The 138,016-nt window shown below is 40.2% G+C and overlaps 4 protein-coding genes across 9 annotated transcripts; 3 read left to right on the top strand and 1 right to left on the bottom strand.

Annotated features, from left to right (window-relative positions):
* Positions 1-65,439: 65,439 nt before the first annotated feature.
* Positions 65,440-70,778, bottom strand: RMI1 (RecQ mediated genome instability 1). 2 transcript variants are annotated; one of them, XM_082302034.1, is made up of 2 exons: positions 70,645-70,778; positions 65,440-68,239 (listed from the first exon to the last, which is right to left on the bottom strand). In XM_082302034.1, exon 2 carries the CDS (start codon positions 68,209-68,211, stop codon positions 66,328-66,330), a length of 1,884 nt encoding a protein of 627 aa, XP_082158160.1. In that variant the 5' UTR covers positions 68,212-68,239; positions 70,645-70,778; the 3' UTR covers positions 65,440-66,327. The 2 variants fall into 2 exon arrangements, with proteins under 2 accessions (XP_082158160.1, XP_082158161.1); XM_082302035.1 differs by lacking the exon at positions 70,645-70,778 and adding an exon at positions 70,381-70,490.
* Positions 70,779-70,802: 24 nt separating this feature from the next.
* On the top strand, positions 70,803-92,263 carry HNRNPK (heterogeneous nuclear ribonucleoprotein K). 5 transcript variants are annotated; one of them, XM_082301424.1, is made up of 16 exons: positions 70,803-70,931; positions 73,797-73,874; positions 73,979-74,058; positions 74,910-75,019; positions 76,427-76,483; positions 77,984-78,027; positions 78,913-78,985; positions 79,493-79,606; positions 80,502-80,630; positions 81,121-81,428; positions 81,760-81,814; positions 85,586-85,636; positions 89,461-89,482; positions 89,560-89,642; positions 90,103-90,272; positions 91,051-92,263. In XM_082301424.1, exons 3-16 carry the CDS (start codon positions 74,010-74,012, stop codon positions 91,082-91,084), a joined length of 1,299 nt encoding a protein of 432 aa, XP_082157550.1. In that variant the 5' UTR covers positions 70,803-70,931; positions 73,797-73,874; positions 73,979-74,009; the 3' UTR covers positions 91,085-92,263. The 5 variants fall into 5 exon arrangements, with proteins under 5 accessions (XP_082157550.1, XP_082157553.1, XP_082157552.1 ...); XM_082301427.1 differs by lacking the exon at positions 70,803-70,931 and adding an exon at positions 71,105-71,200 and having other exon boundaries at positions 74,922-75,019; positions 91,112-92,263; XM_082301426.1 differs by lacking the exon at positions 70,803-70,931 and adding an exon at positions 71,105-71,200 and having other exon boundaries at positions 74,922-75,019.
* Positions 92,264-93,068: 805 nt separating this feature from the next.
* Positions 93,069-100,575, top strand: QNG1 (Q-nucleotide N-glycosylase 1). Its single transcript, XM_082301972.1, has 4 exons — positions 93,069-93,415; positions 94,396-94,655; positions 98,443-98,638; positions 99,902-100,575. The coding sequence occupies exons 1-4, from the start codon at positions 93,079-93,081 to the stop codon at positions 100,132-100,134; spliced, it is 1,026 nt and encodes a 341-aa protein (XP_082158098.1). The 5' UTR covers positions 93,069-93,078; the 3' UTR covers positions 100,135-100,575.
* Positions 100,576-101,516: 941 nt separating this feature from the next.
* KIF27 (kinesin family member 27) lies at positions 101,517-129,756 on the top strand. Its single transcript, XM_082301951.1, has 18 exons — positions 101,517-101,606; positions 103,056-103,450; positions 105,436-105,636; positions 106,810-107,747; positions 114,280-114,423; positions 118,113-118,319; positions 118,849-119,024; positions 119,391-119,524; positions 120,065-120,220; positions 121,231-121,436; positions 122,334-122,531; positions 122,875-122,988; positions 124,058-124,234; positions 124,871-125,086; positions 126,096-126,302; positions 127,164-127,362; positions 127,810-127,974; positions 129,682-129,756. The coding sequence occupies exons 2-17, from the start codon at positions 103,153-103,155 to the stop codon at positions 127,953-127,955; spliced, it is 3,717 nt and encodes a 1,238-aa protein (XP_082158077.1). The 5' UTR covers positions 101,517-101,606; positions 103,056-103,152; the 3' UTR covers positions 127,956-127,974; positions 129,682-129,756.
* Positions 129,757-138,016: the final 8,260 nt, after the last annotated feature.

Here is a 138,016-nt window from a genome sequence, read left to right as displayed (position 1 = left end):
GGCTTAATCAAAAGACAATATACATGGAACATTGCATCCTAAATGCAACAAAAAGAGCAGTGAAAGCAGGAGGGAATTGCTACCAAATACCATCATGTGTTCCAGTGACTATTTTCCTTCTGTCTTGTGATGGTGCTAGGAGTCCAGAGTAGAGCTCTTTGTGTCTCTCTCAACACCAAAGTGGAATAGTGCATTTCATCAGCCTGGAGTTACCCTGGCAGCTTGTACCCTGGACTGCCAGTGCCCAGGAACACATTTCTGACAATACCAGCACAAACAAACCTGCATCACAGACCTCAGAAGAAACATTTGATTTAATCAAATGCTTGCTAGCACATATGGTGGGTTGACTTTGTGGTGGGATGGATGCCAGGTGCCACCAAAGTTGCTCTGTCCTTCCCCTCCTCTGCTGTACAGGTGAGAGAAGATCCAATGAAAGGCTTGAGATAAGGACAGGGAGAGACCACTCACCAAGTACCGTCATAGGCAAAACTGACTCAACTTGGGGAAAATTATTTTAATTTATTGCTGATCAATTCAGTGTATGATAAAGGGAAATGAAACCAAATCTTAAAAATACTCTCCCCCACCCCGCTCTGTGCCTTGGGATCATTTTTACCCTGATTTTCTCTACCTCCATCCCTACCACCCAGCAGTCCACAGTGATGAGGAATTGGGGTTGTGGTCAGTCCATCACATGTTGTCTCTACCCTGCCTTCCTCCTCAGGAAGAGGAGTTCTCACAGTCCTCTCCTCCACAAACTTCTCCAACGTGAGTTGAGTCCTTCCATAGGCTGCAGTTTTTCATTAACTGCTCCAGCATGTGTCCCTTCCATGGAGTTCAGTCCTTCAGGAACAGGCTGCTTCAGTGTTAGTCCCCAGTGGGGTCACAGGTCCCACCAGCAAACCTGCTCCAGTGTGGGCTCCTCTCTCCACAGGCCTACCAGGACCCTGCCCTAGCACTGGCGGCCATGGGTCTTGCCAGGAGCCTGTTCTGATGTGGGATTCCGAGAGGGTTTCAACCTCCTTTGAGCATCCACCTAGTCTTGTGTGGGTCTTCTCCACATGCTGCATGTGGATCTGTGCATCCCCATGGACCTCCGTGGGCTGCAGGAGTACAGCTTCCTCACCATAGGCTGCGCGATGGGCTGCAGGGGAATCTCAGCTCCGCACCTGGAGCAGTTCCTGCCCCTCCTTCTCCACTGACTTGGGTGTCTGCAAGACTTTCCCGTGCATATTCTCACTCTTCTCTTTTGGCTGCTTGCTTCTTTTGCAGCAGGGCTTTTCCCATTTCTTAAACAATTATCACAGAGGCACTACCACTGTCACTGATGGGCTCAGCTTTGGCCAGTGGCAAGTCTATCTTTGAGCCAACTGGCATTGGCTCCATTGGAAATGGACGAAGGTTCCAGTAACTTCTCAAAGAAGCCACTCCTGTAGCACACCTTCCCTCTTCCCCTCCACTACCAATATCTGGCCATGAAAACCCAGTACACACTCTATACACCTGTAGATTCAATGATGTAAATGAACATTTTGTCAGTTCATAAACAGCAGATGAAGTCTACGTGGAGGTAGCTCTGTTTCAAAGGTTTTGCAAAAAAGAGAGTTTAACTTTCTTTAAATTTATCAGCATCACAGTGCACAATAGGTTAGAATTAATGAAGATGACAAGTGAATGAAGCATTAGTGGCATGACTCAATTCCTCACCCTCACAAGCTACCCACTGGATGTCAGTACATATCTAAAGCTTTGTACTGTATCTTTTGGAGGGTGTTAGTCACTAAAAGTCACTGGTAATAATTCCAGGAAAACTTTTACGCAGTTCTGTGTGCAACAGTTCCAGGAAATCTCCTGTATAGCCTTTATTATGCTCAGAACATGTACAGTCAATGAAAATGATCCTTTAAATAAAAAAAAGTTCTTTCTCAAGCCAGTTTAGAAAAGTACTGAAATATGTAAATTAGGCATGCCTGGCAGGTAACAGAAATATTTCTATTTTACTTGGCTGAGATTACAGGCAGATGAAAAAAACAAGGACATTTTAGAAACAAACTTTTTCCAATTCTACGTACCACAACAGCCATTACAACCTATATATCTTTGTGAACAAGTAAGTAGTTGACTATGTGTTGTGATTTAACTGGTGGGTAGCTAAACACCAACCAGTCACTTGCTCACTCCCCGCTGCTACCTGGGACAGGGAGGAGAATTCAAAGCAAAAATAAAAAGTAAAATTTTTGGGTTGACAATCTGAGTCAGTTTGAGGCAATAATAATATTAATAATAATAATAGAATATACAGAAGAAGTGATAAGGCACAGTTGCCTGCATAAGGCAATTGCTTTCCATCCACCAACTACAGCCCACTCAGTCCCTAGGCTGCAGCCTGCAGCCATCCTTCCCCCCAGTTTATACGCATGACACCATACAGCATGGAATATCCTTTCAAACAGTTTGAGTCAGTGGTTCTGGCTCTGTGTGTGTCATGGTTTAGGAATGGTACTCCCCAATGTACTGCTCTCACTGAGACTCTCCAAACCACACCACAACTCCTTCACTTTGTCTCTCGCTCCCCCTTCCACCTGTGAGCGGCTGGAGAGGAGAACTGGAAGCATAAAAGGGGACAAACATGGGTTGGGATAAAAAGAACTTACTGGAAACAGCAATGAGATAAGAAAACAAACAGTAACAGCAGCTATATGAATAGCAAAAATATACAAAAGAAGAGAGAGAGTGATTCACATGCAAAAATTCCCTCACCACAGAGCTCAACCTGACTGCAGGCACACCACTCCAACTGCTCCCTCCGTCTCAGAACCAGCATCACCCAACTTTTCCTTCTGTGGAAATCAGTATTACCCTTCCACTCCTCGCTTACTCAATCAGAAGGAATCCCTTCACCTCAGCAGAGACTCCCTTCCTCTGTCCCCCAGCAGTGATACGAGGTGGTATAGAATAGTAAGTAGGTATAGAGTAACCTCCAGGTCCTGGCCACACCCTCTCCTGGCTACAGCAAAAATTAACCCTCTTACGCCTGGAACCAGGACTGTTTTCTCCCAAATTCTTGTGCTGCCCCGCAGCTTATTCACTGTTGGGGTGGTATGAGAAGCTAAAAAGTCCTTGACTTAAGTAGTAAGCACTACTTAACAATTAAAGCATCAGTGTGTAACCAACATAATTTTCATCCTAAATCCAAAACATAGCACTGTACCACCTACTAGAGAGATAACCTTATCCCAGCCAAAACAAGGACACAGTCAAAGAGGCATGTCATAGACAGCAAGTTATGGAACCAAATTACTGTTCTCCAAACCCGGTATCACCTCTTTCTCACAAAAGACATGGGTAGAGTAAGGTAAGATCCCAACAATAAAGAATATTAATCCCAATTCTTCTACAGACCAAGGATGTTTTTGCTATGCAGGGGTCAGTCTCCTTCTCACCATGTAGTGCTGTAAATTCATTGTTCCCGAAAGTTGTGAGTCTGTGGATCACTGACAGACTTCCAAATTTCAGCTAGAAATAGCCTACATTAAATGTGCTTTTTAGCAGTGCCATTTAGGTGTGAAGGTGTCTCTGAACATCAGTCCCACCAGTTGTTGTAAAAGACAAATCTGTATCAAGGGCATTGGTGCAGGGCAAGGGAAGCTCTCTGTCCTTGTGAGGCACATGGCATGGGGAGCGCAGCCCTGCTTGGCAGTCACCAGCACAGCTGGATGTGTTCTGGGAACAGCTGGTGTGAAGCCCTAAGTTTGGCATTTGTGGCCACAGTTCATCTGTGTGGGATCATCCCAATTCTGTAAGCAGACCCACAGAATAAACAATAATAAACAAATAAGCTTCAATCTTAACCTGTTTTCTGATATCAACATAAAAACAAGCATCAGGTCACAAAACTTTCATATTTGAGAGGCTGAATCAAATTCTCATTTACATCAGTCTAAACTTGGTGTGTCTTCACTAAAGCTGGAGTTACCATACATTTATGACAGTGTAAATCAGACAGGCGTTTTTTCCTTGGTTTTGATTTTGATTTCAAGCTGGTTTTAAAGTCTATCCCAGAAAATAATGAAAGTACTTAATTTAATACAATATTATGTACTGTGTGTGCACAACTGTACACGTTTCTGTTTTCCTTTGTGAAGCTATGAATCTGAAACATGAGAATACAAAACTGGAAAACTGAGTGGTGAAAAACAGTTCACTCTTTAGCTCCTGATGATTTTATAGAGGGGAGAAAAAATCAAAGCATTTTCTTGTTGCTATGGTATTCTGCAGCACAGGGATTCACTATAGCAACCAGTGTATTACCTCATAAGGCATTGATCAGAATGCATATGTTGCCATGGTTGCCACAGTGAATATTTTATTTTTGCTATATTGATTGATGCCTTTGATGTCAGGTGGCTAGAAATATGACGGAAATGGGAGCACCCTACATGACATTCTGCTTGTTCTCTGATGGCAAATATAGATGGCAGCTCAGGATCACATTTGTCTAGATGAAATGAGAAAATTTTGAATTCTTACATGCAAAATCTTGCTTGTTACCAGAATTAAACATACGTAAGAAACATCAAATCTGAGTTTTCTTGTTTACTTGTTTTCCACCTGCTAGGGAAGTGTTCCACCAATTGCATTACAACATTTGGAGTCCCCATGTTAGGGAGAATGGTTCCATATACATAGTATAATAAACCTGGATTTGTGTCCATTTGTGAGTTTTGTAGCCCATGTTCACTTCAGAAAGTTTCTTATCTCTGTTCCTGATTTGTAAAATGAAGCAGTAACCTGGGTGTGTTGTTAGAAGCTGTGTTACAGCAGAAGTTGTTAGCAGAAATGAGAGAGCCGGACTTTTGCAGACGTGGGACTATACACCCAGGAAATTCATCTGTCTGATTCTGTGCTGGAAGTAAGGAGAGACTACTCATTACGTGCCTAATTTCTGTCTCTTATACATGGATTGAAACAGATATGACTTCACCAGCCTGGTACTTTGCCTGAACTAACAGCTCTAGTTTCTGGTTCAGAAACAAGACTGTGGATAGGTTCGTACCAGTGTTACTTCCTCTCTCTGAAGAAAAAGTCCCACACTGGTGCAGCATCTTAGCACAAGCAACAACAGGGACCCAAGTTTGGTGTCCATACCAAACAACTACCATTACATCGCACAATCCCACCTATCTTCCATAGTTGTTTATAGCCCTAAAGAATGCAACTATCATTAACTGCTGACTGAAATTGTTTTACAAAACTCTTATTTTACTCTAGCTGGCTATTTGGCCATATTACAATAATTATTACATAGGGAAAGTCTCTGAATTATCTTGTCCCTTTATTTGGAATAATTTCTGTTACAGGTACTTCCCCAAGGAGCCACTTAAAAAGTTTTCTCTATTTTCAGTTCAGGAATACCACATAGAAGACATCCATCCTCCACAGTTTTTTGAATAATCATGCTCAGTCATTTCAAAAAAGGAAGTGATCCTTGCAGCTGTGTGCGATTTTGCAGACAACTCAGCTGAAGTCAGCTAAGGTACCCTCTGTACTATACATATTTTCCATTCATGAGTGATTATGGGACCTGGCTTCGCCTGAAACCAGATGTAGAAAAAAGAAGAGATCTCCACAGACCCATCACTTTGCCCCTTGTGCTACTTAACTGCCATAATAAAACCACAGCAGAGCCCAGACTGAGATTTCAGGTCAGGCTTCATTTCCCAGGTAACCGTTGAATTCCCAAGCATTTTGCTTCCCCCTTTTCATCCTTTTTTCCTCTGATCATTCCATGAATTTACAGAAGCACTGTTCCCATCTTGCTTTCTGTATCTGCTAGTTTTGATCACCTTTATTTTGATTTCACGCACCATCAAAAGGTGCTGGAATTTTTCCTTTGTTGATCACTAGATGGCAGGAGAGACTCAGTAAAAGCTCTTCCCCAGAAAATAGGTAGGGATACAGGTATCTAGCCTTTTTACTTATTATGTGACCCACTTGGGGTTTTTGTTGATCAAAATTTCATGTTAAATACTTTTTTTACCCTGTTTTCAGGTATTTTTTTCATATGAAAAATGTGATATGCTTTTGCTAAGGTGGCTTGCTTTTAAGGGGCTGGTCTGGGCACTTTATAGCTTCACTTCCCAGAGTGCTGCATAACCATTCGTGAAGATCATCTTTTCCTAAAATGATGTCTGCTGATTCCCCTACAATTCTTATCACCTTTGTAGGTTGTGGTAAGGGTGTTAGTGCCTGTCTGTAGTAACCTTAGAGAAAGAAGTAGAATGAATTACAGAATATATGAAATGTAGATGCTGAAAAAACTTGCAATAGATGGAGGTGTGAAGATGGTAGTTGAGTTTCCTGCTACAAAATCCTCATTCTATTTAGCTGCAGGTAAAATGGGGCTAAAGGTTTCTAAAAATTATTCATGGCCTAGAATAGCAGCAGCAATAATAGTACCAAAGTCTATTTTATTGTAATCCCCACCACCAGTCCAGGTCTCAGTTTGTCCTCTGCCTTCAGGATTACTGGACACAATAAGGCTTTTCACAAGCTAAAGATTGATGCCTAAATCTGTAGTGTTATGGATTTTAATGTATAGCTATATTGTTTCTAACTCTTTGTCACTTTAGCATAGTAGCTGCACTTTCCCAGATATTATGCCGGCTTCTTGGAATTCTGTTTGGTCTTGCTTTTTAGGCTAGCAAGGACACTTTGTTTTCCACTAGAGTTTAAAAGACATAACAAGAAAGCCCCTGGAATAACTCCAATGGGGCAGAACAAGGGAAAAAATTACCTAACCAACTGCTCTTCTAATTGGACAATATTTGATAGGTATATCTCTTGGGGTGACTTTATGATGTGTATCCCAGATCATTGCCCTATGCCCAGAAATTGATTTTTGTGCCTTTCTATGCCTTTAAACTGAGCCTGAGAGGGGGAAGGAAAAACTGAGCAAAACTTTCTCAAAGCAGTTTGCAGCTTGTTCAAGGTCACACAGAGATAGAGACTTTTTTTTCAGCTGCGGCAGGGGAGGGAGAGGGAAGGGAAGCACCCGGCTTGCTTTTCTTTCCAGCCAGCTTTTGGCAGGTTTTTCCTCAGCTCCTTTTCCTCTGGAGAGTTGAACTTTTGTTTTCCTGGGGCTTTGTTTTTTTCCTTTTCTCTCTGCTGGACTGTCTAAACATCAGAATACATCAGGAGGACTTTCCACCAAGGCCTTGGCCCTGGAGGTGGGCCCACCACCCCGTTCCGGCTCCAAGGAGGGGAGAGAGAGAGACTACAGAAGGACTCTGAAATTTTCCCAGGTTTCTCTCAGCAGGGTGAGGGGTTTTAATGTTTAGCGTTATTATCCTTTTCCTGTGTGTTTGTTAAATAAATAGTTTTTATCTCTTTCACTTTCTTTTTGAGGAAATTTTTTTTTTTTCCAAACCTGGTGGGGGAGGGGTGGTTTGTAACCTGCCTTCTCTCAGGGGATATATTTCTAAATTTCACCAAACTGGCACAGTACACTAATCAACTAAACTTATAAAAATTGTAGAAACACTCTATCATGTGTACATACTGCCATATTGTGCACCTTGAAAGCCTTTCATGTAAGGATTTGCTTTTAGATTATCATTTTAATGCTGTGTGGGAAAGATATGTTTTTTATTCCAGGAAACTATAGTTTTCTTTAGTTGCCTTTTAGAGATAAGGGGAAACAGGAGGAATCATCTCACTATGGGAGAGAGGGTTAAGAAAAACATACTAATAAAAACAAGCTTGAGTAGCAGTCCTAGAAAACAGTACCCTTGAAAAGGAGAGGGAAATTTATTGTGTAGAAAAAAATGACAAGACATCCTGAGGAGACTGTACTCATTTTCTCAAGTAAATGTTTTTTTTCTGGAGTATTGATTGTTGCAGTGTCTGGAAAACTCTTTATTTACAAGGAGGTGGGAAGACCAGTGAGCTTTCCTTGCCTTCCAGAGATACCAGAACCACTATTCAAGAGCTTAAATGCTTACTTCTAAATACAGCAAAGTAATCCACTTTGCAGAGCAGTAACCTACTCACACTGAGTTGCAAGAGCCTCAACAGAATTGTAAAGGCTCCTTAAAAGAGATTGGATAGGTATAGTATTCTCAAAACCTAAATAAGAAGGTCTCCCCATTATTTTCACTTCAATTGAGAAATGTTTCATCTAACAACATGAGACAGCAGCTACCTACTTTGAGCTGTTCTTCATCTGTCAGGTCCGTGACTGTGTTAATGGGAACTGCAGGAAAGGCATGCACAAGATGTGAGCACCCATCCTTCAGGAACCATCCAAAAACACTCAAAATACTTCAAGGGCTCAAAGTCCTTCAACAACAATGTACCATTGAGAGCATGGATAGATTTGGCTTGCTTGCGTTAGCTTTTCTTCACATTTCCTTGTGTTACTCTATAAAGCCTGCTGTGTATGTTTGTCAACAGAATGAACTGAAGCCCTTGTGAGCAGTGCAGGATGGGTGGTGGTTTTGCTCTTACTAGCAATACCCAGCTTTGAAAAGGCTCCCTCTTCTGGAAAATCATTCATAAGAGCATGTTCACTTGGACATGAAAGGGAACATATTCTCCAAAGATGCTTTCAGAAAGTGTATTTTTGTCCTGGAGACCTCAACCTGACTGTTTCCAAAGAGGGAGTTACCAAATAATGGTCAAAAGGAAAAAACTAAAATGTTGGTCTTATCCTCCATAGTATTTTCTCTATTTTTTTTTTTTTTTTTTACAAGGAAATGCTAGACTTTAAATAGAAGTAGCTTTACTTTCCATAAAGCCTTCTCCCTAAAGTTCTTTCAAAATATTCATGCTAAGGGGAAGAACTTTCTTTTCTATGTCTGAGTATATTGCAATAACTATAAAAATATAATTCTTTATCTGACCATTGCTATTCTGATCTATAAAGACTTTGTCCTTTGCAGATCTTTGAGGATTCAATAGAATGCTAAAAATGTACCAAATTTGTTCCTGCATTAGAAGTTACCTTCATCCCCTCCTTATTCTTTAAATAATCCCTAAAATAGCAATAAATGCTTTCAGCTGCATCTAGATTTATTTCTTGTCTGAGATAAAGTCTTTGGTCTGTGCAAACATCTCCCAACACCCTGCAATACAGACATCAGGCAAAAATGGCTTCTACACTAGGCTCACTTGCATATGCTTAGTTATGTGGCAAAAATTTTTTTTCAATATCTTTGACTTCAACTACAACTGCATGAGGGGCCGCAGTTAGTGAACTGCATTCTTTTCATGGTTTATGCTTTCTCAGATACACTTGGTATAGCGCTGCACAAATCCAGTCAGGTAGTTTACTCACTAGCCATCAAAGAGGGAGCTAGCCTAATACCTGAGAACTATTTGACTTAGGTGCACTTGTAGTCACAGAAGAAAACTGCACATTATCTGACAAGCATGAATCTACCAAAGAAAGTTTCAGTTGAACCAGACTTGATAGTGCTGTCCAAAGTAGAGGAGAATGGTAATTCTCCTTCTGGTTTATTTTGGTAGGGCACATGGAAGAAACCAGTTTTCAAAATACAAGAAATCTTCCACTTTCAGATTATCTTTGCAAATGTAGACATTTCAGAGGGAGAAGGTTGAATCCTAAGGTGGTGGTACAAGTGACTGAGGAACTATTATGGTGACACTGGGAATTCTTACTGCTGTCTTTGTAAAAGTGATCTCATTTAGAATTCTTGGAAGACCCTCTTATACTTACATGCCTGACTTGGTTTCAGCTGGGATGGAGTTAATTTCTTCCTTGCAGCTGTTACAGTGCTGTGTTTTGCATTCAGAATGAGAATGCTGTAGATAACACACTGTGTTTTGCTTTTCTGCTAAGTTGTGCTTATCCCGAGTCAAGGACTTTTTTTTTTTCTTGCGTCATGCTCTGCCAGTTAGGACATACACAAAAGAAACTGGGAGAAAGCACAGCTGGGACAGGTGGCCAGAACTCACCAAAGGGATATTCCACACCACAGAACACCATGGTCAGTATATAAACTGAGGGGAGTTACCTAGAAGGGTGGGTTTGTGGGAATAGGGTCTGGTATTCATAATTGTGTGGTGAGCAATTCTTCCCCGTTTTTATTATCATTATTATTTACTGTAATTGTTGCATTTTACTTTATTTTCAGTTATTAAGCTGTTCTTATCTCAACCTACCGCTTTATTTTGATTCTCCTTCCCATTCCACCGGGATAGCAGGGGGAGAGATTGTGGGTTGAGCAAGCAAGTGGTTCTGTGGTGCCTAATTTCCATCTGGGCTTAAACTACAACAATGCCACAAAAAAAAAAAGAGAAAAAATGAAAAAAAAAGCAAAATGCCTGCTGCCAGATGTCTTTTTCCTGGTTGTGACAACATAAGACTATGTTGATGGTACCTGTTCTGTCTGATGGCACTGTTTCTGGCAAAACATGTTCTAAAACACAATAGGTGTAATTCTGAGTGTATTACTTTATCAGGGACAATAAACAGGCACTAACCTCCTTTTTAGAATACATTATGGAAACAAATAGACCAAGCAACAGAGAGCTTTTGATCCAATTTTTATGGAGTAAACAGAAGAACATGTGTAGAGATCAAGGGAACTACAGACACCAGTGCATGCAATGGTAATCATAGTAGCACTACCATAAAGGTAGTACAAATTAAGCAGCTGCTAATGACACAATACAGAGTGCAACACAAATATGACCAGGTCTCATTTCCTAAGCAAGAGTATGAATGTGTTACACTTGTGTATTATTTGTGGAGTGTAGTCCACAACTGCTGGTAAAACCATACACTGCAATCAGATAATCTCCTGCCTTTGACAACATTTAATGGCCCATTGCTAGGTCTGTATTGGTTTGTTCCATTGCTGGTAATGCATAAGAGACAAAGGTCGCTTTTATTATCAGAGATGGGCCCGTGGGGCTTTGTTCACACCACAGAAAATACACTGCTTCTCAGTGGATTGATACTTCAGTTTTATATACATATGTCTTCTCAAGAGACTCAGGTACTGTTCTAGAATCAGTGAGATTATTCAGGGTGAGTATTTTATTTTAACCAGTCTTAGCCCTGGTCTCTTCACCGGAGGTCTAGATAGACCAGAACTGAACCTAAATGTCTCTCATGCTGCTGGCAGCACCAGTGGAGCCAAAAAAGTGTCAACAAAGACAAACTTTGCACAAGTGTTTGTAAAGGGAGATGATGGGAGGCAATTTCATTTGGAGTTTTTGTTTGCTTAGTTTATAAATAGTTAGCTTGATAATGACCAAAAGTGAAAGACTATACTGGTTTTGCACTGTCTTGTTCTGTTCTGCTCTACATTGGGTCTAGGACTGGCCCATGAGGTGTAGATTGCTCTGTGCTACATCTCCACTGTAAACCAATCAAGGTGATATGATTAGAGGTCTTCTGAAATCAATGTCAGAAGTTATGGACCTGCTCTTTCTAGAGCACTTCAGCACACAAGCACACAGGACAGTCTGTTATCATGAAGTGCTGTATTGGTTTTATGTGGCAAGGTTTTGGTAGTGGGGAGCTGCATGTTTAACCTTTGAGAAAAGACAAGTTCTGTCCCCATGTCAGACACAGCAGACTCCAAAATGGACCCACCACTGAAGTCCATACATTTTGTGTATGGAAATGCATCCACATACTGTCAATGGGCAGCTATGGGAAATATTCAGATTATGAAAGTGTTCTGAATGCTCCAGCAGACTGGACATGGAAAAGAAGACGGTAAACAAATTCCAAGTGCTGTCTATTAATAAAGAGTTACAAATAACAGAAACAATACTAATGGAAATATTACACTCTATGCTAGCCCTCTGTCTCATTAGAAATACAGAACAAGCCAGTTTAATAATTTTATTTAACAAAAAAGGGGATATATGAACCAGTCTGACCCTTTTAGTTAGTGTGATCCTAATCTATGCTATTTTTCTCATATAAACAGTAAGAGTCTTTAAGGATAAAGTTCATTATTTTTCATTTCAGCTACTTGAGCTTCAATGTGTTCTCGAATAGCTAAAAACCTGTCTGGGAAAGTAAAGAAGGAAAAGGACATCTGCAGAGGCAGGCTTTGTTTCTATTCCTGTACACATTTCCACAGAACTCATAGAATCACAGAATTGTTAGGATTGGAAGGGCCTTCTGGAGATCATCCAGTCCAATGCTTCTGCCTAGGCATCTCATCCATGTTGGCACTAGGGCTGCTCTGTGGTTCCACTTTCACGAAGTCTGGGTGCAACAACAATAGAAGTGACCAAGCTCAGAGCTGCCATGCTGCTGTGAACATGTTAGAAGAGCTGGCTTTGGAGACAGCTTTTCAAGCGTGTCTCACTTACAGGCAACTTACATGCTCATCATCAAACACTTTGCATCCTAGAACACATGGCCAGAATGGCCAGAGAGGTCAGAATCCAGAATCTTGTATGTCTGATGCTGAAATGGGATCTGAACACCTTCCAAACTAATTATGTACCAACTGTGTTTCCTGGGTAAGCTCGCCAGAAGACAACTCTCCATAGGGTTTAATCTTCTGTGTTGTGGCGGTCTCTGCCGTCAGCCAAGGTTTTTTTCAAATGTAACTTCTTGTCTTGGGGTGACTTTATGATGTGTATCCCGTATCACTGCCCTCTGCCCAGAAATTGATTTTTGTGCCTTTCTATGCCTTTAAACTGAGCCTGAGAGGGGGAAGGAAAAACTGAGCAAAACTTTCTCAAAGCAGTTTGCAGCTTTGCTTTCAAGGTCACACAGAGGTAGAGACTTTTTTCAGCTGCGGCAGGGGAGGGAGGAGGCACCCGGCTTGCGGCTGCCCGGTCAGCTTTTCGCCAGTTGTTCAGTTTCTTTTTCTCTGGAGAGAGACTGAGAGTTGAACTTTTTTCCCTTCCCTGAATTTCAGATTTTCTCCCTTTTCTGCTGGACTGCTTCAATATCAGAACACATCAGGACGACTTTCCACCGGGCACAGAGGGCCTGGCCCTGGGCCAAGCCGCAGCTCCGAGGAGACGAAAGGGAGGACTCTAACGCTTTTTCCCAGGTTTTTTCTCCACAGCGAGAGATTTTATTATTTAGCATTATTTTCCTTTTCCCATGTGTTTGGTAAATAAATAGTTTTATCTCCTTCACTTTCCTTCAAGGAAAATGTATTTTTCCTGAACCTGGTGGGGAGGGGTGGTGACCTTCCTTCTCTAAGAGTATATATTTCTAAGTTTGGCCAAACTGGAACACTTCTTCATCTGCATTTTTCTACTTAAAAATGGCTTTAAGGTCTGCCACCTTAAGGTCTTGCCAACACTTCCGTCTGCCACTGCACTGGAATCCTATGAATCTTCCACAAACATATGTCAGGAAAGAAAATAATCTTAGAGAACAGCAAACAACCAGCAATGATGGCATGGGGCATGCAGATGAGAATGAGAAACATTCCCTGGGTTTAGAGGTCCATGTACCAGGTTTGTACCTCTCATTCATCAGTAATAAAGTATCCTAAAGTATGCCTACTACTCTAGGCAGAGGGTACTTCCTAATCCTCTGGATTTCAGCTGTAGTCAAGGACAAAGCAGCAATTGACAGTATTTCTGGAGGGAATGTAAAGCTTTACACCATGGAATTTATTGTAATTATATGCTTTCAAGAGATGACTACAATAGAAAAAAAGTTTGAAATCTCCAGATTGAAGGATCTTAACAGCTAACACATCATATGTATGCTTTTAAGCTATTTCTAGTCATCATTTACTACAAAGATCTGAAAAACCCCCTCCACGCTGTTTACACTGTGAGATGGTAATTATCCATATGGCACTGGTGACATACTGACATATGCTGTAGCATATGTTGTGAAAACTTCAGAGCCGCAGTCTTCCTCTGAGGAGTAAGAAGATGGAGAGGCAGGGAAGAACGTGTATCTCCAGGCATGAGGGATGCCTTCTCCTACTTGAGTGTTTGTGGTTTTGGCAGATATTTCTGTAAGTCTGTGGCATCTTTTTAAGATTTTCAAACCTTTTTTCTGTCCTTTATGTCTACTCGGACCCTTTTGTGAAGGAGCTTGCCAAGGGTCAGTGGGCTCACTCCTCTCCCCAGCATCCATGGAATGGGGACTCCCCTGTTCCTCTCTCCATTCTCCTTCTGACAGTTTTCTGTCTCTTCTCTCCCCTGTGCTTCCCTGTGTCTCCTTGTTTCTCTTTTCAGAGGCCAGAGTGTGTTGCTGCCTCCCAGTTGACTGCTTTCCCTCTGGGGAGCAAGAAGTAGGGGAAAGGGGTGGCACAAGGAAGAAAGGGTGTAGACAGAGGAGCCGCAGGACACACAGCATGGGGTGGGATGGGAGTGAGGGCTTTGGCCACATGTGGAGCACCAAAATTCAAAGCTATCTTTGCAAAACAAGGGCCTAAACACTGTTCATGAGCTGAGGACTGTTGTACCCCAATAGGATTTTCAGTATTGTGTCCTCTGGGAGCAGGCAGAAATATCTAATATTTCTCAGCAGCCCAAAGGTAAAAGATGACAGCAATTAAGAAAGCCTGGAAAGTGGACCTGAAAAACAAAATTCAAAACAGTGGGAAATGGAAACTTGTACATTTTCCGCACAACTATTATTTTTTGAGACAGATTTTTCAGAACACACTTTCCTGTTCCATGTGATGGCTGAGACCATCACTCTCATTTTTGTTAGTGCTCTGTGTTTGGGCTTCCTAACATGCAGAAATTATTGTATGTTATACAGCTGACACTGCTGTATAACTGATATTGTGTGCTATACAGGTTCATTGCCGTTAATTAACCAATTTGTTTAAAGCTATATTTTTTCCTGACACAGAAGGTAGCAAAGGTTTAAATTTAACATTAGCTTTCAGACAACATTTTAACAATATTTGTGTCCAGAAAAATGTGTAATAACTCTCATCAATGTTGAAAATTTGACTCCTCCATCTCTTATTGTGAATCTCTCATAGAAGTATGTATTTAATTTGGTTGTCTGATGTTCTCCTGAACTCTTGTGTCACCTGGTTTCCAAAAAATAATTTAAAATTTTAAATAATTAAAAACAGGGGAATGACCGGGAATGATTTTCAGCATTGGAGTTAATTTTTGCTTTCTCAACTTCTTTACTTCCTGGATGGATGTGTGTTTGTTTGTTTGTTTGTTTGTTTTGTCTCCCACAACATCTCTTCATACAGTTAGAGTATACTTGCTGTGATGAGAAACACTCTAGAAAGAAAGGCTTGAAACTAGTTTGTATCCATGGGCCAACCACTTTGTGGGAACGACTGATCTCACTTTGAGCTTCCTGTTATTTAGTTGTAAGTTTTCCAAGCTCTGGTTTGCAAAGCATCAGGGAAATGACAAGCACAACTTTTGAGAGAAGATGATAGAATGGTAAGTGCACTCACTTTTAATCAAGTGAGTTTTCTGCAGTAATCATTCTTGAGCCCAAAGAGGCCTATTACTTAAAACACCAATTTCTGGAAAACTCTAAGCACCAGTGAGAAAACAAAATATTCCAACACTCCAACTTTTGTGTAGACTTTCACAGAGGCACGTTTGCTCTTTTGTCACCTCATCATCTCTGGCTGGTTGAAAACTCATCTCCAACCTCTTCATTCTGTGAGAATAATGGGAAATTCATCTATTTTAGAAACTTCTGCCACCTTCTAAAATTTCCTCCTTTTTTAAACTATTGCTTCCTTTCTCCTCTTCCCTGGTTTTAAGCTGACTTTGTTCCACTCATGTCCTACTGACTCAGCTGTGTGCTGTTTCTGTGGTTCCACACTTTTTAAAATGCTTTTCTGAGCCCATCAGCTGCATTGCATTCTATTTTCTAGTCCCTTCTCACAAACCTGTTAAACAGTTTAGCCTTTCTGACAATTTAGCACATTAGGGTCATCCAGCCACAGTCATTCCTTGGTTCTTTGCTTCCCTCACTCACTGCTGAATTTCATCCTTCTCCTGTTTTTCTAGTCTATCTTTGAATAGGGAGCAGCTGTAAATATATGTAATTAAATGTCCACGTAACTAATATCTGGCAATAAAAGGGGACAAGGCCATGCTGAGCATTTGGAAGTTTTCCTGTCTACTGCTCTGTGAGAGAGTCACAGCAATGTAGGGCTTATTTCAAATGCAAGCAGAGTCAGAGGAAGTCACAATAATTTCAGAGAACTTTTGAGTTTGACAGTACCTGAGGTGTGATGTGTTATTGTAAAATGATGAAGAAATAGATCTGTATACATAAAACACTGATTAAGCTACCTGTCATTTTATAACTGCAAGCACATGAATGGAAAAAACATAATGTACGTGGGTTCTTGAGATGTCACTGTCAGGGAAAACTGATGAGAAGGAGATTGCATGTAACAGATGTAGTGTAGGCTTAGACATTTGACACAGTCTTTCCAAGGTCACTCTGAAGTGAGATTTAAAATATGCATGGTAAATATGTGTTTACACAGGACTAAGCAACTAACATATTCTCTTATTTGGTTTACATCTGAATTAATGAATAAAACTGTCATGTTTTGCCTCTTTTTCCCTGAAGAAACTCAAAGAATTATGTCAATATCTGAACAATGAAGCTTTTAAAGCTTAAGTAAAGAGACGTCTATGTAAGGATTTTTAAATGGAATTTTTCAGAGGGTTAATTATATTTTATTGAAAGAGAAAAATCATTACTGGGAGCTGTAGTAATGTAAAATTATATTGAGGAGTTGAAAACTTGGCAATCATAAGTGACTCTCAAGTGGCTTGCCACACTGGAACCCTGAGGGGCCAAACACTTGTTACTACCCTCACTGGCAGTGCAGTTCACGGATTGGTGGGTTTTGTCATCCTTTAAAAAGAAATACTTTTCTGTCTTGGTTTCAGCTGGGATGGAGTTAATTTCTTCTCTGCAGCTGTTACAGTGCTGTGTTTTGCATTCAGAATGAGAATGCTGTAGATAACACACTGTGTTTTGCTTTCCTGCTAAGTTGTGCTTATCCCGAGTCAAGGACTTTTTTTTTTTCTTGCGTCATGCTCTGCCAGTTAGGACATACACAAAAGAAACTGGGAGAAAGCACAGCTGGGACAGGTGGCCAGAACTCACCAAAGGGATATTCCACACCACAGAACACCATGGTCAGTATATAAACTGAGGGGAGTTACCTAGAAGGGCAGTCGATCTGTTTGTGGGAACAGGATCTGGTGTCCTTCAGTGGGCAGTGAGCAATTGCATTGTGCTTCACTTGTTTTTCCCTTGTTAGTACCACTATTATTTTTTGCCATTATTACAGTATTTTATTTTCAATTTATTTAATTTCTTTTCAATTAGTAAACTGTTCTTATCTCAACCTACAAATCTTACCTTGATTCTCCTCTCCAATTTACAGGGGGAGAGTGTGGGGGAGAGAGTGGAGGTTGAGCAAGTGTCTGTGTGGTGCTTAATTCTCAGCTGGGCCTAAAACCACAACATCTTCCCTCTTCCCTCTAACATGAGAATGTGAGCTGTAGATATAATTTCCACAGGCAAAATCATTTGTGTTATTGTAATTTGCTTATGCTTTCATTTTTAGTTCTACTTGCCAAAGAAACTGAACAATCTGCTCTCATTTGGGCAGAGATTAGACAGAAAGGGGCAAGTGAAGAAACAAAGTGGATGGAGTGAAAGAAAGGTTGCAGAACTGAGTAGGAGCATTAAATTTATAGGACCAAGATGACAAAGTGGAAACAAAAATTGGAGAAGAAATGAGTAGCACATTAAATAATTCAAAACCCCAGGAAAATAAATGAAAGCTGCAACTACACATGACAATTTTTTCCCTATGCATTAAACCTCTTTCTATGGTATATTTCCCTGTGAGGAAAAAAATTACAAAAGGATAGCAGATGATCCAGATTAAAAAAATCTTGGGCCAGTTCTGTCCTACACAAAGTGGATGAAACCTTCAGTCTCTTGCTGGTAAGTAAGAAGGCCAGAAGGAGCTGCTTGTCTCAGAGTAACAGAGATAAACTCTTCTAAACTGTTAACTGGGAAATGCAGTTCAGTCTGGATGCCCTGCCTTTCAACTTGGAGAGAATATGATTAAGGTCCATTAAAGCATTTCTTTGGCATACTTCCAACAATCTATTAAAACTGCCACTATAACTAGTATTTTGCACACTAGAGAAAAAGACTCAATTTTACATCTTAGACAGATTATTTTGATAGTTCTGAAACCTCATCACAAACATTTTTCAAGCTCATGAATTTGTTGAAGTGATTGTTTCTTCACAAACAATTTTTGGTTTGTGAAATTAGAATTTTATGGGAGGAAAAGGGTGCTTTGAATAATTTCAGGCTCTGTATACTTAAGGAACAATATTTAGTTTGAAAAATCTCTTGCAACTTGCTAATATGGATGTAGAGGACTTTTATCACTGTTTAAAAGCTAAGGCTTTGCAAACAAATCCTTTATAGACTCCATGAGTAATGATTCTTGTTATTCACTCTGATTGATACAGGAAAGCCATAAATATGTTTACTATTAAACAAATAATTTCTGGCACAAAAAGTTTATCTACTTGTGGTTTTCAGTAATGGGGAAATACAGATTTAAGTCCTCTGGAAATGCCTTTGCAGACAGATGAAAGGATGCTGGATGTGTGCAGTCCCAACCAAGATCATGCCAAATGTCTTTGGTTGTCACCATGTTCAAGACCATGGTGAATGTTGCACAGGAAATGGAACTCAGAGTTTCTTTAAATATTTTATAGAATTTGTATGGAAAAACATCCAATCCAGCTGTTTTCCCAGGATTCAGTGAATTAACAGTCTCCTCAACTAATGCATTTTCTACATCAGCTCCTTGTATATGTAGGCATGTGGGGCACTTGGAGGCTGTTAAGGAGTCCATTAATTTTATTTTTATGTGCATCAGAGTAGTCATTTTTCAAGAATATATCATCACAGACCTGCCTGAAGGCTTTATCTTTTTATTTGCTTCAAGTTCGTTCCTTTTATCTTGAATTTAAATGGACTTTGTTTTATTATTGTTGCTTTATTTTCTAAGGGTACATTCCAGATATTTTTCATTGCCTGTTGTCTATTTTCCAGTGCTGCTCTCTCAAGTGCTAATGTACAGCATATTCTACATTGGGACTGGAGACAATTTTTGTCTGTAAAAGCTGTAAAATGGAAGATTTGTCCCTCTACCACAATGATGTGTCCTGAGGTTTTACATTTCGCAAATCACAATTTGAGATGGATCAGTAACTGTCGGCATTTCTGTAACAACCTGCATTTCAGGAACTTGAAACACTTAAAAAATCCCCATGACCAGAGCCCTGAGAATGCCTTGAAAATTTTAGTATTACTGTGGTGTCTTATTTTCTCCCACATGCGGGGCTACATGAGCATACTTTCAAACAGAAAGCCTCATGAGCAACTCATCATACTTTGGCTGCAGTACTAGGACTAGAACAGAAAACACAGATGTGGTTGTCCAGAGTCCATGCAAAACACCTAAGAAGAGACTGAAGAGGTTCATTTGTGGGATTTAGGGGGAGAAGGCATTTACCAGGGTCAGATGGAGAGCTGAGGTTTTTGGATCAAGGTTATTATACAACAGTAGCAGAGTAAGGAAAAACAGTTGCAGGGGAAAAAAATGTTTGTTATTTGTTTGAACAATATTGTTTCAGCAAAACTCCTTTAATTAGACCTTTCTCATTATGTCTGTAGTATACCAATGCAGTACGTATGTTTTTTTCTGATGCTCAGCTCCTTTCACTTATTTTTTTGGATGCAGCTTCAAGTTACTTGGCATTTCTAATCAGTTATTCAAGCTCCAAAAGCTTCATTGGAAGCTTTCAAATGAAAGATGATCCACTGGCAAAAAAATTATATGGCTGAAAACCTCTCCAAAAACAAAACCAAAAATTTAATGAAGAGGGATGAAAAAAATTTTTCTTTTTTTTTAGTTTAAATTCCTGATTCAGAAACAGCTGCTGAAAATATGAGTAACTGGGTCCAGAGACCCCAAAAACAAAAGCCCTTTTTTGAATTCTGAGAGACTTGGAAGATCCAGCTTAAATAATTTATTTCATGGTCATATTTCTTTACTTTGAATGATTTAACATATCTGGAATAGAAAGCAGTTGATGAGCAATGTCAGCCCTAGATGTGGCAAATGAAAGAAACGACCTTGCAGATGTTTGCTAAACTGAACTTAGTGATTAGGTTGAGGAAATTCCCACTTTTGCACTCAAATATATTTGCTTCGCCCTAATACAAACTATCGTTTAACATCTGTAGCTGAGGTTTCTAGAGCAATAATTTCTGTAGCCCCTAAGCTGAACTGATTTTTCCCTAGTGAATTTACTTGCTTGTGGTACTTGTGCTCCTGCAGCAACTTTGCTGCAGGATGTAACTTACACTGAACAAAGAGCAAATCTCCAACTATTTCCTGAGGGTTCAGTGTTTACATACTCACTGATTTTCTTCTCTTTCAAATACGACTCTAAGCTGCATCCAGTACTAAAACTGATGTTGTTCATTCCCTGTTACAAGAACTGTAAGACTGAAAGCCTATCCTTTTGTTTATTTGTCAGGGGGATCATTCTCTTTGAAATACAAGTATTTTGTAACAATCATGGTGCAGGTGAAGCAAACTTGCAGGTGAACTTGCAAACAGAGGAGAGACTGAGAAATAGAGAGATTACTAAACGAATAGCATCTTGCAAAAATAAAAGAAAAAGGAAAAAAGGAAAAAAAAGGGCAGGGGGGAGGAAACTACCACTTTAAAATACTCCACTTCCCAGGAAAATTCCAGCTTTTGATCACTCTTTGTCCAGTAAAATTCATTTACTAAGCTGAGCAAGACTCTCTTTGCATGTTGTGGCTGTGTATTCCAAATGGCTGACTGCCAGCAGTTTTGCTGAGAGTGGGAGCCATCTGATATTATAGCACAGAGAAAGAGAGCGAGTGCATCAGCAGGACAGGGGGGATCAGAGAACCAAGTGACATTCAGAGCACAGCCTGTGTTTTCTGTGCAGTTTGGGAGACAGCACAAGTTGAACAAAAGCATGATTTTGTTGGTAACCAGCTTTTATCCAATGGGCTATTTGTAAGCTCTAAAAATGTTAAAGATGTGCTTATTAGTTACAGCTTGTTAAATAAGGCCTTGAACAGCTCCAGTCTTAGTCAAATGGTCCTTCAACACAGGAATGAAGGACAGAATCACAGAATTAACTACGTTAGAAGAGATGTCTGAGATAATTGAGTTCAACCTATGACCTAACAGCACCTTGTCACCGAGACCATGGCACTGAGTGCCACATCCAATCTTTCTCAAACACCTCCAGGGATGGTGACTCCACCACTTCCCTGGGCAACCCATTCCAGTACCCAATCACCCTGTTTGTGAAGGACTTTTTCCTAATGTCCAACGTAAAGTTTCCCTGGTGCAGCTTAAGACTGTGTCCTCTTGTCCTGTCACTGGTTTCCTGGGAGAAGAGACCGACCCCCACCTGGCTGCACCCTCCTTTCAGGCCTCTGTAGAGAGAGATTACATATCTTTCTGATGAGGGTCTGTGACACGCTAGAATACCCTGTGCTGTGTGTTAGCTCCATGTTGCACTTTCCCCGGAGCCAGACTTCAACACAATGGGCTCACAACACTCCATGTTTTCTGACCTACATATACTTTCCAAGTCCACTTCTCTCTGCCTGAACAGCAGCAAAACTTCCCACCAGATAGTGTACCTGCATATACATTTACTATAAATTGAGCACTTACTACATGGTTGACATAAGTCTTCCTCTTCACCAGCTGAAACCTTGCCCATCTTCACTGTGACCCTCTAGATTGCTAGCTTGCTCTCTAGGCTAGATATGAAACCCTGCACCAGGTTTTGGGCTCAGCTTTGTAAGTCATTCATGCTGCTGTGAGGTTGCAGCTGGTGTTAGCCAACTGTGGGTAGGCCTCCGGTGCCTCCCATAATCACATCCAAAGAAGAAGTATATTCTTTTATGAGTCAGCATGGAGGAACCACAAAACATCTGAGTTTATTAAAGCATCAAAACATCTGATTTACAAATGCCAGTGGCCACCAGCGCCAGCAAGGGCTTGCTCCTGACACATGTGTAAGGGTTACCTGCCTGGTCAACTGGAATAGACAAAGCTCTGGCTTGACTCTGCAGTGAGGACACTCCACTTGACATTACAGTCTGTCAAGTGTTAGGACCCTCTACATAGCTCTATGCAACATTAGTGAGATCTCAATCTTTTCCATTACCAGAGAAGGTGTTTTCAGAAGTGGGAGGGGGGAGTACCTTGGCTTTTCTGCAGTCATTATTTTAAAATTATTGTAATCAAAATCATTAAAGTCTTTGAAAACAACAACTATCATACACTTCACATTGCAAGTATTTGTGAGAAAAATATGATAATTTCTATGTAATTAACAGAAAAAAAAGCAGGATTTGAACAAAATTACTCAATGTGAGTAAGTTTGGTTTAACATTTTTATTTCTCATAACTCATGCTGTTAGTAGTGAACTCTGCTCAGTAATTACAGAAACTTCAGCCTGTCGAACATTAATCACCATCACGTGAGTGAAGCCTGGTAGGCAGTGAAGTATCACGCAGCTGTTTTCTCACTTTCTCCCTTCCTCCAGTGGAATGGGGGAGGAGCAAAGGAAGTGTATTGGCAAAAAGTCTTTTGCCTCCAGCCAAAAATTGTTCAATAAGTGAAGAAGGAGTGGAAGAAGAAAGAAATACATTGAAACAAAACAAGTGGTGCAAAACCACTCACCACCTCTCACAGGCAGACTGTTGCCCAGCCAGTTCGGAAGCAAAACATTTCTAAACCCCCTCCTCTTTGTTTTATTGCTGCTGCGGCATGTTATGATGTGGAATATCTCCTTAGTAACTCAGCACATCTGCCTTGTTGTGTCCCCTCTCAACCCCCCTCCTGCCCACCCCCAGCTCCCACACTGGAGTGGCAGAGGGAGAAACAGAGATGCCCTTGATGCTGGGGAAACACTGTTCAGCAAGACAGCTGTGTTATCAGCATTGTATTGGCCACAAATCTAGAACACTACACTGTACAAGCTGCTATGAGAAAATGAACTCTATCCCAACCAGACTCAGTACTCTTGGTTTTGTTGATTATCTCCACTGCAAATTTCCTTGACTGATTTTCCATAGCTGAAAAGGCAGACACCATCCCATTTTCTCTGGCTAAGGGGATTGCTGTGCAAAACTGCTTTGGTCCTCCCCAGAAGTCCTGCAGCAGCCACAAGGCCAAGCCCAGTAAAATCCATGTCATATTCACTTAGAGCTACTAACAATTCTAAAGAGGGTGAGGGATTAGAGTGCAGTGAATAAACCCTCAGCTGGTCCCAATCAGTTAAAAAAAAATTAAACTGAAATGTGCTTTCTGCTGATAATAGTTCCTCCAGATTCAGAAAGCACCATGTCAGTTCCTGGAGGACATAGGCTCTGACATAAGGCAGACATTGCTGAACAGTTTCTAACAGGCAGTGAGCACATCTACTTTCTGTTTAATGTAGCATCTTTTCTGAGATAACCTCAAGCTGCCAATGTCTGCGCACTTTATCAGTGTCATGTCCATGGCTGTTTTCCAAGAAAGACAAAACCCAGAACAGAACACAGTTACTGCCTGGAGGTCCTACACAGTCATGGGTGGAAATGTGTTTAAACGTGAGAGCTCCTTCCCATGAGGACCAATGGGTAAACATCATTGCAAGCAGGGCCCCTGTGACATGGACCCTTGAGGTGTTGTGTAAGGGCATTCAAGGACAGAAAATTTTGTGCCAAAGTATTAGCCTGTATCCTCACTGTACTGTTTGTCTAATTTTGTTTTCTTTTATACATTTGTTATAAATTTGCCTTAATTTTAGAGGGACATGACCATTTAGGGAGTTTTTGGAATGAAAGCTGAAATTACATGTAATGGGGTGGCACTAATAAATAAAAGCTGACCAGCCACTGAAGCAAGGCAATGCAGGAGTATTCAGGCTCTAGAAATGTGTGCTGTGGTAACAAATAACAATACTAACAATATTTACAACTCAAGAACTTTTGGCCACATAAATCTTAAGTTTTATTTATGTGAATTAATAGGACATAAATCAGTAAGAGAGAGGCATAATTTCCTATTCAAATTGTTGAATTTGTGTACATATGTTGTGCTGATAGAGGCAACAAACTTATAAAAATATCGGCTGGTTTAAATATTGCTTTCAAATTCACTCAAATAATGTCCAGGCATCAATTATTTTATGTGACTGCCAGGTAGGTGCTTGTAGACACTTCTGAGTTTTGTTTCTCTTCTTAATCAATGAAAAAACATGTTAAAGGCAGAAAGAAGATGATAATTTCAATGTTTCCATTGACCTAAAAAGGTAGGACTGGCTGACAAGAGAAAAAAATGGGGGTCTGATTTCTTAAGTACCTGTAAATGAACACAAGACTGGGCCATCAAACAGCTCGTCAAGCGCCCATACTTTTATCCTTATGAGCACTATTGATTGTTAGTATGATACAAGGCAGCTTTTCTAGAACTAAGCAGTAGGGTATATTAGGGCTTTTATGTTTTGCAAAACAGATTGCTAACATCAACCATTCCAAATGTACAAGTCATTTCATGGTTTCAAAATTGTAGTGGGATTTGTGACTTCAAAATGACAGATGGATTTATCCACATAAGCTCTACCAATTTCAAATAGGGCAAGATGGTTAGGTGCTTTGGTTAACTCTAGGAAACTTTTTGGTTTTTCAGAATCAAACCCTAATACTAACTAGTATTTGATCTTGGCTGTGTTTTTCTTGCATATGTTTCAAACTGACAAGGAAAGACAGTAGTGTGTAACATACTGTTCACTTCTATTGCTTATCCCCAGCTGCCTTTTCCTATTTATGCTAAAACTAAAATACTAATAATAGCTTTTGAAGCTTTATTATATTCCTAAGAGCCAAAGTGAGGTCTATTTGAGTTTACTTAGCACGACCCTTTTTATTTGAGAACACATGTACATGCTGCATAATTGTAAAACTGCTACTGAAAGAAAGATCATCAGCCAGGGGTTGAAACCGTCTAAAAGCTCTGCTTTGTCCAAATTAGCAACGTGTTGTATTTTCATCTTCATTTGCATATATTAAAAGCTATGCATGCAAAACAAATTGCCCTTTGTGGAGAATGATCTATGTAAATGCAATATGTAGCTTTAATTTGGACTTGAACATTTAATCCATTCAAACATAAAAAGGTTTTCGTGCACTGAATATTCCTGAGGTGGTTTAAAATGCTTAAAATAAATATTGAGCAGATGACAGAAAAACATGTCCTCCGTATCACAAAAGCTGTTTTAGAACAATAATTTAAGTGCCTAATTAATATTGAATACTTGGGGATTCTAAACTATTAATTGTGCAATCTATGCAGGTGGCAGGCATTGATGGAAATAGAATGCAAATGGGCAAGGCAAAGGTACATCATAAATTTTGCTGTATTAACAAATACTTGCAATGAAATAAAAGAAATTGATACAAGAGAGTTTGTTTTGCATCTTCAGCTCCCAAGTTTCAAGGCAAAGGTTGTATAATTTATTCAAATAACCTTTTGTTTGAAAGGATTGTGTCAGTAGCACTCCGTCAAATGCTCGTTTGCCAAAAGACGAACATATTGAAGCTCAGCCCCAAACACTGCAGTGAGCTTGCCACATGGTAGCTGTTTGGGCTTGTGCCTTTCTTTTGACCACTAGATGCTTCAGCTTCCAAGCTGACCCATACCTCAGAACTTGTTAAACTCTACCAGAGGAAACTAACCTGTCTCTACATTTCGCTGTTACAAAAAAAAACCCCAAAAAAACTGGACTGGGTGAAATAAGGTAAACCTCTGTAGTGGTTTGGTCTAAAATACTCATTACTGTTTGTCTTCTGTGAGATAAGAATTAGGAGAAACGCAAAGCAGGCACCAAAGTTGAAAGAATATCAAGAAGTTTATTAACAGACCTAAAAAAAAGGAAAAAAAAATTATACCACCTTCAGAACTCTCCTCCTCCCCCCACCTTCCTCCCTTCTCCCACTGACAATGTAAAAAGACAACCCTTAAGATGTTCAGTCTGTTTACCACTTCCATAATAACCTTGTTCAGTCCATTTAGAAAGAGAAGTCTCTTCTTGCTCATGCTATGAAAACATTATCACAACGAGACAGCCGCCCACTTCCAAATATTGTTCAGTCCATTTAGGAAGAGGAGTCTCTGCTCGCATGTGAGTCCCTTCCCCCGACTTGCAGCTTTTCCCACATCTGCTTTCGAGGGTCCACTCTTGAAGTTTTTTGGGGTAAAATTTTAAGGTTGAGCCGTTCAGAAACAAGAACAAAGGCCCTTCTCCTTCCCTGGGAGCAAAGGGTCTTCATCATCTTCATCGTTAAGACTATCTCTGGGAGCATCTCTAGGAACTGAGGTTTCTCCTTTCCCATTTGGAGCAGAAGTCCTCATTGCTTCCATCTCTCCCTGTCCAAACTTCTCATGAAATTACAGCTGTGTCAGCATCTGCCTATCTCAGCGCAGGTGCTTTTGCCTATGAGTTGAACACTCCACCCCCCATATCTTCATGAAATTACAGCGGGATACTCTGATATATCATAGCTTCACAACAGAATTTCAGCTTTAAGCATCTCCTCTCTCTCTTCCCTCAGGTTTTCAGCTCTTCACAGCAGTAAAAGGGTTAATCTCACCTCGGCCTTGCAGCTTTGCAGCTGGAATGTTGAATCTTTCTTATCGCAGTGGAGAGGGGGGAGAGCCGAGCCGCTCTGGCTGCCCACGGCAAGGCAGTGGGGGGGGTTCCATGGCTGGAACAGGTCCATGGCTCCAGGATGGCCGTGGCCCAGCCCAGCCTGGCCCAAGCAGGGCCTGGCCGGGCCCGCTGGCCCCCACACGGGGCCCGCAGCCACCTGTGCCAGCGCCGGAAACGAGAGAGAGCTTGGAGGGGGAGTTTGCCTATTCTTAAGTGTGGATCACAGAGGTGGTCACAACTTTAAGTGGCTTAGAGAATTGTCCATATTCAAACTGGCCAGCTGGTAGGTTCTATCAGGTCCCAGAGGAAGCTGTAAGCATCCCTTAGCAAGGACATCCCTTCCTGGACTATGCTTGCTAACCTATGACAACCTCTCAAATAAAATTTATATCAATTTGTTTTCTAGATAAACAAGGCAGAGAAGAAAAAAACCCTCACATCTCTGTAATTACAAGCTCTCTATGATTTCCTGAAGTGCACTTTAATGTATCTCAGGAGCTTTAACATGCTGTTTTACAATTGGTCATCTTGCCTTGCTTTAGCCAGTATCTTCAGTAATAGATAAGTTTCCATCTAGAGTACAATCAAAAACCTCATGTTACTTTTCTGAGCACTATGCTTATTAAAAAATTGTGTTTTGCAACTTCAGCTTAGTGCAAAGCTAGTAGCTGAATAATGTTTATTAACCTCATTATGTGTCCATCCAACCAGATGCAAGTCTGAGGAAATCAAGACCAGAAACATGAGATCCAGGCTTAATGAAATTAAACCAAGCTACTGGTGGGAGGACTTTTGTAACCTGATGATGATGCTTTCCAGGTTGAAGGTGCTGGGTCTGCTCATAAAGGAAATTAATAGATTTGAACTGAGGGTTCTGTCATGACGACTGAAAAGTTTAAAATATAAGAGCTAGAGTGTGGGTAGAAGGTCTGTTAGTTGTTTGAGCCGTTGGCATTAGAGTATAATGATGTCAGTGTTTGAAGAAGAAGAAACAATGCTTTGGAAACTCCCTCTGACCTGAAGGAGTGGTGCCCAGGGATGTGGTGTATCAGCATCAGTTTTTCTGTATTTGTGTACATATTTGGTGTTTCAAGCGAGGCTGAGCATGGCATAAACTAGCAAAAGCCAAGAGAGTTCTCACACTTTCAAAGTACTGATTATTTATTAATATTGATTGGCCTGACAGTCAGTCTACTATTAAAAGTAGAAATGTGTTGAAGGCAATCCATGGTTTTTAAGTAAATACCTTAGTAGTTACCTATATACAGTATGTTCACCCAAGTGTGAATTAATTTTAAATTTTTATTGCACATTCTAATCACAGAAGGTGTATGTGATCTGAAGGTGCAATCATTCATAAACTCTTAATCTCTCTTTATTTATAAAGGAAGACAAAAATTACCTGCAGATGATCGTTGTACATTGGCAGCAGGATTGTATCATTTGCATGCACTGCTGCCAGGAGGCACAATGTTCCTTTTTCCATATTATGAAGTCTGGATTTGCTTCATATTTCTCATAGACATAGAAGTTAAATAAGTAAACGGCAATGACAAACTACCTAACAGGCTGTTTAGCTTTAACACATTCAAGTCCAATCCTGGAATTTATGTCATCTCTGAAAAAGGAAGAGAAGAAAAAGATTTTCTTTTAAAATATTTAAAATTTTTAGCAGAAGGCGGTTCCTCATGGCTCACTGAAATAATTTAAGGCTTACTGAATTACTCTTCTGGTAAAATTACAGCAGACCTTCATGATTTCTCAAATCATACTGAGTTTGGACAGGAGCTATAACAGATTTTGAAAGAGTCTTTTAGTGTTCCAGCAGCTAATTAGTTAATAAATAATTTTGGGATAGGGAGTCTGCATCTTGCTGAGGTTTTTTTCTGAATCACTTTTGGCTATCTTTTAGGTGGGATTCTTGTTGTATAGATCACAAGATTTAGGAAAATTCTGATAATTCTAGCAAAGAGCATTTTCAAAGAACTCAAACTATATAAGTTTACTAACTCTCAGTATTTTTAGCTACTCTCATGTTATGTCAACCATATACTTCCTCTGTACAATCTGTAGAAGGACTGTAACATGGGAAAAATGAGGGATATTTATTCTAGCAAAGCCGTTTTGAATGCAGCATACCTTATTTCACTGATGCAAAGACAAGTGGTAATAATATAATGGCAACCAAGTGCATCGAATCACAACTCAACAAATGTTGCCAGCTGGCTCTTGAAAGACTTTCTAGGGTATACATTTCTCCATGTTTTCTCCTTCTGTCTGTGACCTCAAAGCCAATTTTTACAAAGGATTTTATATAGTGTAGCTCAACATTTGACAGCTCAGATCCTTTCTTCTCCAAAGAGCCTGGTAAGGCTTTTGCTGGTAATCAAGAAGACCCTGTGGCTCTTTTAGTTAAGCATGGCAATAACTGATAGTGGCTTTAAAGATGCCTGGGACCTAGCCTTTTAAGATAATAGACATGAGGAGATGCCATGTGATTCTGTTATGAAAATGATCCAGAGTGACTTAAGAGCCAGCATAGAAGGCTTCACATGGAGAGAAAGCTGCATTAGCTGTCCTCAGTGACTGACCTCTAACCCTGCTGGGGCATTTCTTCAGGGGTGAGACAAAGAAGGGCAGACACCACACAGGTCTGTGGCAAGTGGGGTCAACATCAAGAGCCCTTGGTGAGAGGAGAGCAGGAGCAATGGTAGATACCAAAGAGCAAGAGCTCGTCTCTGAGTTGTAACCTGTCTTGGGAGAAGAGGAAACTGAGGGTAGGACTGAGGAAGAAGACCAGCACAATCACAACAACTAAGTGGAGAGTGGGAGACTTTTCAAGGGTGAGAGCCCACGCTTTGCCCCAGGGAGAGGAGCATGCTCACAGAAGGAGTGTATGAAGGGAGAAAAAAGGGATTCTCATTACATTTCCTTTAGCTATTACAATCCTTACAATTTTACTTATGCCATAAAGAAACAGATTCTTCACAGAATGTGACTACTAAGAATTAAGGGGTGTAAGAAAAATTCTGATGTGTCAGTTCTGCCACAGACCACATATTTCTTGCCAAAAATCTGACAGGAAATCTAGTATTATTCTAGCAAACTATCCTAACCACTCCTCTGTGGCATGAGTGACCTAGTAAATTTGCTGTGCCCAGCAGTGGGTGGCCTAATCCCAGCTTAAAGTGGCTCCTGCAAAGCTGCTGAAAAATGAGGCCATGCAGTACCTCACTAGACCAGCTCTGTGTAATTTACATTCTTCCTCTACTCCTTACTCTTCACAAGGACCCTTGATGCTCTTTGTCTATAGAGAGCAGCCAGTCTTCTCCATCTCTACCTTCACTCACAGGACATGCCTTTGATGACCCTACAAATCACCCTTTGTATAGGGATTGTTGGGCCTGTCAGAATTACAGTCCATGCCCTGAAAAAAAAATAAACAAACAAACTCAGAACCTTCAGAAACCCAAAGTTGCAGCACTATATTTCAGCAGATAATTTTGACATTTACTATTCCCAGCTATATTTTTATATAAAAGATTGATTTGGAAGATGACTAATACAACTTCTCTCCTTAAGTAAGGCCTTTAGTTGCAGGATTTGCAATTTAGTTACAAAACTCTGATGTTATTACCACTAGTGTGTCTGTCAGAATTAAAAGTTATTATTGTCTTTTACTTAGTATGTAAATTGTTCCTGGAATGTAATAAGAACTCTGTTTTTCTCTTACAAATTGAAGCACAAGATTCCCAGCCAGCTTGATTTTCATTTCTTCTAGCTATATTACCCCAAATATATTACAAACATATTACCTGTAAGAGAGATGAAAATTTGAAAGTCAACACAGTGGTCTTTCAGCATGAATCGTTATTAGAAATTAGTTAGAGTTTACCTGAATTAGAAAAGACACATATTTATTGCTGACAATGTTTAGCAACTACATGTTCAACAACAACAACACCCTTTTTTCTGCCTTGGGACATGACAGTGTGTTTCAGAGTGTCTAACAGTGCTGTGGTATAGCTTTGGAATAAAAAAATAAGATTTTTTCTGTCATATAAATAATCACTTACCCACCAGGGAAAGCTTGATAGCAGCAGGATAGACAGAATCCATAATGCAGCTAAATAATTTTGTCATTATTCCCAGAATTGTTTACTTGTAAGGAAGTTATACATGACCGTGAGTGACAGAAAAGGAGAGTTTCTCCCCAAGGACAAGATCTGCTGTAGCCAAGGTAAAACCCACAGGGCCCTGTCTGATGCTGCACAAACGTGGGGTGCCCAGCATCTGAGGGGATGTGAGATGTTTCTCACTACCTATAATCCCCTTCTTATTCTGTCTTATTAAAGCAGATGCCTTATTAAGCCACCTGTTGTTGGGCTTTTCTCACTGAGATTCAGAAATATCCCTTCTCTGGCTCTCTCTCACCTCACTCCACCTTCCACCCCTGAGCAGAGCAACTCCTAGCATAGCTAGCCAATAGCTCTAGAGAAGTTGTCTTGCTACTTCTAAAAGGTGTATTTGTCATTAGAACTTCAAATCAAACTGGCTCAGTTTTTCCCATCACACAGCCACCCACAGCTCAGCTCCAGACAGCCTGAACCAGATTCAGCACACACATGGAGGGGAACAGATCTGCATCCCATCACAAAGTGTTTAATCTATCCACTTCTTTTGCACATAAACATTTGTGAGTGTAACAAATCACCTTGTTATCAAAGTTCCCGGATGTGCTATGTCCTCACTGAGCTGGATGCTTGCAAAAGGGGCTAGAAATTGTCCAAATAGGAGTATCTGATTTTTTTGAGGCCAGTCATGTTTTGGGAGCAGTCTTTGGCTCAGTAAATCTGTATGCGTTCAAATGCATGTAGAAATAGATCTTCATGTTTAGTAGCATGTTTAAATGCTGAATATTGCTAATATTGAAAAGAGCACAATCTTAGAAAAGGGGACTCAAATTGAATTTTGTCTTCTACATTTTTATGGGCTCTCTTGCTTTCCTTGCTTTCATAAAAGTCTTTTTTGTATTTGGACAATGCCAGGGTAAGGTGGAAAGCAGTCATTTCTAGTTCAAGCACTTCAGATTGTTAAGTACTGACTTTTCTGAGCTCTGAAATCCTTGAGTGGCAGCATTAACAATGCATTTCTTTAGAAGCTTAGCATTTACATATGTAAAAAATGGTGAAATTCCAACCCCAAAACTGGTGAGAAAAGCTGTCCTTGCATAACATCTGATGAGGGGCTATTTTGAAGATAGAAGCCAGAAAGCAGAGTTTACAAGTATAGTTATTTTTGTTTGTTCTTCAGTGGGCACAATTTGGGCATTATAAGATGGAAGAAAGCAGTCAAAACAAAGCTAAATATGTGTGCGTTGGACTCTGTCTTCCAAGAAAGTTAGTTTTCTGGTAAGGTAAGTATCTTTTTATCGGGTCCTTGGGGTCACAACAAATGAGTACACTAAGAACACACCAGTCTTGCAGACACAACTTCCAAGATTGGTGCTCCAGCTGGGAAATCTGCTTTAGTTTGAAATTTGAAGGCACAGATCACTAGCTGTCTTAGAGTATATGATTTGCTAATTTTACAGGAATGAAAATCTGCCAATAAAATAGAATAGAATACTTATGTTGGAAGAGACCTACAGCTATCATCTAGTCCCACTGCCTGACCACTTCAGGGCTGACCAAGAGTTAAAACACATTGTTAAGGACATTGTCTAAATGCGTCCTAAACACTGAGAGTTTTGGGCCATCAACCACCTCTTTATAAGCCTGTTTCAATGTTTGACTACCTTCCTGGTAAATAAATGCTTTCTAATGTCCAGACTGAACCTAACCTGACACAGCTTCCCATGCATCTTGTCACCAGATCCCAAGCAGAAGAGGTTAGCATCTCCCTCTCCACATCCCCTCATTAGGAAGCTGTAACAACCAATGAGGCCACCTGTCAGCCTCCCTCTCTCCAAACCCAGAGGCCTCAGCAGCTCCTCACAGGACATGCCTTCCAGCCCTTTTTTTGGCTGGTGGGTGCCTCCATGTCTGATGCAGCCGGGATGGGGTTTGCCCTCCTGGCTGCCCGGGCACACACTGCTGACTCACACTGAGCTGCTGCCCACCAGCACCCCCAGATCCCTTGCTGCAGGGCTGCTCTCCACACACTCCTCTCCCAGCTTATCCTTGTGCCCAGCTTTCCTGCATCCCAGGGGCAGAATCTGTAATTGTTCTTGTTAACCTTCATGCCACTGATAATTACCCAGTGCTCCAATCTATTCCAGATCCCTCCCTGAAAGTCACACTAGGTTCTTCAGCCTTGTGGTGACATCCCTAATTTGGGTCCCAGCGAGGCAACAAATTGCCATCAATAGAGGATCTGGACTGCAAACAGGTGCTTCCGTTCCATACCACAAGGTACCACCAATACCACACCTTGCTGTTGTGTCTGCTTGCATTGGTCCTAATGCAGCTTATGTTGCAGGGGATATATATCTTTAATGATGACAGTATCACAGCATAGCTGGGGGGCTGTCAGGCAGCTCTGCAGACTGGGCAGTCCAACCCCCTGCTGAAAGAGGGGAGCTGGACTGCTAGAGCAGATTGCCCAACACTTCTGTCCAGTTGAGATTTGAATGAGGCCAGGGATGCAAATACTACAACCTTTCTCGAAACCTCTTCCAGTGCTGACCACCCTTACTGTAAAAAAAAAAAAAAAAAGAAAAAAAGGCAGCATTTTCTTTTGTTTAAAAGGAACTTTCTGTATTTAAATATATAACCATTGTCCTTTTATTGGGTACCACTGAGAAGACTACTCCTCTAGGTTCTTTACTCCTCCCTTGTCCATTGAGCTAGGCATTTTGGTTTAGAAGGCTATCAGGCTGATCACACATGATTCCCCTTCACAGGTCCATGTTAACTACTTCAAGTCACCGTCTTGTCTTTAATAGATATGGAAATTATTTCCAGGATTGTGTCCTCCATCAGGTTTCCAGGGACTGAGGTGAGGCTGAGAGTCCTCTACTGCCACGGGTCCTCCATCTTGCCCTTTCTGAAGACAGGAATGACAGTTTCTCCTTTCCAGTCCCCAGTAACCTCTCCCACTTGCCACACCCTTTCAAAGGGAATTAAGAGTGGTCTCATAACAACATCTGCCAGCTCTCATCACACTTATGGGTGCAACCCATCCGGCCTCATGGATCTGCATGTGTCTACTTTGCTCAAACACTCCCTAAAATGGTCCTCTGCACCAAGAGGAAGTCTTTCTTGCTTCAGATTTTCACACAGGTCTCAGGGCCTGGTGTTCCTGAATATGGGCCCTACCAGTAAAGACCAAAGCCAAGGAACAGGTGGGTTTTGGCTTTCCTAATTCCATTCGTGCACATTTGGGCAGTATCTCTTTCCTTGTTCTCTTGAATTCTTCCCTTATGCCCACGATTAGTTATGAGTTCTTTGTTCATATTTGTAGGTATCCTGCCATCTGTGCTTTAATTCCTGCATGTTCTTGAGGTAATCCTTGGACATCAGCCAATATAGCTGTTGTAGTTATACCTTGCACATTGTTAACCTTAATTATAGACATTAGGGAATTTTTATTTTAAATAAAGGAAAAAAGAGAAAACAGTCACGGCCTTTGAAAACCAGCAAAATTATTATCCATATCACTATTTAAAATAGCAGAGAAGAGGTCTTCATTTGAGGTTTTTTTTTTACATGAGGCAATCTTGATAGTTCTTAGCTTAAAATTTTTACACATTTTTTAAAATTTAAAGACTGGAAGATTTCACCTTTTAAGTTTGTGCAGTATTTGTAACCTTATAAAGTCACCATTTACTAGTAAAATACACTAATCAAGCAATAAATCAATAAATAAAAAGTTTCCTTCCTGAGTCCTGGTTTTCCCCAAGGCTCAGTCTTGGGGCCTTGATCTTTATCAGCAACATGGGTGAGAGGATTAAGTGTACCTTCAGGAAGTTTACAAGTGACACCAAGCTGGGTGGGAGTGCTGATCTCCTGGAGGGCAGGAAGGCTCTGCAGAGGGACCTGGACAGGCCGGATCAACGGGCTGTGGTCAGTTGTACAAGTTTCAACAAGGTGCAATGCCTGGCGCTGCCCTTGGGTCACAACAACCCCAGGAAGTGCTACAGGCTGGGGACACAGGGCCCCAGCACAAAAGGACAGCATGATCCAGCACTGTGCCCAGGTGGCCAAGAAGGTCAGTGGCATCCTGGCCTGTATCAGCAATAGTGTGGCCAGCAGGACCAGGGCAGTGATTGTCCCCCTGTACTCAGCACTGGTGAGGCCGCACCTCAAATGCTGTGTTCAGTTCTGGGCCTGTCACTGTAAGAAGGACATTGAGAAGCTGGAGTGAGTCCAGAGAAGGGCAACAAGGCTGGTGAAGGGTCTGGAGCATAAGTCTGAGGAGGAACAGCTGAAGGAGCTGTGGTTGTTCATCCTGGAGAAGGGAGGTTCAGGGGAGACCTTATCACTACAGCTCAATATTCTGTGATTTGGAAAGAAAGTAAATTAAATGTTTCAACTCTACAACTACCTGAAAGGAGGGTGTAGCCGGGTGGGGGTTGGTTTCTTCTCCCAGGTAACAAGTGATAGAACATGAGAAAATTACCTCAAGTTGCACCAGTGGAGGTTTCGATTGTATATTAGGAAAAATTTCTTCATGAAAAATGTCAAGCATTGGAATAGGCTGCCCAAGGAAGTGTTGAGTTACCATAACTTAAGTATTTAAAAGACATGTGGGCATTGAATTGAGGACATAGTTTAGCAGTGAATATGGTGGTGTTCCTGAGTTGACAGTTGGACTTAATGGTCTTAGAGATCTCTTCCAACTTTAACAATTCTATGACTCTGTGGTTTATGATGCAGTATCAAATAAAATAACAAGAAATGGAATGATAGATGAAGTTGAATTGAAATACTAGGACACTGTGATATTGAAAAAATTGTAAACAAGGGAAGATAACGTGAATTTTTTTATTTAAATCAGTATCTAATGATGAGCTATATTTTTAAGGTATCTTTAAGTATCAATTTACATTTTTATTTTTTGTGATGTAAGTACAACTCACATGTCAAATTGATATTATTATCTTTGGAAGTGTCATTTTGAAGAACATCTGAGGGACAATAAAATCTTTAAGAGAAGCCTACATTTTACATAAAGAAGGTAATTATTTAACAATTAAATAGCATTAGGATTTGCTAACCTCTCCTCTCCCATAAGCTCAGAAATACCACAGAAAAATCTGCTGTTGCATAAGGGTATTACTCATTCTGGCCACCTGCTTTAGAGATCCTTTGCCAAATCTCTTCATGGTCAGTTTTGAGCCCTGAAATGAACAAGAATTAAGAAGCATCACTTCTTCAAAGGATTTTTATTCAAAAGGCGGGGAAAAGAGTGTTTGCAACTTCATGTTTTGATTTTCGCTGTTTAGTAACACTTAGTACTCACAGCTCCCTTTCAGTTCACTCTTACAATACCTGCACATATTTAGAACTTCTTAAACCCAGGCCATCTTTACTTAGTATCTTACGGAAGAGAAAAAACCCCAACTATTTGAGCACTCTCCAGACACCCAGATTTGAAGTCATTGACCACACTGTTAAAAGTTTTTCATGCTATAATGGCAATACCTTGCCCAAATAATTTATCTGAAATATTTCATTTTTTTACCAGACAGGAGCATACTGTGTTTCATGACACAGGTAGGTATAGCACTAAAAATCTTCGGAAAATAAAAACGTTTATATTTACTCATTTGTGCCTCATCTCTGTGTATATGACAGCAAGATGGATCCATTTTCAGTGCTTGCACACAACCTTTAATAAACTCCTTCCAGCCAGGTTCCTGCTCCTATGATGCGGACAGAAGGATGATGGAGTTACACTCTACTTTCTGCTCAGGAAAAGAAACTTCACTACTACCAGTTGCTCTTCTTGTGAAAGTCAGAATTATTTTGTCCGGGACTGCAGTGACAGCAGTACTTTGCCCCTTGCAAAGAAAAAATGCTGCAAAGCAAGAAAGAAATCTAATCATGGAAAAGAACCAAAGAGTCAACACATAATGATCAATTCTTCAATTACTTAATCAGCTCTACAGTATACCATATGGGGATTTCCCTGCCCTTTCCAGTATGGTACATGAATAAATAGCCTCTTTAAACAAACACAACTAAGATGCATTCCAAGTGCACTCTGAGAACAAGTGGGTCTTGTTAATGAAAGAGAATGTAGTATAACATACGCTTGAGGAGGATCTCCTTCCTTCTTAACAGTGGTTGTCTGATTAACCTAGATGTTTGTATATTTTAAATACACCAAAAAAAGAAAAAGAAAATTGATTAAATGTAATGCTATAGTAAACAGGAGGCTGCAGCACATAGGCCTACAGTAAAGCAACAGATGGTAAAGGTTAAATCTATTTATTAACAGCCACTTGGCAAGGAGACAGGAAAAGAGAAAGAAAAGAGACAAACAGATGCCAGGTGTAGTATAATAACACTTGATATAATAGTTCCACTAAAATATGTTTAATTTTCTTGTCTCTCTTAGCCTTCCACCAGAAATTTTAAGAGTCTACAGTTTCTGATTAGGAATTTTTAAAAATATGCACAGTGCTTACTCTAGGATGTGCTGAATAGCTGGTTTTCTACTGCTGAAAAACAGGAACATTTTTATTACTTCAGTGGAAAGTCAGGGACAAGCAGCAGTGCAAAGTCATCAAACAGTGATGGGCAGCTAGTTTGCCATGGCAAAGCTGGGTAGCTTAACTGCTTTTCTGTCTGTTAACTACTTTCACACTAAACTCCCTCCCCGCTTTGTTTATTGCAATGCTGCCCTGTAGTTTTTTCAGAATTAGGATTCCATTTTTCACAGGCATCATTCTAGTTTTCTCTGTGAAGTTCCTGAAAGGATTTTTTAAAGAATGGTTTTAGTATTTAACTTTGGTTTTAACCTCAAAGTCCTAGTGAACAATACAGTGGTCTATGTGTTCTGAAGATAATTATCCTGTTATTGTTCCCTTTAAAGATCACTAAAATGGCAGTGCGGTTTTTTTAAGGCAGTAAGGCTGTTAACTCTGGTGTTAACAATATAGTCATCATCTCACTGTTTTTTTCCCTCCTCTTCTTTGAAAGGTTTGGAGTCCATGGGAAACAAGCTAGCTTGATCACAGTAAAATCAAACTAACCTCGTACCCTTTTGTAAGTGTAACTTTAATTCTAAGTGATACTGATTATAGCAACTGTATCCCTGCCATGGTCAGTGAGCTCCTATTTCATGTGGTATAGCACTCTGTTATTGTTTCCAGATAATGCGGCCTCTCTTTCACATGGCAGCCTTTTCAGGCAGCTCCTTGTTAGTGCATAGTAAGAGCTGAAAAAACCTGCATAAGTCTCAGATGACCTCTTTTGCATTGTAAAAAAGATGTGTGGATTGATAAATACATTAGGATGTGTCATTATCCATTATTCAGTTCTACAATTAGTGAACATCTGGCACGGGGAAGATGAGATGCTTATTTACTTACCATCTATATTAATGTTGATTTCTAGCAGGCAACTGAGAGCATACCACTTTCACCTGTTTAAAGGAGGCAAATGTGAAACCAAAATAATTTAACTAACATTAAGAGATACAGATTTAAATGTTATCTTTAAAGATTGTGTATTATATACCCATTCTTAAAGTAATATTTATATGAGGTTTCTTTATGGACTCGAAACAAGACCAACAAGGATTGTGAAGGGTCAGTTTATTTCAAGTTTGCAGAATAACAAGGTCAAGAGGTATAACACTGCAGGTGAGAATAGTCAGATAAAAATAATTTTGTTTTGTCTAGCTGGTATTATCCAGTAGAGCTGAATCACGCTGATTTTCAAATATAATTATAAAAAACCCCCAGCCTTTTCTATAAATTGCAGTTATGAAAATCTGATAATGTTTGTTTGACCTCTGTTGTCTGTGGATTTATTCTATGTCTTTGGCCTCCAAATTTAACACCTTTCCATTTTAATGTGCAGATTAGATATTTGAAAGAAACATATGGACATGCCAGGTTTGCAAATCAAAAGTAACTTATAAAGAAATGAAATGTTGAACAAAATTAAGAGGAATAGCTTTTTGTTAAGAACAGCCATTTGAACCTCCAGAAATTCACAGCTAAGACTGCAAATAAAACAAGTGGCATAGATGAAAATACTAATTAGTTAGGCTAGTCTTCACAGAATAAAGGAAGATTGTGCACAAAGTTGTGGATTATTTTTCTTTAATGTGTGCAGTGGTGTGTTTTTCTCAGCATCGAATGAATTTCTGGATGATATATTAAAAGCAACATAACCTTTACATACCAAGTAGCATATTTAACAAGAACACTGAACTTTTGACCCATATATGTCAAAGTAACCCAGTGAAGCTGCACAAAACCAAAATATATCCAGCAGAGAAAAAGAATGGGTTTCTACTACCTACACAAGCGAAGAGGAGATAGTGTTCTACCATGCTGCTAACCATCTATAGATGACTCTTGCACTTTACCAAATACTTATTTTACAAGTGATTTTTCAAAGCAGACTGTTCCCATTTACAGAATTCTTACCCTTGAAAGATCCCTACTTTTCTGTCTGCAATTAGCATTGCTAATGTTGTTTTGCTAGGTTCTTTCATTCTGATTTTCTTGCTGTCCTTGTATTTTTTTTCCTTTTCTTTTCTTTTTAGGTTTCAATGCTTTTCATCTTTTTTATCTGGGATTGAGAACTTCCTTATGATGTTTGCCAACCTTGTCTTGCTTTTTTTCCATTTGGGGTATGCCCTCTGGATGCATTCTGTTCTAAGAGAAAACTTACACTCTCATCCTTTTACATGTACTTCCATTCTTTACATCCACATGAATTCTCCTTCTAAGGAGACTGTTGCTCTGTTTACTGCTAGGCCTCCTGTGTAGTAAGCACTGCCTGCTTACACTGAAGCAAGTTCAGGATAATCCACTTAAGAAGATATTTAGAACTTAAATGTGCTCAATAAGACTGTATGTATCTGTACTCTCGCAGACAGGCTACACTTGTGAAATTGGTGTAGCTACATGGTAAGACAATGTCCAGACTATGATCTGACACTACATGTCGGTCCTATTGTAATCCCTCTCTATCATGTGATACAGAACAAGGATGATTTCAACTGGGGCCCTGAACAACAACAAGCTTTTAAAAAAATTAACCAGAAGATTGTTCATGCAGTAGCCCTTGGGCCAGTCAGGACAGGGCAAGATGTGAAGAACGTGCCCTACACTGCAGCTACAGAGAATGGTCCTCCCTGGAGCATCTGATGAAAATTACCCAGGGAGTCTCAAGGCTGACCCCTGAGGTTCTGGAGTTGTGGATACAAAAGAGTCCAAGGCCAGCTATGCCCCGGCTGAAAAAGAGATGGTGGAAAGTTATGAACGGTTTCAAGGTGCTTCAGAAGTGACTGACACAAAAGCATAGCTCCTCCTGGCAGCCTGACTTCCAGTGTTGGGCTGGATGCTCAAAGAGAAAGTCCCCTCCGCACATCATGACACTGATGCTGTGGGGAGTAAGTGGATCACTCTGATCACACAGCGAGCTCGAATAGGAAACCTCAGTCACTCAGAGATCTCGGAATTCATCTCTAACTGGCCCAAAGGTGAAAATTTTGGATTATCATCTGAAAGATGAGGAGGACAAGAAGGTTGCACATGCTAAGGAGGCCCCAACGTATAATCAGCTGCCTGGAATTGAAAAGCGATATACTTTCTTCACTGACAGCTCCTGCCATGTTGTAGGGATACATTGAGAATGGAAAGCAGCTCTATGGAGCCCCATGCAGAAAGTTGCAGAACCTTTTGAGTGACAAGGTGGATCAAGCCAGGTTGCAGAGCTGGAAGCTGTCCAGCTGGCTTTAGGTATTGCTGAATGAGAGAAGTGGCCCGTGCTCCACCTCTGTACTGACTCATGGATGGTGTCAAATGCTCTGTGGAGGTGGCTGGAATGATGGAAAAAGACCAACTGGCAGTGCAGAGATAAACCCATCTGAGCTGCTGAACTGAGGCAAGACGTCACTCCCTGGGTAGAGAAGTTGGCTGCAAAAGCAGATCATGAGGTGCACACGTGCCCAAGAGTCAGGCTACTGAAGGACATCGCAACAATGGATGGTGGATCGAGCTGCCAAGATTAAAATGTCTCAGGAGGATCTGGACTGGAAACACAAGGGTGAATTATTTCTGGCTTGGTGGGCCCATGACACCTCAGGTCATCAAGGAAGAGATGCAACACCCAGCTGGGCTCGTGATTGAGGGATGGGCTTACCCATGGACTCTGTGTCCCGGGTTATCCTTAACTGGGAAACATGCTGGGATCAAGCAGGCCAAGTAAAGCCTCTCTGGTATGGTAGATGATGGTCAAAATATAAATAAGGGGGACCTGGCCAATCAGTTACATCACACTCCTGCAGGCCTGCCAAGGCAAGTGCTACGTGCTCTTATAAACAACCACTGGATGGCTGGAGAAGTACCTGTGCCTCACCCCACTGCCTGGAACACCATCCTGGGCCTTGCAAAGGTACTCCTGTGGTGACCTGGAACTCCTGAGAGAACTGAGTCAGACAAGACGACACATTTCCAAAGCAACCTTCTGGACAGCCAGGCCAGGGAACACAGTATTGAGTAGCTTTACCTTATTCCACATCATGCACCAGCCTCTGGGAAGATCAAACGGTACAATGGACTGTTAAAAACCACGTTGAAAGCAATGGGTGGTGGGACCTTCAAACACTGGGATTTACATTTAGCTAAGGCCACCTGGTTTATTTAACACCTGAGGGTCTACCAATTGAGCTGTCTCTGCCCAATCAAAACCTCCATGAACCATAGAAGGGAATAAAGTCCCCACGAGGCACATGAGAAATCTGTTAAGAAACACAGTTTGGCTTAGTCCTGCCTCAAGAAAAGGCAAACTCATCTGTGGTATTTTCTTTGCTCAGTGACCTGGGTGCACTTGGTGGGTAATGCAGAGGAGAAGCACAATATGTACTTCAAGAGCATTTGATTTTTGGGTGAGAAGAGTCTGTAATGTTGAATTGTATAATATTGGTTCGTGGATGTTCTTCCAGTGTATGCCAGAACTACCATGGACAACGAGTGCGGACTGCTCCAGATACACCAGCTGTGAACTCCCGATGCACAGTGCAACCCCAAGAGCTCACCAGCCCTCCTGCCCTGGAAGGTATCTAGGGCAGATAGAACCCACAGTTATGTACTAAATGAACTCAACAGACATCTCGGAGAAACAGTCACTGACCGTGGAAATGATACCTGTGCTTGTGTATATTTATATAAATGTGTGTGCATATAGCTGGGAGGTGTAGGATCCAGGCATGATGTAAATAGTATAGAGTACAGGGTGGATAATGTCTTGGTTCCAGCCACAATGGAGTTAATTTTTGCCATAGCCATGAGGGAGTGGAGCCGGGAACCATGTCTAGAAGGTTGTTCTATACCACCTCACATCATTGCTGGGAGTGGGGCTAAGGGACCCTCTGGCTTCTGGGAAGAAAGGTGTGGTTTCCAGCTGAACAAATATGGCAGATGGAGGGAAGCAGACGTTTCATTGGCAGATGTTTCATTGTCTTGGGCTTTGTGAGCATTTTGCAAGTAAATCACCCTCTCTTTGTACATTTTTTCTATTAGTAGTGTTGCTGTTACTGCTCATTTTCTTGTCTCATTGCTCTTTCCAGTAAATTGTTCTTATCTCAACCCAGGATCTCTGCCTTTTTTGCATTCAGTTGGGATGTGGGCAGGGGAAGTGAGTGGCAGTGTGGTTTTAGCTTAATTACTAAATTGGAGAATACTTTCATGATGATAAGCATGGTGGCAGCTAAGATAAGTCTACATCCCTACGTAACAGGAGGTTTCAAAAGATGTAGTAATATCCTTCAAAATGCCTGTTACGCTGGAGCCAAGTTCTAACTTCTTATACCTACCTACTTGCCTTTCTTGAGCTAGCTTATAATAAACAGGTCCAAGATAATGCAGACCTGCAGCCTTCCACCTTAGTGCCAGTAATGGCATCGTCACCTTATTGTTTGCATTCTAAATTCTGTTTCTGTTCCAATCAACCCTTTATCTGCACTCAGAAGCACCAATTTTTTCCAAATATTTCTGAAACATCTCTTCCCACACTTACAAGCAATATAGTATCCTATCTGGAACTGCATGTACTCACATTGAAGGACAATAAACAGTAGTTCTCATCTGCTCTTTGAAACCCAAGTTCAGAGGCTGTGTGATACAATGAGCAAGCACCATGAGTTTTTTTGTAACACAGCCTGCATCCCTCCTTCCAGTGTTCTGAAGAACCAGACAGACATATTTGCTAGCCACAGCAAATCTTTGAGAATCCTGTTGAGCACCAGTAATAATACTTTTATCAGTATTAGATATTATGTCTCCAGAGACAAGAATTTATTTTCTGTTTTTCCAAGCCAGCTTTCACTGCTACGAAGGTAATTTTGGAAGCATATAGAAATTACTCCTGTTGTTCTGGGACACCTTCGCCTAAAAAGATTGACTGACTGTAAAGTAACATTCTAATTAGAAATTTGGTCCAGAATATTTCCAGCACAAATTTTGATCGGGCCCAAGAGATTTCCAGTCTATCTTTAAGCCTTAAAAATTCAGCCTGGAATTTATGAATCTGAACATATTTTTTCCTGTACTTGCATGCTGATGGTCAAGCAAACCATGTGAATTTTGGTTTACACACAGCCATCCACAAATCAAAATATGCTGAAATGTGAATTTTGGAAGCACATATCCATCTATGAGTCAGAATTGAACCTGTTCACTTGCTCACTGCTCAGTTCTCGGGTTCCAGGTGTGATAATAGGCTGTGGGCATTGAATTTTCACACACACAGAATGATTGCACTAATTTACTTCTTAAACAGCTAGAGAAGACTTCTAGCTATCTTAATGAACTTTCAAGTATCATTACTGCCTACCAATAGGAGCGTTATGACATCCAGAATATGATTTATTTGTGGTGCCACTGCTTTCAGCAAAATTAAAAATGGATATAGAAGTCAAATTTGAGTAACCTTAGACCATAGTTTCTTTTGGAATGCGTACAGGCACATCACAAGTAAGATCTAAAAGATTAGAAAATATTTAAAACAGTAAATCTGGTTGCAGCATTTTCAAAAACCACATTTTTGTGAAAATATCCTGATTGTTCAAGATGAAGTGTATAAAAGACACTGTTAGCTCTATGGAGTTTTTGTTGGAAAGGTTTTAAACATCCTAAGGCAGTTATTTCAGGTAGTTATAACAGTTATTTCAGTTGAGAAAAGAATGAAATTGAAGATCTGAATAATTTATTCAGAAAATGCTATTACAATGCAATTTTGCTTGTGAAAATTCCTTAAAAGTTTTGGTTTTACTCCAGTGCAGAAGAGCAACAAACTTGAGAAGTTTGACTGTTACAATGAAATCAAATTCTAGCTTTTTACTAGCTGTAATAATATCATTGTTTTCCAGAGGATTACAAAACTAAACTCAAAATATTTGTTCAGACAACAGTTCTTTTTAGAACCTCTTCTGCCAGGGTATCTCAAGAGCAATTAATTAAGCCTTGCAATACTCCAGCCACGAACATCACACCTGCATACTACAGAAAATACAGAGATTTACTAATTTCCTGTCAAACTAGTAGCCTACCATGGAAATCATCTCTCCTAATTGTTCTTTAACCTGAACACAGTGAATATCATATTCAAGGAGTTAATAACTAACATCAAGCCAATACAAAATTCTACTGTTCACAAAAGAAGTCTGTAAGTCTCAGAGGAATATAAGACAAAAAGAACCCTTATTTAGTAAGTGACTTCCTATCTGTAAGAAGGAAAGAGCAAAATAATTTAGTTTCTTTTTTAAAAAATAAGATAGTTCAGTATTGAATCATCACTTTGGATGATTGGTTGAAGGATCAGGAGTACAGGTAGTGTTTTTCTTGGTCGTTCCAGTAGCAAGAAAGAATAACAAAAGGAACAGGCAGACTGATCAGACTAATACATGACTCCAAGTCTTATGCAACTGGAAAAATTTTGAGCTTTTTGATGGTGGGATGGTGTATTTAACTGGTGTATTTGCTGGTCTGCCAGCATCTGATGGGATGCACCTTTCTCAGAGAGGGAAAAGGGTTCTGGCACTGGAGCTAGCAGCACTTACTGGTAGAAATTTTAACAAGATTTGAAGGGGGCAAGGGACAAAACCAGGCTTGCTGGTGGTAAGGACTGGGATGGCATGCCAAAACTTGAGGAACTGAGTGCTAGAGGCATCCTTCATACTGCTCCAGAGGCATTAACTACAATGAACCACATTTGAAATGTTTCTACACAAACATGTGCAGGATAAAGAGTGAGCAAAAGGAGATCAAAGCCTTGGTCCAGTCCCAGAGATACGATATCACTGGCATAAGCAAATCCTAGTGGGATGAGTCCTGTGAGTGTTGTACCATGTTGGATGGTTACAGGATCTTTAGGAGGGATAGGCAGGGCAGGTGATGTAGGTGGGTGACATTGTATGTAATGGAAGACTGGAATGTATGGAGCTCGCAGATGGCACTGGCACAGCTGAGAGCCTTTGAGAAAGGATTAGGGGACAAACAAATAATGGGGATGTCAGTGTGAGAATCTACTACAGACCTCCTAGCCAGGATGATAATGCCAATGAACTATTCTTCGTGGAACTAACAAACACCTGTAAATCAATTGTCCTTGTCCTGATGGGGGACTTCAGCTTGCCAGATGTTAAATGGGAAAACCACCCAGGTGGCACAAACAGGTCCAGAAGATTCCTAAAACACCTGAATGATTGTTGTGGATTGAGTGAGAGCTTTAGACAAACCCTGCCTTAGGATCAGATTTTTGGCAGCAACTCTAAATCCCTGCACCTAAATAACTCTGGTTTACAAGTTCTTAAGGATGGCCAATCAGGTGTATTAAAAAATGAGTTATTTACTGAACAGAAAGGAGATTAACAGGAAGAAGTCCTTAAGCAGAGTTACTTACTAGGCAGGATAAAGGAAAAAGAACTACTAGTAGATAACAGAAAACAGTGCATGACATAAAGGTACCTATATTATAGCTAGCAAAGAAATAGTATAGATTAGGAGTCAATGTAACTCACCACTGAATTGACAACAGTGTACACAAAGCCCTTTCTCTCCGCCCCCAGGAGAATAATCACAAAGTAGGCCTCCTGACTTCAGGGAGAAAACTCCACACATTTCAGGGAATGTGCAGAAGACTTCTGCTCGGTGAAAGTATGGTGTAGGTTTTATAGTTTTTGAAGTGTCTGTCCTTCAGAAATACCAGTTTATCTTTCAACATCTGCTTCCACAGCAAGATTTTTACTATCAACAGAAAGCATCAATCCCATGGCACTGAAATAACTCATTACAAGTTAAACTGTCCTGATTGAGTTACTTCACCAAGGCTCATCTGAGGCTTATGTGAGCACATGATGCCCTGAGTTATTGCACCCCCTAACAAACAACAGATAAGCTCTCCTGTGGTGGGGGCAGAAATCCTGCTACAACGATAACTTCATGGTACAGGTACTAAGGGAGCCGATTAACACTCCTTGATGTGTTGCTTGTCAACAGAGAAGGTCTCACATGTGAAGTGGCTATTTGTGCTGTCTTGACCACAGTGACTATGAAGCGATAGAGTTAAAAATCTCTGTTGCAAATTGGAAAATTTCCAGCAAAACTTCAACCCTGGACAGGGGCAGAGCAGACTTCAGGCTGCTCAGAGTAATAGTGAGAAAGGTCCTCTGGGGAAAATGTTTTTGAAGGTGCTAGGGTCCATTAGTGCTGGTCACCTTTTAAGCATCTCCTCTGAATGGCACAGGAATTGACCAAGGGAAGCCAGTTGATGTGATCTTTTTGGATTTCAGTAAAGCTTTCATTGCTGTCTCTCACAGGATCCTTCTGGACAAAATGTCCAGCCCACAGCTGGATAACCCTGTCATGGGATGGGTGAGCAACTGGCTCACAGGTCAGGCACAAAGGGTTACAGTGAATGGGGTGACATCAGACTGGGGGCCTGTCACTGCTGGGGTTCCACAGGGCCCCATCCTCCACCCTCTGCTCTTTGACATCTTCACAAATGACTTGGACACAGGACTGGAAGGGAACTGAGCCAGTTTGCAGGTGATACAAAACTGGGAGGAGCTGTTGACTCCCTTGAAGGCAGAGAGGGCCTGCAGAGAGACCTCAGCAAATCAGGGGTCTGGGCAATCACCAACCATGTAAAGTTCAACGAGGGAAAGTGCCAGATCCTGCACCTGGGACGGGGCAACCCTGGATGTATGGACAGACTGGGAATGAGATGCTGGCAAGCAGTGCCATGGAAAGGGACCTGGGGGTCCTGGCAAGCTGAACATGAGTTAGCAGTGCCCTGGCAGCCAGGAGGGCCAACCCTGTCCTGGGGTGCATCAGGCACAGCATCACCAGCCGGGCAAGGGAGGGGATTGTCCCACTCTGCTCTGCACTGGGGCAGCCTCACCTCGAGCACTGGGGGCAGTTTTGGGTGCCACAGTATGAGAAGGATCTAAACCTACTAGACTGTGTCCAAAGGAGGGCTACAAAGATGGTGAATGGCCTTGAGGGGATCCGTATGAGGAGCAGCTGAGGTGACTTGGTCTGTTCAGACTGCAGGAGACTGAGGACAGACCTCACTGCAATTACAACTTCCTCATGAGGAGAAGAGGAAGGGCAGACACTGATCTCTTCTCTGCAGTGACCAGTGACAGAACCTGAGCGAATGGCCTGAAGTTGTGTCAGGGGAGGTTTAGGTTGGATATTAGAAAAATGTTTTTCACCCCAGGGGTGGTTGGGCACTGGAACAGGCTCCCCAGGGAAGTGGTCACAGCACCAGCCTGACAGAGTTCAAGAAGCCCTTGGACAATGCCCTCGGGTACATGGGGTGACTTTTGGGGATGGTGCTGTACAGGGCCAGGGGCTGAATTCAATGAGCCTTCTGGGTCCCTTCCAATTCAGGATGTTTTACGATTATTTTCTATGAGTTTATTGTTGCAATCAAGAGATGCATCTTTTATTTATTAAATAAGAGACCACTACTGTACCTGAAATGTGGACTAATTATTCTAAAAGCATAATTAATTTGTTAAGAACTTTCAGATAATAATGTAGAGTCTTTGTTGCTGCCACAGTAAGATTTACCTCACATAATCATAATCTGCTCACTGATACAAATATTACCTCCTTTTAGTTAATTTCAGGAAAACATTTTAGAAGTACTCTAGGCCAAAAAGGGATGATAAATGATTTTGAGATGGAAAATTGAAGTGGATTGATTAGGAACAACTTTTTATGTTTTACACAATAAAAAGATGAACTACATGGTTCATGGAGACAATTTGCAGAGCAACCTCTTCTCTCTAATTGCTGCTAGACTAATGTAGAAGCACACTTCTAGAATGTAGAGAAATCCATTTACCCAATCACATAATTTAAGCAGTCAAGAGAAGTAGTGGATTTTTCCATTACCTTTCATATTAGCTTTGCTACATTCCACCTGTGACCCTTGTTTTGAGAGTGCTATGCTCTTTTAAACAATTTTGTAAGCATAATGAAGTTCCACTTCAAAATTTTTCAAAGTAGACTAAGGACATTTATAAATCCCCCATAAATAGGGACATAATCAATCTCACTAATTGCTGGTAATGCACTGTATAACCAAATTATTCACTAAGAGGTCTAATAAATTCTCATCTTCAGAAGCAGGAAAGAACATTTCCTGTATATCCTTTGGAACAAAAACTAGTTACTTTTCTCTTCTGACTACTTACTCTGTGGTTGTCCCAGAATCTGCAAATTTTGGTTTTAGTATTGTTTGAGGGTTTGGGGTTTTGTAACAGGAAATCGACAGACCTATTTAAATCAAGTACTGTTGATGTAAATCAAGTTACTCTTTCAGTACTGTTCATCTGATAATAGATAACTTTCTCTTGCTGGAGAGATAGAAAGCATATGCTTAGCTCCACTCATCGTATCAAGTCGCAGTACAAAGAATAATTATCTTTATGTTCCGGAAGTCTCCACTCAGGACCATTTCTAATAATTGCTGGAACTGCATTAAAGAGAATAACATCAGTAAAAAACAGCCCTGGGAGAAGAAGTTGATTCTTTGCAATACTTTTAAGTTCTTTTATTGAAATAAGAACTTGTTTTAAAAGGTATTTTCAAAAATACTCAGAAAGAAAATGCAAACATATTCGAAGAAACTATTCTTCATTACTTCATACTAAAAGCAAACAACATCACTAGCAGTGTCAGGTTCCATAGGAAGCTGAAATACTTTTTTACATTGTTTTCTGATCTTCAGAGGAATGTATACAATAACTGCAATGTGTCATGACACTTTAAAATATTTTCTATATTATAGCAAGACCAAATTAAAGAATTTATTCAGGAATAACTGCTTGAATTCTGCATTACACACTAAAAAGCCCCCAAAAATATGAAAAACTGTTACAGCTTTCATGGCAGGATAATTAATATCTGTACAGAGAAAATAGAACTGAAAATGCCAGCTTTTTTCTTTTAATGACAACAGCTCTACTTATAAAACATTAACACAGCTAACAACATTCTCATTGCATAATGCTCTGTTTTAAAACATCAGAGAATCCTGCAACTTCCTGAAATCTGTATTAACCTTAACTGCAGTAATTCAAAACCAACATTAAATATCAACTACCTGTTTAAATACTGATTTGAACACATTATTTAGATACCATAAGAGCACGGCTAGCATAGATACATTTGTGTTATGGTATTTACTGGTATTTCAGCCATACTTAGGGTTTTAAAACAGGCCTCACAATTCCCTGGCTGTGATGTTAGGGAAAAAGAAAGGAGTTTGTAGATATAAATTGTACAAAGGCACATTTTAATTAACATATTACACATACATAAACACAGGTCATAATTAAAAAAAAATAATCAGTATCTTGAAAAAGGGTCAATAGTTTCAATCTGCCTGCTGCATGTGCTGGTAATACCACTACATATAAAGGATTTACTGATGATTTAGACAAAATGAGCTAAGTAAATCACTCTTGAAAGGAATAAGACTTCTCCAAACCACACACAGCTCATGACATACTCCAGGAAAACCAAGGAACAAATGAAAAATAGGCTATGATGTCCTATTTAAACAGCAGGAACTAGATTAGCAAAAACTGTCAAGCAAGAACAAACTTAACTTTTAATGCCAAAAGGGATTCTGATAAGCAAGGTTTCAGATTTGCACAATGTAGATATATAGATAGATATAGATAAACATATATGTTGACATTTAAAACCAATTTACTAAAGAGGCAACTTTTGCTTCTTTAAGAGAAGATCTCTTAAAACTAAGAGATACTGTATTTTAAAATTAGATGGTGACTTTGAAGACCAGAAAACCTCAATTTTTTTAGCACTGGAGGTAGTTGGCAGCAATTAATGTATTTGTGGATTCAGTTCTGAATATCATAAAGGTTTCCCTTTCTGCTACTGTGAGCAAATCTTCTTTTCCATTTCTTCCTAATGAATTGCACAGGTTGCAGACCTAAAATTAGAACCATGCAAAGGAGCCCAGTTTATATCAAAGATACCTTAAGATATGATTGTTAAGGGACAGAAGCTGGGCCAGCAGAAATTTCTGGCATAAACAGGACTTCACTGGCAAAAAGTGCACCAGTGATTCTAAGTGATTAATACAGAAATTACACAGCTGGATAAGCAAAAATGGCATGTTTGTAGGTCATAGTTGACTTTTGTTAGGGTAAAAAGAACATTTCAAATAAGCCCACTTTTGGTATGTCTAACTGCATCCACCCTGGGATAGCTTTAGGAATATCTCAAGTGTTGATATTCTTCAAAAGGAAAATATTGTGTATTTTGACCCTAAAAAAACTTTACAGCTGCTTATAATTTTAGTCATAGGAAAATGGATTTGACGGGATCTACCTTTTTTATTTTTCTTGTCTCTCTTTTCTCTGTGTTCATAGGCACTGCATCTCCAGCCTGGCTGCCTGTCCTTTTCTGCCATACTATCACACTTCTATTTTTTTCCAGTCCTGCCAGATTGCAGTCCTGCAACTTTTAGCATCTGCCCATTTACCACCAACTTACAGTTCATGTGCAGACCCTTTCCCATACCTATTCAAGTTTCTCACCTTAGTTGTTCTTCCCTTTTCCTTCTGCAGGCCTCCACACAACCAAATTTCCTTTTTCTCTGTCTATCTCGCCTTCCTCTTGCATCTCCAGCTTTTACTTCCTGTTGTTCTGTCCAGGTACTCAGAAGGTCAGGACTGTCCTCTGCATCTGGACAACCCTTTACAAAAAAAATATTTGTTGTAGCTTTCATGTTTTCTTTTCCTCTAACCTCTGCCTTTTCCTTACTTTCTGTCTTCTGAAAACTCAGTCCTCTCCACTTCACTTGCTCATTTCTCTCTTCCAGAAGTTGAGGTCTGCAGTGCAGGAAAAACTCCTCTCCTCTTAGCTGTTGTGCTAAGTGCCAGAGTGCCACTGGTGCCAGTGACAGCAATTACAAGGAAAGTCCTCAGCAGTCATTTCAGTTTAAGAGGCAGCATACAACGTGCAGTCCAGTTAAAGCAGAGCGCCTTTAAAGAGAGGGGTTGTGTGTGTAAAGTGGTTGCCAACACAGACCTTACTTTCAGTAGAGTATCTATAATACAGCGTACACCAGAGTAAGATGGTAGCACTGACTCTCTTCCAGCTGTTACGTGGTTACCTGAAATAAAATAAAACCCAGAATCCTTGACTTTGTAGGAAAGTGAGTGTAGAGAAAAGTTTGAGAGTATGCATCCTCAAGCTTCAATATCAGCAAGTAAACAAAAAACTTAATATTTTTGAGATGTAATATAAAAAAGTAGTTACACAAGTCTCCTGCTTCTTGGGGAAGAAATACCTACTCTACTCCCACTATTGTTTTCCCATTGACTTCTTATTCATCACTTAGAACACTAGAACAAGAAGGGAACATGATGGAAAATTGCTGTATTCTGATAATCTTCATCTTGTAAAATAATCAGCCAAAATTGTCTTCAGGATTGTAAACCAAAAAGCAGAAAACCAGTTTTTTCTGGACAAAAGATTTGTTCTACTTGATTTCCTGTATCTGAAAGGGCAATAAATTGGAGACAGCAAAAAGTTGCTGGGGTACCCAGCCCCTTGAGGTGGAAGACAGGGATGGGGAGCAGAATGAACCTCCGATAGTCCAAGGAGAAACGGTCAGTGACTTACTAGATCACTTAGACCCACACAAGTCTACAGGGCCAGATGGAATCCACCTGAGGATACTGAGGGAGCTGATGAAAATGCTCTCTGAGCCACATTCTATAATTTATCATCAGCCCTTGTTAAAGGGGAGATCATAGATGACTGAAGGTTGGCCAATGGGATGCCCTTCTACAGAAGGGTCAGAAGGAGGATCCAGAGAACTACAGGCTTGTCAGTCTGACCTTGGTACCGAGGAACATCATAGAGCAGATCATCCTCAGTATCATCACAGGGCATTTGCAGGACAGTCCAGCCAGGAGGGCTTTGTAAAATGCGGGTCCTGCTTGAGCAACCTGATCTCATCCTATGACAGGGTGATCCACTTAGCAAATGAGGGAAAGGCTCTGCACATTGTCTACTGGGATATTAATAAAGCCTCTGACACCATTTCCCACAGCATTCTCGGGGAGAATCTGGGTGTTCGTGTCTTGGATGGGTGCACTGTTCACTGGGTTAAAAACTGGCTGGATGACTGAGAGTGCTGGTGAATGGAGCTACATCCAGTTGGTGGCCAATAACAACAGGTGTTCCCCAGGGATCAGTACTGGGACCATCCTGTTTAATATCTTGATCAAGGATCTGGATGAGGGGATTGAGTGCATTTACTGAGTCTGCAGGTGACACCAAGTTTGGTGGGAGTGTTGATCTGCTGTAGTGTAGGAAGGCCCTGCAGAGGCATCTGGACCGAGGCCAAGAACGAAAGTGTGAGGTTCAACACGGCAACTGTGGGATCCTGGACTTGAGTCACAACAGCCCCAGGCAGTGCCACAGGCTGGAGGCAGAGTGGCTGGGAAGTTGCACGAGGGAAAAGGACTTGGGAGTGCTTGTTGACAGCAACGGAACGCGATCCAGCATGTGCCCAGGTGGCCAAGAAGGCCAGTGGCATCCTGGCTTGTGTCAGAAATAATGTGGCCAGCAGGACTAGGAAAGGGATCGTCCGCCTGTATTTTGCCCTGATGAAGCTGCACCTCATTTTGGGTCCCTCACAACAAGGACATTGAGGGGCTGAAGCGTGTCCAGAGAAGGGCAACAGAGCTGGTGAAGGGTCTGGAACACAAGTCTAGAGCTTGAGGAGCGGCTGAGGGAGCTGGGGCTGTTTAGCCTGAAGAAAAGGAGGCTCAAGGGAGACCTCACTCTTTACAACTCCCTGACAGGAGGGTGCACCCAGGTGGGGGTCGGCCACTTCTCCCAGGCAACCAGTGACAGGACAAGAGGTAATGGCCTCAAATTGCTCCAGGAGAGGTTTAGATTGGATGTCAGTAAAAATTTCTTCACTGAAGGGGTTGTCAAGCGTTGGAAGAGGTTACCCAAAGAAGTGGTTGAGTCACCATCCTTGGAGGAATTTAAAACATGTGTAGATGTGGAACTTAGGGACATGGTTTTGTGGCAGACTTGGCAGTGCTGGATGAATGGTTGGACCCAATGATCTTAAGGATCTTTTCCAACTGGAATGATTCCATGATTCTAAGTAAAGAATTGTTTCATATCTTATGGTTAGGGTTAAGAGTTAGGGGTTATGGAACACGGTTTAGTGTGTTATGGTTGTTTTGTATTTGGGGTTATTAGGGTTGGTTTATGTTTCCTTGTATTATGTCTTATGTTTTCATTATTAGCTACTTAAAAGTTCCAAGTGAGTGTACAGAAACAGTATAAAACACTTCAGTTAAAAAAATGCAATTACAAAAATAGTACAAATGATAATGAACTTATTGTTTAAGAACACAAGCCAGAAAGAATATGATAAAAAGTAGTATGAGCAGTACACACAACAGTAGCAGTACACACAACAGTAAAGTCAGAAACGGGAAGATAGGATTACATTATTGGTAAGGCTTCTGTGTGATTGAGATACTCATTCTTAGCAATATAACTAGTTCTGTGTATTTATTTCTCTAACCTAATGAAGATTTTCCTTAGAATAGCTCTAGCTTTCCTTACTGAATTTATCAGTTATCAGAAAGATCTTTCAAACAATACTATAATTGCCACTCCATGTAGCTTTACTACAAATTTCAAATGATTATTAAATAATATTGTGGTGATTAATGCTACTCACAAATGTTCAGTTAGTGTTTTAAATCAGTTTTCATACTTAGATTAACTTGTGTGGAGATTTTTGGTTGCTGGGTTTTTTGGTGTTGTTTTCACAGTTTAAGTAACACTAATTATATGTGGATTATGGCATTAACTATACTTATATTAGAGACTGTGCACATACCAGATTTTTTAAAAACAGGTTAACCTGACTGAGGTTTGTGTGGTAACAGAAAGGGGTAAGAATTTAAGAAAACTAGGAATCGATCTCGCATTGAAAAAATACTTTTTCTTTTTACGTAAATGTTGCGGCACCTGAATCAGAGATAGTAGGCAAGAACTAAATTCTAACAACATTATGTATTCACTAAACCTCTGACGTAGGCATAGTCTGATTATCTCATTTTCTTGATTTTCAACAAGGGACTATTAAGTGCAAAAATACAACCTCTGGTTGAGGATGTCCACAAACCTAAGATTGCTGAAAGAATCCAGGAGGTAACACTTTACTCTTGCCATGCTACCCTCCACACCTTGTACTAGACATCTTCAGAGACAAAACCCTGGACTACATGGGTATTGATATCAATCTTTACAGGCTTCCTTTATCGTTGGTTATATATTTAAAAAGTATTAAAAAATTTCATGTGGTTGCCCTACTATTCCACCGAAAGTTAATATTTGAATTCTTGTGTATGAGTATCATTTCTTTACAAATGGTTTTCTATACACTGGAAGTTTGGAAAATCACATTTTGTGTTTACTGTATCATTTATATACTTTTGTAATGTATTCTGAGAACTCATTAGGATACATGGATTGAAAATTCCTGTTTAAACTGGAATAGCTTGTTTAGCAACTTTAAAATTTAATTAGAACCCTTTTCCTGCATTTCATTATGAAATAATTACTCAGCAGGTCCTACCCATTTATTAATGCAGAAATAACAGCACATGACTGCTGAATTACAACTGCACAGCTGGAGAAGATACTTTGAGAAATAAAGAACAGATAAATGCACTGTTTAAAAAACATCAGGGGAAAACTCCACATTGAGAATCCTTCTTCACACTTCACCCACGCTCCCCTTCACTGTTGTAAACAGTGCTACAAAATTCAGCGTGGTAGTCTGTATTTTAATTAGAACCAGTACATTCTTTACTTATGCAGCTTAGAGGAATTGCTATGTTGGTACCTAGAAGAAAGCTATGCTCCTAACCAATGGAAGGATGGGTGAAATGCTGCAACAGATCCTGTACTCATTGCATTGAGTTTAGTCCAGTGAGTGAAGAGGATGGTGTAGAATTGGGTTCAAAATATACTAAGACACACCACATTTTGTTTTTCTTTGGGAGTAAAGTCCTAAACATACAATTTCTTTCGCTTGTGCGATACCTGCATTGCATGCCACTCTGAATTCTGACAGGAAAAATGATGTTAGCACCATGATTCAAGACTGTTTAAAGGTTCATTACAAGTAATGTTTTATTATATTAACAGTTGGACTGATGATCTTAGAGACATTTTCCAACCTAACCAATTCTGTGATTCTGTTACCGCCTCTAAAAAAGACAAGCATTATTATTTTTGTTACATTATTTTTGTACTCATATGTACAGTACATACTTTAACACTTCCAGATATAAGAAATTGAAGTTCAGTGGAATACTTCTGAGAAAACAATGATTCGCTATGCCTTCCTTTCTCTTTTGATAGGAAAATTTCAACAAGAAACATACTGTAGATACTAAGCCCCCTCAAATGAAGGAATTTATTCCAATTATTTTTTATATCTTCACTGGTAGCTTTAGTAAGTATTAATATGTACGACTTTAATTTTTAGCTGCTTCTGCAGTTGAATTGGGCTTTCTACAATCACTTATAGTTTTCAACATCACAGAAAGCTTTGATTTTCCCTTTTTCCACCCTTATTATTCTTTATTGCTCCTAATAAAAACCTTTTTTGGTTCATGAAAGAAAACAAAGGATACTGTAAGCTTTTTCTCATTTTGACATTCAGAGCTCTACCTCTTTGATTCCTTCCCTTCTGTTCTTGACTTCCCTCTTCGTATATTTTCATCCTATTTTCCTGCTGCTGATTGCAAAGGATGCCTGTTGCTATCCTTCAGCAGAACAGTGGCTATGGCTGCACACACAATAAACTGGCATATGCACTCTCCATGTCCCTACACCTGCTTCTTTCTACCCCTGCAGCATTTCCTCCTTTGTACCTCAGGGAATTGATTCAAGCTAAAATCCAGCCCAACAACTACAGAGAATTTTTAACCCAGTGGCTAATGGTGATGGTTTTGATTGTTTTTAACTCAGCCATAGAAGACAGCATGCAAGCATGAAAACAGGTCCAGGAAAGGTTTAATACTTTGAGTGGCCAGGATGGTTCATACAGATCTAAAGCAAATGCAGAACTAAGATATGAAGTCAATCTTTTTTCAGCCAGCCAAATTCTACCTAAAATTTTCGGTGCAACATGGGCGTTATTTTATTAACTGGGGTTATTACACAGCTTTCTGCAAAATGGCACAGATTTTATCAGCTTAAGCATCTTTATACCAATACCACAATGTGCAACAATTGTCAGTCTGTGTAAATCATACCACAAATAATTAGTTGCACCAAACCTGTTCCCCATAAAACCCAAACAAATTCACTTCCTGTGCCTGAAAAGCATGAGGCTACCCAAGGCATCTGAGAGGTTCGCAGGCTTCTTCTGTAGAACTAATACACAAGTTTTTGCTTACAACAACATTCCAAATGAGACAGAATGGTAAAAAAAATTAGAGCAACCTCAAGTTTTTGGCAGATGAGTTCTGCTATGAGAGGGTCCAATAAATTTTTGCTACTGATTGGTCTGTGCATACCACTAGAGCAACATCAAGCACACCGTATGTGTAAAGCACATTGGTTCCTTGCCTAGGACAGCAACCTTAGTTTATTTAAACAGACTTTTCTATGGAAACCAAATAAAATTAAAATCAGTATATGATGCTTGGGGTTTTTTTAAGTTGTTTTATTTAAGCTTTTGCTTTTTTCCCCTCCACTCAAGTAAGGAGGCATCTTGCTAAAATACACTTCCTTTAAGATACCTGACTTGCTCTCCAACCACCCTTCTCTAACAAATTCTCCTCCTCTAACAATTCCTTACACTCCCAAAATGAAGACACACAATTTCCCAATATTACAATATACTTCTGTCATGATAAAAATTTGTTTGGTTACTTCCATCACAAAACATTTTTCTTAAACATTTAAATCCTTGCTATAATACAATATGAAAGTATTGGAAGTATTTCTCAGGAAGATGTAAAGTGGTAAATTACACTGAAGACATAATACTGGACTTTTAGATTCAAAACTATTCACTTCACAAAAAAATGAGTCTTCATAAATAATGTAAACTGTGGATTTAAATCAGTTTTTTAAGATTATCAGAACATTAATATTATTCCTTAGCACACACTTTCATGTCTCTTCAGACGAAAAAAACTTCTATAAAGAAAGCTTCCCTCTACAAAGAAGCAGCAACAGAGGCCTTAATACTTAATTTCTATCTACAAGATAGTGGTTTTGTAAAAGCTCCATCAATACATAGCATACGGTTGAAGCACAGTGGATGCTGTGTCACACGGACAAATTACTGCTAAAAAATAAGGAAAACATATGTAGACATGCTGCATTTTGTATATTTGTTTCTGTCTTTGCAGAGTGATTAACAAGTCATGCATGGAGAAATAGTACTGAGCTGTCAATAGTTAGTTCACAATTATGCTACTGTTTTATTTTTGCACATGTAGCCAGGGCATAATTTACTGATTATTATAAAGGCCATTATAAGAATATCATTAGATCAAACTAACTCCCAATTCTATTTTTCAAGTAATAGAAATGGAAGAACGGTCACTGAATCAGGAGTTTTAAATGCAATTTGGAAAACAACAGTCACCTAACCAGTATCATCTGATAGAAGAAAACCAGACTTTTAGGGCTTTTTGGTCTCTCAGTTAGTTATCAACCATCACCAATATTAGACAGTAGATAAAGTACTTTGCTAAAGATAGAGGATTATTTCACACTGTCCTCTCTTATTTTACATTAAAAGATTATAACTCATATTTTACAACACTGGTATTAGAAAATAAGAAGGTCACAGATAAAAGATAATGTTGATTTTAAAAATATCATGAGCATCAGCATCATGATCTTTCATGAATAGCAATAGGCCCCATAAGTCAAACATCTACTTTTCTCCTATTTTGTCTTTGCCCACACTATCCAATGTGATCCCATAGCACTTAACAGCTGATGGTTGCCTTTGTATCTGACCACCTGTAAAACAAAAAAGTAAAACCTATTTCAGTGGTCTTCCATACACTAACACTTATTTTAAAGTAATATAGCATTTATATAGGCCCTTATTGCACATATGCTTGGCAGAATATTCTTCGCAGCTCAAAGGAATATTTCAGTATCTGCATTTGGGTTACCCATTTGTAAATAAAAGGTGTAAGACAAAAGATGTGTTTTCATAAAAAGGTATCTAATGGAAGATTATTTGAAGGTTTTAAGTTACAAGTAGATCCTTATTTACACTTTCTATTTAATGGCACTTCCTAGTTCGGAGAAACTGTATGAGATAATTACACTAACATCTGGTACAAGAGGGTAAATTACCTAAGCACGTGCTTAGGCACCATTAGAGCTGCTGTTTTTCTTTACAATAAATGATAGATTTGTTGTTTAATAGCAATAATACTTGCCCAAATTTTATATATAGTACACATATGCTAAATGATGATGTGCTGTAACTGTAAGTATAAAAAGAAATTGTTCTAGGAGCAGGAAAGTCAGTTGTGAATATTTAGGTTGCAATTACATTTATTTCCTAAATGTTGTTAGTGGAGCACAATATTTCATCTTAAATACCACAAATCACAATCTTTTCCATCGTAGTCTCTTTGAACATATGTATATTTTCAGCTTAGCATTTTAGGGTTTTTTTTATTTGAAAGAATGGTTTATGATTCTGTCAGTACTTTAAAAGTGAGATCAGACTTTCATCTTCTGCAGTTAGTGCTACCAGTGCCTCCTTCTCAGACTGTGATTATGAACATCAATAAAATAAATCCTTGACCCTTTAAGCAGAAATAAAAATACTCTTTTCATAGAATAATCATAGAATTGTCAAGGTTAGAAGAAACCTTTAAGATCATCCAGTCCCATCATCCAGCACTACCACCTTAACCCCTAAATCACTAAACCACATCACTCAGCAACAGATCCAGACTCCTCTTGAACACCTCCAGGGATGGTGACTCCACCACCTCCCTGGGAAACCTATTCCAATGCCTGACCACCCTATCAGTAAAAAATATTTCCTAATATCTAATCTGAATGTCCCCTGTCTCATCTTAAGGCCATTTCCTCTGGTCCTCTCACTGCAGGCACAGTAGAGGAGACCGGCCCCCAGCTCACTGCACCCTCCTTTAAGGGAGCTGTAGAGAGCAGTGAGATCCCCCCTGAGCCTCCTCTTCTCCAGACTAAACAAACCCAGATCCCTCAGCCATTCCTCATAAGACACATTTTCTAGTCCTTCCATGAGCTTTTCTGCCCTTCTTCGGACATTCTCCAGCACCCCAAAATCCTTTTTAAAGTGAGGGGCCAGAACTGAACACAGGATTGGAGGTGTGGCCTCACCGGTGCTGAGTACAGGGGGACAATCCCTGCCCTGGTCCTGCTGGCCACCCTATTGCTGATACAGGCCAGGATGCCATTGGCCTTCTTGGCCACCTGGGCACACTGTTGGCTTACACTGAACCAGCTTCAATCAGCACCCCCAAACCCCTTTCTGCCAAACAGCTCTCCAGCCACTCCTCCAGCCTATAGCACTGTGTGGGGTGGTTGTGACCTGAGTGCAGGACACAGCACTTTGCCTTATTGAGCCTCATGCAGCTGTCCTTAGCCCATTGAGTCTCTCCAGGTCTCTCTCGAGCTTTTTTTGTCCCCCCTATAGCAAAGATTATTCTCATCCTAGAAGAAACTTCAAACCTACCAAGTATGCAAACAAAAAATTGTTTAACATGTCATGGTGGTCTATACCAGATAAATTAACTGTATGGGGTATCTCTGAAGTTTATACAAGGAATTAAGCTAAAAAAACTAAGTCAGTGTGCAGGGAGATGCTCATTTAGCTACTGAGAAGCATTAAGTACAGAATGCCTCCAAGCTCCAATCTCCACCTACCAATGAAAATTATATGCTCTCTCTCAGTCAGTTGGATTGGAATTCCTACTGCTTTTTGAATAGCCACAGAATTTAGGCATATTTTCTTTGCCACAATGACTCTCTGAGAGCTCCCCTGGTAAATGGGAAAACACCCTTATCCTGAAAGGCCTCTAATCTGTAACTCCTTCTGTGAATATCTCTCTCAGTTCACCCAACTCAGCTCACCTCTCTGGTTTATGTATTACCAATTGAGATGGTATTTGTAAAGCCTGCATTTTGCCCTTTTTTATATTAACAGAACTTTGCTGAAATCAATGTTAGTTTTGTCCATGAAAACAATGTAAAAGATGTTTTGGTATTCACTTGCCACAAAGCAGTAAGTTATATATTACCATGGCTTTTTAAACATGCTCTTCCACCATCTGCACTCCCACTACAGTAAAACTATTTTAAAGCCAGCATTAACTGTGATTTGTATTACAGTATGAAACCTGTGATACAGCCTAAATAACTTACAGCTCACACAGGCAACACATATACCCAAAGAAGCAGGTGATTCGTGAGTAGATGACAAGAAAAGCTCCCATTTTTCCAAGCCTACTAACAGTAGAAAGATAGTGCAGTCTACTGCAAGTAATGGGACAGGGAATGCAGTGATGTTGACCAGATGATTGTATGTTGAGGGCTCAGTGACCCACATCACGGCCAACCTGAGCAGGTGCAGGTCTGTGCTGTGCACAGCCAGGGTGGCTTCAGGTTGTGCTGGGCTGTGCAAATCTCTTGGTGATGGGACAAGTTTGGGCACCACAGTGTTGGAGGAGCCAGCAGGCAGCTGCCAGTTGTACCAGAGCTTATGCTACCTGCATGGCCGTGCCTTTATCTGAAAGTGTTAGCTCTAGTAACTAGTGTTTTAAATTGTATTTTAGAGTCAGAGCGTTTCTTTTACTGAGCTCGTATGTACCAGCACCTCCTTGTAGCAACAGACTACTTTACCCTGCAGACTCATACAACTCCCCATGGTACCAGATAGGGTGCTGGTCCCCACAAGGCCATTCCCAATGACACTGAAAAGATTGCAGTGATACCTGATGAGTGGTGAAAGGCAAGTGCCACACCCATGGTCAAGGAGGAGGATCCAGGGAATTACCAACTTGACAGTCTGACCTCAGTCCCAGAAATTAGAGCAAATCCTCTCTGAATCCATACCTAGGCACATGAAGGTGATGGTAGTTTGAAACAGTCAGCACAGGCCTACAGTGTGAAGTCATGTCTGTCCAACCTTATTCCCTCTAGGAAGAGGTTTCTTACTGTGTAGATACGGGGCAAGTGGTAGAGAAGCTTCCACACATGGCAGGGAGGGGCAAGAAAAGAACAAAAAGCAATTAGTGATAGAGAACCAGTACTGCATGGGTTGGACACATGCACTTGTAGAAACTTCCTAAATTTCTACAAAGACAAATGCAAATTCCTTCATCCTAGCAGAAATAACTCCATGCAATAGTATGGGTTGGGAACCAACTGGTTAGGAAGCTTTAGAGTAAGAGCTGTGTGCACTTGCGTGCAGCTCGAACAGAAGTCAGCAGTGTGACCTTGTGGTGGCAATGACCATCAGAGCCAGCAAGCAGGTCCCAGAGAGCAAGCTGCCTTCTGCTTTCAGCACTTGTGAGACTGCATGTGGACTGTTCTGTCCTATTCAGCACAAGAAAGCCACTGACAGTGAAGCAGGTCACCAGCAGACACTGCCAAGGTGGTCAGTGAGATGGAACACATGCCATTTCCTGGAAAGGATGAGAGAACCAGGTTTGTTTAGCCTTAAGAAAAGAATCAGCTGGACAAATTCTAACAGCAACACACTGCAATTTCACCCTGTTAGAAAACTCAGTACAATTAGGAAAGAAATCTTTAAGGAAAAGAGTAAAAGACTGATACAAAAGTCTGTCATACATATCCATTTAGATGAGCAGCTGATTTGCAAGAAACTTTTGCCTCTTCTGTTGAATTCAGAGTTGCAATGTCAGTTTACCTTTATCCTCTCATTTGCTGTCATTAGGATTCGTATTCTGTTCCTTCTAGAACTGTAACACCAGAGAATTGGATCTGAAATGGGAGGTGTTACTTACATTTTAAAGTCCTTTTTGCTTTTTCCTCTCAGACAAATACATTTAATTTTCCTTGCCACCAGATAGTTCAGAAACACTGCACTATAAATCATTCTTTCCTCCCTATAGCAAAAATCTAAAAGTTATTACCTTTTTATTCAAAACAGAAATGTTTGACATTATTACAGTGAGACATAGGTCTCTGTATTTAGAACCAAATATTATGTTTATTGTTCCATCCAATCATGTTCCACTACAATGAAAATTTCTGCTTTTGATATGACCTGAAATATATAATCCTCTACTGTGAAGTCACATTACTGAGAAGTTCAGAATACCTTTTAGGAAATCCCTTAACATCTTCACTCATGATTTGCAATTACATTATCTCAACTAGCTGTTGCTTCCTTAGAACACTGCCTGCATTCAATGAGAAGGAAGTTGCTGGCTTATAATGACATGTGTATTTGTGGCCAAACTAATATCCAGTAGGATTAGACTAGTCCTCAAACTGTTCTTGCCAGCCTAGTTTATTTGGAAACCTGCCATCTTTCTTGGACTAGCCATGGCCTTGTTCTACTGTTTGAGAATGAATACCTTGAAAAGAACTAGGGCACAGCAAAGTTTTTGAGCGCCTTCTGTTTTCTACTAGCTTGCCTTAGTGACAGAGCTTTTAAAGGATATTCTGATGTAGGTACTTGGCACTGCCATAGCACATTCATTGGTTTCGTTTTCTTTAATAACCGTAAGAAAGGCAAGAACAAACTTTCATTGTTAACAGAGTAACATCCATGTCCCTGTGTGAGAATATTGTAGGTTTCATATACTGAAACCAAATTAGTTGGAAGTTTTCACTGTGACCAGCAACGAAAAAAGCAGCTTATTTTTCCCATTAAAAGGAAAACATTTGTGAAGAACCTGGATTCTGAAACTGCAGTCAGATACACTGCAAGTGCAGAAGTCTGCTTGGCACCTGAAAGATAATAACAAGAAGTAGTTAGTGATATAGTGTAGATAGATATAGACAAGAGATGACAGAAAGTGCAAAAGCTGCTCTCTACCAGAAGGCTACATGTAACCTGTGAGAGCAGATGCCATGACAATTGCCTTCAGCAGCTGGCACCAGAGTTCTGCTGCACTCTCCAGAAATCTGGCCATACCTCTGATGGGGTTGCAGCCTGTGTTCTGAACTCAGCCTGCAAGAACAGTGGTTATCTGAAGGGCTCCGACACACACCACTGCCAGGTACAGTGAGGTGATATATGCACACGATGCATACACACTGCACCAAAACATCAAGACTGCTAAGCAAAAAGTTGATTCTGAGAGCAAATAAAACGAGTAAGGCAGGAATCAATGACTGGTACACACAGCCACATAAACCATTTTCTGTTTGACATCAGCTCTTAACTAAGCATGTTTTCTCAATATCATTAATTTAATTTCTTTTTTTGTTGGAAAAACTATGCAATGTTTCTCCTTAATTCTAAAAGCTTGAACACAGATCTGGAAACCTTTATACACCAGAAAATTGCACTGAAATATCGGCAGAGCAGTCATGCTGTAAACAGCTTTATTGAGATCTTCTTGCTTGCCCTGGACCACAGGCATGAGAGTGGCCTTCCAGAAAGCACAGGTTGAAAATCAAGACAAGGACAATGCAGGGTGGGGGTGAGGAGAATGTCAGAAAAGTAACATTGCCTTTGAGGTGGGAAGGTGGGGGAGGGAGGAAGAGAATGGGAGACACATGCAATTATTGTAGCAGAGATAGCTAAACCTTAACGCAAATGCGAAAAAGGAGGGGCAGGTGTGACTTCATCATCTAAACCAAACAAAACACTTAATCTGATTTTGCAGTTTGAATAACATGACTCTTGCTTTGCACAAGCAGAATAAAATCTGCGGATTATTCGTGCTGTTTGAAGTTTAAAGACTCCTATCCTCTTACATGCTAAGGCAAAAACTTCAAAGGAAGTTTCCTAACTCAATATAGGAGAAATATTTCCATAAAACAGTACTAAAGGTTTACAGTCAGCTCTGCTAACTTCTACAAGGATTACATGAAATGAAGCTTGGTCAGTTTCCTACTAACAAGCAATTTTTTCTGAAACTGTAACTCAAGATCCATCAAGGTAGGATCCAGACAGGCAAAAGCTTTTGCTGTTATGGTTCTAAACAATGTACAGTTCCCAAAAGCCTCAGAAAATAAACTCAGAGGTGGCTCACAGGGTTATCATTTGCTCAGGTTCTCTTCACAGTGGGAAAGGCAAGGAAAGAAAGGGACACAGGGATGTTTGTATTTCTAAAATGTACAAAATAAAGCCTAAAAACCCTCATGCCTCAAGCATGAAAACCCTCAAGATGTCCCATGCTCCATCTCCCTCCATTTTTGCCTTACTTAGCAAATTACCTCTAATTTCCCTTGGAGTCTTGAAGCATGCTTCTCAAATTGGGATTGAACAGTAAGGCTATACTGACAATCTGTCACAGCAAATCTCAGTAGCCTAACAGACATTGTTTGAAGAAAGAAAAGGTTTTGAAAAAAGATACTGACAGGTCAATTAAAAAAAATCCCTCTCCTAGCCACCAATTTTACATGCTTTGCAAACACTACCAACAGTGGGCAGACAGCTCCTGTCATTGGTTCCCCTACTCCTGCCAGAATATTAATTATTCTGAATTCACAGGGAAACAACCCAACTCAAACCAATCAACCAAAGGAAAAAAACAAACAAAAAAACTCCAAAAAAAATAAGAGAAGGGAAAAGGACGGGAAGAAGAAAAAAGAAGAACAAAAAACTTAATCAAATAATTTCTCATACTCTATACACCCAGCAAAATACATACTTTTATTTCAAAGTGACTAAGCAGCATCCACCAAAATTTAAATGAAAATGTTATCATTTTAGTAGAAGAAATTTTAAAAAATCAATCAAAATTAAGACGAACATTAAACATATACTATACAACATATGTGCAGCACAAGTATTTGACTACTGTGTAAAAAGGTCAGTCAAGTAACCGTAGGAGTTAATGAATGAGTTTGTCTCTAGTTTCAAAACTATTAGCAATGATTAACATTTACATAACAAAAAAAAAAATAGAATCCCCATATAATAATTTTCTGCTAATAAAGATTTTTAAACACTTGGCCTTCTTTTTAATTATTTCTAAAAATATAAGGGTTTTTTTATCTCCTTTTTCTATAGGATTAGATTTTTTTTCCTCACACCAGAACCTTTAGAAGACAATCTTTCATTTCTCTATACTTTACGTTCTTGCACAGTGAATATAGATTTGAGTCTTCAGATTGGCATAGTCAGAAGGGACCGTATTTAAACTGTAATTTGTTATTTAAGTTTATTCAACTGATTTTCTCCAAGAAAAAACTGAGTCTCCTGTACCTTTCTTTTAAAAATCAGGTAAGTACTTGAAAAAGTAAAATAACAAGATGGTTTGTTCATTGTTATACATTTCCTGACAAATTCTGCCACTCAGCATTACCAGTCTAGAACACACAGGACAGGATTTTGCAGACTGAAAAATTAAAGACAGAAATATTTGAAATCTTATTCCAATACTGTCACCATAAAAAACAAACTGCCCAGTTTTGCTCCAACAAGTAATCTCCTTGTCTCACTTTTACATTATAACTCCTGATAAAGACACAACACTTAACTTTAAAATTTAACTTTCTAGAGTCCTTCAAGGGAAATCTGACTTAAACATTTCCTAATTTATAGTCTGCAAGTTTGCACACTTTATTTATTCAAACGTTTCTTCAATTGTTCTAGATGTGAAGCATCAGTATCCTGGAGAATTAATACAGTAGCTTTAGACTGAAATGGATTAAACTCAATAGTCATCAAACAACAGAGATCTATCAGCTGTTTTTGACATTTTTCTAAACCATCCTTAAGTTTTAGACGTAAAGCTGGATCCTTTTTCAGCCTATTCATTTCGGGCACTGAAAAGCCAATCAAACTTGTTAGAATATCATCAGCAAAATCTACTTCAAGATAAGCAGAGCCATCAGAAATTTTTGCCTTTATACCCCAGGATCCATTGCTTTTTGTGAGGTTTCCGGTGAGAGTGACAATAAAACATTTAACTTTCAGAATTGTAACAGTTTCTGGTTTTTTTGCAAGGAGAAGGGAAATATATGTGAAAGGTGGAGAATTTAAATCTAAATGTGCCTCTACTGTCTTGCAAGGAAAGATCTGTGAATCACGTTTCTGCTGATCTCCTTCCGGATCCATTTTTAAGGAACATACAGGATTATCATTTAATACCCTGCTGTCAGAAGTGAGCTGCTGTTTACATCTGCTCTCATCTAGGTCTGTATAATTCTGCCCTTCCTCAGGAGGATTTTCCAAAGAAAAATCTGATGAACTGCAGGTCTGACGTAAGCCCTTGTGCTGCAAAAACTTACTCATGCTATTTCCATCTTCATCAAATACCATTCTTCTCACGTTCTTTTCCTTGCTGATAGCTTCCCTGGGCTTATCTCTTTCATTCACATTGTGTTCTTCACCAGTGCGATTTAAAGATGAATTGCAGGACCTTCCAGATGTATGTGGAAGTCTGCCAGTAATTAAACCTATGTTTCTGTTCATGACCACTGGTGGCACTTCTTCTATCTCTCTTTGCATCTCTTCTTCCAGAAGAAAGTCATCTTCTAAAGGAAAGTCATTTAAAAAGTCATCAGCATATTCTGTGGGAGGTGAAACTTGTTCAGCTGAGTGAGGCAAAAGATTTCCAGATTTTTGTAGCAAAACATTTCCAGTGTGTGCAGTCAGTGAACCTGAGGCTGTATTAAAATTGTTGGTTCTACTATAGTATCCACTTTCTAAAGATGTTCGGTTGTTTAAAGTAAATTCATTCTTTTCATCAAGGCTGGCTAAAAGCTCTTCATCTGAAGGTCCAAGAGTTTGTTCTAATTCATCCACAGGCCTTGAAAAAATCTGTTCATGTCCAGCTTGTCCAACAGCATTAGGGTTCTCAGTTTCTCCAATTAATCTAGCAAGGACTCTTTCCTGACAATAATCCTCAAAAAGAGCATCAACTTCACCCCCCAACAGTTTCACATTTTCTGGTTTAAGCAGAAGAACTCCAAGACGATATGAAATATTGCCGTGTACAGTGATTTTTGTTCCAGGAGGAAGGTTACTGCAGAGAACAGGCACCGGTCGATACTCCATGCCCTGAATTTGATGTATGCCATCAGTTAGTTGTAGCATCAGCATCCGAGTAGGCTTTGCTTCCCAGGGCTTTTGAAATGCCTGAGTACTGGCTGTTACTTCTTCATTTACAGTGCTTTTCCCTCTTAGCTTCTGCAACTGAGAATATGCTGGCTGGCTAACATCAACCAGTGAATCAATCTGTATGGAGTAGAAGCCTGATAGCTCTCCTTTGGGAGTATCTAAGATACAGTTAGGCAAAATGGGATATTCCAAGTCTCTCAGATCAGTGAGAAGCCATTGCTCAAATACTTGCTTGTTAATCTGAGCTTGACTTAAGTTACTACCACTATTTTCTTCCTGGATCCAATTAATACATGCTTCCAGCCATGTCAAGGGAACTCTAACGTGCCATGTGGATGAAAGCCAGGTTTCCACTCTTGCTGCAATGCTAGATGTAGACATTTTCTTTTATGGCAAGAGACTGAATGCCCTATAATGGAATTCAAAAATCCATATTTAATCTTCTGACAAAAACTGAATTAGGACAAGTTTCATGCTCATATTATGTAAAAAAATTTAAATTAAAAACACTTCCACAGACAATAAAATTCACAGGGATTTCCAACATCTAACGTTTCAATCAGCATAAAAGGTATGTGCAATTATCAGCATAAAAAAGTATGTGAAAAATATAAGAAAAATATGGAGACTTACACAAGAAATCAAGCTTATTTTCTGTTGATTTAATTAGAAAAACGTAACTGAAATCCTTTTCTTATGGATGGAAAGTGAATGGGCAAAAAAACCCAAACCAAAACAGCAGTAGGTTTTTAAATATATTTCCTCTTTGTTTTTATGGTTTTCTTTCTGTGTGTGCTGCTGTAAACACCCAGATTACTTTAGAAACTGACTTGAGATGTTATTCTCCCACTTCACCAGCACTGTTAGGAACAGAAGTAAGAGGATCTATAGAACCAAGCTGTGGTCTATCAACACTTTTATCAGAGGGGTGACTCTCAGTCTGTGACTGAAAGCTTTGTACCGGACAAGAGAAAGCTGGTTTGAAACATTGTTATCTAGAAACCCAGTGCAGGACTTGGCTGCAATAGCACCAAGTCTTGGCAGCTATCATCTCAGGGACATCAGTGGCTAATAAACTCTAACTTCTTGTTAGTTTAGGAAGTAGCTGTGCACAGAGTAGAACAGACATATTTCAGTTGGAAGGGACTTTGAATAATCATCTAGTCCAACCACCTGACCACTTCAGGGCTGACCAAAAGTAAAAGCACATTACTAAGGATGTAGTCCAGATGCATCTTAAACACTAACAGATTTGGGGCATCAGCTACCCCTACAGGAAGCCTGTTCCAGTGTTCGATCATGATCTTAGAATAGAATCATTCAGGTTGGAAAAGGCTTCCGAGATCATTGAGTCCAACCTTTGACTGAACACCACCATGTACACTAGATTATGGCACCAAGGGCCATGTGCAGTCACTTCTTGAACAGTTCCAGGGGTGGTACTCCATTATCTCGCTGGGCAGCCTTTCAAGGCTTAAACACCCTTTCTGTGAAAAATTCCTGGTGTCCAACCTGACCCTCCCTTGTTACACCTTGAGGTCAGTCTCAGAGACTGACCCCCACCTTGCAACAATTTCCTTTCAAGTAGTTGTGGAGGGTGATAAGGTCTCCCCTGAGTCTCCGCTTCTCCAGCCCTGCTCACTCAGCCACTCCTAATACCACTTACTCTCTAGGCCTTTCACCAGCCTTGTTGTCCTTGGTAAAGAAATTATTCCTATTGTCAAGTCTGAACCTCCCCTAATACAGCTTTGAACCACTCCCGCATCTCCTGTCGCTGAATCCCAGGGAGAAGAGATCAGTACATCCCCCTCCACATCCCCCCTAAGGAAGCTGTACAGAGCAGTGAGGTCACCTCTCAGCTCAGCCTCCTTCTCTCCAAACTAGACAAATCCAGAGCCCTCAGCCGCTCCTCACGGGATGTGCCTTCCAGCCCTTCCACCAGCTCTGCCGTCCTTCTCTGGACCATTCAAGGACCTTCCCGTCCTTCTCAAACTCTGGGGCCCTGCACAGCACACAGGACTCAGGGTGAGGCCGCACCACGGCTGCATCCAGCAGGATGATCCCGATCCCAGCTGGTGCTGCCGTGTCTGATGCAGCCGGGATGGGGTTTGCCCTCCTGGCTGCCCGGGCACACACTGCTGACCCACACTGAGCTGCTGCCCACCAGCACCCCCAGATCCCTTGCTGCAGGGCTGCTCTCCACACACTCCTCTCCCAGCTTATCCTTGTGCCCAGCTTTCCTGCATCCCAGGGGCAGAATCTGTAATTGTTCTTGTTAACCTTCATGCCACTGATAATTACCCAGTGCTCCAATCTATATCCAGATCCCTTGGTATGGCTCTTGTCCATCGAGAGAGTCAGCAGCACCTCGCAGTCTGGTACCGCCCGCGCACTTGGTAACAGTGCATTCAACTCCTGCACCCATAACATTGTTACAAATATTGGAAAGATATTAGGTTGCCTAACTGTGCATGGATCATACTCAATCCCTTAGAAAGGGCGTCCGAGGATCACAGTCTCTCTACAGAACACAACGAAAACAAAACCTACCGTAAGAATATTTAAGAAACACCAGGTGTGGGTTTTGGGTTTTTGTCTGGTTTTCCCTTAAAGCCTGCCTCCGAGCTCTCCCCAAAAGATCCACCGCTCGGAAGATACCGCGTAGTTACTCAAACCAAGTAAAGCGACACCTTTCAGCAGGGGAGGCGAAGGGGATGAGGGAGGGAGGGAGGGAAGCAGAGGCGGGAGGAGGAGGAAGATGAGGACAGGCCGCACCTCGCAGCCCCCTCAGAGGGCCCGAAAGCTCCAACTCACCGAGGCGGGAGAGCGGCCGTGGCAGAGCGGCCCCGGCTCCCGCCGGCCTGAGGGACGGAGCAGCGCCCGAGCCCGCGCTCCCCAAAAGCGCCGCGCGCACCCACCAGCCAATGGGAGGCGCGCGTCGAATCATCGCGAGAGTTTCGCCACAGCCGGCGCCGGGCTGCGCGCACAAGGCGGGGTTTTAGCGGCCGCCATTTTCTCGCCTCCCGGCCGCAGCCGCTCCCGCTTTCCTGGGGCGCCTCTCCGCTGCCCGCGCCGCTCGCAGCGCGGCTCTCGCCGCCCAGGTAGGAAAGGCCGGCCGGCCGCGGCGCGGGTCTTACGACGCCACCCTTTCTGCGGCCCCATCTCGTCCCTTCCCTCACGGAGGGCGGTGCGGATTGTGGCGCCGCCTCCTGTGCTGATGGGCAGCGGCCTCACCCAACGAAGCGGCGGCGGCGCCGGGCGGGGGGCGGTGGTGGGACCAATCGCGGGTGGCGCTGGTGGATGTGCGCGGCGGAGGCCGGGGCTGCTCCCCTTTCTCTCCCGTGCGCGGCGGGCCCGGCGGCGGGCTCAGGTACGCGCAGCCCGCGGCGCCGCGAGGCCGGGGTCGGCGGGGCGGGGATGGGGGCGGGAGAAGGGCACAGGACGGTCCAAGCCTGGCCTGGGCCGGCAGAGCCGCCTCCGTACCCCGCTCGGCGACGCTGAGTGACACAGCGGTGCGAAAGGGCCTGTGTCTCCTGTCGTGGGGCCTTAACCGCCAAGGGCTGCCGTGGCCCCAAGGCTTCCGTGGGGTCCCGAGGCGTTGGCGGTGGGACGGGGAGAGCGCTGCGTGGAGGACACCAATGTGTCGCCGCCTCGGCTGTTGAGGGCCCTCACACGGCCACTGTCCCCGTTGTCCCACAGGAACAGCGCGGGTTCCGCAGCGCCAGCGGGTGCGCTCCAAGGGCGGGGACGCGGCGGCCGCCGCCGCCTTCCGGCGCCCGCCCGTGGTAACTGCCCGGGGCGAGCTGTTCTTGAGGATTATGGCGGGCGCAGGGAGGACGCTCCGGGCCGCGGCCTGCGCGGAAGCAGCTGCAGAGCCCGATGGGGGAGCGGACGCTCCGCATCTCGGCCGCGCCGCTTTCGGGGTCGGGCGGAGTGCCCGTGGTGCTGGGGCTGCCCTGCTCTGCCCGCTGCGACGGGCTTCGAGCCGCCGGGCGCCTCCTTTTGTCCGCCCGGGCAGAGCCGGGTAACACTCCCTGCGGCCGCGTGGTGGTGGCGGCGGCCCTTCCGCTCCCGGCTCCGCCTCGCAGCGGGCGGGCGGGCGCCATTTCGGAGGGCGCCATTTCTGTCGCTGCGTGGGGTTTCCGCTGCGCCGCCGCTCTCGCCCCTGTCCCCGCGTCGCTGGGCGGGCGGCTGGAGACGCGGGGAGGGAGGGGGAGGGAGAGGCAGGCGACAAGTGTCGCTGCGCCCTGGAGGCGCTCCGGCGTTCCTCAGCTCGTAGCTCTGGTCGGCGGTCCCGCCTCTCGCGTCCGGTTTAGCCCTTCGGTGTTCATAAGAAACCTGACTTTATTAGCGAGAGGAAAGCTAATGTATTTACAAACAATTTGGTGGGTGAAGGTATGGGTGTTAACGTCTTTGAAATGGACCTTGATGTCTCTAGTGACTTTGGGCAGTAGGTTTATGGCAGAGCCAACACAGCTTGGCTCCTGAAACAGACAAGGGTCTGCAGAAGACAGAACTTTGGGGTAGAATAGGAGGTTCAAGGGGAGAATATGTGGAAGGCGTTTCGGGAACGCTGTACCTCAGTCAGTGGGGAAAGGAAAAGGGCAACATGCGGCCGGGAGTTTAGGATAGAAGGAGGCTGCGCCCTCCGAAACCGAGAGAGAGCGAACCCCTTTGGCGTGTGCCCCAGTGGACTCTCTCCCTTTATTCGAATAAAGTTGAAGGACTCTTCTGTCTCCTTTTTGGACATAAACCCCTGGCATTTGTGGATTTTCCTGACATTAGTAATGTGAATGTCCTCGATTTACCTAGCTGAGCGAGGTTACTGAGAACACATGACGTATGGGGGAGGTTTGACTAGGGGAGACTAAGCCGTGAATTGTAACTGGTAACAGTTCGCTCCCCGCTGCCCTAAAGTTCTTGGGATAGTTGGAAATAGATTACCCGGGGTCTGAAAAGGCTACTACACTGTGTCTGGTTTTTCCTTACTGACCATCCGCATTATATTGCAATTTTGGCAATGTCTGCCTGAGATCCCGCTGTTACTGAGCTTGTGCATGCCTGCTAGCCCACTTCAAGTGCCTGGAAATACCAGCTTGTGCTTGGAAGGCAGTCCCTGCTCTTAGCCGGTAGAAGCAGGACAGTTACATAGCTGAGAGTGCGTTTAATAAGTTGGAATCCACTTCTGCCCCATCCGCCTCCCCCGGTTGTGGATACCCATGAGTGCCTTCTATTCGTTGAGGCAATGGAAATTAATGCAGTGCAAGGGGAAATAACGTGATTGTTTGGCCGTGTTTGTAAATCACATTTTTAATGATAGTAAGTTGCAAAATTGTTTCTTTTGTTAGCACTTCCCGCTAATGTGACTTAGTAGCTAAAATCAGGTTGCAATCTGTTTCAGAAAATGGTACTGAAGTTCAGCTGCTTTTGGAGGTATTGGGTGTGTGTGCATGCAGTGGATTATATGTAACCACAGAGGGTGGTATTTTTAAAAAGAGGTTATTTTAGAGTAGCTGGAAGTTGTAATTTTTATTTTATTCATCAATTGTAGTTGGGAGGAAGGCATGTTCAGATGCCTGCTAGTACGTTGATAGAGAATTTATAGAACAAATGCTGACAAGTACCCTAGCAGGACTTTTTATTAAGTTTGTGTTGACCTAGACAGCAGGACTAGGTTCTGGTGTAGTGTCCTTTAAAAAGTGAAACCAAGGCACATACCATATAATGCTGAGATTATGTAGTTACTTAAAACTAATGTGTCCCCAAAAACTGTAACTCAGACATTAAGAGTGTTATGTAAGTGAACAGATTTGACCTTTATCTTCTCTTGGCTTGGCTATGCTTTTTCCTTTTATAAAGAAAAAATTCACAGCAATAGGTTAGGTCAAACCTTTGGTTTCTGGCTGTAGTGAGAATCAGAGCTGTTATCTGGGGAGACTCACATCTGATATATGCTGTTTTTATAGGCTCTTGAAGCAATAGGCTGTTGGATTTTGATCCCGCCCAGAATACTTGAGTTTTTGTCTCAAGGATATATAATAGTGGTAAGTTCTAGCAGCAGGCATTTATTTTTGTTATTTTTTTCACTTTAGCATGATTTACAGTTTGTCTTTTGACAGAAAAATGTACTGTCTTTATTTTTCAACAGGTTTTGCTTGTCCACATAAGAAAAAAAGGCAATGGAGACTGAACAACAGGAGGAGACCTTTACCAACACAGAGACAAATGGTAAATTTTTTAAAGGACTATTCCTTTTTTAGAAAGAGCCTCTTAAAAATTTCAGTATTTCAAAGAATTTTGTGATTATTTAACTTTACCATATGTTTGCATCAGCAATAATTTTGTGTTCTGCATTAAATATCAGTTTTAATTAGTGTGTCATTACACATGCTTTTGATGTATAAACACAATCTTTCTGTTAGCATCTTTTAGGTATGAGAACTGAAAGTTGTGACTAAATGCTGAAAAATAACTGTATGGAGAATGTGAATGTGTATGAATGTTATAGGGCATATATGTTAATTTCATTTTGTTCATTGTAGCTGTTACATGCAGGAGTACGACTATGTGAAATATTGCTAAAGAGCTTCATGCAAAATTTCTTGGGAATAATTACCAGGGAAGTTAGGGCATTACTGTTGTTGATTCGTGCCAATTTTTCCTAAACAGCATCTGAAGTGCTACTTTACTATTATTCCACCAATATTTCAGTGTTGGACAAACTGCATTTGAGCTTTATGCTTGAAAGGTTTTCCCCAATTGTAAATTATAAATAAATACTAAGTGGGTGATGCTGCACTCCTTTAGACAGTGTCATGAATTTCTTACTGTCTGGGTGCAACATTCTCATTTAAGCCACAGTTCATAGATTTTTAAATGCATTTTCAGTTGTTAGTCTGTAAGAAAGCTGTTGAAGTGAAGACTTGTTTCTGTGCAGTAGGTGCTCAGAATTGACTTCTGTAATTAGTTTTGTGCTAATAGGAAAGAATGTATTAATAGTACAGAGCATAAATTTGGCACATGTTCCATTTTATTTTGACTTCGAAAGTTAAATAAATGTTTATGTTTCCCCCCTATGGACCTCTCTACAGGCAAACGTCCTGCAGAAGATATGGAGGAAGAGCAGGCCTTCAAAAGATCTCGGAATACTGATGAGATGGTTGAATTGCGCATCTTGCTTCAGAGCAAAGTATGCTTTTTCATTTTTACTGGGTTTGTGTGTAGCATTGTTCAAGATGGTGGTGACAAAGTGTATGTTGGGATATAAGTGTGGAGAGATTGTGCTTTTTTTTAAATGAGATAACTTACTAGAATAATTTTCAGTATGTAAGAATGGTAGTTGCAGGTATATTGCAATGGAATTGTCCCTGGGGTTCTCTTAAAAGGGTAGAACCCTATGGATCAATACAGGGTTTTTTTAGAAGATACACTTGCTGAGAAGTAGAGCAATAAAGATTCTAAGCTATTTTTACATCTGAGTGGAAGGTAGCTATTTTGAGGGGAATGGCTGTATCTGAGTCTTTGGAAAAGAATTAGTTTATAGAGGGTTATAAAGTAGTGATCTTAAATATGTGAGAGGAGAACTTAGGATTTTAGTAACTCTCCCAAATAGATCTACTAAACTTGTTCAACTGTATTAACAGGGGGAAGTGTAGGAGTAGTGCTTCAGGGATTGCAGTGATTTTGTTGACAAATGTAAATAGTTAAACTTGCTATATATGAATTTCCTCTGGTGTTTCCAGTTGCTACAGGTTATTTATACTTTCTGAAGTATCTATCTTTTGTATTGGTGTGAAAGAATGTTGCCTTAACTCTGTGTGGTATTTCTGACCAACCGTCAAGTTACATGGAGTACCATGAAATGTTTTGCGTGCTGCTAGCATAATGTATGATGTGTGTTATAAAAGCAATACTTTCCATGCAATCCTTGAAAGAACCTGGTAAAAATGTAGTTTTGCAATTACTGTTTTTTACTATTTGTCAGTTTATTCCTGTTGATGTGGGTGGCTTGAAGTAAATTGGTGGCTGTTAACATTCATTTCAACCTTTGTCAGTTTATATTGCTCTGCAAAATTAGTTACTTTACAGAGGTGCAAAACAATATTAGCACTTGAAATTATCAAATGTTTGGAGTACAAAAGTGGCATCTGTAAACATACTGCATAATGCATAAGTATGCAGTATAAGGGGGAAAAATATATATAGTATATATAAGGGGGAAAAAAATCTGATCTGAGAAATTGAGGAAATAATCGACCTACATTATATTAATTTAGTATGGGGTTTTTTTAATAGATCTAGTCTTGAGGAGTTCAATATGGGCAGAATTGCCTGGAAACTTCTGTTTGGAATTGAAATATTAGTGGCAATGCTGAGTTACCTTTCTCCTGTGTTCAGTGGTAGTAAGAGCTTTTAGTAATTTTTTTTTAATGTGGACAAAATTTTAGTTGGTTTCAATTTGATTTGAACCTTTCCAAAGAAGTGCCTGCCCCCACCTCTTGGGCCAGCAAAAATAGATCTACTGCTGTTAGTCTTGAGTTCAAAAACTTAGTCTGTGCGGTGTTGTCATAACATAACTTCTAAAACTATTTTCCAGAATGCTGGAGCAGTGATTGGAAAAGGTGGCAAAAACATTAAAGCACTTCGTACAGACGTGAGTATATATGAGTTTGAACTAATTTAACACCACTTCTTTCAGAGCACTACATCGAAAACTTGATTGCGTGCATTTCTAGAAATGGGAGCAATTCAACTCTATAGACATCCAAGTTACAAGCCATTTGTATTGATTGTCAGAGTAGATAACTTAGTTCTTCAATTTCTATTTTAATTAAAACCCAGCTTGATGCATGGGGAGGAGAGGTTTATATTAAATCCCTTCACTTTTTATAGGATTCTGCCAAATTACACACTTCAAGCGAGTTACCATGCTAATTAAAAATATTGACAAAGCTTAAACCCCTTAATAGTACCATTCCCCATAGGTGTGAATCAATTATAGTACTGCTGAAGCCCTTGCAGGTGGCTGGCTTAACCCAGTGATTAGAGGAATTCTTTAACTTTCTTTAAAAAAGAAAAACTAAATCATCCATCTGTTCCCTAACAGCTTGCACATGAAGCACAGAAGCATTAATGTTAAGGTTTCTTGCTTTAAATGTAGGTATGAAACACTGAAAGAACATTCCATTCTGTTGGAAGCATTTTTAAGTGGTCACGACTTAATGCCCATTCACGTTTTACAGGGGGTCGACTCTGGTGATTAGACACACGCTTAGCGTTAACATTGTGTATTTATAAAACCTGGCAACGCTTCTTAAATTCCATTTGTTTACACTCCTGTACTTAACATCAGCTACAATTTCAGCGTTTTTTCCGATCAAGACTCTGTTCAGCACAAGATTTGACAATATATCATTACAAATCAGTTCCAGCTAAGTTCATAAACTACCGCAGCTATAGTTGAGATTTTAGTTGAAATGGTCAGGAACCATACATATGCTCACTAACTTTGGCAGCTAGTTGTTCCTTTTTTTTTTTTTTAGGGTTTTTTTTTACCAAGTTTTTTTTGGTTGGTTTTCCTTTTCATTTGGTTTTTTGAGTAAATCGGTACGTCACCTAAATCCAGATAATTTAGATTGGTCTGGAACACGAACTTTCCCAATTTGCCCACGGTTCTAGTACTATCAGTCTTGACAGGTTTTGTGTCTACCCTCATGAGCCAGCCTGCTACTGAAGCATCATTTGTTAAAAGTAAAAAGTAGTCAGATCAAGTGACTCATTTTTAAAGTCCATACTGTTAGGCCACAGTCGGTGTAGCAATCCGTTATTGTGTTAGTCTTCAGAACAACTTAAGCTTGTTTCATAATTGAGAGTAATGAGTATAGTTTGTATTAAATTAAAATTTATTGCTTTTCCCCCTTTTCCCTCTCCTTGTTTTTTTGGCCATATATCTCCGTTGCCCATGTACTGGATCGACTTGCCCCTGCGTTGCCCACCATGACGTTGGCCCATCCGCCCCTGAACGCCCATGTGAAAACCCTGGTTGGCTATGCCCAAAAATGTGCTCGTTGCCAAACGGGTACCATACTTGACAACTTCCGATTGAATACCCATGCCCAATGCCAACATCCACGAACGCCAATGACCAATGCAGTACAATGCCAGTGTTTCAGTCCCAGACAGCAGTGGCCCCGAGCGGTATGTCCCAACAGTTTATGCCTCACTGCCTGAATAGAAAGAGAGAAATGTATTTTATTACCTGCCTTTGATATAATTAAATAGTATCCCCTTATAGACGGTGTATTGTTTTTTTTCAAGTTTTCTGTCTTATTTTCCCCATTAAGTCCTTTTGTCACTGAACTTTTACGTGAGTTGCCCACCCAAACAATCCACTAATTTTATTTCAATGGAAGGAGCACAGCTTCAAGTGTTGCATATTTGCTGCATTGTAAATCAAATTGGTTCAAAATAGTCTCTCGCTCTGTCTTTGTGGCCCACCTTGCTCCCCTCAACATTGCCTGTTCATAATTATTTCTGATGAAATGCTAATTCCGGTTCGCTTTCCTTCACTTCTCATTTGTTTCGTCTTTTTTTGTCTTGCATTTGTATTTGTTTTATTGGAGAGCCCATTAGTAATCTGAGTTCATAACCTTATTCCAGATACAACGTTCACCACTTGCATATCCTCACTTTTAATATGAGAAGGTGTGCCAGTTCTACGAATGTAATAGCGAGGGTATCCTAATTAGTGGTGGCGGGGAACATGAATATTCACTTCTACTTTTCAGTTCTGCGTCAGTTTCTTGCCCACTTAATCTGAGCCCTTCCAAAAGCCCATTCTGTCTTTCTCTCTCTGCAAGACCTACCTAATCTTAAATTTCTCATGCATATATACTGGGCATAAACAAAGATGCATGTGTTGTAAATTGAGCAAACAGGTTTACTTTAAGTGGGGAATATTAAGTGTAAACTCTTCTTCATAGTAAATCTTGTTAACATTTTGTGTGTGATGATAGAAAAAATTTACTTCCGCTTTTTCTTTTCTACCTTCTCCATATTGTCTGGCATCGTGGCTTCCAACAGCATCTTGAGTATAAGTGCAGATATAGAGACAATTGGAGAAATCTTGAAGAAGATTATTCCTACTTTAGAAGAGGTATTTATCTTTAAATTTTTTTCTGCTTAGAATGAAAATACTAGCTTTTGAATGAGGTGGTTCTAGAATATTTACTACTTTTAAAATACAGGAAATTGGAAAAGTAAAAAATGCCAAAAACCTTTCAAAGAAGGGTTATGGCTGTCACGCTACATGTTGGCATTTTTTGGGTAGAGGGAAGAGTCTTGTCATTGTTTATTAAATTAACATTTTGAACAGCATTCCTCCTTTCCAGATAGTAAGTGTTGCACTGTTTGATACCTTCTTAAATCTTTGTAGCAAGTGGTGCAGTGTAATAATAAAGTAATATGAAAAATAGGGAAAACTGATACTTCACCTTGAGGTGAGGTGTTTAAATTGTGATTGTATCAGAAGAAATACAGGATTACAACTCAGCAATAAATTAAATCATACCATTGTGTTTGAAGAAAAATCTTAGAACTGCAAATATTTTGAATTTTTGTGATTAATCTTTATTTTTTTTCCCTATATGCATCTTATTTGCAGTATCAACACTACAAAGGCAGTGACTTCGACTGCGAACTTCGGCTTCTTATTCATCAGAGTTTGGCAGGAGGAATTATTGGTGTCAAGGGTGCCAAAATTAAAGAACTCAGAGAGGTACTTGCTTTCTGTTATTCTGAGATTCGATTTTGTTCAGTAGACAATGTTTTCTGTTCACAAGGGGCATATATAAGAATCTCCTGTGCAGTAATTCCTTCTGAACATTCTGCATACATGCTTTTGAAGTTCTGACATGGCACTGGGAGTTGCAACTTTCTTGCAGACCCTCACAAGTAATATTGGTGGCAGAGCCAGGACTTGGTTAAACATTTTTTGTGGTAGAGTTTTTAATAAACTGCTGCATAGTATAGAATTATTTGTGTAGTTGGACATGCAGAACAGTCTCGAATGAAAGCATCTCCACAGCAGATGTACTGTAAAAGGACTTGATGTTTAGTTTTGTATTTTTTAATTCTAACTCCCGGAAGACCATTGGTTTTTTTAAGTGAAAGATTAAGATTTTAAAAACTTAATGGTCCCTATGAGCTGAGAATACGTGGGTGAGTTTCTTGGTGTTGTGTTGAAGGCAATTTCAGGTTCAGGTATAAGACAATACCTGTTTGCATGGATTAAGAAAGGCAAGGTAACTAGACATAATCCTAGCAACATTGGTTTCTTACCATCCAGAGCTATTAATATGAAAGGCTAATACAGCCTGTAAGCTCACAATGGTTACATGGTCCTTTTTCTGTTACTTAATTAAGTGATGTGTTGTGGATGAGTCATAATTGAAATATGAGAAAATTGAACTTCTTTTCATGCAAAACTTATGTCAACAAGATATTTTAAAAATGTCATCTTCAAATTTCATGTGATAACTCAGGAGCAAGCATGCAGGTTTAAGTGGGTGGGAACTTAATTGTCTTTTGAATTTTTTTAAAATGCTTTAATGGTTTTATAAAGTTTTTTAAAATATATTTGATAATCTTGAACTTTTTTTTTTCTTTTGCAGAACACTCAGACCACCATTAAGCTCTTTCAAGAGTGTTGTCCTCATTCAACTGATAGAGTGGTGCTTATTGGTGGAAAACCTGATAGGGTTGTTGAGTGCATCAAGATTATCTTGGATCTTATCTCTGAGGTAATGTTTATTAAATTTATTTTATTCATTCATTGGCATTCATGAATGTTTTAGACATTAGTTGGATGAAAAATGATGTCTTACAGTTTCTAGTTTAAATTCAGTGCCTCCTACTTTCCTGACAGTAAAGTGATGGACAGTTACAAACCTTGGGAACTATTTCTGTTGTTAGAATTGGGGTACACCTTATGAGGGAGGAAGGCAATTTCTCGTACTAGTGGGCCATTATTTATGCTTTGCGTGTCATCAGAATGGAAAAATTCTGATTTTTGCAGAATTCTCAAAGTAAGGAAAGCAAAATTTATCTGCCACATATAAGTAGTTTTGCTGTCATAGTTAAGTTCACAGGAAACACATCAACATCTCCTTTCTTGGCAGCATTGTGAAATCAAGAGCATGTTCCAAATACATAAATGTCTTAGTTTAATTAAATATGCCAGTTGTAATAGAACTAATTGACTTGGGGAATTGTTTTGTTTGTTTGTATTAGTCTCCAATTAAAGGACGGGCCCAGCCTTACGATCCCAATTTCTATGATGAAACATACGACTATGGTGGCTTCACAATGATGTTTGATGATAGAAGGGGACGGCCAGTGGGCTTTCCGATGCGTGGAAGAGGGGGTTTTGATCGAATGCCCCCTGGTCGTGGCGGACGACCTATGCCTCCTTCAAGAAGAGATTATGATGATATGAGCCCTCGCAGAGGACCTCCACCGCCTCCACCAGGTCGTGGTGGTAGGGGTGGCAGCAGAGCTCGTAATCTTCCTCTTCCTCCTCCACCACCTCCTCGTGGCGGGTGAGTTGTTGCATAAATGCATTATACAAAAACTCACGTATATCTGAGTCATATTCATACTTTCAATGATTTTTCCACGTTTCCTTGTTGGTAGTGATTATGCAGGATTGAGCCTGTATTGGACAAGGGTAGTTTTGAAATTAACTGAAATTTAATTACCTGCTGTGCTGTAGTAAGTTGCCAGGACTATAGTAGTTCTGGAACTTCTGATATTGAGCACTGGGGTTGAGTAGTTTGCTATTATGTTACATATGAATCATGAATGTGAAAATTTAGAATAAACAAGCTAGCACATCACACAGCTAACATGCTGCTGCCTTTTTTGTTTCAGAGATCTGATGTCCTATGACCGAAGGGGCAGACCAGGAGACCGTTACGATGGCATGGTATGAGTCTAAAATTTGCCCTGTTATGTTCCCTAAGTGCAATTAGCATGCTGACCCTCCTGCTGCTGAACACATGCACATTCATGTGGGACATACATGGTTCTGATAGTAAAACCAAAATATTTTGTCCATACAAGTGGTCCTCCTGTGGATGAATATTTGAGGTGTAAATGGTACTCTGTTTTCTTTCTTTCCTCCCTGTGATCAAAAACAATTGAGAGAATTTGACTGTGCTTAGCCCTGTAGGTTTTCTTGCACTGGCAATCTTCCAGATGTTTTAAATTGGGATGACAGAAATAGCAATTGGTAGATTTTTCAGATAGAGAAAGCATGTCAGAACAAAATTCTCTGATGAGTTACACAAGCATTCTTAACACTAAACTTTGGAAAACATGAGCATAGATACAGTAATACAGATTATGGAACAGTATCTGAGAAGAGCTCTAGTTGATGGAAGGTGATAGGTCTTCTCAATCAATTCTTGTATATTTTCTGGTTTCTCTGAAGAAAATCTATTGTAATTCTGAATGTTTTGGAAGTAGAACCACTGCTAAGTTGGATCCTAAATCAGTTCTTTCTGGGAGGGAGATAGAAATCTCATAGTGTGTGTAAGCTTAAAACAAAGGATACGGATAGCCGCCTACGTTGCTTTCTAAGCTGTTGTGCCCCAGCAGCAATCTGCTGTTCTGAGAAAAGATTCCTCTTTCCTCAGAAGAAAATCCAGGAGGTTGTCCTGGTTTCAGCTGAGATAGTTACTTTATTCTCAGTAGCTGGTCCAGTGCTGTGTTTTGAATTCAGTATGACAGTAACATTGATAACATGCTGATGTTTTTGTTCCTATGTAGTATTTATCCTTAGTCAAGGACTTACTCAGTGTCTCATGCTCTGACAGTGAGTAGGTACACAAAAGAAGCTGGGAGGGATCATACTGAGTACAGGTGACCTGAAGTGGCCAAAGAGATACTCCACACCATAGAACATCATACCCAGTATATAAACTAGGGCAGTTACCCAGAAGGACGGTCCATAGGGGTTTGAGGATGGGGTCTGGGAGTGGTCAGCAAGTAGTGAGCAGTTGTATCATGTACCTTGGTTTTTTTTTTTTTTTCTTGTTTCGGGGAGGGGTAGTGGTTTCATTTTTTGTTGGGTTGGTTTGTTTCATTTTTTAACTTTTTCTCAGTTATTAAACTGTTCTTATTTCAAGCTATAAGTTTTACTTTTGATTGTTGTCCCAGTTCCACTGGGATTTGGGTGGGGGGGTGTAAGCAAGCAGCTGTGTAGTGCTTAGTTGCCAGCTGGTCTTAAACCACAACAGAGGTGGATCTCGATAGTAGCAGTCTTCTTGTCTCCTCTGGCTTTGTTTGGCACCTTCTGTAAGATGGCAGGTGACACTTTTTCTTTGTCTTCTAAATGAATGTAAAAAAGAAAAATGAAAAAGAGCGATTAAATGGGCTATGTAAATGGGCTTCACGTGTCCTCCTTGGAAGTAAGAGTTACTGGAACAACAAACTGCAAGAATGTCATGTGCTTATTAGAAATAATAAAAGGAAAGATTTGCAGTTACAAGTATTTACAGTTACAAAAAAAAGTGTTTCCCATGCTACTCTACATGCTAAGAAACTGGAAGAATGGAGAAGTACACCTCCAAAATTCCTTATCTATTTACATGTTTTCAGAGCTTAGGTTTTGTGTTCTTCTGTTTGTGGCTAATAAAGCCTGTGCTGGAGTACATAAACTGAGCACCCTGCCCTTCTTTGGGTATTTGGTTGAGTACAGTCTTACTTATCATGACTCTTGGGTAGTAGTGTGTTCTGGTTTTGTTCTATTTTTACTCCGCTCCAGCTAGAATAGAAAAGCCATTTTGACTTAGGTTAAGCCTGTCAGGTTGACCTTCACTTTGTTGACATGAGCTTCTACAAGCAAGTGGAGTAATTTCTGCTAGTTTGGTTTCTTTTATGGAAAAAAAAACAGTTTTATTTCCTTTTCATAGTGAAGCTACTCATTACTTTGGTTCCTTTGTGACCAAGTACTACAGCCTGGTTAGAGTGAGGACTATTTTCCAGCAAAGTATTTAATGTCTAGTTTTAGTTCATCATGATCCTAGTATCCTAAATTGTGTAAGCAGAAAGGAAGTCTTCACAATGAGTGTGATATCACAGCTTCCTGATCATACCCAAAGGTAAAGTCTTCCTGTGCTACCCTTTGTTTCAAATAGAAACTGTTCTGTAGCTAAAAATTTAAACTAAAGTAAACCAATATTATTGTGGCTTATGAACTAATGATGGGAAAAGCTGCTCTTAAGAGAGCAGAAGTGCTCTTTCACATGGATTCTGTCGTACATAGATGTACGACAAAGGCAACAAAGATGAACATCTGGAAAAATACTGGAAAAATTGAATGTACAGAAACAATTTTTTTGCCAGTTCTTTCTTGCTAAAGGCAGAAAGATTGAACACTTGAAGATTAGATGCTGAACTGTGTTTTTTCCTGAATTCCAGAGATATGACAGTTTTGACAGCCTTATAAAGGCTGATATGAGAAAAACCCATTTTGATTTTGAAAGATAGTTAAATTCCTCTTGGCCATACAGAGTAAATCACTTAAGATGATATTTCTCTGTTAGCCTGGCTTCAAGTTCTAGTATAAATATGTACTGCTGTTAAAATGCTCATTTGACTTATAATCTGTTCTGAAGCTTTTTCTCCAAAGTACAGACTTGTTTATCTGTAAATAGAAGTACATATTTTAGTGTGTAACTACTTTGGATCAAATCCTGTGGACCAAAAGGGCTATTGTGATCTGAAAAATCCTGAGGTTTCTGTATTTTTTAGCACCCTCATTCTCAGGGGCATGTAAAAAGTAGTAAAGGAAGAATGTATGACAACTGTGCTATGTATTCATGCATATACTGGAAGGAAGTAACAAAATTTCACTTTCCTAGGTCACTTTTAAAAACCAGAAAAACTTACAATAAAAGAATTTGACAGCAGTTAGGACTGCATACAGATTTTTTTATTAGATGTAAAAGTTAAGTTCTTTGCCTTATCCAGCCCATCTGTCATCTGGTGTCTGGTCTAGTATGGGGTAGTCACTACCACAAATTAATCTGCAGCATAAAGTAATATGTGTGTTAAGACACCCTGTTTCAGATACTCATTTTGCACAAATAAACATCAATTGCTGAAACTGTAAAATTCTGAATGAAAGAAATGCCATATATCATATGTTTTAAAAACATAATTAAGTTTCTGATATAGTTAGGCAGCAGTAGGTTGTTAAGTCTACTTACTGGCTAGATGAGGTATATGGATAGTGGAACATGAAAAGCAGCGTCCTTCCTGCTTAACCTGCTGTTGTCGTAATCACTTGCAGTTACTTCTTTCAAGCTTACTAAACCTTTTTTTTTAACAGATGGCAGAAATAAAAGATTGATAAAGTATTTTTACATGTAAAAATGTAAAAAGGTTTTCTAAAAGGAAAAAAGAAAAGCTTGTCTAAGTTTTGCCTTGCCATTAGTTTTCTGAGCTTCTTGGAGGAAAAATCTGCTAATACCACAAAAAGAAGAGGAAAACACGAGTTGCCCATTTAGAGTTGCCCCGAAATAAAATTTAAAGGCAGTGAGTCTTTAAAGTGGTCTAAATCACATAATTAAGATTTTGTTCCTAGTATAAAGGTTTCTTTGTACCACTGTGTATTGTATTTGGTTGCCAAGTTCCCTACGCGTCTGTATAACATGGACTTCCTTTCTTCCTCTTACGTTGCATCTGGAAGATGATGCAGTGTCATGTGGATGCCTGTGATGACATGCAGCCACCAGAGCTGGTGAGTGTTTTCAGCCTGTTTTTTGAAAACTGCTTTATTGAATGAGTTAAGTGATAAAGTGAACTTTTTAAGAGATCTCGAGTGTAGTCCATGGTAACTTGCACCTCTGAAGCCATCCTTCTGACTCCGAATTTAGTGGCAGACTTAGTAGTGTGTCCTTGGAAGGCAGGTAGTGTTAATAGAGATGTGGAATTATGCAGCATCATGGTAAAAATTGAGGAGTTTTTCTGTACCTCTTTTTGCCTCTTTTATACACTATTTTCATTTTGATAAATGGTAGCTTTCTCCATAACCGATGCACTGTAGATGCATGCATTTACAATTTATGTTTTGTGTTACTTTCATAATGTCGTGGGATTTTATTTCAAACAGCAAATATTTAAAGTAGCTTCTCACTTTTATTTGTGAATAAACTATATTTACCTATCAATCTGTTTGAAAATGTATCATTTGATCAGATAGGTTTTGGGAAGTTATCACAGAATCATAGAGTTGTTTTGGTTGGAAGTAACCTTAAAGATCATCTAGCTCCTAGACCAGGATGCTCAGGGTTCCATTGAACCTGGCTTTGAACACTTAGTGTAATTGGCCACCTACAGCTTTTCTGGGCAGCCTGTGCTAGTGTCTCACCACCCTCACAAGTAAAGAATTTCTTTCGAATACATAAACTAAACCAACCCTCTTTCAATTTAAAGCCATTGTCCCTTGTCCTTACTCTACATGCCTGTGTGAAAACTCCTCCAGCCTTCCTGTATGCTGCCTTCTGGTGCTGGAAGGTCACAATAAGGTCACCCTGAAGCCTTCTCTTCTCCAGGCTGAGCAATCCCAGCTCTCAGGCTTTCTTACAAGAGAGGTGCTACATCCTTCTAATAATCTTTGTGGTCCTCCCCTGGACTTGGTCCAGTAGGTCCATGCCCTTAATGTTGGGGGCCCCAGGGCTGGATGCAGTACTCAACGTTGGGGTCTCAAAGGAGTAGACCAGTGGGGCAGACTCACCCTCTGTGACCTTTTGATGCAGCACAGGACATGATGGCGACACTGGGCTGCAAGTGCACATTGCTGAGTCGTGTCCAGCCTCTCATCCACCAGCCCCCCCAAGTCCTTCTTGGCAGGGCTGCTCTCCGTATGTCCATCCCGCAGCCTCTGCTGATACTGGGGGTTGCATCAGCTCAGGTGCAGCACCTTGGTCTTGTTAAACTGAATGAGATTCCCATGGGGTCACTTCTTGAGCTTGTCCAGGTTCCTCTGAATGGGATCCATTCCTTCAGGTCTGCCAATAGTATGACTTCAGCTTGCAAACTTGCTGCAGGTGCACTTAATCTGTTTGTGTAATTGATGAAGAGGTTGAATAGCATTGATCCCAGTGAAGGCCCACCCCTGAAGACACCACTTAATGTTCATTGAAACTCTGAGCCATTGACACTGCCCTCTGGATGCACTACCCCTGTTCAATAAACAGTCTACCCAAGGAAACTATCCCTCTCCAATTTGGAGGGAAGGATGTGGGGACTGTGTCAAAGCCTTTACAGAAGTCCAGGTACATGGTATCTGTAGCCCTTCTCTTGTTCACCAATGTAGTCACTTCATTGTAGAAATCATAGAGTACATCAGGTGTTGGCAATGTCTTCAAGATGGCAAAATGCTGCCAAATTAATACTTTTGATTAATTAAAGTGAAATGTCAGTTCTTAGTTTATATACACAGCAACTGCAACCAAATTTTGTTGTTTTGTAGTCTGGGGAGGCAGATGTGATCAAGGAAAAGTTGTTTTTCTTTAAAATAAATTAGTCCAAAAAGGAATCCTATGGCAAATACCAACAGCAATATGTCTGTGTATGCAGTATACTATGTGATAAGCTTCTGAATTAAACCTTAAGCAGAGTCCTTCATTGTCTTGTATTTTGGACTCCACTGTGAGCTCTATTATGTTGTCTTACAATATGTATTGCTTAGTAACATGGTTAGCCTGTATGGGTTGCTTAGAGACAGAGGATAAGCTCAACACTTTGATCTGAATAGCTCCCATTTTGATGTAAAAGGAAAGATGGTAAGGAATATTTTTGGGAAAGTTGTTACATGTAACTTCTGTGAGCAGGTAATTGTGAGTGGTTGAAGTTGACTGGCTGCTAGGGGACCACCCAGCTGCTCTCACACCCCTTTCTTAGTAGATTGAGGGGAGAAAGTAACAAAAGTCCGTGGCTCATGATAAAGACAGGCAGATCACTTATTAATTACCATCATAGGCAAAACGGAGTTGGCTTGGGGTAGGTTTACTGCCACTTTGAGTAGCGTGGTAAGAAACATAAAAGCACCTTTACCCCACCTTTCACTTCTTCACAGACTCAACTTTCACTCCTTCATTCCCTACTCTTCTTCCTCTGCCGTGAATGGTGCAGGGGTGATAGGGAATGGCAGGTTCCAAGTCAGTTCATCACACTTGTCACTGCTCCTTCCTGCCTGCACTGTTCCCCTGCTCGCTCCAGTGTAGGGTCCCTTCCATGGGATGATACAGCTGTTTGTATACTGCTCAAATGATCTGTTTCCAGTGGGCTGCAGTTCTTAAGACTGTTCCAGTGTGAGTCACCTTCATAGGGTAAAGTCCTTCAGAAACAGACTGATTTGGGGTTGGTCCCCTCAGAGGCTGCAGGTGTCTGCCACGCATCTGTGCCTGTTTGGAATCTCCACAAAAGTGCAGCTTCCTTCGGGGTGTATCTACCTGCTCTCAGCATAGCATCCCTCAGTGGGTTAAGTGTAGTGATCTGCTCCAGTGTGGTTCTGTCAATGAGCTGCCAGGCTATCTCCATTCCAGTGCCTGGAGCCCTTTTTTCCTCCTTTTACACTCTTGCCAGTCAGTGCACATTGGTAATTTTTTACACTTTTCTGAAATATTATCACTGAGATGCCACCAGCTTTGCTGACAGTTTCAGCCTTAGGCAGCTTCCAGCCTCCTTTCACAGACCCCAGAAGTCTCTTCAGAAGTTCAATTTGAGAGAACCATGTAATTTATTCTCTGCTTCTGAAGGAAAGTATAAATATGGGGTCTTGCACACTGCAAACACATTAGATGAAACGAGAACTTGATATCAAATGCAAGTTTACAAATCCTAAAAATAAAAGGGCCAGGAGTGCTCGTTGCAGTGATTTGCGTTTGGTATATGGTGGTTTAAATATAACAGAAGTAACTCATGTTATGTTTGTTTATTCAGAAATGTAAAGGTTGTAGCATAGTCTGAATCAAGACACAAGCTGTAGAGCTTTGTTGGGTTTTTTTTCCAAAGGTATAGATGAAGTAGGGTGATTGACTGGGCATTCTTTTTGTCCCGGAACTGGAGACTCTCTTCAGCTGTATTGGTAATATGGCTCTACTTTGATCTTGTAATTTTAGTGTTTGTTTAGTACAGAGGTCACAATTAGATCAGCATCAAGAGCTGTCTCTGGGAAGCTGAAATAGTGAGACTGCCTTGGTAAGCTGGCATGGCTGAATCCTTTGTCATTTTAGGCATTTAGAGGTTTTGACAGGGCAGGATAAGAACCACAGAATATCTGGATGGGACCTACAAGATTCATCCCATCCAACTTGTGGTCCTGCACAAGATGGCCTCTGGTCCAAATGGACAGAGGTTAATGAGATCTACTCTCACCCACCCCTTTTGTTTCTGGTCTTCTCTCTTTGCCTCAGGATGCCCTTGATGGCACAACACTGTTGTATTTATATCAGGTTGAAGTGTTTGATTAAGTGGGCTCAAAGTTAACTGTATAATGCTTAAGACAAAAATGTGTTAATGAAACATGGCTATTCACTTCAATTTTTTTTTCTCTTACAGTTTGAGGGTGGCTCTGGTTATGGTAAGTGTTCATATAGAAACTTTGCATGTAGTTCATTATGTAGTTACTAAAGGGCTTGATGCATACACTTAAATCAGATTATTCTTACGCAGGGGGGCGTGGTTCATACGGAGATCTTGGTGGACCCATCATCACAACACAAGTAACGATTCCCAAAGATGTAAGTAAAGTTGACTTGCTTTCAACTCATGCTTTCTCTTAAGAAGAAAGTCACAGCCATTTCTCAGACTGTTTAAGTAAATCAGAAGTACTTGGAGTGTTTGATAAGTACTTCTAATACAAAACAGGTGTTCCTAAGTCACCAACAGTGTATTGTTTGACTGTTTGGTTTCTGTCTTCAGAGACACATTAAACAATTTTATTTGTGGCTAATACTCAGTAATTAGAGATGGTCCTTGTAACTTGGCGTTTTGCACATGAGAGCTGGTTCTCCCAGTTTTCTCTCTCCTGTGTTTATACAGTTAATATTGCAGGGGATATTTTTAGGCTATAAAGAAATAAGCTCCCATTGCAACACTTAAAACTGAATTTGTGGAAACTACTCAAATGCTGCTGTAATTGTCTAACATTTTAGAAAGACAGGTGTATCAGGAAATGAATGTTTTTGCTTTCTTCCCTAGTTGGCAGGATCTATTATTGGAAAGGGAGGCCAGAGAATCAAACAAATACGTCATGAATCAGGAGCTTCGATCAAAATTGATGAACCACTAGAAGGCTCAGAAGATCGGATAATAACTATTACAGGAACACAGGACCAGATACAAAATGCACAGTATTTGCTGCAGAACAGGCAAGTTAAAGCTTAATATTGTCCCTACTGTCAATTTTAAATTAACATGTATATTATAAAACTGCTCTCCTCTGTGAATCAGTTTTTTAAGAAGGCAGGTTTTAAGTAACTATTTGAATCTAACTTCTTCAGTGGTAGTTCTGCCTTGATTCTCTTCTGTTCTCCATTCTAATTAAAATGAAGACAGCCTCAAAACTAATCTTGCTGGAAGACATCTTAACCAAGCAGTCCTCTCCTTTGTCTGGTGAAAACTGCTGCAAAAAAACTACTTGTAATAAATTACATAGAGCCTGTAGAAAATATAGAAGATTTCAGTGGATGTTGGCCTAGTTCTGTGTGGAAGACTAGTGATTTTGTTGTTTTTAGATAACTAAATTGACAACAAATCACAGTCTGCCATATGGCACAGACCATGCCTCTACAGGACAAGTTGAAATCGATTTGGGGCTGTTACGCAGCATTTCACACCTTGCTGACAGTACTTTGCCTTTTCTGCCAAGTATTAACAGCTACAGATAGCATTTACTGTATTAACATTCTGGCTGCTAATAGCAGATTTTAATGTCTTAACTGGAATGTTTGGCTTTAGATTACTAATATTTAACTATGCCTGAAATATACTAATATAATTACTACCCATTGATAATTTAAAATTATTTACTTTTAAATGTGTTAGGAATTTGTAATTTTAATATGCTCTATGAATGTCATTATGAATGTTGATGCAAGATGTATGGTCCATCATTCTAATACATGCTTTTTTCTTTTTCTTTTATAGTGTGAAGCAGTATGCAGATGTTGAAGGATTCTAATGCAAGATTATTTTTTCTTTTTTATAGTGTGAAGCAGTATTCTGGAAAGTTTTTCTAAGACTAGTGAAGAACTGAAGGAGTCCTGCACCCCTTTTTTTTTTTATCTGCTTCTGTTTAAAAAGCCAACATTCCTCTGCTTCATAGGTGTTCTGCATTTGAGGTGTAGTGGAATCTTTGCTGTACACCAGATGTAATGTTTTAGTTCCTTACAAATACATGGGGGGGAAGGGCGCACGAGACTAACATTGAAATTTTGAAGCGGCAGAGAGAGTGAATTCTATTTTTGTTCATTGTTGGTGGTAAATTGTACTGTTTTTCTGTAATTGTTGTGAACACCCTGCTTTATGTACACTGTATCTTACTTTGAAAGGGGGAGAATATGGTAGGCCACATGTCCCTGACATTTGTTGAGAGCAGTGTGCAGAATGTAATGCTTTTTTGTAAGAAACATTTTAGGATTTTTAAATAAATTTAGTGAACCTATTCTTGGTGGTCATTTTTCTTCAGGTCTACATAAGATCGTAACTAAAATGTATGCACCTAGGTTTTGGTTTTTTTCCCATATAAATTAAAGTTGCTGTTAAGCTTGCTCTTCAGTTTCCTTGATATATAGGTGGAGTTATGTGGGGGTTTTTGACAAATTAAAAAAATCGTGTGAAAAAAATGACTGCTTTGCTGTTTGGGGAGGAAAAAAAAAGGTGAAAATATTCACTCAAATGTTGTGTAAAACTTGACATTTTTGCAAGTGTTTGGCCCTCTTTGCAATACATATATATATTGGTGACAGTATATAAATAAAATATTTTAAAACTTTGTGATGTCACTGAGTAAACAGTGGTAAAGTTCACCTGGTTTTAGACAGCTTGCTTAATGCAGATAACTGTTAGAAATGACAGTTGCTCTACCATTACTGAATAAATTATACCTGTTTCCTGAGCTTTTGTTTGTATGAGGTAGGAATTGCAAATTGGCAAATTGACGATACAACTATGTAACTTGTTTTTCATTGTATGCAACACTTCAACTTGTTTCCCAGATGTATGTTAAATTCCGTAAGAATTATTTGTGAAAAATTAAAAAAAAATATAAAGCCTCTGGATATCTCATGTAATACCTTGGCATTTGTATTTATAGTTAAAAGTTTTAATTTCACTTCCTGAATAAAAACAGATTTAAAAAGTGTAAAGGTGTGTGGCACATACAGCTATGGGTTCAGATTTAAGTGAGGATTCTCTTATGTTGGGTTTTTTTTTTTGATTGGTTGGTTTGTTGTCTTCCCCCCCCCCCCCCCCCCCCATGATCTGTGGTGCATGAACCTGGCCTTTTTAATGCAGCTACTCTATAAAATGGAATGGTAAAGGCGAGGAGCCCAAGACATGATGCATAAGGCTGTGGCTCCCTTGGCAGAGAATAGCGAATTCTGTACACAGTCAGAAATGCCATCCCTCTTTTGTCAGTGGGAAGGCAGCTGGCTTGGTAGACAGGGTACCTAAATTAGAGAAAACAGGTGCTGAGTTTCTGTGTGCTTCCCACTTGAGTATGTATACAAAAGGGCTTGGGGACGGTCTTTCGTTTGGTTCTTCTCTGGTTTGATTGGGGAGAATAGCTCAACAACTCAACGCGCACATTCTTGTTCGTCTTTTTTTTTTTTTTTTATTATTCTTGTTTTCAGTGATGGAAATCTTCTGGAAAACTTCGTTGCCAAGAAGCTGAGTCTGCCCAGTGCTCCAGCCTAGCAGGATTTGAGGGGGCGATTCTCAGTTGGAATGCGCTGGCCCAGGCGCTCCCGCAGGCCCGCGGTCTCTGCTGGCCCTCGGGCGCCGCGCGGGCCACGCCTCCCGTCGCGCCTGCGCGCATCGGCGGCACCGCGGGGCGGGAGCGGGGCAGGGCGGGGGCGGGGCGGGCGGCGGGAGCCGCGCCGGGGGCGGGGGTGCGCCCCGCGGGAAGCGCGGCAGAGGGGCTGGCCTCGGCAGCGGGCGTGTTTCCTGCCCAGCATGGAGGTGTTCCCGTCCCCCCTGGAGTCCGCCAAGTTCATAGCCGAACACAGCAAAGATGTCTCCGTGGACGAAGAGGGGGCGCGGCGGGTGGCGGAGAGCCTGTTCGACAAAGCCTCGGCGGCGGAGTTCGGGCTGGCGGGGTGGAAAAGCCTCCACGAGCTGAACCCCCGGGCCGCCGACAAGGAGGCTGTGGACTGGGTGTTCCTGGTAGACACCCTCAACTTCTCCTTCTGGTCCGAGCAGGAGGAGCGGAAGTATCTTGTGAAGTACAAGGATAAAACCTACAGCGGCTACTGGTCGCTCTGCGCGGCCGTCAACAGGGCCCTGGACGACGGTCAGTGAGCACCGGGGAGCGGGGCCGGGCCGGGGCTGCGGGCGAGGGGGATCGGAAGCCGAGCGTCGCGTATTAAATGAAGGCGGCGTCTCGGAAGCGGGACATGCCCTTGGGAGCTGCTGCTCGCTGTGCAGGCGTCCCGTAGAGCTTGGGAAAGGGAACTGGTAGTGCTGTCAAAATACCCTTGTACTGAAACTACCTGTCTCTTAACTGGGTTATCTCTTCCATTCGAAAGACTTTAAGGATTGCCAGTAGTCAGCTGTGCATGACTTGGGTTATTTCACATGTATTCTTAAGATAAATTGTGTATTTCCATGGCAAATGAAAAAATGAGGCATAAAGCGAGAATCCTCTGGTCTAATCTGATACCAGAGCGTCTAAAGTAAGTCTGAAAACCCACATGCTCCTCAAACCAATATTTTAAACCAGTATTTTAAAGTTTTGTATTTAAACCCAATACTTTAGCACTCACTCTTGCTGTTCTCAGAAAAAAAAAAAACCAACCCAACTGTTAGTAGTTATAGATGAAAGTTTAATTAATTTTCCACATAGTTGTTTGTAAATTAAGGGGGCATTAGCATTAAGACACTTTTTTGTGAAAGCACAATCACATGAATAGGATCCAAGGGAAACAGGCCTGTTCGGACTACACTAGTTATATACTGACTATATACAGTGTGCTATGTAAGCATCACACTTAAAATATGAAGACAAAGTAGCTGGGAAAAATTACATACAAAAAGTAAGAACGGTTCCATGGTTGTCTGTTGGAAATTTGTTGTCTGTAGAAGCATTGTGGGCAATCACAAATTTAGTTTGAGCAGCTCTGTGAGTGCTGTTATCGCTGAAAACAAAGGTAGGTTTAAGAGTTGATGGACTTTTTAGATCTTTCTATAGAGTGCTTTCCTTTAGCAGACGATTGCATTAGGTCTATAGATGTTATGTGATAGCCTAAATATCTTATTTTCACCTTCCTGAAGGAATACCTATCACCAGTGCATCCTATTTTGCCACCATGACGCTTGACCAAGTTAGGCATGTATTTCGCTCTGACACAGAAGTGCCTTTGCCTTTGATTGAAGAAAGACATCGGGTGCTGAATGAAAGTGGAATAGTTCTGTTAGAGAAGTTCGGAGGATCCTTCCTCACCTGTGTTAAAATGAGTGAGAAGAGTGCTCAGAAACTGCTACATCTTGTACTGGAAAATTTTCCTTCTTACAGAGATGAAGCTGTATTTGAGGTAAGCTAGTTCTAAAGCTCTGAAAAGAAATCATACATTTAGTAACAGTAAAAGACTCTTGATAGTCCGCAACTAGCCAGGACAAGAGTCACTTTCTTTTTCCACCAGAGGAGTACCTTTTTTTTCATATGCTGTCTCTGTCTTCATCACTTTACTGTAATTCATTTCAATATATTCTGAATTCCAAATTGGATCACACCTCCTTTGTACTCCTTACAAATGCATAGTATTTGAGATAATTCCTGCCTGAAAAATGAGAGTCCTTTTTCCTTTGTTTTTTTTTTCCCTTCCCTGGAATTGCTGACAACCCTCCTCCTCCCATCTTCTTTTTTCATTACCTTGAGGCTCTCCGCAGCTAGTGGAGGAAATGAAACTGGTAGAATTAAGGCACAGCTACTGGGACTCCACCCTCTAACGGTTGTTGATTCAACAGGCATTACACAAATGACTACAGATTAGAAGTAACTCACACTTGTACAAATGTTGACAGTATACTGAAGCTTTTATTGGAAGAAAATTATGGGAATTAAACAGTGACCATCTGGTATTTTTTGTCTCCCAGTTTTCACCTATACAGGCATGATCTTCATTTAGCATCTGTGACTTATGTAGCAGCTCGTGATCTCAGTTGCATGTGTGGTAGTACTCAGCTGTTACATCATTAAATCCAAAAGACTTTGTGTGAGTGACAGTACAGCCTATACTACTAGTCTGTGCAGTCTTTTCAAGGTAACTTCTTGGAATACCAGTCACTGAAGCTTTGAACCTATTGCATTTATTGCCCTTCAGTAGGAGGCGTCATTTTATTTTCCCTTGTCTCCTGCTGTGAAGCAAGATATCTTTACGTGAAAAATCAGAGGTTCTTTTGAATTAATCGTTGAAGCTACTGGTTTCGTTTATTTGGGGTTTTTGTACATATAAAGTATGTTTTGACAATTTTTATGATCTAAAAGGAAATATTTTTAAGTAAAGTGATATTTTCTTATCTTTATAGTGACTGTACTCATTGACGTTATGTCTTTCATGAGATGATGCTAAGTGCTTTATAAAGCAAGCCTCCCTAAAAGCAGCAGCAGACTACAGAATGAAAAGGTGTTCCAAAAATGATCCCAGACCGTAAGCACTGACTTAGTAATAAAGCCTGTTGCATGAATATGGAAGCTTTTTTTCTGCTTTTACTAAGCAAGATGTGTATTTTCAAAGTGGTGACATGGATCACATCATTTTTATGGCAGGTTGAGCTTTCACAAGTAAGACTTTTAAAGGGTTAGGAGGGAACTGGAAGGATGGTGAAATATCCAACAGCAAACCAGTGCTTTTCAGTAACTCTCCAGAGGAGATATATATATGATTGTAAGATAAGTCCTATATTAGAATCATACTATCACAGACTGCTACAGCTGACCTTCTAGGGGAACTTCTAAAATTAGCACAATTGTTTGACCGTATGTTTTTCCAAATACATCTACAAAATACTTTTAGTAATTACACATGTAATCACAGAAATTGCCAGTGTTCATTTGCTGAAAAAGAAAATGCAAACCAAAACCAAAATCTCCAAAACATCCTTGGTGGATAATTCATATTTAGATGTTGTGCTGCATTTGATGTTTTTTGTGTTCTGACAGAGACTCAGTGCAGTCCTTTTTGATCTTAAAGTCACTGACATTGCATGTATTTATCTTTTATTTACCATCCATCACCTGGGACTGAGGTTGTAAAATTCTCATGATCCTCCTACTCTTTGGTTGTTGGTTTGGTTTTTTTTATGGCTGTGCTATCACATTTTACTCTTTGCCAACACAATCCTCCTCCTTTCTTTTAATGTCAGTAGGTCATAATTAGATATATCCCTTAATATTAGCACATTGTGATGCCTTAGGTTTTAACTTTCATATCTTTCAAATCCTGTACTGCTTAGTGTGTAACTCTGAAGTTTCTTGTGGCCTGTTAGCTGCTGTTCTCTCATGCCAGGTAGACATAACAAAGCCTCTCCAGGCCTGTTCTCCAAGGATGCTCAGACTGTCCTAGGCCTGAAATAAGTAAACCAAAAGCCTCTAAAGGGGGGGTGAGCTGAGGGGAAATTACATCATTAAACTGAAGCTTTAATTGGAGAATTAACCCTGATATGCAGGGTTATGAAAGTGTGAAGAACTCGTGACCTGTTGTCCACATCGGGGTCCATTTGGTACCCCAGGGGGTACCTTTGAAGGCTCTTCAAATAAATACCTACCTTTATTCCCTTATTCTTGTCTAGTCTCTGTTTTTAGGTGGCTTCTTCAGGCATCATTATACTGCAGAGAAGATGCAAATGTCCCTCTATATGGTACTGTTTCCTGGAAAGGCAGGGTATTGCAGAAAAAAAAGATAAAAGAAATATAGTTGTATTGCCATCTTGAAAAAAGTTCAATTTTTTGATAAATTGTACTATCTTTACTGTCTTTCACAGACAGAATCACAGACTGGGTAAGGGTTTAAAGGACCACAGTGGGTCTAACCTCCCTGCTCAAGCAGGGTCATCCTAGAGCACATGGCACAGGATTGTGTCCAGACAGTTCTTCAGTATATTTCATAAGGGAGACTCCACAACCTCTCTGGACAATCTGTGCCAGTGCAGTCACTTGCACAGTAAGGAAGTTCTTAAGTTCTTTCTCTTTGAGATGTAGTATCATCCACCTAGTGCTTTCCTTGCTTTCTGGTAAATCGTGGGAAAATTTACTAAAAATTCTTCATAGTCTTTTTCATATTGAGATTTTTGTATAAACTTAATAACCTCTGTGCAACATAAAAGTTAACAATTGAAACAATGAAACTATAAATTCTTCTGCTCAGTGATGAGTCCCAGAAAATATTTTTCTTCCAAATTAAACTGCAGCATGAAATGCAAAGTTCCATTCTAATTCTGCCTTCCTCTGCTCTTGTGAAATTGTGTGATGCTAGAGACAATCAGTTCTTTACTGCTGGAAAAATCTTAATGCTATGAAAGATCAACACCCTTGCTTTGGGGCAGTAGGAGCTCTGATAAAATTTGGTCTGTTCATTACTTGTTACCACTTCTTGTGTGATGTTTCACGTGGTGTTTTGGTATTTAACATACAAAATCATGTATGTTCTCTAGAAGTTAAGTTTGTGCATGTATGTCAAGTATAGAATGAGGCACAGGGAAGGCAGGAGTTTTGAGGATGTTTGCAGAAGTTGTTCTTTGAAATGTAGTTGACCTTCTCAGTGTTTTTGGAGAATAGCATTTAAGGACAGAAAATGTTATTTTGTATCAGGAATAGTTGCAGCATCTTGGCAGTAAACACGGAGGAGCATTCATTAAAGTTTTCATTAGAATTCTGTTTCTTTAACAGTACAGAAAAACTGATTAACAAAACGTTTTAATTGTCTAATACAATACGTTCCTATTATGCTTCTCTTGTCAAATTAAAAGGTTGGATGTTCTGTAGTTTCTGAAAATGAATGTTGCTGGACTTTCAACTCCAGTGTTTGCCAAGTGGCAGTAAACCACTATGAATGTGTTCTGAGATGCAAGCATAATCTAAACAATTTTTATTCACTGCAGTAACTTTTATTATGTTATTCTTTTATTTCAGTTTATTTATGAGCATTCCACATAATCCTTGTTTGTGTTTGATACTGTTTAGATTTTAAGATGTTTAAGAGTGTTGCAGTTTCATTCTGTTCTAGTTAACTAATGTTTGCTTAACAATATGATATACTTAACGTGTTACTTGCTATATTTATTGATCAGGCACTTAAATAATCCATAAACTTCTTTCTTCAGAAAAAAAAGGTGTCTTTCTACAAACGGGCACAAATACTTGTGGCTGACACATGGAGTGTATTAGAAGGCAAAGGAGATGGCTCTTTTGATGATATTTCTAGTCTGACAATATTTGCTGACTACAGAATTCCTCAAGTTCTTGTTCACTTAAAAGCAATGAAGTATTCTGAAGAATTAATGAAGAAACTACGTGAAGGTTGGTTCTGTCCTTGCTAATATCAAGTAATCTTACCGCCTGACATTGTAGACTAAGGCTAGTTCTAAAATGTAATGTGTTGTCCATGTAAGGATTATGTGTCCATATTTTTCCTCCATGGAACAAGGATTTCTTACATAGTGATGATGTAACAGGAAGGAACTTCTTCTCTAACCATGATCTTGGGTGAGGTCTTAAGGTTACTTTTTTATAAAGACCTAACTGTTTTGTGGATTAAACATTGATAAGGGAGGGATTAAAGAGACTCAAATTGAAAATAATTGATTTCTGAGTTTCTGAAAAGCTGCTCTTGCAAAACCACTTTTCAGCATGAGAACAGTTATGATTTTTGAGGTTTACATAAAAGAAACAATGATTTTGTCATTAATTCAAATATGATGTAAAAACATGTAAATGCCCCTTTATTTGTACTGAACTGCTAGTTAATAAGCAAAGCAATATTATAAGCATCCATTAAAAAAAATATTGCTTTAAATGAAGTTAATTGCATATGACTAGAATCTCATTTTTAAGCATGGTTTCATCTTCCCAGTACTTACTAACCATGAATTTTAGTGACTAAAAATCAGCTAATCTCTTTTGCACTGTAAAATTACTGTATTTAGATGTAGAACTGCTATTATGCAACTTCAGAAATACCCAGGAAGATAAACAGATGACTGCAGTTATCCGTGAATCTTAATAGAATGACCATATATATTTATGTTTTTATGCATATCTCTATATTAAATAGACCACATAGACATTTTATCCTTCCATGAATCCTAATGAGAACATTCCCATTTAAATAATTCCACTGGTTCTCTTTACATTTAGTTCTTTTGGGGGGTTGTTTGTTTTTAATTCTAAAATATTAGACTTCAGTTATACTGGCAGAAAATATACTATGAAGTATAATAATTATATACTAAAAAGTATACTAAAATGAAAGACTATCTTTTTTGTCTCCACAAGCAAAGAAATGATCATATGATTTGCAGTACACCCTGTTCCTAAAGCAGTTCCTTAGAATACAGCATGTTGTTTGAATTGAATGGGAGGGAGGCTTCTAAGTGTGTATGGTAAAATTAAAGTAACCATTAGAAAATATGTAGCAACATTGTTAACAGTTGTAGCACAAATCATGAGAACTGGAATCCTAAAACAGAATAAACGTGAAGGAGAAAAAATGAGCAAGTTTAGGCAGTCCTTGGCCGTTCTGTCTGTTGCATGTAAATGGATTGCTGTCTCTTGTGCCTGCAGGAACACTTTTCCAGTCTGGAGACAAAGAAGAGGTAGAGATCCGTGGCTGTTCTATTTGGTGTTGTGCACTGATTTGTAAGCACCTTCAGGAGCTTTATCAGAAGAAGGGTCAGGACATGCATGAAAGGATCAATGCGGTTTTACTCGATTATTATCTTTGGGACTATGCCCGGGATCACAGGGAAGAGATGAAAGATATCCCGTTCCACCGAGTACGGTGTATATATTACTAAGTCCAGTCTGATAGCTGTTGTATTGTTGCCTTATCTTTTGAAATGCAGTTTTGCTTTTCATATGGTGGTTTGTCATGCACCAATTTGGAACAGTTAAATCAAATGTTTGTTTTCTGGTGATGTATTAACAATGCGCCTTTTTTTTTCCCCATTGTTTTGTTACCTTTTCTTTTAATCTTTTGCTTGCCCTGACTGGAATTAACAGTGCAAACTTTGTGGGCAACTGATGTTAAGGCAGGTTTTGTTGCTCCAGCTCCAAGCTTTGTGTCGGTGTACATGGCTGCCTGTGCGCAGCAAGGTGTGTGTGCAGAACCTGTGGTGTACCTTGCTCCCCAGCCCCTCCCTGTGTCTGCCCATCCCCTCTCACACCTGCACGGAGGTGGCAGGTGCTTCGCACATGCTTTACTGCTCAGAGATGAAAGTGCAACCCGTCCATTTGTCCAATAAACAGTGCGGTGACAGATGTGCCATGGGGTGTACCTGTGTCATTACTGCTAGGGGTGAGATGGGGGGGCTCAGTCCACTCGGGGAGGGAGGCAGGAAGCAAGGGGAGGAATCACAGAATGACGTAGGTTGGAAAAGATTTCTGAGATCAAGTCCAATCTGAACACCACTTTGTGCACTAGACCATGGCACTGAGGGAGTGCCACATCTTTCCTTAAGTCTTTCCTTAAACACCTCCAGGGACTGTGACTCTACCACCTTCCTAGGCAGCCTGTTCCAATATTTAATCACCCTTTCTGTGAAGAAATTTTTCCTGATGTCTAACCTGAACCTTCCCTATCACAGCTTGAGGTTATTTCCATTTGTACTGGCACCTGTTGCCTCTGAGAAGAGGCCGAACGCCATCTTGCTGCACCCTCCTTTCAGGCAGTTGTAGAGAGCAGTAAGGTCCCCCTGAACCTCCTCCAGGCTAAACACCACCAGCTCGCTCAGCTGCTGCTAACAGGACTTGTGCTCCAGATCCTTCCCCAGCTCCGTTGCGCTTCTCTGGACACGCTCCAGCTCCTTACTGGCCTTCCTGAGCGGAGGGGCCCAGGCCTGGGCACGGCGGGAAGCAGGGCCGGGGGCCCGCCAGTCGCGCCCCGCCCCGCGCGTCCCGCCGCTGGGGGCGCTGTGTGCGCGGGCCCGCGGCCGGGCATGGCGGCCGTTGCCTAGCGAGGGGCCGCGAGCAGCGAGCGGGGGCGGTCGGCGCTGCTCCGGCCGCCGCTGCTCCGGCCACCGCTGCTCCGGCCGCCTCTGTTCCGGCCCTCGCTCCGGCCGCCGCTGCTCCGGCCGCCGCTGCTCCGGCCGCCTCTGCTCCGGCCCTCGCTCCGGCCGCCGCTGCTCCGGCCGCCGCTGCTCCGGCCCTCGCTCCCGCACGGGCCCCGCGGCGCGGCCCGCGGCACGCTGCGGCAGCAGGGCACGGCGGGTTTCCCGGCCCGAGCCGCTCCCGACACCCACGGGTGATACCGATCCCGGCTGCTCCTCAGGTTTGGAGACGTTGCAAACACGGAATGTGCTGGGCCGCCCTCACAATATCCGTGCAAGCGAAAAGGTTGCCAGCATGTTTGCCTCTGCCTTATGGCAGCCCCGGGTACTGACACCCAAGTATCTCTCTAGCTTTGGCATATTGGGAATATTTCATATTCCCACGTTCTTTTATAAAATAGATTCTTAGGAAACAGGGATTCCCTCCCACACCTGAGACGTGGTTTATTAATTAATTTGTTTGTTTGTTTTTGTTTATTTATATAACTATAAAAGGAGAGTAGGAAATGTTGGCACTTAAGAGCAGCACTTACTAGGGGGTAAAAAAATAATGCACCCATGTAACTAAACTCAGTTATCAGCCAAAATGTGTTTCTATTCTGTAGTTAGTATGTTTATGTATCTGATTGCCATGTCTCTTATGATACAAGTCTTGACTCATTCTCATGCTTTGCTTCTTTGTTCTTATGCTCAGTCAATAAAATGGGGCTTTTCTTTTTTCAAACTTCAGATGGTTTCTCACCTGTGGTCCTCAAACTAAAAGGAATAAAATGAAATGCATAAGCTCTTCTCTTCGCTGCAAGACAACGCTGTTAGTTTTCAATGAACTTGAATTTTGGGGGTTTAGTTGATTTACTGCCAGTTCAGTAATACAGCTTTCTTGAAAGCAATGTGTTTGAGAGCAGGAAGTTCAGCAAACTTTACCTTGCATGACAAAGATTCTCAGAATTAGCAACAACAGAAAAGATGCATGTGGGATGCCATGCAGGTTTTTGAATTCTAGTGAAAAACAGCTATAAAGAAAGGCAATTCCTTAATATTTACAAGTGTGCTACTGTGCAATGCTTATGCTGTAAGAATGCAGTATAAGGAACCATGTATTCTAAAATTATAATTACTAAAAGATAGCTCATATGTGCTTAAAGTTTCAGATCAAAATCAGAGGAATGCTTTACATGTAGTAACTAAATACATTTAAAATCACACTTCTTTGTGCTTGTTGCGTTAGAAGTGTTTGGTGCTTCGTAAGTGGAAGAGGGTATTGAAACATGTATGCACATACAGCTTTTGGAGAAAAAGGTTTTGTTTGACTGATTTGTGTTGCCTATGCGATATGAATGCAGGATCAGGAAAATGAGAGGATCCATTGTAAGCCTTTGCTTTATCAACAGTGTTTATTAACAAGCTCCTACGATATTGTTGCTTTGTATGACTGTGTTACATTCAAATAGGAAATCGGGCAACTTTCAGACTTAAGTCTGCTAGCTTGGAAATTAATAAATGCAAAATTAATTTATTAATTGATTAAGCAGTTATTAATAGAGCTGCATTTATATCAGGTACTTTTCAAGATTGTAATAGTGCTTATATGTTCCTTAGGAAATCTCAACTTTCCGCTTCAGGAGATGCATTCTTTTATACTATATAACATGGAAAACTTCTTTTCTTAGTTGCAGACAACTGTGAATGAGGTGAACAGAGCAGTGGTAAAAGATTTCTTCTTGACTGTGTGAATACTGAGTGGGAAGCAGAGGGGTGGAGTCTGGCATGGAGGAGATCCCAGTTAAGGTTGCAGTCCGAGTCAGACCTCTGCTTTCCAAAGAAATACTTCATAACCACCAAGTGTGTGTCAGATTAGTCCCAAATGCCAAACAGGTCATCATTGGAAAGGACCATGTCTTCACTTTTGATTTTGTATTTGGCAAAAACTCAACCCAAGAAGAAGTTTATGCTGTTTGCATTAAGCCTCTTCTAGTGTCTCTGACTGAAGGATACAATGCTACAGTGTTTGCGTATGGACAGACTGGTTCTGGGAAGACTTACACCATTGGCGGTGACCACATTGGTAGGTTATATAATGGTTTTTGGGGTTTTTTAATTGGTAAAGAGTGTATTTATGCAAGTCAAATATTTATTACATAGCAGATGATGCTGCAGAATTTTAAGGACCAAGGAAAAAACCTGTAGTAAAAAGATAAAGCTTCCAAAATGTATGTGATAATTAAAGTTCTAAAAACTTCTCCATAAATTAGACTATACCAAAAATATCTAAGAAGAAAACCAATTTATTAAGTGTTCTTTCACATTCCGCATTTTAACATGCAACTTAAATTAGAACTTTTTTCTGAAATTCCGTGTCTTTGAAGATTTTTGCTATGTTTATCTTACCTTGAAAATGTCTGCATTAGACACTAGATTGCTTGCTCACTCTGTGTTGGTTTGTTTGTTTGGGGTTTTTTGAGAGAAATTTCTGTGTCATCAAAGAAATCTATGATTTAATTCTTTCAAGTGGATATAAATAGAGTATTATAAAGATCTTGGTAGAGTCTTCCTTTTATTTAGGATCACAGAATTGTTTATGTTGGAAAAGAATCCTAAGATCATAAAGTCCAACCGTTAACTCAGCATTTTCAGGTCCACAACAAAGCCTGTTCATTGGTTGACCACCAGTGAAGAAATTTTTCCTAATATCCAATCTAAGCCTCTCCAGGTGCAACCTAAGGTCATTTCCTCTTGTCCTGTCACTTTTTAGCTGGGAGAGGAGACCAACCCCCCCACCCGGCTGCACCCTTCTGTCAGGCAGTTGTAGAGAGCAGTAAGGTCTCTCCTGAGCCTCCTTTTCTCCAGGCTAAACACCCCCAGCTCCCTCAGCCTTCTCACAGGACATGTGCTCCAGACCCTACCTCATTTCTGTTGCCCTTCTCTGGACATGCCCCAGCCCCTCAATGTCCTTCTTACAGTGACAGGCCCAGAACTGAACACGGCATTTGAGGTGCGGCCTCACCAGTGCTGAGTACAGGGGAACAATCACTGCCCTGGTCCTGCTGGCCACCCTATTGCTGATACAGGCCAGGATGCCATTGGCCTTCTTGGCCACCTGGGCACATGCTGGCTCATGTTCAGCTGCTGTCAATCAGTACCTCCAGGTCCTTTCTAGCTGAGCAGCTTTCCAGCTACTCTGCCCCCACCCAGCCTGTAGTGCTTAAGGGGACTGTTGTGACTCAAGGGCAGGACCTCGCATGTAGCTTTGTTGACCCTCATACCATCGGCCTCTTCTGCTTGTTGTTGTAGCTTCACTTCTATTTCCTTCACTAGTAGTTGTTTAATGTTCCTGTAAGTAGCATTGCTAGCTAAATTGTTTGGTAGTGGATGTCATACTCTAAGGCTGATCATAGCTCTGCAATTACAACTTTATAGTTTAATAAATACATTTACTAAATTAATAGTTAGATGTAAACAACCCTTTAGTTTTTTGGTAAAAAAGATTCCTGGTATCGTCTCATAGGCAAACAGCTTTCATAGTCTTGTATAAAGAGCACAGATTATTAATGAAAGCATTGTCCTGCCCTGAATATTTTTTTTAAAAGTAGAGTTTGGCACTAGTGTTTCATGTCTACTTTGAAAAAATAGGAAATTACTGTTAATGTTGGTCATAAATCTTGTCTCACCAAGTTACTGATGATTTTGCTTTATGTAAGTAGAATTTCTATTTTCTCAAATCCTTGAGATGTCATTGCTAACCATAATGAGTAGGGATAAAGAAGAAATCTGTACTCTGAGGAGTACAGTTTTAAAGCAGACTCCATATTTTTCATAACTTTCATGACTATAACATTATGTAATTTAGAACTTAAATTTGAATCCTGGTACTGGATGCAAACAAAAATTCTAACACACACACACACACAAAATTCCTTGTGAACAATGAGCTTTTCAAATTCCTTAGTATGTTGCGTACCAAATATCACAGACTTCTCTGAATTTTCAGTCTTTGTAATTTATGTGACAGAATGACTGCAAGTCTCTGTGACATTTGTGCTTGTATTTCAGCATCAGTTTCAGTGGATGAAAGGGGCATAATCCCACGGGCTATTCAGGAATTATTTCAGCATATTTCTGAACACCATACTATTAATTTCCATGTGAAGGTATCCTATATAGAGGTTTACAAGGAAGAACTTCGAGATTTGTTGGATTTGGAGACCTCTGTAAAAGAACTACATATCCGAGAAGATGAGAAAGGAAATACAGGTAGGATTTCAGCGCTAAACTTTGGTGGTTTGGGTTTCAGTTTGTGTCCAAATTAGTCTTGTTTTCTCTTGAAAGTGCTTACTCATTACCAATGAATAAAAAGGAAAAAAAGTTAAAGTTTCAGAATATAAACCCAGTTGAGCTGTTTGGAAGCAGTTTGGGGTTTAGATGCCTGTGCGCAATATAGATGTTCTATTATATGGATGGAAATGGCAACAAATGGTAAATACACAATTGTTGTTTCTGCAAATACTGTCTAGAAAAAAAATAGTATGTGATTATTCTCTTGAATACATATTTTAAGATTAAACCATTGCTTCTCCCTTCGAAATTACAATTGTTAAGTCAATTATATTGTAAATATCTGCTCTCCTTTTACAATGAAATGAGTGGAAAAGATGACTTCGTTAAGAGGAGGGGGAGTAGATACTTTTGGAGGCTTCTAGATTAACACTTGCCCTATAGGTATCCTGTTCACTTCATGAAAATGCTAGAAGAATCCACATCAAAGATATTTTATTCTGAAAGTATATAATCTGTTTTAGGTTTGGCTTTTTTTTTTTTCTTTATATTCTAGTTGTTGTGTTTACTCTAGTTTTATTATACTGTTGTGTTGAGTTGTCATGGTTTTTTTGTCTGTAGCTGGAGAAGGCACTAGTTTAGCACAAGTCTTACAGACAATATCATTGTTTCAAAAGGCTCCCACAATATATTTTAAATTATTTATTTTCTTCAATACAGTTAGAGTCAGATTCAGTAAATTGTGCTAGGATGTTTTCCATCTTTCGTTAAAAGAAAAATATGATAAAAAATATGATTAGTTGAAGTAGTTGGTAGAAGTACACATACACTTTATTAGTTTACTAACAGATACGTGTCCCAAAGGCCCAGCTATCTGCACTATTCAGAATAGAAATTCTGCTCTTAGTACAGACTTGGAATCATTTTTACTAAAGCTTCATGATTTTTAGTCTTTTTTTTTAACTGGCAAAATATCCTTAGAGCTTTTCACATATTGTATCTTCTATTTCTATGGCTATATGCTATGACCTCATAATAATTCAGGCTTGTATGTTTCTCTAATGCATGTTTATAGTTATTGCTGTAAACTTTTGCTGAAGAGTTTAGAATTAATTAAATTATTCTTACTTTCACTTGGTTTGGTGTTTGAAGTGATTGTCGGTGCTAAGGAATTCCAAGTAGAATGTGCAGATGAAGTGATAAGCCTGCTGGAAAGTGGCAATGCAGCTCGTCACAGAGGCACAACACAGATGAATGAGCACTCTAGTCGATCTCATGCCATTTTTACCATCAGTATTTGTCAGAAGCAGTCTACAGAGTATCAGAATAATACTGATGCTGCACAGGATTCGATCGCTTCAAAGTTTCATTTTGTGGATTTGGCAGGATCAGAGAGGGTAGCAAAGACTGGAAATACTGGTGAACGCTTCAAAGAATCAGTTCAGATCAATAGTGGTCTTTTGGCCTTGGGAAATGTCATCAGTGCCCTTGGAGACCCAAAGAGAAAAAGTGTACATATTCCATACAGGGATGCTAAAATCACTCGTATTCTGAAAGACTCCCTTGGAGGAAATGCCAAGACTGTTATGATAACGTGTATAAGTCCATCCTCACTGGACTTTGATGAATCTTTAAATTCCCTCAAATATGCCAACAGAGCAAAAAATATTAGAAATAAACCAGTAGTTAATTACAACCCAGAAAAAGACCGCATTGATGAAATGGAACTTGAAATCAGATTGCTTCGGGAAGCTTTGCAGAACCAGCAGGTCAGTAATCAGCATTTACATGACTTAAATGAAGAAAAGGCCCGTATCGGTTCACTTGAGGAGCAGCTCACCCGCCTTCAGGTTCAATATTTCAGTTACAGAAATTGTGTAGATGAAGCTTTCCCCTTTCTGGTTGATTTGAACAATGATGTTAGCTTAAGAAGTAGTCAGCGGGACAGGTTGCAGAGCTGGATCACTATGGTACAGAACGTAAGGAAGGAAGCTCTCACCATCCAGGAAATGGATGCAGGGACTGAGACCAGCCCAGACCCACATCACATCACAATTCTTCAGCTGAAGAGGGAACTGAAGAAATGTCAGGTATTTAATTATAAGCTGTTTATTTAAATGACTAAGTGAAAAAGCAATCTGCCAAAATCTAAACTCCATTTTGAAAGATGAATAAAACTGTCACCTGTACTTAATTTGACAATTAATTTACAATTTTGTATAATTTTGTTTGGCTAATCTCTGGGACATGGGTTTATTTTAATGGATGTTTGAATACACAATCAGTGACAACAGAGATAAGTGAAGTAATGTCATATTTCCTCTAGTCAGTTTCAAGATGACTCTTGAGGCTGAGCTGTTTTATCTGTTAGGTTTTTGGTTTTAGCTATGCTAGTGTGCTAGGTCTGGCTGGGATGGAGTTAGTTTCTGTATAGGATCTCTGAGGGTGCTGTGTTTTAGATTTGTGACCAATACAATGATAATAACACAGTAATGCTTTTGCTCTTGCTGAACCGTGTTTTGTACAGTGAAAGGCCTTCTCTTTTGCTGCCTCTGCCTTGCAGTAAATAGATTGGAGGGTGCATGAATAGTGGGAGACACAAACACTCAACAAAGCAGATGACCTGAACTTATCAAAGATTTCATACCATATAACTTGATGCTCATCAATAAAAAGGGAGGAGGTTTAGGGAGATTAGTTGTATTTTGCCCAGAACGGGTTGAGCATTAGTCAGCCTTGGGAGGTGGTGGGCGATAGCCTTTCCATCATCTGTTTTGTTTTTTTTCTTTCTCTCTTCCACTTTATCATCGCTTACTAATCAGTTTCTATCTTGACCCACAAATTTTCTTGCTTTCACTTTCCCTTTGCTCTTTCTCTGTTCTCCTAGGAGGTGGGGGTAGGGGGAAGTGAAAGGACAGCTCTGTGCGCTTAGCAACCTACTGGGGTAACTCACCAGAGTCTATTTGGAACCCAACCTGCAGCTCAAGGCCTTCAAGATAATAATAGATTTGATTAGTGTGTGCTAGACTAAACTTGTAGCTATTAATGCCTGTTTAGTTAAGTTGTTGAATGACTGTTGCAGGTCATGAAGCTGCATATTTGCTTTGGCTACTGATTTGTGTGTGTCCTTGAATATTCAGATGTCTAATTCCTTTCTAGCTGTACAATAACCTCCAAGAACCATTAGTGACCATTTTCAGATAGTCATTAAAATGCATTTTTGCTGGGTTTTTTGCTGTTTATCACTTTATTTTCCTTTGCTTGGGAGAGCTATGACTAAACCACTGGCTATCAGCCTAATTTGGTACTCGGGTCCTACATTGTGGATGTCCCCATACTCCAAGAATCACCTCATGGATAAAACCAGCAACTATACTTTTCCCCTCTTCTTCTCTGAGACATTTTGTGCAGAGAGGGGAAAAAGTGGCGCCTATCCCGTCCTCTCCTCCAGGACAGTTTTTTGTAGCCTTGATGTAGTGGCTTCAGAGTTCCTCCAGTATCCTTATGTAATCAGACTGTTCATACTGATGTGTTGTGATCCCGACTTTGATTATTGTTTATAAGGTTAAACAGGTCTTTGGGGGTTGCCACACAGGAACATGCTCTAAGGTGATTGATTCCTGGGGTGTCAGTATGTATGGGAGGAGTTGGGCAGGAGCACAGGGCCATTGCTGCCTCTGACATCTTGTGATTTCATGCCTGAACAGGCATCAAACAAATACATCACTTGAAGGAGCGAAGGTGAAACACAGTGATCCACAGATAGCTGTGTTGGATCTGCCCCATGCCTATCAAGTCGGTGTCCACTGCCCTTAGAAATGCAAGATGTTCTGGTCTAAAAGCCCACAAACAAGCTTGTGGTGGTGTGAGACTAAGAAGATCTCTTGGTCTGAGGCCACACAGACACTAAACCAGAGACTGAACCTTCAACTGTAATAGTTGATCTTGTAGTAAAGAAGAAACAGTGGAAGCAGAGATCAAGTTAATAAGAGAAGAAGCAGCTCCTGCTCAGAAGAGGAGAGAGGAAGAACAGGCAGCCTGTTCTGGAGCAGGATAGGAAAGGAAAGAGACAGAAGTCATAAGAAGTGGAAGCTACCCGGTCCCTATCCATGACCTAGCTGCAAGATAGTGTATAAAGATTTTGCCTGACAAGATGACCTAGTTGCTACCTGGTTGCTCCAGAGCTGGAATAGTGGGACTAACAGTCTGGAACTAGAAGGTAGGGAAACACATCAGCTGGGATTCTTTGCTAGGGTTTGTGGGATTGACAGAGGGATTGGAAGAGGGTCGGCCACTTCCAAACTCCAGAGGTAACTCCTATTGAGCATGAAGACAAAGTACTCTCTTAAGGAAGATATTGTCTGTCACCTAGTAAGGCATGTGGACTGTCACAGAGGAACATATTTAATGTTTGAGGGAATTAGAGGTGGTGGAGGTGGTCTGCAGTGACATGGGCAATAATCAGGCCTTGAAAGACGCAAACAATATACAGCGCACATGAGCTGAGTGGCAGATGTCTGTACAGAACATATGGACATCGTATGACAGCAACCCTGTAAGGCTGAATTAGGCTGACTCTGTGGCACCAACTTTGTACAGACCAGTTTGCCAGCCCTAGTGATTTACTCAAAAGCTCTATTCCCTCTCCTTGTTATGGGCCTGCATCTCAGCTGTGGAAAGACTGTTACACAAGGTCTAGCAACTCAAAATATAATGTGAATAATCTCTTTACCTCCTTGCTTGGCCAAGCAAGCATATTGGCTACTATGAGTAGGAATTTCCTCTGCTTAAGGGAGAGGGAACCATGGGCCCATGCCACCCTGCAGTTCTCTCTGCATGACTGTGAAAAGGATATGAGAAGTTGGGCAGTGCACCTATTTTGGTCCTGGAACTCTGTACGTGAATAGGGGAAAAAGCAGTGGTTAAAAAGGGTCTTTGAGGAAGATTACTGTTCCAGTTGCTGTCAACCAATTCCTGAGATGCAGTAGACCCTTCCTCTTTCTGATACTGGTTCAATGGACTTATGTCCCTGTGGATTTGAACCCCATGCTTGTACCAGGTGTTACATCTCCTCTAATCACAGAGGAGCAAAGAGAACTCTCTGTGAATAAAATGGAAAGAGCTCTGAGGTTCTATTATTCCCCAAAACGAGATTAAAACCAACTGAGGTTATATGTCGATACCAAAAAATTGATATATTTTATTTAACAGTAAAAGAGGCAAAGAGAAAGAAAAGAAAAAAAAAAGAAGAAAATAAAAGAAAAAGAATAAAAAAGAGAAGAAGAGAAAGGAAGAGAAAAGAAAAAAGGAAAGGAAAGGAAAAAGAAAAAAAAGAAAAGAGGGAGGGGTGTAGGGACAGGAAAAGTGACAGAGACAGATTAAGTAGAAACATACCATCCCTCCATGGATCTTAACAGTGTCTCATTGATCCACTCCATCTGGTCTTCTTGGTGGTGAGGGTCCCTCACCAAAAGCATAGAATCCAATGAATTAATACATATTTGGACCAGGTGGGAATGCCTGAGGGTGGGCCAGGTTTGACACTGTCCCTTGCAAGACTTTGTGTCAGTTGCATCATTTTGCATCATGTGCAGTCCTCTGGTGTAGGGTCTGAAGAATCCTTCAGGGGGACCTTTGATGGACCTTGACACCCCCTCAGCTGCTGCTCACGTGAATGTCCCATAGATGTGGCTTTCCTGGGGTGGGGGCCCCACAGCTCAGCTAGTCTGTGTAGCAGAAGATGAGAAAGAGGTGCCTTTGACCAGAGGTTTTCATATTCACCTGAAACCTTCCTCGTCCCCACTTTGGTGGGGGGAGATTCTGTGCAAACCTGGCAACAGATAAGCCTGGGGCTACAGCCTCCACCCGGAAGCTGCTGGGTTTGGCTCTTCTGTGAATGCTCTCCCAGACTTATCCATTACTTCCCAGGCCTGAGATGCTTTGAAAAATAGCGTCACTTTTCTTATATCGAATATCCTTAGTCAGTTTAACTCACAGTTCAGGGCTTCAGTCAGGAGCCCAAAGTTTGGGCTTTGGTGGTGCAGCTTCGTTGTACAGTTTTGTCAAAACGTGCAAAAATCTTTATGACAATGTTTAACCCGTGAGTGGTAACATTTCAGTCTCTGACACCATGGAAGGACTGTGCTGTTGTAGGATCATACAACAATTCTTGTAGCATAGCATGGGCTCCTGTCCTGAGTGATCACTGTAACCAGACAGAACACACGTCATGGACTAAATAAACACGGTGGACGTTTTATGGGTATTTTACAGGAGTGGCCTATAGACTAAAGGAATGATATCTGTGCATAAGTCAAAGGATGAGAAGGGAAGGAAGGATGGTTAATAAGGTTGCATTGTATAGTGTGGGGCTTGAGCATGACATAAATGGTGTGGAATTTGGAGTGGAGATTGTACTAAGTTTGACTGGGATAAAGTTCATTTTCTTCATAAATGCTTGCAGGTTGCCATGTTTTACATTTCTGACCAGTACAGTGCTGATAAAACACCACTATTTTAGGTCTTGCTGGAGAGTGTGTGCACAGCATCAAGGGACGAACTCTCTTTCTCTGTGTGTGACAGCAGTGAATAGATAGGGGGGTATACCCAGAGACAGGGGGAGCACAACCAGGCAGATGACCCAAATCAACCAAAGAGATATTTCACACCATATAACATGCTCAGAGATTGAAAGGGGAAGGAGGGGGATTTAGTTATATTAGCTGTCTTTTTGCTCAAGAGCTAATGGGCATCAGTCTACACTTTGGAGGCAGTGAGTGACTGGTTTTGCATCAATTAACTATCTTTGCATTACTTGTGTTGTTTTCTCTGTTCTTCCACTTCACCTTCACTTACTGGACAATTTCTGTCTTGACCCACAAGTTTTCTTTCTTTTACTCTTCCTTGGGGATGGGGGCTTAGAAGTGAGGGAATGGCTATGTGCTTAGTTGTGTACACAGGGAAACCCTCAACAGTTGTCCTGTGAACTTAGAAATTGTTTTGAATCCTGCAGATATATTACTCTGTCAGAAGCATTACAGATATAATTACAATACAGATAATTTTCAAATATATCAGTGAACTTACAGATAGCCCAGGGACTAAGTTTTGCAACTTTTGTCTAATATTATCTAATACTATGTATGTAATATGGCTAGTCTGTCTAATATTACAAAGTTACAGGTGTGTCTCATGTCTTATCTCTTAATAATTTCCTAAACTGTATTTCTTCAGCTATGGTCTCACAAAACCTCCTGTATTTCCTTTCCCATTGCCATGCTTTTAGCTAACTGAGTTTCTAAATTATTTGCAGGTTTCTTTGTCTAATCACTTTGCTAACATTTGCTTTTGTGTTAAATATGAACTTTTGCTTTTTGGTGACATCATACTTCTTTATGGTTTTCCAAATGAGGTGATAATTTCAAAACAACATCTGGGAGTCTTAGCATGCAGCTATCCCACAAGGATCATGTCATATCGGTAGCTCTGACTAGCTGTTTCTCTCACAGCAGTTAATAGTCCTAGACAGTGACCTATGGGGAGAAGAGCTCTCAACCCTCTGAGAGCATGGTAATGTCTCCTAACAGAACTGACACATGATCAAATAAATAATTCTTTTTGGAAACATCCCCATATACATTTAGGAAGTACATATATTGGATGTGCTTAGTTAAAATGTTGGCTGTGAACATCAAAAATTATTGTGCAATGAACAGAACCTCAAATGAAAATTAATTTTATGACTTAAACCAACTGTACACTAGTTGGAAACTTAGTGAAGTTCTGATGCCAGATGAACACCTCAGAAAAACTAATTTGAGTTTGTCATGTACTGGAAGAAGGCAGTGCTCCAACAAATTAGAATTTTATAACTTCAACCCACTTTTAATTTGCAACCAAACTGATAAACCTATAGGCTGTTATCATGCAAGTGCATAAACAAATTTTTTCTTTGTTCTCAATCAATCTAAATCGCAGCTTTCTTTCTTCCTTCTTGATTTTCTTCTGTGGCTTGTTTTAAATGTCAGTTTCCCAGGTTCAAAACAGTGTAAGAGCTGAGCTTAAACTTACACTTCCCCAGGTGAGTATGCCATCCACAGCCAGGAGGAGGTGGTTCGAGAAAGGCTAAAATAAATGAGACAGTACAGACTCTAGAGCAGGGTTTGCATATGGACAGATTTAATAACTAGTAGTGTTGCAGTGGGGTCTCCTGCAACATCCATAGACAGAAAGGCCCGTGGAAAGAAATAGGGACCGATTCTTGATAGAAGTTTCCAGAGATCTTTATGCTCCAGCCACATGGCTGGGGGACTGCTGAAGAACTGAGCAGTCAGGGGACAACCAATTTAATATATACTTCAGTAAATTAGGTTTGGATATGAGTACATTATTTCCTTTGGAAGAATGAAACTTGTCAGAACAAAATCAATAGATGAAACAGAAGTAAAGAATTAGCTGCTAGAAGCTGCAGATAACAATTTAGAAAATTTGATATACATACCTCAAGATTTTGCAGTTCTGGGCATGTCTTTTAACAACAAATGAGGTTTTATTTTGATTCATATTCCAATTGCAGGAAGAATAATATCCCTTTTGCCCAGCTGAACTTCTTTTATTATCTAGCAGGTACTAGTTATGGATGAAGAACTATTTAGCCAGAAGAATCATGAAGTGCAGATACTGCAGAATCAGATAAAGACATTACTACAAGAAAAGGAAGAACAACAGGAATTTTTAAATGAGGCCCAAGAGACACAAAGATTACAGGTATTTTTCCTCTGGTACACATTTATCTGTATTGAAGCATCCTTCTACCATGTGAATGCATTAAACGGGTGCCTCAGAATTCTTTTACTTGACTACCAGTCAATATTAGGGAAATTTTATTTGAATTAGAGCTGTATCACTGAATGAGTTGGGTTTATCTAGTGGATGCATCACAGTAATGTGATTCCTGGAGACTGTATATGAGCCTAGCTGTGCCACAAGCCTCCTGTATAACTTGAAGTGAACCATTCATGCTCTCCATGCTTCCTTAAGCATAACACACAACCCTCTCCACAGATTTGTATCATTGTTAAGGAATTTCAGAACAATGAATAGATTAGGATTTGAAAGACTTTGAAAGATTCTTTAGAAACTAAAAAAGAGTATAAAAATCCTACAGAACGCTTTAATTGAAAAGTTGTATAGAAACTTGTTTTGTTACAGCTTTATTAAGAATTAGAGTATTGTCCCCTTTTGACTTTATATGACAGAATTCCATCTTAACTTTCTGATCATTTACCATTAGAGAAAACTGAGTGACACAGTTGAAAGTGAGGTAGTGACAAAGAGGCTGCTTGCCTCTTTCCTTCTGTAGATCTTGAGCTTGCTAATGAAATTATGATGGCTAGTATGTGCATAACATTTCAAGGTCAAGAAGACTGCGAATAGTTAGCATTCTCCTGACATGTGAATGACAGATAAATTATTATATGAATTTTTAAAAGAGAAAAGAATAAACATGGATAGCTAGTGCTCTTCTCCTTATTATACTTTTTCTCCTTTTTCCTCTTCTTTGCTGATGGCTTGGGGAGAATCAGTGCATGAAAGGTAAGTAAACTAGTCATGCTCTTTTTCTTTCCTCTGTCACTTTCTTTTCTGTCACTTCTGGCTAGATTTTTTTTAGCCTGTACACTGCAGTGTCCACTTATACTGTGATAATACTTATATAAATGCTGGAGGATACAAAGTAACTGTCACTGTAGATAGGTTATTTCAGTATCAGAGACAGGAGCAAAGCTTGAGAGCTTTGCTTGAGAGCTTGAGAGCTTTCAGGGACCCTTTTGGCATTTAGTTCACTAAACTGCCACTTCTATTTAATAACATGTAGATAGAATAATGAAAAGCAAGTGCTTCTGTCAAATATTTTACATTGTACTCACAGGCATATGTAATTTAATGATACATGGTAGAATAAGGACTCTAAGAGTAGCAGGTATGAGGTAGGAGATAAAAATGTTTATACGCATATGTATTTATGCAATGGGTGTTTCACTGTGGAGTTGTATGTACAATTGTACCAGGGACAAATAGCTTCAAGGTGGATCATTTGGCTGTTACTTCTTCCAAAATGATAACAAATATGATATTCATACACATATTCTATTTTCTATGACATAGGAATAATATGTATTGTATTCCAACACAATCTCAACTTGTAAGGCAATGTATATTTTTGTTTGGAAGGAACTTTCAATATAAGACAACAACATAAAGAATGAATAAAAACATGTTACTTGAAGTAGAAGAATGCAGAATGTATCATGAGCTATTCTTCAACTTCACTGTTGTTGCTAGGCCAGATTTTAACCATACTTCAAAAAGTATCAAAAACAATAGAGTGAGATGAAAATCCTTATTATCTTGGCCTTATGGATGAATCAGTGTACCGGTTTGGCCAAATTTAGAAATATACTCTGAGAGAAGGCACAACCACCCTTCCCCCACCAGGTTTGGGAAAAAAATAAATTTTCCTCAAAGGAAAGTGAAAGAGATAAAAACTATTTATTTAAGAAACACACAAGAAAGGAAAATGATGCTAAATAGTAAAATCTCTCGCTATGGAGAAAAACCTAGGAAAGTGCTCGAGTCCTCCCTTTGGTGTCCTTGGAGCTGGGGCTTGGTCCAGGGCCAGGCCCTCTGTGCCCGGTGGAAAGTCCTCCTGATGTGCTCTGATGTTGAAGCAATCACACAGTCCAGTAGAAAAGGGAGAAAATCCAAAATTCCAGGGAAGGAAAAATTCAACTCTCAGTCTCTCTCCGGAGAAAAAGCAGCTGAACCACTGGCCAAAACTCTGTTCTGCGAGCAGCAAGCCGGGTGCTTCCTCCCTCCCCTGCTGCAGCGGGGAAAACCCACTGCTATCTGTGACCTTGAACAAGCTGCAAACTGCTTTGAAAAAGTTTTGCTCAGTTTTTTTCCTTCCCCCTCTCAGGCTCAGTTTAGAGGCATGGAAAGGCACAGGAATTAATTTCTGGGCATAGGCAGCAATATGGGATACACATCATAAAGTCACCCCAAGACAATCAGTTTAGGTAACATAAGTACTTTTGAACAAAGTATGGAGAATGCTGTAGGAGAAGCTGGTAAGGTCTCCAAACTAGCATTATCAACAAAGCTGAGGCTGGGTACAAGAAAAAACAGCACGTGATCTTGGGATCATGTACATGTTTATGTTTACTAATGCAAGTAATCTTTAAAGTAGAACTGTTCAAAGAGGAAGAGGAAGCCCATATACATGTTTCATTAACAAGACTCAGACCATAAGTTTAATTTGAAAATGTTTGTTTAATTCCCATTTTATTTCTCCATAAACACACATATACAGCAAGCATGAGCTCCTAATTATGTCATTCACTTGTCACTAGATGCCTAGATAGGCTAATGTAACTAAACTGGGTTTGCTGGTTTGAAAGTAAACCAGTGGGAAAAATAATCCGCACACAACTACCTTGAGAGAAATTTCAGGTCAGAGTTACAATTTAATAGAAAGGTTACAATAAATGCAATGATACACATTAAAACTGGCTTAGACCCATAAAGTCAGACTAAACCTGGCACCGTGTTGGCCAAGGTGGTGGTTGTGGTCCTATCAAGTGGTGATTTCAGTCCTGTTGAAGTGATGGTTGCAGTCAAAAGCGGTGATCCTGTAGAAGTTCTGGTCCTCCTCTGGATCCATCCAGGGGTGGTGGTGTCCCAAGTCCTCAGTTATATATGGTCAGGTTCAGGGGGAATACTCAGCACCTCCCCCAGGGCAGGCAGTTTCACAATGGGAATGATGTAATCTTGTGAGTCATAGGATAATTTTGGGAATCCTTGGTCACAAGTCGTTATGCTGCCCATTATGGTGGTGCTGTGGAGCCATTATGGCCTATTGGCAGGGATGGCCCCCTCAGGATGTGTGGGACTGTGCTGGTGCTTCCCCAGAGTTATCACTGCAGTGTCATTTGTAAAGAAGAAGAAACACCACTGCCCACAGGGTTTGCCTCTTCTCCCTTATGTCATTTAACACTCACCTTGCAGCCTGAGATGTAAGACATGCACTGGGCACCTACTGCAAATGACCCACCATTAACAGTTTGTCAGAAATGGCATGGAGGGTAGTAGAATACTCAGTTTGGTTACACTGAACATTGGCACTCCTTCTGAAACCCAGGACAGGTCTTTCTGTAACCCAGGGGCAGGTCTTTCTGAACAAAAATGTGTCTAAACTTTACTGGATTGGGGACTGGGGGGCTGAGACTGGTGACATGTCATAGAATTTTCAGTTTGTTGCAGAATTTGCCTGTGCCCTGCAGAATAATTTAGGGTCAGTGGGTGATTTACGAGATTCATGACCTTTGTGAGGAATTAGAAGTGGTGAATATCATACGGGGCTCAGTTCTGCTTTTGCTTTGTTTTTTTTTCCCCATGAGACTGAGAAAATGGTGGAACAGCAAATGCTCATTGACCAGCTAAAATTGAAATTAGAGAAGTTTACAGATGTGAAAGCTTTAGATTCTCAATGTGCTTATGAAGATGGGCCAGCTGTCGTGGCATTTGCTAGGAGGCCCTACAGTGTCCCACTCACAAAAAACCTGCTACGCCCCCTTCACCTGCCTTCAGGGACAAAGATCCAAAAGGTAATGTTTACCCAAATTTTTCCCCTTCTACTTTGTAATGATTACTGGCCAATGATTAGACATGACATGATAACATCTGGTGGCTTTCTCAGATGCTGCTGCTTAATTTCCTACTGAAGACTCTGAAAAATTAGTTTTGTAACAGTTGTTATGCCACAATTATCCAAAATATTTAGGCTCAAAATTCCCACCTACAAGTGCTGTGGCTCTCGTGTTTTCACCCCCCCAAATGATTTCCTGGGGGTTTTGAGGGTTCAAGTATGACACATTATAAAAAATGAATGATTATTCTTACCAGTATGTTGAGTACATAACAATGTACTAACAATGCCCTCTTTCACGTTTGGAATGAGTCCTCTAAGCTCTTGCAAAACCTTTTGTTACAAAGGTATTCAGAGTTACTATAGAAAACCTCTGTAGTTTTGCTTACAAGCTCAAGTGTTGAAATGTTTTTTAGAATATAAGTAAAGAATTGCTAAATTGTTGCAACTGTTTTTACCCATGACTATTTTCATGTGCTTTTTGACAGGGGTATACCAGCCCCTCTGTTTTGTCCCTGGCCCAGATAATGGCAGAATTCCGTGTTCGCAGACAGATGATACTGAGCAAGATAGAAGATCAAGATAAAGTCCTTCACTGCCACCTCTCTGATCAGAGTGATGAAGAGGAAGACAATACAGGCAACGAAGACAAAACCTCATATAAGTAATTTTTTGTTGTTTAACTTTTGTTACAGAAAAATGTATATCAAAGGTAGTATTACTGCCTAATCCTTCCATGATATGACACCATCTATAATGATACTTACAGTAAACCTGTGGGACCAACTGGGCATATTGCAAAATAAATTTAATAAATGTAGGTTTTGCAAAGATTTCTTGGGGGTCAGAATCTACCTTGAAGATTGGGGGTTGGGGGACAGTGTGTGTGGGAGTGGTGTGGATGAGAAAGAAGGTATAAATGCTTTTGTAAGTTTGAGATTCTTCTCTGTTAAGATCATCTACTTTGCATGATGCTTTAAAAAAAATCCTTATGTATTTGCAGTGTAGCATGTTTATCGTTCTTCCACAGGCATTCCATAAACCAAACGTGGACCCAAAGTCACACTTCTCTGTGCTTCCTTCCTGATGTAACTGACATGAAATGCCAAGTAGTCAAGTCTGGTTTATTCAGTGAATCTGCGCTACAAACTGACACAACTACAGGTATAATGGAAGTCATAAGAGCAAATCTTACTACAGTATCAGAATATACAATAATGTCTTTAGCACATGTAATTAGTTTTCCCAGCAAAATATGTGTATTTATTACAAGTATTTTTTTGGTTATAATTCAATATAGGTTTTCCAAGTTCTGTTTTTATTTTCCTTTCTAAAACTAATGTTAGTAACCTCTAAGTAATACTTACTAGCCAGAAAGCAGTTAACTTATCAAAAAGCTAGTTAGATATAAATCTTTGGTACTGCTTCAATGAAAGAAAATGGATGCTATTATCTTACCAGAAATACTGAAGTGATTTCTGGAATATTTTTCTGCAGACTTAGGGTCTTGGAATGCAAGTGCATACCATCCTTTTTTTCCTGTTTAGACACATGGCAGGGAAAAATACTCTGCTCTGTTCTTTCCTTTTGATTCTTTTACTTCATATGGAAGAACTCCACACAGTCAATATTGCAGAGCACCACCTCTTGAATACAGCATGTATTCCAGAATTTATAACTCTATTTTGCTTTGTTTTTTTCAAGGTGAAGAGATTGACAGCCTCCAGAAAATCCATGCTTTTAACATGGAGAAGTTAAAGAATTCGGAGTTGAGACTTGCTGAGGCTGAGCAAAAAATAAGAGAACTTGCACTTAATATCAAAAGGAAAGAGGAACTTATTAAGGAGTTAGTAAGAACAGGTAACTGGCTGCTGTAGGGATACTGGACACTGTAGGGAGTGAAGATGTTCAGAAACAAAAGAAAAGAACACCTGAAGTCCTGTATGTCTTAGTCTTTACATAACTATCTTAGATAAGAATACTTTTAACAACCTAAAAATTCATAAATTTTGCTAATTACTTGCTGTGATTGCACTGAAGGCTGTAAATATTGATTACAGCCTACTCTACTATGATATGAAGATTATTTGTTAAATATTTTTTGAACTTTATTGATTATTGCTTTTATCCAACAGTAGTGTCATTTTTAATGTATGGTCAGTGCTACTGATATCTTTGTAGACATGTATTTGTGACATAATCTCTAGGATAGGAGAGAAGATACATCACTGTATCTTCTATTTCTGTCACAGTAGAAAAATGGGAGTCAGAAGTGGATGAAGGAAAAGTCAATGTCCCTGCTAGCCTACATCCCTTACACATCTGTTCCTGACACAGAAACTAGCCTTGCGATGACAGTGAAGATCTCTTTCTTCAGCCTGTTCAATCAAACTCTTCTCCTTTGCTTACCTTCTCTCCAGGTTGTCTCAGAAAGGTTCTGTGCCGCCCCAGATTGCCTGAACAGGACAAGTCACAGAGTAGAAACACAACCCAAGAGTATTTACTAATTATTAAGCTGAAAGTTGAGTAATAAATAAATGGCATATTCTTCTGTAAAACAAAACCAAACAAAATTATGAAGTACAGGAGAGCCACTTTGCCAAAATCTACAGTAGGCAGAAGAATTTAACTCGGCACTCAGATGGCACTTTATTTGGTGGCATGAGGTGACTCATGAAAAGTTCAGATTTAGGACTCTCTCTATTTCAGCATTAGAAGTGAACTGGAGTTTCCTTTAGTGTTGGAAAATGTATCAGAAATTACTGATTTAGCTAAAACAAATTAAGTAACATTTCAACTCCAAAAGTGACTATTACATTTCAACTGATTATCATGTTGGTTTTAAACTATTTGTATATGCTGTCTTTAAGGCAAGGATGCTCAGTCTGTAAGCAGGCGGTATTCTTTGAAGATAACTAAACTGGAGCAAGAAATTGAGCAGGCCAAAAGAGAACTGGCTGAAACGCAAAAACAGCTTCAGGAGCTGGACAGTAAAGAGCTGAGAGACATTCCTGAGAAAGTCATGTTACAAAAAGAGTGCCAGAAGAAGATGGAGGCAGCTAAGTTGAAAGTGCAGGTACTTCTGATCTGACCATAGAGATTTGCAAATCTCGGTCTCACTGTCATATCTGAACCTTAACACTCTGCTTGTAAAATTCTTAGCAGTTTCACACACTGGAAGCTGGTTGGATTGAAGTAGATAGTGAGAAACTTAATACTTTTTTTATACTCAGAATGCTAGTTAACATGTACTTGGTTAGATACATAAAATATCTTCTTGGTATGTAAGAAGCTAAGAAAGTGGTGGGAGATATGAGATGTCTGTACATCATTGTATATAGTCCAACAGAAGAACCTATCCAAGGGAGGGTATTACAAATTTACTACTTGCCATAAATAAAATTGATGTTTTATGAAAATAGTATATAAATTCCACATCTAAGCAAATCCCTGTGATGCTTTGCAAGATCAGGCCCAACACAGGCATATTTGTTTGACACTGACTTTCTGTTCTTAAGTTCTGCTACATCTAAGTTAATATCCTGTGTAGGGCCAGCTTAGGTGCTCTGTGCCTCTCGATCCTAGAATGGCAGGTCAGAAAAGTTACATACAGCAAGAGGTAGTTGGCTTATCAACTTGAACTCAGGACCAGCACTCTGACACCAGCATTCTGGCACCAGCATTCTGACAGCATTGTGTCTCTGCAAATTTTCCAGAACTGTGGTTTCTCCTAGATTTTAGTACTTTCACTGTATTGCCAAGCATGAACTGTACCTTTTCACATTGTTTAATTCTGCCTGTGCCAACTTTACCAGATAGCTCAGAAACTACAGTAATAGCAAGTGATTATTTTGGGCAGAAGTTGGTAAATCTTGCTAACCCTAAGAATTCAGTGAAATAAAGAATGAAGCTGAGTCATATTTTAGTTACAAGTTTTCCTGCTCTTAAGCTGAAATTTGACATGAACATTCAGACCTTACAGAAGAAGCAGCAGGACACCAAGAGTTTGGCTTCATTATCTAACCAAAGTGAGAGAGAAGCAAGAGAACTTGAGCAGAAAGTGGCTCAGATGAAGCATCAGCAATCCCAGATACAGAAGAGACTGTGTGAGGAGAGTGAAAAGAAGAAGCAACTGGAAGCAGAGCTTCAGCAGGACCAGCAACAAATTAAAGTAGGTTTCTTCCTGTTTCCTTATGACAAAGAATAGGATGAATAATTTTTGCCCCTGCTTCCTCAATAAACTACACTGCCAGGCTTTCCCTAATTTTCAATAATGACTTAATGACTTTCTTGATAAAAGCACCAAAGAAATTGTCTACAAACCTTTTACATTAATCTGCATTTTGCCTTTCTCTTTCAGGTTTTTTTTTTAATTACCTGATGTCTAGTTCTGAATTGCAATTTTATAAATAAATTTAGGGTCAGTATTTCAGATTATATCTTGTGAGGACTCTCACATGAAATGCACTTGACTGACTGATGTAGGAAGAATGATGTTTTTTATTTGCTCGTAGGAACTTCAACTTAAGATGGAGCAACAACAGAAGATCCTTAAACTTAAGGATAAAGAAATTGCTGCTTTTAAAAAGAAGAAAAATAACTCAGTGGGAGCTCCACAGAAACTACAGGTAGTTAATCTATTCCAAATCTGTATGAGCCCTGAAATAAAAAAATCTTTCTTCATCCCTAGTCATCTATTTTTGTAAACTGTTTGGAAGAAGAGTATTCCATCGTAGTTTTGTCTTTTTTTTTTTTTTTTTCTGTAGCAAAAATTGGGAGTATAGCCTAGAAGCTCTTGTAATCGACTCTTTTTGAATGAAAGAAAGGAGGGCCTTTAGTGTCTTTTTTTTTTCCCTATAATTTGTCAAAAATACTGATTCAGAAACCTGTGAATTCAGCAGGTTTGGTTGTCTGGTAGCTTTGAGGGTGACCTTGATGTGCTGTGTTTTAAGGGTTCCATGGGCTGTTCAGGCATCTTATTTTGTTTTGGTTTATACTCTGACATAAATTACAGTGTCTGGTTTTGGTTGTTGATAACAGGGTTAGAAAAGTATGTATCCTATGTAGCAGTGCCACCTACATTATTTCAGATGTGGACACTAGAACATGAATTACCCTAAGTCTTTAAAGGTGAAAAGAAATTTTAAAAGTTAAATAAAGGAAACTTTTTAGCCTTAACAGGAATATATCCACTGATAAACTGTGACTTCAGAATAAATTTATAATGGACCATGCTAGCAGCATCAGAGCCGTCATTTACTGTCTTTGATTCTTTCAACATTATTATTTCTTGTCACTGTTTTTCCACAAAGAGCTGGTTTTCGGCAGCTATAATGCAATGAGGATGGGCTAGCTGAATTCTCATAGTATCATCTAGACCTGGTTGCTGTGCTTGCGTAGATCACATCTATTTATTTAACTAGTTTTTAAAAAGATACTCTTTAGAAAAGATACTGCATCTGATACAAGTTTGTTTATATGAGATGTAGCAATGCAACATTGCTTAGGCCTCTTTTAAATCTGTCCAGTTTCTGTATTATTCTGAGTATGGATTCTGTTGCAGAACTAATACTGACATTAGAAATGTTAATGTCTATCAGTTTTATCAGTAATTCTGAAGAAAGGTAAAACATAGTCATAAAATTCTGACTCAAAATGTCCTGGTTAACACTCTCTGGACCTCTCTTGAAACTTTAGAAATTAGAAGAGCAGAAGAAGTGGCTGGATGAAGAAATGGAAAGAATTCTTCAACAACACCAACAGTTAGCAGAACTAGAAGAAGATTTAAAGAAAAGAGAAGCCATTGTAGCAAAAAAAGAAGTGTTATTGCAAGAGAAAAGCCAACTGGAAATCAAGAAAATGAGATCTAGCCAGGTAATTTAAGAAAAAACCACAAAACTCACCACAGTCATAGGGCTGATTAAAAGACTGGTTGTGGGGGAAGGCAGAGGAGGCTGAAGCCAAGTGACCTCCTGTGTCTCTACCACTGTAATGTAAATACCATGTAGCTTGGCCAATCGACATTTAAAATGTAATTAACACAGACAATCATTTTTATTCACTTTTTCTCCCCAAAATTGCAACAACAAAACAAACAAACCAAAACAAAACAATTCTGAACTGTGGAATTCTGATATTGAAGAGCATTAAATTATATGATATCTATGATATATTATTTATGAATATGACTCAGTCCTTTTGCAATCTAGAGAACACAGCAGGGAAATATCTTGCAATATTTATTTCTCAGTAGAAAAAGTGAATACAAAGTATTATTGTTATGTATAATGACTAGTGCCTTTAATTTTTATTATGTAGAAAACTGCATGTTGAGAATTTTTGTTTTGCTGGTTTTTTTCTATGATATCTGTCCACTCAAAGCAAATGAGGTCCCATTGCAAGAAACAAGCAATTTTTTTCACTTCATAATGTGACGATGTCACCTACTTTTTTCTTACTGGAAAGAAGTATATAATTTTTGTATCTGTGGTTGCTGTGGTTTTTTTTTAGGCTTTAAACAAAGATAGTATGAAATTGTCTACCCGCTTAAGTATGCTGGATCAAGAGCTGTGTAATAAAAGTATGCAGCTTCAGGGCAGCACAACTGAAGACAAGTCAGATATTTTGGAAAAAATTCAGATTCTCCAAATGGAAAGGGATCAGCTGCTCAGAAGGAGAAATAGTATGGATGAGAAACTGAAAGACGGTAAAGTGTTGTCAACAGAAGTAAGTAAGCACCTCTGAGATAAATACAGGTTTTAGGTATTGTTTGATAATAAAGCATTCCAGTCAGAGCCTAAAATGTCTCCAAATATCAGACAAGCTAGAAATGAAGAGCAGAAGCAGGGTACTTTTGTAAAAAGCAATGTTAGAATACTGCTATCATAGCACCAGTTATGTACCATTGAACAAAGTTTAAGATCAGAGGAACACAAGTCAGATAGTGCCTTGCCAAACTATTGGTCTAAGAGTCATGATGAACTAGAAGTTCATCAGTTTATCACAGGCAGGTATTTTAATGTCAGGATACAGAATAAGCAATGTTCTGATGCCCCTTGATTTTTTTCATAGAATCTTGTGAAAAAGCAAACTTCACCTGAAGGACTCCATATTTTTACAGTGAAAATAAGTCATATTACATGGATGGCTCATTACCTGGAGTTGTTCAGTATCATTATGTTGAAGAAAAAAATAAATTCATAAAAAATGCACAGATTACTTTCAGGTCTTGAGAAGCAATATGAGATTATGGCTGAGGTGATAATGTTCCAGAAAGATCCCTACTTGCCTCACTCATCAAAATTTGCAGTGCTTCAGGCCATGCATTTCTGCCACTTCCCTACACAAGTTATGGTCATCAAACTCCTTACTGACCTGATCAATTCATTAATCCAACAGAAAGCTAGTACATCCAAAAATAAAAAAATAATAGCAGAAGTCAAACTCTGGTGAGGATGAGGGAAGGATATAAAGAGAAACATGACTTCTAGTTTTGTGATGAACCATTTGATCAACCTCTGTTTTGTGGTAAGAGTGCTATGGCAGGAATAGACAAATGTTCTAGCTTTGCACTCTATCTCCTATCTTCCCCACTCCACTGTCTGTGCTACAACTAGTTCATCTTACCATTAAGTTTAGTTTCGCTCTTGAGAATGAAGTTAAAGATCTCTTGAAAGATAATTCTGAGCTTTTTTTTTTTTTTTTTGAAAGATCTCACTCATGTGTTTCTCTGTAGGAAGAACATGTTCTTTTCCAGCTAGAAGAAGGAATTGAAGCCTTGGTAGCTGCAATTGATTACAAGAATGAAAGTATTCATAATCGCCAGCACTTACTTAGGTCATCTTCTCAAAGTCTTTCACAGAGCAAGCATAATGTAATAGGGAAACTAGTTTCCCTGTCTGCTGCTGAGCTCAGAGCTATCATCATCAGTTATTTCAACAAGGTTTGTTTTGGCTAATGAATAATATTTTATCCCATTTTCTATTACTATTCTAGATATTGAGATGGTGGCAAGAAATAAAAATAAATTTAAGAAGCTTTTGGTAAATATCTCTTCAAATTACATAGATCTGCTATTAAATTATTTTAAATTTTTATGTTAACCTTAATAGGATATTGTGGGTTAAGTTTGTATATCTTGTTTAGGATATTGTGGGTTAAGTTTGTATATCTTGTTTTGGGGTCATTAACTTGAAAGGTGCTGCAAATCTGGAAATTACCTTGCCGCTTTCCAGTGCTCTGCGTTTCTAACTTATGGAGAAACAACATGTTTAAATAATGGTGTTGTATTCAATTTCTTCCTGATTGCAGGCTTTCAGAAAGCTTCATAAAGCTCAGGGTACTATTTCTAGTGTCTTTTTCCTAAATCCAGTATAAACTGATTTTGCATACACTCCCTGCAGTGTGTGCAGCTACATGCTTAGGAATCATACTGACATCTGGAAACATAAATATTAAATGCATTAGGACATGGTGTCTTTGTGACCTTGGATGAACCTTTGGTAATTTTGTAAACAAGTTGTCTGTGGGATGCAAGTTGGAAGTTTTTCAGAAACTGGAAAGCAATGCTCTTTCAGTTTAAATTTTGCACAGGGTATTAAAAAAATCCACTAGTCCAGGTGATCAAAATGTATGCATTCAGTTCTGAAGCGTCAGCTCGTAGCAGTAGCAAGTCTGTTTCCAGTAGAAGCTTAATGACTTGTAGAGATCCATTGCTTTTGTATGTTTTAATCTATTAGGCTGAAGGATAAAGGGTTTTCTTAAAATGGTTTAGTAAATCAAAATAAGTGTGTTTCTTTCTAAGATTGTTGGCCTACGTGAGTCTGAACGAAAATTGCAAGTGCAGATTGAAGAACAGGAAATGAAGTCCATACACCAGAAAAACACAATGCGTGAATTAGAATCTGCACTTGAACACATCAAGTTGCAGTGTGACAGACAGCTGACTCACCAGCGCCAAGAACACGAGAAAAAAGTACAGTTTCTATTGAATCATTTCAAAGGTATTTTCTTCCTGGGCAGGGATTACACACCAAGTATTGTCTTTGGTCATTAGCAGAGTAATACTTTATTCCAACTGAAAAAGAAAGAATTAGGTTCAGAGATATACTTTGGCTGTCACTAATTCTAATGTTATGTAGGATGCCAAGGAACAGACAATGGTGTCTGTATAAATGGAAAACTGAGTATTTTTTTTAAGCAGTATCAGAATTGTTGTATTTTCATATTGAATTTACTGATATTGGAAAGCCATAAGATACTGGTCCTGCTGATCTTGATCTTCAAAGTATTATTAAAACTAAAAGGTGGGGTTGGCACAGCCTTTTTGATCTTATTTCATTTAAAACATGCACATTGCAAGCAAAGTGCCATCAAGATACTCTGTTTAGTTGGACATCTTGATTTTTGACACAGATACTTGATTCTTAAACTAGTTTTATTTCTCCTAGAACAAAATAGTGAAGGTATTGCAGAAACCCTGAAAGGGTATGAAGTAAAAATCCAACAACTGGAAAAAGATTTATTTTTTTATAAGAAAACCAGCAGAGAGCTGAAGAAGAAATTGAAGGGCCGCCTTGGAGAGTCATCTGAATAACTATTGTCATCCACTAAATGTAAGCATAGTATCTGATAATGTTTATGCAATTGTCAGTAGACCATTTGAAGAGTAGTGAACACACAGAACTATGTCAGATGGTAAACCACCATGTTTTTACTGAATTAACTGTTCTTCAGGAATATATTCTACCTCTATCCTCATTTCAAGTGAGAAACATTTGTTTACAGCTGTAGCTGTAGCAGTGGTGTGACAGTGGTTTAAATTCTTGTTCCGCTTTTTCTGGGTTCTAACATAATTTCAGCATCTACAACCTCGGACTGTTATGGTTAAGACAAAAGAATTTTGCTATCTGAAAGCATCTGAATGGTATTGTAACTAACAGCTTTGTCATATGCCACACATTTGATTTCTTAGAAGTTTCTGGGAGATTGTCAATGAAAAATCCACACTTTCAGTTACTAACTTACCTTAGCTACTTACTAACTCAAGAGAGTTAGTAAAGAAAGAGAGCATTTGCACACTTGAAGGGAAGAAAGAAGTGCTTTCTATTGTGACTGTGTGCTTTGACATAAAAAACCCCTAACCAACTGAACAAACAAAATACAACACCAACTGCTAGTGTAAGTTTTTAATTGTTCCATGTCCTTCTTGCCAGAATCCAGATGTACAACAGAGCTATTCATGTAGAGGAGAAAAGAAGGTTCAGTTTCATCACTGTTTCTGTTGTCTTATACCTCTCAATGCCACCACAATATCTCACATACACAATACAGTCTTCTTGACCTGTTGGTGCTTCTTTTTAAGGCTCAGCAATACTGGTTCTTCTTCCCAACGGATGATTCTGTTTCCTTCCAGTCAGACAATGCCATGTCTTCCTACAGAGAGATGCTGATCACATAGCTGTACTCTAAGAGTGAATTAAGGCTCAGCCCTTTCCCTCTAGGCAAGATAATGAGCCTACAGATTCATTGCTATGTACTACAAAACTGTGAACATGAATGTTCTAGAGGCTGGCTTATAAATGAGCATGGGAATGACTATTCTAATATACAAAGAAGCATGTAGTGTAGGATATGTATCCATGTGGGGAAACACCTATCCTTGGCAAATTGTAGCAGTGGGAAGAAGGGAGAAGACCGCTGTGAATTTCCAACTTTTTCTGATGCATATATTTGCAAGTTTTATAAGAAATACTCTGCATTTAGTTATTTTTCTTTTTAATACATTATGGAACATGTTGCTATACAATGTAATAAAACCACATCATAATAAAATACATTATATAATATATAGAGAGTATATATATTATATGTATATAATATATATATAATAAAACCACATCAAACATAAATACCAAACTTCAGAAATAATAAAATCCGTGTTTGCATATTGCAGTCACATTTGTAGAATCTTCTGTGTGTTCTACTAGTATAGCTGCTGACTGTTTTTCAATATATGAAGAATTTCATATTTGTCATGGTTCAGTTGTTTTAAGTCTGCTTACTAGGATACATGACAAGTTAGAATGCTGAGCCTTGTATTAACAGTACCTTCTCAGATGAGAGTAATGGCAAGTACCTCTGATGTTTTTGTAGATGGTGAACTTTTTGAATAGAAAGGGCAAAATATGACGTGCTGATAACTTTTTACCATGTTCATGCTGCAAGTTACTGATGCTGTAAAACCATGTTGCCTACCCATGTCAGGCACTCAGAGAAGTTGTAACTTTCAGTTATTTATCTGCTGATAAATTTCATTTTAGATAACAGCGTTGGTGTTAAATTATCCAGTTAAGAGGAAGAAGAAGTTGCTTCTGAAGAATTCAAGTGAAAACAGCTGTTAACAAAGTTCATGTCTTTACTAATTACAAGTGAAAGTACTTTTTGAAGTATCAGAGATCTCCCAGTCTGTTCAGTGTACCTTAAGCTATGAATAAAAACAGAAATAATTTAAAATAATTCTATACTACTTTACTGGATTTTGTTACAGTGCCAATTCCTCATAGAAATTTTTTGGGTTTTGCTTTAGATACTATCTAGACAATGGTGACATGGACTGAAAACAGGGAGAGAAGGTAATTTTCCTTAGCCATTGTGCTGAATAACAGTATTGTGTAATTATTAACGAACAAATATTTTCTTCCTGGTGGTGAATCACATTTCCAATTTCAGTTGTATGTAATAGGAGAAAATACAACAAAATACAGGTCTCCTTTCTTGTTATACTGCAGCTTTAAAGGAACTTCTGTTAAACCTGAGAAAATACTGATTTTTTTCTTAACTACTTCAGTATTGGACTGAATGTAGTTAAAAAAATGTACATAAATATTCCCAACAATATGTAGCTCTCAAACGCAAGAAAACCTGAGTAGAATTTAAGAAAACAAATAGGTTGGAAATAGGTTTTGGATAACAATATGTTTTGGATGCCCCATTCACAGAAGTGTTCAAGGTCAGGTTGAACAGGGCTTTGAGCACCCTGACCTAGTGAAAGATGTCCCTGCCCTTGGCAGTGGGATAGACTTAGATGCTGAAAGGTCCCTTCTGACCCAAACCGTTCTGTGATTCTAAAATTTTATGGTCTGTGTCTTGTTTATACCTACATGGCTTTCAGATGCAAAATGCAGATGCCGGCATGTGTAACTGCCATAGAAAAAGCTCTTCCCTGTTAAGTGTTAAGGAAAGTGCCATGTGTCATTCTCCAGAGCTTGTCTAGTAATAAACAAGTCCTCTTGTACTACAAAGACAAAACTCAAACATTTCTTTTGTCCCATGTTAACTGTCACTGAATGCAATATGGCTATAAAAATGCATAATTGATTGTGCAGCACTGAATGCAGTACTTAATCCTGGGATCTTACTTAGTGATAGTTGCTGAAGTGGAACATTACAGAATGTTAAACTATGAGTAGGAGCTGGCTGATTAGGAGCAGATTAGAAAACCTCTGTCGGTTACCTGGGAAACAAGCAGAGAATGCAGAAGCTGGAGGAAAAGAATGTCATACATGAAATCCCTATTTGTGCTTGGTCTTTGCATATTAAGTGCTTTAATTAATTAATTTTGAGTTAAATATTTTTAAATTGAATGTTAAAATTAACCCATCAGCCCAGGTACAAAAATCAAGTTCGTTCTCTCTCTCTCTCTCTCTCTCTCTCTCTGCAGGCTAGCTGTGGTGGACGTTGGTGCTGGGCATTAAAAGCCTTACTCCTTTTAAGGAGCCTTTAGTAATTTTTTACTTTTGAACCAGCCAAAAGCCAGCCCAGCACTGCAAGTTCTTTTTCTCTACCTGAGGTCTAGTGCTGTCTCAGCCCGAAGATGTCAAATCCCTGTGCTCCTGGGGCATACCATCTACTGAGCCATAGGATCCCAAATTTTTATATTTTTCTAATTTCTGTAATTTTTCAATTCTCCTGTTTTCAATAAATTAATTTTTTTAAGAGTTGTCTCATTTCTCACAAGAACCAGAGAAGAGACTGAAGAGTAGACAAAGCAAAATACCTGTAAGTCTAAAGAAGACTTTTAACTGAGTCTTCTTTTTTTAAACACACTGTAGCACTAAGCCATTTCCAAAGCAAAGTATGTGTGAAGAGAGCACTTCACCTGAGTGGGCAGCAGGAGAGGACAGTGGGACAAAAGTCTTTATTAATAAAGGTACCATGAATCGGTAATGCTGTTACATCTTATTACTGACTTCTTAAAACTAGTTCCATGAAGATACTAACAGTGAAATAAGACTTTTCAAAGAAATGAGACAGTGTAGCTAACAGTCCACAATTATTTAGATTTCATTATAATGCTGAAAGTCTTACTTGCTTACCTACTTACTCAAGGTACCATTATATTGCTAGGTTATTTTTACAGAGAGTAATTTGATTTTTCTGCATTGTAGAATAGAAGCCAAAATCCAAAATTACCTGCTATTCTATAAATTTGTCTTCCCTTAAGTTTTAATTTGTCCACCTATCCCTATTTGACAGATTTGGTTTGATGTTTTTTTTTCTTTTAGGACATTTAGTTAAAGCTTCACCCAGCCCCCACCCTGTCATCCCCCACTGCAGAATTTACCTGTGTTGTTTCTTGTGCTATTGAGTTTGACATACTTAAAAATTAGTTCGTATTATGCTTGCTGATTAGCAGAAGGAGTTCTATTTAAATGAAACCAAAATTGGATTCTAGAAGTGCCTGTTGATGCCATCATAAAAAAAGTCCATGTGTTAAAGAAACACACACGTTTCTAACTTGGGCAATGCTGAATACAGTTCTCATTATTGAATACAACTCCTTCCCCTGTTCAACACTCTCTGTATTAGCCTGTCCAGTAAAAAATTAGTCTAGCCAATATAAATTACACAGAAATTCTTCAATCATCTGATTTATTCTCTTCTATGTTGTTCTTAAATTCTTTCTATGTCTCTTGGAAAAAAAAAACCAAGTATTTTTCTCAAATCTAGTTCCTTTTGCATTTGTAATAACTGAATTCACAAAGATAACGCTTTTTCTGTAGCTGTTGCACTTTGTTTCAGGAAGGATACTCCTCGTATGCTTTCTTTGGAAAATTCAGGAATTATTTTGATATTATTTTCTCACAAGGAGTCACTTTAGAATGTGATTGTATGTGAATTGGCAGTAGACAGCTTTGTTATTCTTCTGCTTTCCTGTACAAATGTTCAACACTATTTTGTATCTGTTCTAGTTACTTTGAAATAAGCTGTAAATTGTATGTGTTACAACACAATAAAACCTTTCTTTTTCGAAAAGCTTAATTAAGAAAAAAACCCCTAACCCTCATAACTAAGGCTGAGGTGAGAAAGCCAGAATAAAGATGAAGAGAAAAAGGCTCTATAATGTACTGAACATTGAAAGAGTTTAGACTGCATAGATTCTGTGCTACCCTTAAGCAGGCAGTTAAAATTCTGAAATGAGAGGAACATGCCCAACAAAACAAAAAGTTCCACATAACAGAGGTTAGGGAGGAGACAAAGAGGCTTGTTGGAAAGACCAAAGCACAGTGTACATGTAGAGAGGAGCTGGAGAAAAGAATTCTGGGATGGATATACTAAAGACAACTACAAAACTTTGAATATGATTTTTGTGAATCAAACTAACAAAAGTAACTTCGGTAAGGGCAAAAATTGTGGAGTACAATTGGAAAATACCTGCTAATGGATCAGGATAAGGAAAAGGATTATTCTTTTTCCTAGGCTTTTGAATGAGTGATTCTAGGTAAGAACTAGAAAAGCAATCACTGAAAAACAAATCCCACTGAAAGTCAGACAGGAGGATTTCATGTATTAGAATTATTGAAGAGCTGACAAGGATGTGGCCTTCTGGTTCAAACCTAACCAGGGCATGTGCTTGAGATTTGCTTACTAAAGGCAGAGTAGCCGCACAGGGAGCCCTCTATCCACAGAAGGATATAATTGCTGTCTACCCTGTTATGCTTTAGCACAAAGCTTTTTTAATTTAACCCCTTTAACTGAGACTAAAACAAGAGCCCTAACCTTTGTTCAGTCAAATCAAGAATGGAAAACAATATATAGAATATCTTTTTAATGCCATATGAAAGTAGAAGTCTATACTTTGTGTTGGCGATTGAAGCACAGACGCAGACTGGCAGGGGATCTGAATCGTTTATTCGAAGGAATGAGCTGGTTTTCTACACTTTTCTAAGGCACAGTATTTCCTTATGTGGCAATCCTCACTATGTGCCCTATCCCGTGTTGCCACATTAGCAACACACTTCCTTCTGTGGGATGATCACTCGCTGTTCACCCGTCTATCAGCTCCCGGCAGGCTCCTCTCCGTACGGGTCTGCCATGAGACACCTCCTCCCCGCAGAGTCCGACGGAGACAAGTCTCCCTGTGCTGCCATGTGCTCCTTTGCAGGCAGGTTTTACAGCTCACAACCTAATTCTATCTCATTTCTCCCCATAATTCCCCCTTTTTTGTTTTATACAAATAAGAATTATGGCAGTGATTAAAAAGATAGAACTTTGAGAAACAATGTAAAGTTGTCTAAAGCTTGTACCATCACTCAGTCTGCAGCTTGCTGGAAGGTCCTGTTTCACAGTGAGGACTTAGATTTTGAGGTGCCTTTTTGGGGTCTCCCCCCCTGCCATGGAGCCCTGGGAGAGGGGCCCTGGGGGGGAGACACAGGGTCTCCCTGCCCCTGGTCACCTTTGTTCCCCATTGGTTGGTTTGTGTTCCCCGGTGTGGCCAAGGACCCTCGGGTCCCGTGACTGCGGAGTTCCTGAGGAGAGCCCCGGCCATGCGGCTGGAGAAATAAACATCTCTGAAACATCTACCACGAATCTGTCCATATCTACTTCGCTTTCCACGAGACTCCTGGTTTGATATATGCGTGTTACAGTAATCCCCGCTGTAACAGTGCCTGAGCCAGCGACTGTGATGGCTGAGGGGCCAAGGAGCTCTGAAATAGCAGAGGCCTGCTGCTGGACCGATTCCGAGGTTTACGAACCCCCCGTGACCTCATGGTGAGAAAGGAAAAGCCTCTCCCATTGGGCTTATGCTGCAATGCAGACTTGGTCTGTCTGAATGGCTTGCTACCCTTCCAGCCCCCAGAGCTTCCCCATTGGCTCCCTCTCCCTAGTCCTGCCTTTGTACCGCCCCCGTGCCCTCAGATCATTGGTCCTGATGCTCCCTCCGCTCCAGTATAAAAACCCTAGACCCTGCATGGCTCGCTCTGCTTTGGCTCTGGTCTGCCTTCATAGAAGGATGCGGTAAACCATCTCTGTGGAATACCATACGGGAGAGCCCTCCCAACTCTTTGCCTCTGGTAACGCTGAGCAATCCAGCTTGAGTGTGTGGTGAGAGTCTGCGCCAACAGCCACTCAGGTGAAAGGAGTAAGCTTTCTGGAGTGCAGTACTGCACCCACCAAAATGCTTCCTTTGCCAGGGACGTTTCAGGCAAATGCAGCAACCCTTCACGAACTCACCACACAGTGTGTTACTTAGAGAGCCTTTCCTAGGCAAGACTTCCAAGTTTACTTTGAAAGAGGGTCCAGGTTTTCTAAGATCAAATTAGCAAGTCAAAATGACTTGATTACACTTCGAGGGCAGAAACATATGCCCCCAGTCAGCCAGGGTTAGGGCTTGGCCAGGGCCTCAAGCCTTGACTGAGAGGGTTTCTCTATAATACTTACAAAATTGCCTAAAAACTTTATTAATATCAGTTAGGCACATGACTCCAGAAGAGTTTATCTTCCCCACAAGCTGATTATGGACCTGAAGTATCTAAGGCTGGTCAGACCACTCTTGCAGGTACCCATCTTGGACTGGAATCTGTGGAAACACAAGCATATTCGCGCTCCCAGGTTATCAACGGAAAGGGGCCTTCCCATTTTCCACTTTCAAGATTCCTAGTAAGTACTTCAGCTTTTTCCAAGTGAGCTTGTGATCATTCTGAATGCAATTGAAAAATTAAGAACATATAAACTTCTTTGCAGTCTTTCGCGGGGGGCACACCCCATCCCTGCACCCTCCCTTTTCTTTTCTAACAATATGTAACATGAATATCTTTTAACTTACCAAATTCAAAAAATGTGTAACATAACATGCAGTCTTCTTAAAATGAGCAGTAAAATGATACATCTAATAGAACAAGTGTACATTTAGTAAAAATAAGCAAGGTAATTATCTTCAACTGCTTAAATACTTTACCATTTCACAGAAAAGAGTACTTTGAAAAAACATATCAGTTAATTTCTGCTTTAAAAAATAGCTTGCAAATTATGATAATTATTTATCGCAAAAAGAAATCAAAACAATGCAGGGGGGTTACAAGGTGATACGGTAAAAAAGCAATCTTTGAGATAGGGTCCAGGACTGTGGCAACATTTTGAATAATGAAAACAGAAGAGTTCTATGGACCAGCTGCAGGAACAACATACTTAGACCGCAGCCACTTCTGCACAAGCTGGTGCAAATGCTGTAGCCCCCCCTCCGCCAAGGACGGGGCCATCGGTCCACTCAGTCCTTTTCTTCAGCACAGTATCAGCTCCCGAGGGTCCGCAGGGAACAGGAGCCTGGCTGTAGTGGCACAGGTCTGGCGGTCACATGGGTTGGGCAGCCGTGCAGCTGCGCAAGTCTGGCAGCCCATCTCCTCACTTCTCACATACAGAGAGCTACTCGTGGCCCTCGCCATGAGATGAGCGGAGCTGCGGCCCCGGCAGCTCCCAGCGTCACTGATCCCACCTGCCTGCGGTGTGGGGGCAGCCGCCAGGCACGGCTGCGGCGAGGCTCTGCCATGTGCTCGCTGCTGTGTGCTCACCACCATGTGCTTGCCGCCACTTTCTGGCTCCACCATGTGCTTGCTGGCATGGGCGCCGGCACCGCTACGCACCGCGCCTCTGTGGCCCTGCACACTCTCCCCCCTCCGCTTCTGCTGCGGCTGCTGCACTCTCACAGAGAGCAAACAGAGAGGGAACACTCTACCAGGACAGGACCCCCTGGCTCCAGCCACTTGCCGCAACCCAGCTCCAGGTGATGCCGCATGGCAGGGGGTGGCGCGAGCTTTTCTACAGTACTGAGTACAAATGGGTTGGGGGATGAGGGACCATCTTCTGGTTCTCCTCCCATAGCCTCGACAGAATTACGGTCGCTCGCTGGCGGCACAGAAGGGCTCGGCACAGCTGCTGCGGTGGCACAAGCGGCTTTGTCTGGTCTCTGGGTGCCACATGTGCCCCAAGCGCCTTGCACACAGCCCTCCACGGACACAAAAACTCCTTCAGCGCTCCTTCTAAAGCGTCCCATGTCCAAGGATCAAAAATATTGGTGCTATCTAAAGTTTAGTCACAGTCTTTTGCCCAGAAGAAGAGTCTGTTCAAATCTGTAGACTCAGCTTTCCTGCCACGTTTCTTTAAAATCTATTTTAACGTCTCTGGGACGTTCTGTTCCTGGGATACTCCATCCCCTACATCCCCCATGGCTCACCTACAACTTGTAGGGATTATCGCTGGCCAGCGTTCCTGCTTCTGGCAGCAGCACTTCAAGTCCCATGAGGCTCACCGATGGACACACAGATAGGCATATAATAAATTTCACACATGGGGCACCATTTGTCAGGGACTGACGCACGGACCCAGACCGGCAGGGAATCTGAATCGTTTATTCAAAGGAGTGAGCTGGTTTTCTACACTTTTCTAAGGCACAATATTTCCTTGTATGGCAATTCTCACTACGTGACCTATCCTGTGTTGCCACATGAGCAACACACTTCCTTCTACGGGATGATCACTTGCTGTTCACTCGTCCTCTCCGTAGGGGTCTGCCGCATGACACCTCCTCCCGCCAGGGTCTGGTGGAGACCAGCCTCTCTGTGCCGCCATGTGCTCCTTTGCAGGCAGGTTTTACAGCTCACAACCTAATTCTATCTTATTTCTCCCCATAACTTTTCCCTTTTATAAATCACAGGTGTTTGTATTGTGATTTGGTTTGAATATTCAGAAATACAAGGAATGTTATGTGTCATTTACAGCAGAACTTTGGAGATATTGTACGTAAGTTTTACTGTCATTATACCACCTGAGGCCTTGTCTAAATACAAGATTGTGTCACTCATGTCAGGTAAAACATTAAATAGAGTTCAGCCAAACTGGTTCAAAACCCTTTGCTAATATTCTTAATTTGATTCAACTTGATGTGAGCCACTACTTTCACTTTGATTCAAAATAATGTCTGGTCACTGCATGTTCATTTTCAGTTTGTTTATTTGTTTGAAGCCAATGTAGATGGCTTTGCATTGGTTAGTTACATCAATTAACTATGGAAAAAATACCAAATTGAAGCTGTCTAGTCAAAGTTGGGAATTAAGCTGAACTTCTGCTGTAAACACCAATAACCATGGGTGAGGAAAATGAAGTGGCATAAAAATTAAGCTGGTCTCGCTAATAAACATGCTGAATTCTGTTCTTTAATATCAGCAATTAAGGAAGACAAGTTGCACAGGTAGTTTTAGAAAGAGGAAATAAAAGCACAGGTGGAAGAAAGTGGGAAAGAAAAGGAAAAGCAAGGGGAAAGAAAGAAGCGTTTTTTAAAATCCATCAGCCTAAGAGGATTAAGAACTCAAAATTCTTTGC

The sequence above is a fragment of the Coloeus monedula genome, assembly GCF_965178545.1.
Source record: "Coloeus monedula genome assembly, chromosome: Z".
Classification (NCBI taxonomy): domain Eukaryota; kingdom Metazoa; phylum Chordata; class Aves; order Passeriformes; family Corvidae; genus Coloeus; species Coloeus monedula.
Note: the sequence above shows the minus strand (reverse complement) of the source record. Positions and strands in the feature narration are given on the sequence as shown.

Coding starts and splice junctions, on each gene's coding strand:
- RMI1 (XM_082302034.1), bottom strand. CDS start 68,211: ATGTCTACATCTAGCATTGCAGCAAGAGTGGAAACCTGGCTTTCATCC.
- HNRNPK (XM_082301424.1), top strand. CDS start 74,010: ATGGAGACTGAACAACAGGAGGAGACCTTTACCAACACAGAGACAAAT. Junction 78,986..79,492: donor TTATTCCTACTTTAGAAGAG/GTATTTATCTTT, acceptor TCTTATTTGCAG/TATCAACACTACAAAGGCAG. Junction 81,429..81,759: donor CCACCACCTCCTCGTGGCGG/GTGAGTTGTTGC, acceptor TTTTTGTTTCAG/AGATCTGATGTCCTATGACC.
- QNG1 (XM_082301972.1), top strand. CDS start 93,079: ATGGAGGTGTTCCCGTCCCCCCTGGAGTCCGCCAAGTTCATAGCCGAA. Junction 93,416..94,395: donor CAACAGGGCCCTGGACGACG/GTCAGTGAGCAC, acceptor ACCTTCCTGAAG/GAATACCTATCACCAGTGCA. Junction 98,639..99,901: donor AATGAAGAAACTACGTGAAG/GTTGGTTCTGTC, acceptor TTGTGCCTGCAG/GAACACTTTTCCAGTCTGGA.
- KIF27 (XM_082301951.1), top strand. CDS start 103,153: ATGGAGGAGATCCCAGTTAAGGTTGCAGTCCGAGTCAGACCTCTGCTT. Junction 107,748..114,279: donor GGGAACTGAAGAAATGTCAG/GTATTTAATTAT, acceptor TTTATTATCTAG/CAGGTACTAGTTATGGATGA. Junction 124,235..124,870: donor AGAAAATGAGATCTAGCCAG/GTAATTTAAGAA, acceptor GTTTTTTTTTAG/GCTTTAAACAAAGATAGTAT.